Below are 132490 nucleotides of genomic sequence, written 5' to 3'. Positions count from 1 at the left end.
TGGGTTTAAAAAAGGACTTTGGCAAATTAGGTTTAAATATTTTATACACTTTGTTGATGGAGAAGTCATGGTGCTTTGGTATCAGACTCATGCTGCTGACTGGCACATTCCAGAGTGCAGGAGTATGTGCTCAGGGACGCACTGAAGCACCGTACAGACACTGCAAAGGCTTTGTGGGCGAGAACCACAATCTAAGGTTCTGCCGCTACTGGACATTGAGCGTCCTGTGTAACTGCCTCAATTATTTAATGGTTGAATTGTTCAAAGGGGGAAATATGAATGGCATTGCTGCTTTGTAAGTGTATGTATGGGTTTGATCGCACAACGAATGCAAAGACAGATGTGTACTGATTGTTTTGTATTTCCTCTATATATTTTTTATGGATAAAGTATATACTTGAAATTTTTAAAAAATCACAAAAAAGCATTCCCAAACTTGTGTTTTCTACACATTCTAAAAGGATCAGTGAACTTAAATCTCTTTAATTATTTCTCCCAATGAAATATTCACTCCTCTGAGAAAAGTGACTGTGAATGGATGAGGTGGGTAATGCAATTGCTCTATTATTTAATAAATCATTTGTGTTTGTTGTTATTGTTATGTTTTTGGTCCACAGATATTGATTATTGTGTAATACTGTTAGATGGAGAAACATATTTGGCATGTTAATATTGTTTTCTTCAACCCATCTGAACCACAATTGCCATTAATCTACATAACAAACAACTCATTTAATGTATTTTTTAAATTAAAACAAATACTTCAATCCTCAGTTGTCTTCCTCTATATTCTCTTCCCACCTTATCCTCATCCAGTTCCTCCCTTCATCATTTTAACCATTTAACACCACTTGGAAAAATTGGTTGGATGGTTTGAGAGAAAGTGAATCAGCTGCTAAATTCAGTTAAAGGTAAAGTTTTGAGAAACATGCAATTTTATGAGGCACAATCCATTTGAAGAAATTATTTTCCTACAAATGGTTCTCAAGAAATATTTATAATCTGATTTTCAAGTTGCAGCTGTGGACATTTTTTATCGAAGATTATAAAAACAAGAATGCAGAACAATCAATTCTACTTTGATACTTTACAACACTTTCCTTATACCATCTGAATATAATAAAGATACTAAATTAATTGTCATTAGTTTAAAAAAATCCATCAATTTCTGTAGGAATGCATTGATCTGGGGTCAATAATATATAGCATCTTCAGTGGATTGATAGTTTACTATAACTGGTGAACTGTGTGAAAGGTGAATGTGATGACATAAGAAACCGCAATTGCTGGAATCTGTAGAAAAAAAAACAAACTTTTGGAAGAACTCAGTAGGTCAGGCAGCATCTGTGGATGCAAAGGGATAGTCAACATTTTGGGTCGAGACCCTGCATCAGGATGCAGTTTAAAACGGGGGGGGGGGGGGGGGGCGGGGTGAGGCAGAAGCTGGCAGGTGATAGATGGATCCAGGTGAGGAGGGGTTGATGGGCAGATGAAGCCAGGTGGAGATAGCAACAGAGGCTGGGAGGTGATTAGTGGCAACAACAAAGGGCTGCAGATTTGGAATTTGATATGAAAGGAAAGACCATAAGATCATAAGACATAGGAGCAGACAGGCGATTCAGCCCTTCGAGTCTGCTCCACCATTCGATCATGACTGATTTATTTTTCTCTCTCAACCCCATTCTCCTGCCTTCTCCCCGTAACCTTTGACGCCCTTGCTAATCAAGAACCTATCAACCTCTGCTTTAAATATACCCAATGACTTGGTCTCCACAGCCATCTGTGGCAATGAATTCCACAGATTCACCACCCTCTGGCTAAAGAAATTCCTCCTCATCTCTGTTCTAAAGGGTTACCCTTCTTATTCTGAGGCTGTGCCCTCTGGTCCAAGACTCTCCTACTACTGGAAACACCCTCTTCACGTCCACTCTATCCAGGCCTTTCAATATTCGGTAGGTTTCAATGAGATCCCCTCTCATCCTTCTTAACTCCAGCGAGTACAGGCCCAGAGCTATCAAATGGTCCTCACAAGTTAACTCTTTATTTCCTGTGATAATTCTGGTAAACCTCCTCTGGATCCTCTCCAATGCCAAGTGATGAATGGAGCAATGAGCGGGTTTACAGGAGCGAGATAGATCAGCTGGTTGAGTGGTGTTGCAATGACAACCTCGCACGCAATGTCAGCAAGACCAAGGAACTGATTGTTCACTTCAGGAAGGGGAAGGCAGAAGAACACACATCAGTCCTCATTGAGGAGTCAGTGGTGGAAAGGGTGAGCAGCTTCAAGTTCCTGGGCGTCAACATCTCAGAGGATCTACCCTAGGCCCGACACATTGATGTAATCATGAAGAAGGCACGCCAGCGGTTCTAATTCATTAGGAGTTTGAGGAGATTTGGTATGTCACCAAAGACTTTTACAAATTTCTATAGAAGTACGATGGAGAGCATTCTGACTGGTTGCATCACAGCCTGGTATGGAGGCTCCAATGGACAGGATTGCAAGAGGCTGCAGAGGCTAGTAGACTCAGCCAGCTCCGTCACGGGCACAACCGTCTCCACCATCAAGGACGTCTTCAAGAGGTGGTGCCTCAAGAAGGTGGTATCCATCATTAGGGACCCTCACCACCCAGGACATGCCCTCTTCTCGTTATTACCATCAGGGAGGAGGTACAGGAGCCAAACTCAATGATTCAGGAACAGCTTCTTCCCCTCTGCTATCAAGTTTCTGAATGATCCATGAATCCATGAACACCACCTCAGTATCCTTTTTTTGGCACTACTTATTTAATTTTGTAATTCATAGATTCTTATATCTTTGCACTGTACTGCTGCCATATAGCAACAAATTTCATGTCATATGTCAGTGATAATAAACCTGATTCTGAACCAGATAAGGGAGAGATGACTGGCAGATAGGAACAGTGCAGGGAGGGGAAGGGATAGGAGACCGAGTAGGTTGACCGTGTGGGTGATAGGGAGATGGAGACACAAGAGATTTTGCGGATGCTGGAATCTGGAGCAACACACACAAAATGGCAGAGGAACTCAGCAGGTCAGACAGCATTTATGGAGGGAAATAAACAGTCAACGTTTTGAGTCAAGACCCGTCATCAGGACTGGAAAGGAAAAGGACAGAAGCCAGAATAAGAAGGGAGGGCAGGGGGAGGAGCACATGCAGGCAGGTGATAGGTGAGTCCAGGTGAGAGGGGAAAGGTAGGAGGGTGGGAGTGGGGGAGGGGGGAGAAGTAAGAAGCTGAGAGGTGATAGGTAGAAGAGACAAAGGGCTGAAGAAGAAGGAATCCAGTAGGAGACGGCAGTGGACCATGGAAAAAAGGGAAAGAGGTGGGGAATAGATGGGCAGGTCATGAGGGCAGGGGAAGGGGAAAGAGAAAGGCGAGGGGGCCACAGGAATGAGGGAAAACAAAGGAGAAAATAAAATGATGGGGGGTGGGGAAGAGGGGAGGGGTTACTGGAAGTTAGAGAAATCGATGTTGAGGCCATCAGGTTGGAGGCTACCAAGGCAAAATATGAGGTGTTGTTCCTCCAACCTATGTCTGGCCTCAACGTGGCAGTAGAGGAGTCCTTGGATAGACATGTCGGTATGGGACTGGGAAATGGAATTGAACTGGATGGCCACCGGCAGATGGAACCAGGTGGCGGAGGGGAGAAACTGGGTAACAGGGGGCTGGGGCAGAGGGTAGGGGGTCATTGGAAAGAAGTGGGTGTGCGGGAGGACCTGGGTGGATCAGAAAGAGAGAATGGAACATGGGGGTGCGGGTTACCTGAAATTGAAGAATTCAATGTTCATGCCATTGGGATATAGACGACCCAGATGGAATATGAGACGCTGTTCCATTAGTTTGTGTTTGGCTTCGCCCTGGTTGTGGAGGACGCTGAGTACTAATAGGTGGTTGTGGGAATGGGGAGGGAATTGAGATAGCAGGCAACCAGGAGCTCAAGGTGGCCATTGTGGACAGAGAATGTGATGCTTGATTTCTTCCTTAGGCTTCCAATAGAAACATTGGGTTCAGGCTAATGAATGGCTCCACATGAACCAGCATCCACAAGAACACAAGAAAGTACGAGCAGGAGTAGGTTAAATGGCCCCTCAAGCAATCCCTATTATTCAATATGATCATGGCTGATTTACCCCAAACCTCATCTCCTGCACAAAGTCTTGTTTGCTGATTTGCTATTGCTACTATTGGGGAGGTTGTGCCATGGAAGTCTTGCATCAATTAATCTGCCCTAAGAAATCCAGAAAAAATTACTCTGGAGTTGTCATAAAACATGAGATCCAAATGTCAGGAAGCATTAGCTCTAAAATCCTATTGTAAAATATAAACGCATTTGTCTATTTTTATGTCAATTATTTGTCCTGGCTATAGAGCAGATCACAGCCTGGACCAAGCCTGTCTTCAAGTAATGCCTGTGCTAAAATAATCCATTGAGTTATATAATGTTTATACCTAAACTGAAATCTGGATAGTATATTATTCCATTTTTGAGATCCATGTTTTAATTTGATAATTGAAGTCTCCACTCTGACATCAATGTCTTGCACACAGATCTATCAGCTTCAGTTTTCAATATCAGAATAATGGAAAATTCGCTGATTGCTCCCTCGTATTCATAGCCTTCTTAAACAATCCCATTGGATCTGTGTGCAGTGATCTCTGCCTCTTTGATCTCTGCAATGGCATGGGATGCTTGTGGCATAAGATTTGATCAGAGAAGGTGATTGCATGGGGTGATCCATGCACAGGAGATTACTGTGTCCCCCTACCTCTGCACTCCCTTACCTTCATGGCAACATGTTCTGTGACAGCCATGGGAAAGTTCCTTTAGGACTTGATGTCCTTCCCAGTGATCACAGCAATTGTCAGCTTTTCATGCAGTTTCTGGTGGGCACTGCACACTTTCCCCGAGAATTCACAAACTTTGGTTGGGCAATAAGACAGGAACAAACACTGAATTGTTTGACATTTTTGTTGGTGAAGTGGAAAGGATATAAACAATGTCTAAAATATAGATGAAAATGTATATGGTGAGGTCTTCCAGATAGTTATGATATTATTGGTTAGACTTATTGAATCACATTTGAATGCTAGTACTTGAAATATGCTCAAATCTGGGCTTGACTTTAATATAGAAGCAGGAAATGACAGAAATACTCAGAGTCAGGCAGTATTTGCAGACAAGTTGTCACTTTTGAGGGAGACAAAGGTACATAAAATTGCAGCATATCATAATCAGCAGATGTGGAGCTAGTGCAGGGAAGTATCTCTGAGGTAAAAGAGCAGCTGTAATCTCATTGAATAGCAGTGCAGTACAGGGGTTGATTGGCCTATTCCTGTTTCTATTTCTTCTGTTCTTACAGAAAATGTTGATGATACTGTTACAGTCCACAGCAGTGACATCCTCCTACTCTGTTCAGATGTTTAAAATTGTCAGAGCTGAAGAGTTTATGGTGGTTCTTAAGTCTGTGATGTTTCTCTCCTCTCAGAAGCATTCACCCTGCAAAAAACATTTCATGTTTATAGAAGAAGCATGGATTACATGCCCCTATTAGTCAGTGAGGAGGGAATGAGCATGCACGGGAGCTGATGTTTAATGATCAGAATAGCAAAGCAAATAAAAACAGAAAGCAATAATGTTGGGGAAAAATATCAAACCAATTATTTATAATTCTAGTTCACAGGATGAGAAGAAGGACTGTCAATATTCTCATTCATCTGCCTTCATGATGAATCATATCCCCTGACTAATTGGTTCATTGGTCGACATATAGGAAATACATTAGAAATTCCCTCAGGGTTCTCCCAAACAACTATCATACCTTCAGTAGAAATATCATCAGCAACTCTATTTATCCATGGCTTCCCTAGTCACAGTAGTGCATCAGGAAACCACAGCAGCAGCTTACTTTTTCTCATTTTTGGGATGACATTCTTTTATTCAGTCTATCTCAGATTTGAAGTGTTAGGATTCCCCCTTTCAGACTAAAAGGAACAAACCAAAGTCAGAGGAAGTATAAATTAAACAACCAGTAGAATGCAGTTTTTGTTTTGTTGGCCCTTAAGAAAGGATTTCATCACTCTATGGAATGCCAATTTTCAGTGATAGACTAAACACTATCTCTGTATCAAATATCTGCCTTAAAATCAAGAATTTTGCCTTGTTAAGAATTTTGGCTCTCTTCAGTGTTCTGCACTATGCCCAGAACTTCCCTCATTTTTGATTCTATTACATCTTTATACAAGAAATGCCTAAGTAAAAAGCAGAGTAGCTAACTCTACAAATCTCTTAATATTTTTTAGTAGCTAGCTTTCTCATCTAAATTGCTAGTAGTTTTCATTGTGTAGGAATAAATTGCTTTATGCTTTTCAGATCTGCAATACCACCCTGGCACCAGCATTACTGCCACCACTATAGTCACTAATCGCTACAGTTCTCAAAGTCATGAAGTTTTGACAAGAACAGTTTTACGAGATTGAACAGAGATTGCTTATAGATTTTAACCAACTGTCCATTTGTAATTCCCTGCCATTGTTGGAAGTTCCTTTAATTCAACACAGAGCTCGGAGCAACCACTATTAATAATTACCTTCCCATCTCCCATTTGAATGCCTTCCAAAGTCACTTTAAACAAATGGTAACTATCACCAATAAAAACATACAGCACTTTTCAGTTAATAAATCATCTCGGGATTATTCATCTACACTTAAATTAGAAATAATCTTGCCTGAAAATCTTGTTAATTATTTGAAAGACTAATATATCACTAATAATATATCAGAGGGTAACCATTCCCCCTGTTCCCTTTTTATTGCTTATCCCACCAGCCCCATCACCCTTTCCCTTTCCTCTCCCCCGCCCTCTCAATCTGCCCATCACCCACACATTCCTCCCTCCAGATCCCTCCTCACCTCCTTCCCTTTATTCCATGGTCCACCATCCTCTCCTATCGGATTCCATCTTCTTCAGCCCTTTGTCATGTCCATCTATCACCTCCTAGCTTCTTACATCATTCCCAATCTCCCCCTCCCTCACCTGCCTATCATCCCCCTCTCCCCTGGCTTCACCTATCACCTGACAGCTCTTGCTGCACCCCTTTCCCCCACCTTTTTATATTAGCTATCTCCCCTCTTTCTTTCCAGTCCTGATGGAAGGTCTTGACCCGAAACATCTACTGTCTATTTCCCTCCACAGATGCTGCCTGACTTGTTGAGTTCCTCCAGCATTTTGTGTTTTGCTCCTAATAACATATCATTGCCACTTTCACAAAAGCTTCATGATGCATATAGATTATTTTCATCATATTATTTTAATAATGCTATACTTGGCTTGATTCAGACTTGGACACTATAACACTTTTAATTAAAGCTGGGTTAGATTGTTCCTTTAATCAATTTGAAATGCCTCCCTAAACCATAAATGTGGGTAATTGAATATTGATCCACTCAATTCTTGGGGTCTCGGATCTGGTCGTGATTTCAAGTGTCTGATTACTTTCAGCAATCTGCTCAAAAAATATTGAATTTTGTGATGTTTGGTCCGGCCTAAAACATATATTGCTGACTATGAAAATCAGAGGGAGAATCTTCACTGGCTAAAGTCATTCCTAACCCAAAAGTGGTTGCCATTGTTGTAGGCCTAGGACACTCTCCTACCTTCTGTGTAATGCCTAAAGGCTGAGAATTTTAGGCATCACACAGAAGGTAGGGCAGTGTCCTAGGTCCATCCATCTTTAGCTGCTCGATGATGATTACACCTCAGTTCCACTTGCAATACCTCAGATAATGGAACAGTCCATGCCTGCATGTATCTAAACTGTGTTGGCCAGAAAGAATTAAAATCTGCTGCAAAACAGCTAACTGGAATAAGTCAAAGAGAGTGGAAGCAAACACAATGTGGTCCCTGCCGATGATCTGCTAAACGTAGACCAATCAAGGGCAATTAACTCAACCATTCAGATTTCTCTGCAAGATGCAATGATATTGCTGAGAACTGAGTTTCCAGGCAGCAGAAAATGCCTGCATCCCTAGAGCAGCTAGAAAATCCATCCTGCCGATCTCCCAGATGCTCAATCCTATGTACAGGCTGTACATAAGTTGGGCAGTCGTAACCTGAGGAGGACCTGTTGAGGGAAATTGTTTCCAGGGACTTACATTGTAACCTGAAGAGAGGGGAAGGGAGTGTTTTCATAAGGAATGTAAACAGTTTTATTGAGAGGTTTATGAGTGAATCCTCAAATTAAAAAAAATAATAGATTAAGTCTCAAATTCCAATGAATATAGGGAAAAATAAATTGGGGTAATAGATACTTTCTTAAATTATTCATTTACAGGAGCAGCATTTATTACTTTACACTAATGACCCTTGAAAAGATGGTGGTGAGTTGCCTTTTGCACTGCTGCAGTTGGCTTGGCAAAGATATTTCCACAATGCTGTTTTGCTGTGGGAATTTCCAGGATTTAGACCGAGAGATAAGGAGGAAACAGTGATAATTTTCTCAGTCAAAATAGTGTGCAACTTAAGGGAAGCTTGCAAGAAGCATGAGTGTGCATCTGTTTAACTTGCCTTCAAGTAGTTCATGGGTTTGGCAAGTGCTGTTGAAGAGGTTTTTGGTAAGGAACAGTCAGCATGTTGTAGACAGTACATAAAGTGGCCACAATACACTAGCAGCGGAGAGACTCATTGTTCTCAGATATAGATAGGATGCCAACCAAGTGGATTGCTACATCCTGAATGATGCTACATGTCTTGAGCGTTATTGCAGGTGTATTCACTCAGGAAAATGGAGAGATTTCCATCACAATTCTGACTTGGGCTTTCCAGATGGTGGAAAGACTTTGAGGAGTCAGGAAGTGAGTGATTTACCACAAATACCCAGTCTCTGACCTTCCCTTATATCCACAACATTTATGTGGCTGGGGCAGTTAACCTTTTGATCTACAGTGACCCCAGGATGAGAGAATTGGCAATGATAATGCAACTGTACATGAAGATAAGATATCTTTATTAGTCACATGTACATCAAAACACACGGTGAAATGCACCTTTTGTGTAGAGTGTTCTGGGGGTAGCCCGCAGGTGTCGCCACACTTCTGGCGCCAACATAGCATGCCCACAATTTCCTAATCTGTACGTCTTTGGAATGTGGGAGGAAACTGGAGCACCCAGAGGAAACCCACACAGTCACGGGGAGAACATACAAACTCCTTACAGACTTGAACCAAGTAGCCAGATTTGAACCCAGGTCGCTGGTGCTGTAACAGCGTTACACTAACCACTACACTACCGTGCCTGCCCTTGGTCATTACCCGACACTGGTGTGGCTTGAACGTTAATTGCCACATGTTAACCCTTGCCAAGTTTTCTAAGCTTTGCTGCATGCAGGCACGGCCAGCTTCATTTTCTGAGGAAGACAACAGGGCTGGCTGGATGGTATCAATTGTTGGGAGATTGCAGATTTGGATATGAATTATCAGTGAGAATGTCCAACTTCAGGAGGTATTTTTGGAAAAATAGCACGACACTTAAACTTAGAAAAGGACTACCCAATTCAAAATTATAATTCAGTATTTCTCTATGTATTTTTATTCCAAATTGTATGTTTAAGGGTTACATGAATGGATGGGGAAACCAGACAAAGCGACATGTTTGATTGGCACCGCATCAACCATCCTATTGCTCCCCTCCCACTTTCAGTCTACAGGGTGCACCTCTGCAGTGATTTGCCAAGGCTACCCAAACCTACATCTTAACACCCAGAAGGCATAAGGAAACTCAGTCAGCTGCAGGTTCTCCTCCAAGTCATGTACCGCCTTGACTGCTTCTTCAATGTTGCTAAGTCAATGTGGGGGAAGCAAAACATGTCATCACCCTTCCCCCAAAAGACATTTTACAAAAAAAATGGGTGTAAGGTGAGGTTATTGGATGCATGGAAACACATTCTCTTCATTACCATAAGACCATAAGATATAGGAGCAGAACTAGGCCATTCGGCCCTTCGAGTCTGCTCTGCCATTCGATCATGGCTGATTTATTTTTCCATCTCAACCCCATTCTCCTGCCTTCTCCCCATAAACATTGACATCATTAGTAATCAAGAACCTATCAACCTTCACTTTAAATAATACCCAGTGACTTTTTCTCCACAGCCATCTGTGGCAATGAATTCCACAGATTCACCACCCCCTGGCTAAAAAAATTCTTCCTCATTTCTGTTCTAAAGGGACGTCCTTCTATTCTGAGGCTGTGCCCTCTGGTCCCAGACTCTCCCACCATTGGAAACATCCTCTCCACGTCCACTCTATCCAGGCCTTTCAATATTCGGTAGGTTTCAATGAGATCCCCCCTCATCCTTCTAAACTCCAGCAAGTACAGATTCAGAACCATCAAATGCTCCTCATGTGTTAACTCTTTCATTCCCAAGATCATTCTCGTAAACCTCCTCTGGACCCTCTCCAACGCCAGCACATCCTTCCTTAGATATGGGGCCCAAAACTGCTCACAATACTCCAAATGTGGTCTGACTAATGCCTTATAAAGCCTCAGCATTACATTGTTTTTATATTCTAGTTCTCTTGAAATGAATGCTAACATTGCATTTGCCTTCCTTGCTACCAACTCAACCTACAAGTTAACCTTTAGGGAATCCTGCACAAGGATTCCCAAGTCCCTTTGCACCTCTGATTTCTGAATTCGCTCCCTGTTTAGAAAATAGCCTACGCCTTTATTCCTTCTACCAAAGTGTATGACCATACACTTCCCTATGCTGTATTCCATCTGCTACCTCTTTGCCCATTCTCCCAACCTGTCCAAGTCCTTCTGCAGACTCCCTGCTTCCTCAATATTATCTGCCCCTTCACCTTTCTTTGTATCACCTGCAACTTGGACACAAAGCCCTCAATAGGGTTATCCAGATCATTAACATGTAACGTGAAAAGTAGTGGACCCAACACTGACCCCTGTGGAACACCACTAGTCACCGGCAGCCAACAGAAAAGGCCCCCTTTATTCCCACTCTTTGCCTTCTCCTAGTCAGCCAATCTTCTATCCATGCTAGTACCTTTCCTGTAATACCATGGGCTCCTACATTGTTTAGTAGCCTCATGTGTGGCACCTTGTCAAAGGCCTTCAAAAAATCCAAGTAAACAACATTCACTGACTCTCCTTTGTCTATCCTGCCTATTACTTCCTCAAAGAATTCCAACAGATTTGTCAGGCAAGGTCGCTCCTTAAGGAAACTATGCTGACTGGCCTATTTTATCGTGAGCCAAAACCTTATCCTTAATAACGGACTCTAACATCTTACCAACCACTGGCATCAGGCTAACTGGCCTATAATTTTCTGTATTTTGCTTCCCTCCCTTCTTAAAGAGTGGAGTGATATTTGCGATTTTCCAGTCCTCTGGAACCATTCCTGACTCTAGTGATTCTTGGAAGATCACAACTAATGCCTCCACAATCTTTTCAGCTACCTCTTTCAGATCCCTGGGGTGTAGTCCATCCAGTCCAGGTGACTTATCTACCTTCAGAACCTTTCTGTTTCCCAAGCACCTTCTCCTTAGTAATAGCGATAACACTCACTTCTGCTTCCTGACTCTCTCGAATTTCTGGCATGTTGCTGGTGTCTTCCACAATGAAGGCCGATATATTTATTCAGTTCATCCGCCATTTCTTTGTTCCCCTTACTACCTCTCCAGCGTCACTTTCCAGTGGTCCAATATCCACTCTTGCTTCTTTTTTACTCTTTATATATCTGAAGAACCTTTTGGTATCCTCTTCTATATTATTGGATAGCTTACCTTCATATTTCATATTTTCTCCCCTTATTGCTTTTTTAGTTGCCTTCTGTTGGTTTTAAAAAGCTTCCCAATCCTCTAGCTTCCCACTAATTTTTGCAATGAGATTTTGCAATTACATTGAGGATGCATGTGCGTGCCCCCCTGCAAAAGCCAGGATATTTAATTTTAATGCATGTTCTTTAGTAGAAAGACTCTCTGCTCACTGTCAGCTTCTTTCAGACAATTAGATATAAGTAGTAATTGCAAGTGATAGCTATATTTTATCAATATAAGTAAAAATGTCATATTAGCTATTCCCTGGAGAACTATGTAGAAGTGATACTTTAAGATGAGAGAAATGGAGGAGGCAGCTCCCTCACCCAAACAACAATTCTTCATGTGCAGGAATGGATAGTGAAGGGTGGCAGGGCAGTTTAACCATGGAATATAAGTACCCAGCCTGATCTGATAGTCACTCATGTAAATTTTCCTTGATTAAGATTGAAAACAGGTGAGATATGAGGAGTCTTCTGAGAAGACCGTGAGGAAACTGATAGTTACACTGATATATTTAACCGTTTAAACATATATCAGAAATATAAACCAAGCATTGAATCTCTCCAATTGCAACATTATCTTGTTACCATTCATTAAACTCACCTAATATTTTTACTCTATCTGGAAAATCAAATGTAAAATATAATTCTTGTTTTATTCTATGTCAGCAATGCTATTTGCAGTTCACAAACTAGGCCAGCAATGATTTAGAAGTAATTTGAAGGTACGTAAATGCCACTGAGATTTTCTTTCTCAGCTGTTTTCCTCAATGTAAAAATAAATTATTAGTGAGTCTTTCTGTCAGCCCACTCATACCAGTAATGTGATCAGCTTAATCTGTCATGTGCTGTTAGTACAGCCAGCTGAAAAGTCACATTGATTGCAATTTTTAAATTGATTTCCATGATGGGACATGGGTGCAGTAAAACCTGCAACTTCATTGTGTTATGGTACACAAGGAAATGAGTTTACCAGATCAAAATTGAGGCAGGAGCCAAAACCTCAGTTTACAGTGAAAATTATTGCACACTTTAAAGTGTTACTTTTGATTTTATACAAACTAAACCAAAATTGAGTTGTTAACTCTACCATTAATTACCCCCCCCCCCCCCAAAAATCATCACACTGGGCAGGTATGAATAGAACAAGATTACTCTGTCCTGTGCCCTCCAGCTTTGAATCATTTACTGGATCAGAAGGAGAACACCTATTTTGCATGGAGGAGCCCTGTCACCACTGAACTAACTCCAGTGCTCTGGCACTTGATGTAGATGGAAAGTCCAGCACCTGTCATCTTTGAGAAAGAGGAGATTTGAAGGACTCCTCTCATTGCATTGAGTACTTGTCTTCCTGTCTAATGTGATTCCACATCATGAGGTCAACTGTGCCCAAAACTACAGGCCGTATGGATGATGGAAGTATGCATTTGAGTCTGTTGTATTTTGCATGTGGTAATATGGCATTCATTGAATGTATTTTGTCCATGTATTTGTGGTTATGCACCAGAGTTAAAAGCCATGTTATTAACCATTAGCCTGTGTCACCCACTTACGTTGTCCTGTTCCAAATATGGATAGTTCAGCCACAGTGTAAAGCCATCATGATGGCAGCCAGCATAAGGTGCACTGCCTATAATGACACACCAGCTGAACATTGATGGTTTCAGATCATCTCTACGGTCAACACGTAGCGCCTGCAAATTGACAAGTGCAATCAGTGTTACCTTGTATTTTGCATGAATCCGCGTGCTTGCTCTTCCTGCTGCTCTCTGACAAGAGAGAAGAAAGTTATTCAGCTGACTAGGAAAACAAAAGATCTGTGACAGCACCCACCCACCACCTCCTCTTCCTCTCCCATTCTCATCTTTATGCAACATTGGAGAGCAAGCTGTTGCTAATGTCCCCACCCTGGATTTAATTCATTGAACAAAAGTTCATCGCCAAGGTCATTTCTAAACCAACCCTCTAGAAATAAAGGCTAGGAATAAATCAAAGGATTTTTGTTTGTATGTATCCATAATACTGTTCATAACATTTAAATTATCTATATACTTCTGAGTCTCTTGGCTCTCCACTACTTCTAACTCACACCACCAGGAAAATATCTGTTCTGTTTGATTTGAAGCTCACATTTTCCTGAGTTCAAATAAAGTTCTCACAGTTTTACTCATTCACTCAATCTATTGATGTCTCCCTTTAAGTTAATAGCTCCATCTACACAGTTTACAATGCAGTCTATTGTTAGGTCATTGGCAAATTTGGATAAATGACACTTCTATCCCACCATGAAAATCATTTGAAAAAATGGTGAAATGTTGCAGCCCCAATCCAGAGCTTTCCAGAACAGCTCCACTAGCATTAACAAACTGAGTAGCAGTGTAGCGGTTAGCATAATGCTTTTATAGTGCCAGCGATCCGGGTTCAATTCCGGCCGTTGTCTGTAAGGAGTTTGTACATTCTCCCCGTGACTGCGTGGGTTTCCTCCGGGTGCTCTGGTTTCCTCCCACATTCCAAAGACGTACAGGTTAGGAAGTTGTGGGCATGCTATGTTGGCGCCGGAAATGTGGCGACACTTGCGGGCTGCCCCCAGAACACTCTACGCAAAAGATGCATTTCACTGTGTGTTTTGATATACATGTGACTAATAAAGATATCTGATCTTATCTTGTCTCTGCCTCTTCCACTCAGACAAGAGCCTTTCCAGATGAAGAATTTACCCGCAATTCCACAAACAATTCTTTTTGTGGTGCTTACATTTTGGGTCAAAAAAGAGTCTTGTACAAAGGAACAAAATTTCAGAGTGCACAGTGGTGGAGTCATTTTTCAATGGTGGTGAATCCAAGTCATAGAGCAAAGAAATGTATTTCATGGACACAAGTGCCATTTGCCAAAATACTGTTTACTTTTTTAGTTGATCTCATACTGCCTAATCTCTGTCTTCTCTAATCCCCTATTGGTGTGGAAAACCTTTTATACATTTTGTTTCAATGTATAACTTATTCCAAGGGATATTTCTATCAATGTTGTGAAATTCATAAAAAAGATTGCAACTAGAAATTTTAGTCCACATTGCTTGGATAACACAACTTTGTTAACAGCAGGCTCATCAATTAAGCACGTCTGTATCATGAGTTAAGCATGCTGATGAACAGAATCCACTTACTGGCATAATCCTTTCCTGGTAAATCTGACACAGGAAAGGGATTCAATTCTTCAGCAGTGCGACTCTGTTTTATTTAAGTTTCATTTCAGGGGTAGATCAGTGAATTGTCATCGACTGCACACACACCAACTTAAATAATCAGAGTGGTGCACAGAGATTATTCTTCTATTGCCAAGTCAAATGGGTAAATATTAATGCCTTATTCTCCTGCAGCTGGTAAGGATGACAAAGAAAAGGAATTTCTTGAACGTCCTCTAATTACTACTCACCTAGCTGCTAAGCTCACTCTTCCCGTGAGCAAGTCCCCAGCATGAACATTCACATGAAGCTCAGCTTTGACCTGATCATGAGGTCTTGTGCAGCACAACACTGTCTGTTCATAAATCACTTTGACAACCAGCGAACCATGCCCCATGGCTGACCCAGCTGTCAAAGCCATCAAAGCTTAAATGTTTCTGAATATCTCAAAGGCAAAAGGACCATTTCTTTCTAAGCGCCGACTCACCAATTCATCTCTACTGTGGTCATTGGAACAAAGTAAGAAAATGAAGATCTAGGTTTCAAGCTGGGAACTTTACAATGCAAATGGAGGCCTTTCAGCCCATTGTGTCCATGCAGTCAAACAAGTGCTACCTATCCTGATCCCACCTTCCAGCATTAGGCCCATAGCCCACATGTCACGGTCCTTCAAGATCATATCCATCCACTGTTTACATGTAAGAAATGGTTCTGCCTCTACCATCCATTCAAGCAATGATTCCAGACACCCACAACCCTCTTTTTTTTCTTCTTCACTGATCTGTGCTTCAATTACAGAAACCATGCTGCTAAGGAAAATGTGTCCTTCCTAATTACTCTGCCTTGGCTCCTCAAATAATTGTCCCCTCATCCTCCTCTATTCCAAAGAACAACACTCGAGACTCTCCAACCTTTCTTCACAGTGACAGTTTTCCAACCCTGGCAACATCCCCATAAATTTTTTTTACGCTCTCTTCAGTGCAATCACCTCTAGCCTGTAATGTGGTGACTGGAACTGTACACATCACTCAACCTATGATCTAACTAGTGTTGTCTAACTAGCATAATATCCCCGCTTTTATACTCTATGCCTTGCCTAATATAGGAAACATCACAAGAAGACAAGTAGCATCAGGAATAGACCATTCAGCTACTCATGGCTGCTCTGCCATTCAATAAGATTATGACTGACCTTTTACCACAGCACCACTCATCGCATATCCCTTAATTCCCTTTATATCTAAAAATCTATTGATATCTGTCTTGAATGTACCTCCATAGCCCTCTAGGGTAATGACTTCCTAAGATTCACTATCCACAGAGGGAAGAAATTTCTTCCTATCTCTGTTCTCAGAGTATTCAACTGAGTAAGTTAGACACAAATTTCTCTCAACAAACTCATGCTGATTGTTCCCAGTTAATCTGCACCTTTGTAAACAAAGGTTTATACTGACCCTTGAAATGGATTCCAATAATTTGCCTAATTTGTCTACCACGAAGCTGTCCTGTAATTAATTGGTATATTCCCTCCTCCCTTTTCAAACAACAGGGTCCTCGAGTCCCTGGACCCACTCCTCCAGTCAAGGAAAGATGGAAAATTTGCAGACAGACGCTTTGCAATCTCCTCCCTTGTGTCTTTTAACAACCTGGGATATACTTCATACAGATCTGATGATTAATCCACTTTCAGAATTGCTTAACCCCTTAATATTTCCTCTCTCACTTAGTATATCCCATCCAGTATTTCTCATTCTCGTTAACTCTACATCAGCATCATTCTCCTCTTTTGGCATTGTGAATCTCTGCCTTCACAAATACGTCACCTTTTTGATCTCTAATAGGCCTTCCTCTTTCCTTGGTTATTCATTTGCTCTTTACAAATTCACGAAAAAACCCTTAGATTTTCTTTGATTTTAGTCACCAGCATCTTTTCATACCCTGTTTCTATTCAGTGAAAATAATATTGTTTCTGCTTCCATGGTATAATTTGTTTATAGGCATCTGTTGCTACATGTTTGGTGAATGTTAAATGGAGTATTATCCACACATCCTATTTAATTTCCTCAAAAATTGCTTTCATTTCATAGCTCCAGTTATTTGTGTGGTAAATACAGTTCACTGCTTGTTCCAAATCTAAATTGTAAAGAAGAGCCTACATCTGCACTCATGCATAATTTCAAGGTCTCAAACCAGGCAGGAGGATGATAGAGTTTCTGTTGTGGCTACAGGCAGCAATGAGGGCACAATCTGATTGAAATTAGGCTGGTTTATCAAAGTAAAATTGTGGTTCCACTTTCTGCTTGAATGACCTGGCATAAGCACAAACATAAAATCTTTCACAGATCAGCCCAATTAAATAATAGATCACAATTGTTTATTTATTTCTCCTTGGACCTTAGATTTAGAAAAAATCCTCAATGTGTTCAGGAGTACTAACTTTTTATCAATAGAGCTGGAAATGAGTTTATAAGCATTTCTAATAAGATTCATCAACTCAAGCCCTCTGCCTGTTAGTAATCTGATTTCAAATCTCTTCAAAAATATGATGCAACATTTATCAGTTCCACTGGCATTCACTAATCAATTCCTCATCTTATAAGGACATAAGAACACAAGAAATAGGAGCAGGAGTAGGCCAACTGGCCTGTCAAGCCTGCTCTACCATTCATTAAGATCAGGTGGACTCAGCTCCACCACCTGCCGTTTCCCCATAACCCTTAACTCCCCTACTAAGCAAAAATCTATTTAACTTGTCTTAAGTATATTTGATGAGGTAGCCTCTACTGCTTCTCCGGGCAGAGAATTCCACAGATTCACTTCTCTCAGAGAAAAGCAGTTCCTTCTCATCTCCATCCTAAATCTACTCCCCCAAATCTTGAGGCTATGTCCCCAACTTCTAGTCTCACCTACCAGTGGAAACAACTTTCCTGCCTCTAACCTATCTATCCCTTTCATAATTTTATATGTTTCTATAAGATCCCCTCTCATTCTTCTGAATATCTTATCTTAAACATTTTTTATTGGCTTGCCCCCCTCCCCCCCTTCTGATTCACACCCTTCTATCCCAGCAGCTCTGTTCACAGTCTCTTAGTATCATTCAAGCTGGAGGCCTGCCTGCCAAGGGTGTCTTGCTTCCTGGAATGTCATGAGCACTGACTAGGAAGGCTCAGTCACTGAATATATTAAAGACAGAGATTGCTTGAACTTTGGATATTAAAGGAATTTATTTGACCATTCTTTGAATATCTCTGATAAAAAGGGAAATTTGAAACCAGTTTAAATAGATTTAAATAATTAAAGGTAATTTCACTTTAAAACATTAAAAAGCAATAAAAATTAATTAAACCATAAATATAAAGAAAAATTGATAAATGACTTATCTGCAGTTACCTTTTCAATCAAGTCTGCCGTCAGCTAGTCTCCGAGCTCCATATCACAATGCCAAGGCACGGAAGTCAGAGCCAAGCTGACCCATGAGAAGGACATTACTGATGTAGTGTCAGCAACAGCTAAACACAATTAGACCCAGTATCTAATAATTTTTAAAACATGCCCATGTTCTCAATATAATATTCGAATGAGAATGTGGCTGTGAATGGGGGCTATCAATGAAAAATTGCTCTGCTCATTATTTCTATTTAGGTGAGTGGGGCGAGGTTCCAGTGCAAGATCATTGGAAGTTAATTTATACTTGACGTAAATGGTGCTTAAAGTCCACTAATTTTCTATGTTGTTTTGTTCAATTTCAGCTGAATTGTGAGAGTGTGTAAAAAGTGTTGGTTTGCAAAATCGTGCTTATTTTCTCTGCATGTATTTCTGCATTCTAACGAGAGTTCTCTCAAATGCTGAATTAGCTCTTATCACTACATATACTCCCCACTCCTCCAGTCTTAGACCTGAGCCAAAACTAAAGAGTGGTCAACTGGATTAAAAACGAGAATACTGGAAAGACTCAGCAGGTAAAACAGCATCTATGAGAAACAGCTGATGCTTCAAGTTGGCCTCTTTCTCTCTCCACAGATGCTGCCTGACCTGCTCAGTATTTCCAGCATTCTCTATTCTGCAGAAACAAATATCGAAGACCTTCAATTGGCCTTACTCCTCTTTCCTTCCAGAACAACAATCCTGCTGTTCTTTATCATTTAGCTAGTTCTAAATGAATTCTGTATCACCTTGTCAAAAAATCACAGTTGTTATGATCCTTCGTGAAAATAAATAGATGTTGCTATATCAGAATAGAAATCCATCCTCAGCTGCCTACACTAAACATGAAATATTGTAGCAAATGCATGCCATATTCTGTCTCTGAAATATTGTTTCATTGAGATCGATGGGACCAAATTTTGGAATCAGAATACAGCATCCATTCTAGACATGCTTTCATAATGTTGAACCTTTTCCCTCATCCCGCTGCAATAATATAATTAATGGTAAAGTTTTATAACTATGCAATGTCTGATTTTTAACTTGGAGACACAAGAGAATGCAGATGCTGTAATCTAGAGCAACAAACTCAGCTCGATTGCTGATTTTTAACTTCTTATGTTCAGGTTAATGTGTTGAATTGGTAAGCTTCAGGATGCAAACAGGTTGTAATCCTACTGCAGAAAATGGAGTAATCTAATTTGGGCAAATCATATTTCTTGGAGGATCCATCTAACATTGACCTAACCAACCTGGGACAATAAGGTTCATGGTGAACAATCATCCGCGCATAAGTTTCATTTTACAATCTTTCAATTTGATTATTATAATTATACATGTTGTGATGGGAGAACAGATCGATGCACTGAAGAATAAATAAAACAGCAGGCTTAGTGGCCCACTAAATCTACCCACTAAATATTTAGGCCTCTTATACTAAAGCAAGCCCAAGCTTTAATCTCTTCCCAGGGCTTCCTGGGACAAGTCAGCTGGGATGGAGCTGGAGCACAGCAATTGCTCATGAAGCCTCCAGGCTCACAAATGAAAAACTGACTTGGATTCTATTCCATGATTTTTTTCTGGAATAGCTTGAATCCAATATCTCCTGCAATCATAGAGTCCGTTAACACCATCTGGAGACGTGTAAGAATAGTTATCAAGCAAAGAAGAAATTACATCTAGAGAACCATGTACCTGGAAGAAATAAATGGCTTCATCAAAGGAGAAGAGAATGAGGGAATAGTGGTGGACAAATGGAAGAAAAGACAAAAAAATGCAAATACAAAATCTGAATTAAAAACAAACAACACTAATTTTGTACATTAAGTCAACATTATGAACTTTATGTCTGTACAGATGTTGTCTCATGTTATATATCAATTAAGGTTATAAATTACTTCATATATGGAAAAATAACTTCCAAAATTATTTCTATTTCAAAATGCTCATGGATTGTGTCCAAATCAGTTTATAATCCAGGAAAATTCCAGGAACTATTTGGCTGTAATATTCCAGTATCCAACCCCAGTATTGGCTCAGTATTGGTATCAGTATCCAATCCCAGTATTGGCTCAGTATCCAATTTGATGCCAAATATCAGCAGATTTTCTTGTGTCTCAAATAGATAGAAGCCAAAAATATAATGCCAAGCAATTTACCTTAAGTGCTTCACAGGAGCTAATCAGATGTCTTTGCAGATACTCTGGCTAATTGCCAAATACATTAGTTCGATCATTTCCTTTCCCCTAAATAGTAAGCGAAGGAGTCAGAACAATGCCCTGAATTTCATATTCTATTTTAATAGATTACACCAAGATATCAACGTTTCACTTGAACAAAGGAAGCTCCTGTAGCTTGACCATTATGTGCCCATATTTTTTATTTGATTATTTAACTTGTAGCTGATTGTAGGGCACATACAACCGAAGAGTAACTTGGGATCGCTTTTATGTACCTGACATTGTAGGTAGGCTTTCAGTTTAACATCTCATCTGAAAATTGGCCTCTGTGATGGTGCAACCCTCTCTCGCTGAAGACTCAGCCTAAATTGTTGCATACATCTCCAGATCAGGGGCTTGAAAACTTCTTCCTGACAGAGACAAGGGTCCCGTAACTCAGCCAAGACCAACATGTAATTTCCCTTTACATATTTGGAATAAGAAAGTATGAAGTACACAGAAGCCTGAATGAGGCTAGAATTACTGAAAGCACAGTTTTACTTTCTAGGGGATGATTCACCAGAAAGGTTTGGGTAAAATTTTTCAAGTCCTGCTCCACCAATGTAATGTCACATGTAGAATCTTGTCAGAAAATCATTGGTACATATACATTATTTTCTCCCAAAGGTCTTACAGCAGACATCTATCTACAGTTTTTGACTTAGTCTACCTGTTAGATTCTGATTTTTAGTTGAGTTGTTGGACTATTGTGTGTATTTTTCAATACTTTCAGTATTCTAAAGCCTATAATTAACAATTGGTACTGCAATGTTTCTGTTGAATATTAATAATTATTTTTCATTTGGGAATTACCCAGTTTTCTTCCCTCAGATGCAGCAAATAATGGATTGAAAAAATAACTGAATTTACAATAAAAAGTACATAATACAAAAAAGAGGATTTGTGCTTAGACTGATGAACAATGGCATTCATAATGTTAATAAGAATCCAGTACAGAGAAGCAAAAAGATGAGCTAGGAACATACTTGTGATATGAAAGATCTGCATGCCAAGTGCACCCAGAGTCATTAAGAACGCATACATATTCTTAATAGCCTGGGCTCATTTGAAATCTAAACCATAACATAAAGCAGGTGCTGTGTAATTAATGGGCCTAATCATATTATCCACCCCTGGTCAAACCCGCGTCCCACTTGTTGGTAATAACTTAGGTAACTGTAACTGAGTCTGCCCAGCTGAGCTTGTGAATGTCTCACTGACTGTACCTCTGATTGTGGAGGATTGAGAAGAAAATCAGAAGAGTCAAGCAATAGAGATCAGTCTAGGTAACTGAGCTGATTGGGAGTTAATGAAGCCTACACAATCTTACTATACAAGTGGTTTGTTCTGTGGAAATAGAAATTGATTTAGCCCTGCCAAAGCATTGCTGTCAGTTTCTCTAACTGATGGTCTTATTGACTTATAAAATTACTTCTATTTTGCATGCTTTCCTTCAAGTGGAAAAATATTTTATGCATTGATCTAAATAAATACACAGAAACCAAACTGTAGAAGACTAAAGGAAAGCACATCCAGGAAAATCTTTAGAAATACATGAAAGTCTACCTCAGTATAGATGGATGCTTTGTGCTATTGACATTACTCTCAGGTGCTTTAAGGGGAGAAATTGAGCTTCGTTGAATTTGTTTTTTTTGACGCTATGAGGCATCCTAAAGTTTGTGTCCATGGTGTATGCACACACACAATATGAAGTGAGCCAGACATTGTACTTATAAAGCAGTTTTTACACATGACCTATTGAGTGTCAAAGCCTTGCAGAGCAGGCAGATCATAACATCAAACAATGTGCAATTATGGTGTCAGGTTCCAAGTTGCAGCTCTTAACTCTTCTTCCCACCTAACCCCTCAAAAATGCCATTCAGAGAGATTATGAAGGATTTTAAAGAGTCGAACATCATGTTATTTTTCTGGCAGTTGGTCCAATTCTATGCAAATTGGTAATTGCAACATACTTGTCAACCATCTAGAAATATTTTTGTTAATGTTAAATGGTGAGGAATTGAGAAATGTTCATGTCTGAAGAGACCTCTGCGTCCTTGTTCACCAATCACTGAAAACTAACATAAAAGCACAACAAGCAATTTGGAATTTAAATGGTGTGTTGGTCATTATTTGAGGATTTGAGTACAAAAATAAAGATGCCTTGTAACAATTATAGAGGGTCTTGTGAGCAGAATGCTTAAGAGCAAGCTGCCCTCTTTAGCACTGTTGACTAAAGAGGAATTTCTCGGTTTGTTTCTTCCATAACCTGGATTCTGGCTTGATGAGGATAATTTTCAAATGTCTCACATTTGTGTATTTTAAGCATGTGCAGTATATTTAATTTCCTTGGTGCACTCTGAGTGAGTCAGAAAACACTAATGATGCACAAATCTAATACAAATCCAAAATTATTTCACCGATGCAATTAAGGGTACTTGCTTAACTGCATGGAATCCATTGCTGTTATGTGGGGATAATTATAATGGGATATGATTTGGATAAATAGAATGAGTAACAGAAGATAATTACATCTGGCAAGTTCCTATTGGAATCAAAGGTAAGATTAGAAGAGCTGAATACTGCAATGACTTCACAAAGGCATCAGCGCACAGCATACATACATCAAAGGAGATAGTGGTTTATTTCCAAGGCAGAACAATTAACCTATGTACATGTTGAGTCATCAAACTCCTGTTACATTCTGTCTGTTGAAATCAGTTTCATTGTTACAAAGTTAAAAGTATGCAGCCCACATGACTCTCCTATCCAACAGGATTACCACATAAACAATATTTCCTTGCATAGATGCACTATATAGCACCCTTTCTTTAAAAAAAGAACAATAGTTATAACTCTAGTCTAGTAATCAGCTTTGAGAGTCTTCCTGGTCTCCTCATGGATTTTGGTGTTAAACCAAAATTACTGGATGTGTTTTTACACCAGACTTGTTTGGAGTTTTTTACTTCACTTCCTGATGTTGGCTCTGGATCCAATTTGGACACAACTTCAAGTGATTCACCATTCAAACTTAGTTCATCTCTAGTAAAGATCATTTGATCTACATGAACACTTGGACCTTTGTCACCAATTTCAACCAAGTGTCTCTTTGTTCTGCAGTCATCTACAGTGGTTCCCACCTTCTACTTGTATAAGCTAAACATGCTGGAAGGTTTATGAATATGAATACATTTGCTGTGCTTGAAGATGTTTGCCTTCTGATTGGTGTCATAATGGTTGAACAGCTCTCAAGGGCATTCTCAATCTATTCTGGACCAAGAGTTCTCCAGGAATGTACCTCACAGCAGTGTGTGGACTCATACTGTACTTTAGCAAGAAATTGCCAGTCCATTTTCATGCTGGGTTTTGAATATCTCTGCAACTCTTGCTTCTTAAGAGCTTCTCTAACTGTTCTGACCAAACTCTGGACTACTCCATATTAAGACGAATGATATGAAGGAACAGCGATATGTTTCATGCCATTCAATTTGCAAACAGAGTAGACAGAGTCCAAGGATCATTGTCAGAAACAAATTCTACAGGTATTGTACATATAGACCTTAACTCATCTGTAATAGTGATACAGAAATCCAAATGTTGCACTTCAATCCAGATTGAGTGACTATTAATCAGTACCAAGAAACCGTCATTTTCTTCTTCACATAACTCTACACATACACCCTGAAATGCCCAAGTAAGTTATGGCTTGACTGTTAAGGTGGTTTTGGTGGCTTGATCTCATAACTTTAGAAAAGGCTGCAGTTGCTTGCCAATGATTCAACTTAATATCTAAACCAGTAAACAAAGCCTCTTGTAATCGCTTTCATACTAACTATTCCTGTGTATTCAACATGAAGTTTGACCAAAACCATTTCCCTCAAAGTAGTAGGTATAATTCCACTTGTTGTAACCCTACTCAAAGGATGACTCATTAAGATGATAATGGAATGATTTTAGTTCCTTGCCTGTACACTCATCAAACTCTGTCCATCCTTCTTCACTCTTCTGCATTGATTCTTTGTTCTTGTCTGTGTTTCATATGCAGTTACTGGGAAGTCCTCATCAATGCATCTAAAATGTAAATCTTATTTTAACTTCCAACATCAGGCTTTTCATGCAGTTGACCACAAGACTGTATCTGCAGTGGTGTTCTGCTTGGAACTCCTGTACCCAATTGCTTAGTTGTACTGAAAAAGAAAGATTGCCCACTTTTGTATCCTTCATGCCACCAAAGGCTTCATTGATTTGGGACCTAATATCACGAGTAGTGGCTTATGATCTGTTACCACAGTAAAGGATCTGCCAAGTAAAAATTGATGAAAATTCTTGATTCAAAGTCCTAAATTAAGCACTTCCTACTTGATTTGTGCATTATTGCACTCACTCAATCCTTGTGAGAGTGTGAGAAGCAAAATCAATGAATTTTGTTTTGCCTATCATTCATCATCTGACTTATTGTTTCTGCATCATAATTTGATGCATCACATGCCATTTTCAACTCATTTGTAGGAATGTAATGTTCAAGGAAAGCTTCACTTGATAAGCCTTTCCTGCATTCATCCAAGCACTCTGTGGCTCTTTGCTTTATATTCACTTCACAACCTTTATCAATAAGTGATGCAATAGCATCAGCACTATCCTGAGATTGGAAATAGTTCCATGTAATCCTGCACACTCCTCACAATAACTTTGACTCTGCAAAATTTTCAGGTTTAGGTGCATTGGTGATGGGCTATGTTTTTCCTTTACTGGTTGTAAGCCATTGATGTCAACCCTCAAACAAAGGTACAAGATTTCTCATAGCAAAAACATACATTGGATTCGCTTTAATTTCACACTGTCCCCACATAATCTCCTGAGCACTTCCTCCAAAATCAGATCAGTTTCTTCTGTGCTCGTGACAATCAATAGTAATCCACACCTTGTAAAGTTTTCTCCATCATGGCCTGGACAATCTTGGGCATAGGCTTGATTGTTTAGGATAATCATGTCTGATAATTGATGGTCAGGTACCTCTCATTTGTTGGTATTCAATTATGGATAGGCTTGAGAGAGGTTAAATTTTGTGAACAGCTTTATATAGTTTGCAAAGTGGATAATGGATGTTGCTCGTCATGTACAATTTGATTCAGTCTTCACACAGTCTCACTGTTTAGGCTGACCTAGGCATAAATAACTACTACACTCATGGCCCCATTGACTCTAATCACATTTCACAAACATAGCACTTTGCTCTGGCCTCCCCACTTCCTTTTCAACTTGGCTCTTTTGAACATACAAAACTGGCCTGGACTTACAGCAGGCTTGCTTTTCATCTATCCTGATAAGTCAATGTAGCTATCTTTGAACAGATTGCTATACATTTCCAATGATGTGCCAACACATTGATTCTGCAGTCTTTCTTCCAAATTAGCTTTAGTTTTCTCATCCAGTCCTTCTGTATTAAAGTTGGCCTGTTTAGATAGTTTGCTACAATAATCAGTAGCTGCACTTGCTGTCTGTTGTATTGCCCTGAACACTCCATTTGTCCTAATGTTTCTAAAAACTTAGGAACATGTAAATACTTGCAGGGAACCACTGCAAAATACCAGTTTTGGTGCTACTAATTCACATAAAACCCCCAAGCAATAGTCATCAATGTCCTTCAACTACCACAAAAGAAAATATCTGTCTTCACTAAAGCATTAAGACAAAGCTTACATACATCAAAAGAAATTGTAGTTTATTTACAAGCCAGAACACATAAACTGTATAAAATTATTTGTTAAAGCTCCTGTCACTAATTCCGAGGTTCAAGTCAGTAACGTTGTTATACAGTTACAAAGCAGGCATATCACTTGTCTCTCCTGCCAAACAGGATCACAACAGTTTGATGCACATAGCCTGTCTCTGCTTTTAGATGCACTCTAAATGTACACATCAGAGCTCCAATTTCTATCCAAAATATAACTAGATACAATTGCAGTATTCCTCTTCTTTCTTTTATGGAAAGCGAGGCAGGGCATTACTGGAAGAAGGTGTGATTCATCTTCCGCAATTATTTACAGAGCTCACAGGCACATTCAGAGATAAAGAACATGGGTCAAACATGAGGTCTTTTAAAGTAGATTTATGCTCATACTTGATTGCTTCTGTCCTGTTCTATGTCATGCTCATCCTCCCCCTCAACGCCTGTCAACATTTAAAATGGCTGTTTCAGCCTAGCTTTCAAATGTTAAAAACTTAAAGGGGAAAATAAACGACTCAAATATCTCCTGAAGTGCAGCTCATTTCATGAGCATTTCCAAGTTGCAAAGGCTCCATTGTTGGTGGAAGTGAAAACTACTGAGGTAAATGGGCTGCATGTAGGAGTACATTTGGATCAGAGCCTGTCTTTTGGCTTACTTATGAGTAATAACAGCTGGCTTCAGAATTGTGTTGATGGGCTGCATCTGGTGTGCCTGCCAAAGACAACCTAAGTAATCCACACGCAGTAGCTTCATAAAAATAGGTGGGTGCAGTAAAGAAAAGGATTAGAAATTCAAGCGTATGCTAAAGTGTGGGCTAAAATGGTGAAGGAGGAGTGAGACAAAATTGTGCCTTTTCCCACTCGGAAATGTGCCAACTGGTCCCCCTCTTCTGAAGCTGAGCGTGGGAGATTGGTCATAGGTCTAAACAAGTCTGTCACCAGAGAAGGGTGTGCAATGAATGAATGGGGACTTTCCAGCAGTCTGTGGGATGTACATGTGGTGGGGAGGATCAGGGACTTTGGCATTCTTCTTTGTAGTGTAGGAGGAAGGGATCCTGAATGCTGAGGCACTGATGTGGGGTTATGGGGTTTGGATCAGAGGTCAAGAAATGGGATTGGGTGGGAAATTACAGGGTTCAGAAGGATGCAGATTTGGAGCCGGGCATCCTAGAGAATGGAAGAGAGATACCTGTGGGAGTTGATTTAATTCAGGGAAGGCACAGATTTAGCTAACTATCTCACATCCCTGTGCAAGTGTCCCAATTTTTTTGCTGGGGCAGTAACACCACGTTGTCCAAGGGTACCCTATATCGTACATCTTAAAGACAACGTGGTGTAAGATTCCATGCAATGATCCTAAAGGAGCGTGCAAGAGAAATGACATCTATTGTGTTATTATACCAAATCATTGTTATACTAAAACACATTCTAATCTCAAATGCAGCAATAAGGAGCCATTGTTTAAATCATACTTACCAGTCAGCTTGTATAATTGAGTACTAACAAGACGCCTGAGGTGTTACGATTTACATTGACAATAAGGATAAAAAGAACCCATTTGCCATCACTTTGAAGATATTATATATGTGAACACCACCCAAATGAACTTTTGTTGTCAATTCTTGATTCAGTTTGTAGGATTCCTTGCAGCCATGTCTGCAACTGAGCCAGATGTCAGCTAACCTGCAACTGCTGAGGAGACAACGAATTACTAAAACTAATCTAATTAACCCAAATCTATGCAGACCAACCAACATCAAAAATATATGCTTAAATAAACAGTAATACTCAATGTGTACTTATGGCGAATTGACGTACAATAAAGATGGTGTTGTCGATATCATTCAGTATCTATTCCAGGCTATCCTTGGTATTGTCCCGCTGGATAAAGTGTTTTCATAGGTTTAAAAGGCAATGATAGAAATTGGATTCACAGATGACATGGGGAATATCAAGCACTCCTGTTACACTGTGGTAATGAAGGATTCCAGAGTATATATTAAGCATTGTCATCCATGACTAATGACTAAATAACTAAAACTTTACTGACTAGATATTTACTCTGTAACAGAATGTGGTAAATGAGGCAATTGTGACCTGTCTCACAAAGCAAGTACTAAAAGAAACAATTGATCAATATTACATGCATCCAAGACAGCTCTCTGCAAAAATTTAAATTCTCCGATTTTGAATGACAGATCATGAAAGAATGTATATCAAAGCAACTTCAGTGTAAAGTCCTTGAAAAGAATATCAAGCTGTCTGAGCCACTTGAGTTAACCAGATCATTGTCACTTTCAAATAGAGCAGTTTATGTAGAAAGATCACAAGAAACTGCTGCAAACAGAGACAGTGGAGAAAGGAAACACTAGGACAGAATTTTCACTTGAAAACATTGACAGAGGACAATTTCCAAAATCAGTGAGTGAGATAAGCAGGGTTGCTATTATTGTGGTGATAGCTGCTCCTACGTTGCAGAATGTCCTGCTGAGGAAGAGTAAAGTAAGTCATGTAAAAAATTTAACTATTTTGTGAAAGTTTCTCATTTAGGAACCCCAGCGCATCCGAATTTGTCAAAGCATGTAGTGAGTGTTGAAGCCAATGCAGAGATCAACAACAATTCTGATTATCCTAAATGTATGTATGTTTTTGACCACATTCGTCAGTACACTCAGTCACAGGTTCAAGTGAACATTTATAAATCAATACACCATTTGATTTAGTCACATCTGTGTTGAGTGAAGGAGCCTTTAACAATATCTATTGCTGCCTGACTCTAAATCAGCAAGTGAATGCAGAAGACTTCTTCGTAATCGTACTACACCTTTGCAGGCACACACGGTAGTGTAGCGGTTAGCGTAATGTTATTACAGTGCTAGCAACCTGGGTTCAATTCCGGCCACTGTCTGTAAGGAGTTTGCACATTCTCCCCATGTCTGCGTGGGTTTCCTCCAGGTGCTCCAGTCTCCTCCGACATTCCAAAGACGTACGGGTTAGGAAGTTGTGGGCATGCTATGTTGGTGCCGAAAGCGTGGCGACACTTACGGGCTGCCCCCAGAGCACTCTACGCAAAAATGCATTTCACCGTGTGTTTCGATGTACATGTGACGAATAAAGAAATCTTATCTTCTCTTATAATCTTGACTGTTCTGGGAACATTTTTGCCACAAGGAAACAAAAAGCCAAATGCAGATTCGCACCTACGTGGATATGCATCCATCCAATATTAAACATGGGCATCATGTGACACCAACAATTGTTCAGAAAGATTAATGATTCTAAGCATTTCACGCAGCTATGCCTCAGTGTTCGATTTCATCACATTCAGCTTGCGGAAGAACCTTCTTGTCCACAAGCTTGTTCTACATACTTTGGTCTTTTCTGATACAAGAGGCACACCTTCAGAGTGCGCTCAGCAGCTGAAGTGTTTCAGAACACTCTGCTCTCCTAGGATCAGTGGCATATTGATATATAACCTTATAATGAGTATGGAACATGAATCTGAAGCATGTTTGCATCAACTTTAAGATTGCAGCCTCACACTGAATGTTTGCTTAATAGCATCAAATCTTTCGGTCATGTCTTATGAGCAGATGGTATCTTGGCAGATTCAAAGGAAAACTAAGTGATTGCCATTGCTGCAGAGCCTACCATTTTGCATGAAGTTCATAGTTTGCTTCAACTCATTGCATATTGCAGACAATTCATTCCTGATTTGGCTGTGCTGTTAGTTCCACCGTGCCATCTAACCAAATGAGAATGGTCTGCAACTCTCAAATCTGCAGAAAATGCTGGAAACTCCCAACAGGTCAAGCAGCATCCTTGGAAGGAGAAACAGAGTTAACACTGAAAAGTTAATTCTGTTTTTCTTTCCACAGGTGTTGCCTAACCTGCTGAGCTTTTCCAGAATTCTCTGTTTTTATTTCAGATTTCCAGCATCTGCAGTTTTTAAAATTTTCTCTCAAAGCTGCATTTCACTTGATTAAGCTGCGTTTAACTGCCAGCTGCACCACTGTGACCAAGAGAACATTACACTGATGATTCTGGATCCAGTTGGTCTTGGCGTTATTCTTGTACAGGAAGACAAGACTGATCAAGTATTCATTATGATGATGGGAGGTAAATTGTTAACCCCTGTGAAGTCACACTTTCCACAGGTAAAGTGAGAAACACTGTCTATCACCTGGCCATTTTACACTAAGTATGTAACTGAATGGTAACAACTTTATGGTTGTAACTGACCATGAGCCACAAGTTAGTCTGCTTAGCAACCTTGTTTAATACTTAAACTCCAAGAGTACAATTATAATCAAAAGAAAAAAACCTGCAGATGCAGGAAGTCTGAAATGAAAATAGAAAACGCCAAAGATACTCAACAGGTCAGGCAGCATTTGTGGAGAGAGAAACAAAGTAAATGTTTCAGGTCAAAACAGGAAAAATGAGGAAACATGTGTGCTTTAGGTTACATTCTGGGGAAGGGGTTGGAGAAACAAATGTCTGTCATTGGATGGAGACAAAGAGAATCCAGTTGACCCAAATGTAGTTGGACCCATGTGAGAGAGAATGCTGAATGCTTAGTCCTGAGGAAGCCTATTAATGTGCACACAACTTTCTTCACAAAGCCTCAAGATCCTCTAGGGGTGAATGGCAGACAAAGGTACTTATCTTATTTGTTTTTTAAACCTTTTAGAATTGTTTGAAGAGTTGCCCGCCATTCTTGGAATCAATGAAAGTGGCATGAGCTGCTAAATTATGGTAAGGCCCCAACTGGCCCTGTAACAATCTATAAGGAAAGAAAGTTGCTTTCCTTCCTGGTCTGACCTGTGTATGACTCTAGGATCATATCCATGTTGTGAACTATTAACTGTCTTCTGAAGTGTCCCAGTGAGAAGTCATCCATTTCTAATCACTAGTAGCAATTCAGGCAATTGTCCACTGCTGCCTTCTTAGGGAAACTAATAGGCAAAAAGTCATAGCCTCACACAGCACAGAAACAGGCACTTCAGCCCACTGACTATCAAGCATTCATTTACACCAATCCTACACTGGTCCCACTTTATTCTCCCCACATTCCCATCAACTCACCCCAGACTCTACCACTGAATCTTTGTCTTTGGGTTGTGGGAGGAAACTGGAGCACTTCGAGGAAACCCCTACACTCACAGGAAGAAAATGCAAACTCCACACATCCCGCACCAGAAGTCAGCATTGAACTCGGATCACTGAAGTTGAGGCAGAAACTCTACTAGCCACATGACAGTGCCACCAATTCTCATAAATGCATGGTGTTTCCACCATGCCCAACCTGTTCACATATATATAAAGCCATTGTCAGAAGGCAATATTGAAATGAGATGTTGTTCACCTCCTGAAAAATATAATGAAAAGTTAAGCAATGGTCAACAACAAAAACTTTAATATATATAGCACATTTAATGAGGCAAAATGTTCCAAAATACTCAATCGGAGCATTATCAAACAAAATTTAACACTCAGCAACAAGGTTTCTAGAAAGGTGACCAAAAGTTCAGTCAAAGAGTTAGGAGCATCTCAAAGGAGGAGAAAGGCAGTGGAGTTTACCTGGGGGATCCCAGAACACAGGGCTTTGGTAGCTAAAGGCATACCTGGTCATGGTGAGGTCATTACATTTGGAAATGGTCAGGAGCAAAAATTTAGAGACACGCAGATACCTTGAAGGCTTTAAGGCAAAAATAGGTTTGAAATACAAGGAAGAGGTCCAAGTCCAAGGAAGGGTTTAAAAAGAAGGGGAAGAGTGTAACAACTGAGGTGTTAGTTAAATGGAATCAAGTGCAGGAGTGATGGTTGAATGGGATAAACTGAGAGTTAGGACTTGGGATTACCCAAGCCTTGACTTTCCAAGTTTATTTGGGCAGAACAAGGGAATCTAACCAGGAGTCCATGGGAGGAGCCAAAACCTGAGGTAACAATGGTATAGGTAAATGTTTCATCAACAGATGAGTGAAGGAAGGGATGAAGTTTGGCAACACTATGAAGATGGAAGTAGAGTGTCTTGTTGATTGCATGGTGATGTGATACACAGTTCATCCCAAAAAGAATACCTTTGTGAAGAGCCTGCAAGAAAGAAGGATGGAATTGGTGGCCAGGCAATGGAGCTTGTGGCAAGGTGCAAAGGCAATGGATATTGTCTTACCGATATTCAGCCGAAGGAAATTCATCCTCATCAATGAAAGATATCAAAAACAGGTGTTCTGGTGATATTGGTTGTTAAGCAGAAAGAGGGCTTTGTCTTGTGTCACCAGCCTTAAAAAAGGTGCAAGACCGACAGGCACTGGCCGTGTTTGACTCCTGATAACTGATTTCAGTGGAACCCAAATGTCCAGTGTTTAGTTCAACAGTGGGGGAAAATGCTCTTGCATGTGTTTGGTGCTAACAATCACAAATTTTGACAAATGTCTTCAGCATAATAGAAATTTAAGCACTCGGTTGAGGAAGTATCGTTGGTAATAATCTGGCAGTATATTACTCCACCTGCTGGAGCTGACCTGCATTCCACGTTATAGGTACTGCTAATGCAGTTCACTAATCTGATTGAAGCTCGTTTAAGTTCTGCTACAGTAAATTGTTCATACAGCAATTAAACATTGAAGGTGATATCTTTTAACTTGCATAAAAACTAAATTATAATCTCAAGTAACCAGTAAAATCATATTTCTCATAGGCAAAGCAAACTGAGAATTCAATAAAATCACTTTCCTTCATAATGTTCACTCCAAAAGCCTACTGATGGCATCTATCGGGAGATTGTGGTACTGTCAACACTGTAACATCATTTGCTGAATTTGTAAGTTCAACTTGAAGTGGCTGCTTCCTGAGAATACCAGCAACTGGCTCATTTTCTTTCTGATGCTTGTTTGTGCTGAGATGTGGAAATTGCAAGGATCCCTCACACAAATGGACTAACAAATACGTACATTTGCCTTCCATCACAAATCCGTTGCAACTGACCCCAATTCAATCCACTTCCTGTTAAAGGAATGGCTGGACTCCAACTAAGCTAAGTACATTTATGACACTGGCATTAATCCGATAAAGTGGAAAATTGCCCAGTGTCCACTCCAGGAAAAGTAGGACAAACCTAATTCAGCCAAATACCAACCTTTTTACTTTCTCTCAATCAGTAAAGTGGTGGAAGAAGCTGCCAGAAATGCCATCAAATGGAGCTTGCCCACTAATAAACTACACACCGATCCTCAGCATGGGTTCCGCGGAACCACCTCAACCCTGATTTCAACCCTCGTCAAAAACATGGAGTGAAGAGCTAAATTCCAGAGGTAAAATGAAAGTGACATGCAAATGAAGGGTGCATTTGACCAAGAGTGACATCAATAATTCTTACTGGCATTGAAGCCAATGGGACTCAGCATTCCATTTACACATTCTCAGAAAATGAAGCTCATATATGCAGCAGAATGTGAACAACATACATGCTTGGACTGATAAGTGTAACATCACGAGATAGGCGATTTGATATTTTTTAAGATATTTATTTAAGATATTTATTTATTAGTCACATGTACATCGAAACACACAGTGAAATGCGTCTTTTTTTGCGTTACTGAGAATGTGCTGGGGGCAGTCCGCAAGTGTCGCCACGCTTCTGGCGCCAACATAGCGTGCCCACAGCTCCTAACCTGGACGTCTTTGGAATGTGGAAGGAAACCGGAGCACCTGGAGGAAACCCATGCAGACACGGGCAGAACATACAAACTCCTTACAGACAGCGGCGGTAATTGAACCCAGGTCACTGGTGCTGTAATAGCTTTACGCTAACCGCTACACTACCATGAATCTCCAACAAGAGAGTTCATTCATCTCCCCTTGATATTACCCTGGTCTCCCTACAATTCCTCTACTTTCATCTTACTGGGGCTCACCGCTGCCAGAAACTTCACTGAGCCAGCTGCGCAAAAATACCTGCCTGCAGGAACAGCTCAGGTGCTGAGTGTCCTACAGCAAGTGATTCACCTCCTGATCCCCAAAGCCTTTATATCCTCTACAGGACATGTGAAGAATATTCTCCATGTGTCCAGATGAGTGCAGATCCAACAATATTCCAGAAAATCAGCCATACCCAGGACAAAACAGCTTACTTGATTGTCACAGAACTGTTTACTTGATTGATGCAGCAAGCAATTAAACAACTAAACACTGGGCCTGCAGTGTGTATCATCTTAGAGATGTACTGCAGCAACTCATCAAGAGTCCTTCAACAGCATCCTCAAATCTGTGAGGATAAAACGTCAATAATCAGGAGTTATGGGGTAGCAGACAGTAATACAAGTGAGAACCAGTTTTCAAACTATTCAAATGTAACCCCTACAAGCAGTAATGAGTTTTGAAATTACAAGGACAGCTGAATGAACAAACACTACTCTCTGTGAAGAGAGCTGACTACTGACTCACAGCAGGAGGCCATGTATGGAATATAATTTGGTAACCGACATGATCATGAGACAATAGAGCGATATTAATTGCCCTACATGGAATCAGCCATCAGACATCATCAGCTGACATATTTTGCGCCATTGTCTCAGAGATCAAGGAAGGTTCCAGACTGATTATTTTGCCACTTACACATCAAATTGTGTCATATTTATATTTGTTCTTGGCTTTTATCTTAAGAAGCTGTTAGATCATCCATGTGAATTACCTGGTCCTTACAAAGTATTTGAATATTCAAAGTTGGTCAAGGTGTGCTCTCATTGTAAATATGTAAGTCCATAGGACCATTTGTCTACACCCAAATTATTGAAGCAAACTCTGTAATTTTAACAAATTGTATTCAATCACTTACTGTTATCTTTGCACTTAAAGAGTATAAAAACTCAATGTACTTTAAGTTCAGGGAGATTCTACCAAGAGGTTCCAACATAAGATTCTCCCACCTGGGCTCCACTCTCCATCTGCTTGTGCTGAATAAAGACCTGTTACATATATAGTACTGGTCTCCACGTGGCTCATTCAAAGTCACAAAACTTTCACTTCCTAGAGAAGCAAATGCATTAGAGTACCATCTCTTCATATTCTCCTCCAATTTCACACCTTCCTGACTTGAACAAATATTGCTGTTCATTCACTGTAGCTGAGTCAAAATCCTGGTAAACCTTCTGAGAGTTCTTGCATCATAAAGAGAATAACTATTCAAGATGGCAGATGAACACCCCTTTTCAAAATAGGCAATAAGTATTGCCCTTGTCAACAATGCCCAATTTCCAGGCATCCCTACTTATCCATTAGCAAGACCACTTAGGTCTGTCATCTTTTATAACTCAACCCCTTTGCTGCTCACCTGCTACCTCCTGTATTGAGTTTCTTTTATCTCTTTCTTTCAAATTTTACATCCTCCATTCGCTACAGATTTCAATCTGAATTACATTGCGTTCTAGATAAAACCCTCTTCACTCTTCGTCTCCATTCCCAGTGACCTACGTTGGCTCCTGTCACTTACCTTCAGCTTTTCCACTATATTACATTTGAATGACAATGAGAATTTGCATTTTAACACATCGTGTGATATATATACTTAGTGGCTAAGTGTAAACCTTCTCAATTTTTCTCAACCATGCAAAATCTATGCTGCTGAAGCCAAGCTTTTGCATAGCTCCGTTGTATAAATACAGAGATTTTTTAATGTTTATATCACTTCGGTTAAGTTTATATCCCGATACAAATTATGGAAAGGTTCACTTTGGATCAGTGTGAGGAGTTACTGTATATCCTCTCCTTCACTAGCTGCCTGTAACACCTTTGTAAGATTGCCCATCTTTGCCAATGCCTCAGCCCATTTGCTGCTGAAACCTGTATCTTCGTAATGCCCATATTTAACTGTTCCAACACTCCCTTGGATGATCTTTCACCTTCCACCTGAGGTAAACATCAACTCATCTGAACCTCCGTTTTTTGTTTTCTGACTGACATCAAATCTCAATCTTTTGTCACCCCTTTGCTCAATGACGCATTGTGGCAATAAATGATTTTATGATCCTTATTTTATTGTTCCAATCTTTTCATGGCCTTGCTCCTTCACTTCTAAAATACTCTAAAAATTCTACAGTTCTGTCCTCTTTTACATTCCTGACTCAATGTTGCTCAACAAAGGCATTTGTACCTTTAGCTGTCCAAAGCCCCCAGCTCTGGAACTCACTCCCTAAAAGGGCATCAAAACAGTTCTAAGAAACACTTTCATCACACTAATCTCACTTGCCTGCATTAGGTCTGTCTCCTTCCATGTCGTGCCTATTTAATTGTCTGTCCAAATGTCTCTTAAACATCGTGATTGTATCTGATTCCACCACCTCCCCTGGCAGCGAGTTCCAGATATCAACCACTCTCTGTGTAAAAACAACTTACCCCTCAGATCCCACTTAAATCTCCTTCCTCTCATTTTAAACCCATGCCCTCTTTAATACCCCAACTATGGGAAAAAGATTCTTACTATTTACCCTATCTATGCCTCTAATTTTATATACCTCTATCAGGTCACCCCTCGGCCTCTTTAGTTTCAGGGAAAGCCAACTCAACCTATCTAATCTCTCTCCATAACTAGTCCAGGCAACATTCTGGTGAATCTCCTCTGCAGTCTCTCCAGCACAACCACACCCTTCCTATAGTGTGGCGATCAGAACTGCGCACAATACTGCAAGTGTACTCAAACCAGTGTTCTGTAAAGTTGTAACATAACATTCTAACTTTTATATTTTATGCCCCGACTTATGAAGGCAAGCGTGTTATCTGCCTTCTTCACCACCCTATTGACCTGGGTTGCCACTTACAGGGAACTATAGTCTTGAACTCCAAGGTCCCTCTGTTCAGAAACATTCCTTAACATCCTACCATTTATTGTATATGTCCTCCTTTTATTTGACTTCCCCAAATGCATCACCTTACATTTGTCAAGATTAAATTCCATAAGTAAATGCTCTGTCCAATGTTACATCTGATCTATCCTGCTGCACCCTTAGACATCCTTCCTCAATATCCACACCACCAAACGTAGTCAAAGTCAAAATCCAGTTTATTGTCATATGCACAAGTACAATGAGGTACAGGTGCAATGAAAAACATAATTGCAGCAGCAGCACAGGCACATAGCATCTGATATGCAACGTTCATAATCTAATCATACCTCCTAAATTTTTGTTTATATTTCAAGTTTTTATCTTTTAGACTCCAGTTTTCCATCCCCTATTCTCTTATCCATCTTCCTCCGCTTGACTTTTCCTGATTTTTGGTGACTGTATGTGTATTTCCATTTCTCTTGTATGAAAATATGGGATTTTTTACTCTTCTAGTACTTCGCAATAACCATTTTAGTCTATTCACGTTCAGAAACCTTGCCTAATTTTTGACCGAAGCAAGATGACAACAATGTTTGTGGATGGGCAACACCAAAATTATTTATGTCAGCTGTTATTCAGGAGAATATTTTAAGTTGTTGAGACGTCCTTGGTGATGGAACCTAGTTTGGAACAATCTAATAAATGTTGCCATGGAAATGGAATGTGTGAAAGAATGACACCAAACAGAAATATTTTAAATGATACAAAGAAACAAAAAAGCAGCAAGAAATGAGAGGTATATAAAAGTAAGTGAAAATTAATTGAAAGGGATATTACAAAGGGCAAGAGAGAATGGAAACAGATTGTAAATGGTGGTTAGAATTTAAAGAAACTTTTTAGTTGTATTATTAAATTTTGGCCTCAAATCTCCTTGAGTTTTCAGGGACTTTCCTGTTCAATCCTCTGGGTGTCCAACAAAGGCCAGGAATTTAAATTGGAATCCAGACATTGCAAGGCACAGATTTTTCTGATTGGTAGCTCATTCTGCCCCAAACAGATTACATGTACCATAGCCCAGAGAGGAGACTCTCAGACAGGCAGTTTCTTTTATCCTTGATCTGACAAAAAAGTAGCAGACAGTGTGCCCAACCAGATGCAAAGAGGCAAGTAGTTGTAATAGGGGCATGAATTAAAGCCACCTGGGGTTGGGGGAGGTGGGGGGGAGGTGTTCATTCTTCCATTACGAAAAGAAAATATGAGAAATTTTTGAAAGTGTGGCAGAGGCATTACAGGCCTTTGTATTTTGGTGGGCTTTGGGGGAAGCATTAATCACAGACATGTCAGCAGAGAGAGTTTGGGTGGCTATCCATGACTTATTTGAACAATGGTACAAGTTCAATGGTAAATAGCCCACTCTTGTGGCACTCTAAGTTTGTTTGCCTCTAAGTACACATGGGTGATGATATCAATGCTATTGACACCACTGTCACTAAATGTGATTTTAAATAAGTTTGGATGATTTTGGAAATGTCCCCTGAATTTTAGTCTAAAATTCAGATTTACTCTGGTAATAAGAATGAATAGAATGAAATAAAAACAAATTTAACACTTCTGTGGTGAAATGATATCTCTGCTGCTTTCTCAATCTTCAAATCTTTCTTATGCTTTGGACTTAGTCCCATTGTTTTTCTTTTTTTCTTAAGTATTACACAACCTTTCACTGTAACAGTGGAATCTCTCTGTTCGTCCACAACTCATTTCTTTATACTTTATGAATCCTTCTCCAAAGATCCTATTTTCACCTTTCCCCTCTACACTTCATGTACCTTTTTCAGTTGCTACAGCACTCATTCCCGATCATTTGTTAATTTCGACTTTCACCACTGGCAGGTTTTAAAGCCCAGATTTATATTACTTTTATCGGCATTTTTTGTATAAAACTGTATAATCACAGTGCTGCAGGTGGGAGGAAGGAAACTTAGGGAGCAACAGATCCACCAGCTTGTCACCTGTTCTTGTCAAAATACTGGAATCCATCTTCAAAGAATAGTAAAAAGACACCTAGAAAATCATATTATCTTTAGGCAGTATTATTTTAATAAGGGAAAGTAATATTTGACAAATCCAACAGATATCTTTAAGGATGTGACTAAATGAGTCTAGTGTCAGCCTACCGTGCATACCTGCCAAACAAACCACATACTCCAAAACCATATTGTACAATATTAACGTTGGTCTCATGACCTGGAAATTCTTTAGTATTAAATAAAAACATATTAAAGTGGTCCTGTGCAGGGGTTCCCTGCCAGTTCTGTATGAGACCTCCCCCTGGCAACAGCATTCTATCATGCTTAATGCCAAATGCATTTCCTCTATTTGATCCATTATTCCGAGCCTCAAATGCAGACCATTTGATATTACCATTCATCCTTTGCTGCATATGCTGGACATACATATTGAGGATTCAGAACAAATTTGATTTCTAGAAAAGACAACTGCAAAACACGAATATATATTAAATTTGGCACACAAAAGCTTTATTCTGCATGAAAAATATTCTATCTACCATGTCTATGATTCCTTCTTTTATTTTAACACAAATGTTTTAACACATTTAAGAAATGTTGAAGTGCACAAAGGAATTACACTTTAATGAAATGTGAACTTTGGTAAATAATTGTTATTCTAATTTTACTCCAAGATTCTGGCATCAGGAATGGGGTGGTTAATAACTATAGTAAAACGCCACTAGGGGGCTGCATATGTCAAAGATTCTCAGCATTGTGGTTACAGTTATTGTAGATGCTGGAATGTGTCAATTATTCCTCCTCCTTGGTAACCAACGCTAAAGAGAATTCCTTGTCTCAATGTTTTTTGTAACATGTTTACTTACAATTAGGTCACCCCCCACCCCTCCCCCAGAATAGGATAGTAAAATTTACAGATACCTGTTTTATTCCTTCGTTCCTGCAACTAAATTATCACGGCATAGTTAGAATCTTGGACATACGTTGATATCTTAACCAAAGCTCCATAATCAGAAGTTTAATTTTGAACTCCAGTCATTGATAGTCTTGAGGAATGAATATTGTTACGAACTCTTAGCACATGTGCTAAAGCGATGATTCAGTCTTAAGTATTCCAACTATGAGATAAAATGTTAAGTGGGAATGAAAGTAACATGTTCCATCACTCTATTTAAAGAATAGGAAGGACATCTCCTGATGTCCCATTACTCCTCTGTGAAGCTTTTCCCAACTTAACTTCTGACCAATGAACTTCCTCTCTTTCTCTAGCCAGTGCTCGTGGTTACTGGAACTGGTTGCCTTACATTAGCTTTTGTTACCCAATCACCCACTCCCAACAAAAAGTTGCTTTAAGATCTGCTGTGGAGGTTAAAAGTAACGAGCACAGTGGAGCAGTTGGTAATAATAAAATGAAGAGGAAGAGAGGTAAAAAAATAACCATTTCAAACTAGAAGTCAAACATTTCAGTCTTAGATGTAAACATGCGCCTTGTTTGGCCAACTGATATGATGCATCTAAGAGTAAAACAATAATTCTTGTAGCCAATCAGATAAAATAACAGGTTTGAAAAATAGCTGGTCATTTTTGGGCTTTTTATTTCCCTTCTTATCATATGATGGATATATAAAGTTGGTTAGAACTTTACTTTGTGGTTTATTTTAAAATGATGAAAAGTAATGAATATGTCTATTTTATCTAGCTATAAGTGACAACTGCCTGCACAAAGTGCATTTTTAATTGAAAATGGCTGCCGATGTTGGAGGGATTGTTACTATCATCCTATTCTATTTATTAATCCTGGCTATTGGAATATGGGCTGCCTGGAAAACTCAAATGAGATCACGTAGAGCTGAAATGCTTCAAAATGAAGTTATAATGATAGGAAGACGAGACATTGGTCTTTTGCTTGGAATTTTTACAATGACTGGTGAGCCTTTAGTTTAAACTTACTTTTATCTTTCAGTATTTAAAAATAAGCTTTTATTGTCAAGTTAATGAGAACTGCATTAGTATGGAAAATGTTTTAAAGACTTTTTCATACCAATGTTTCTTATCAAGCTAAGGTTTATCCTTGTTAGGGAATGAAACAGCTTCAATTCCATAGTCCCAGTGTCCATATTAAACACTCGCATATCCCAAAGAATGAAGCCAAATGTCTAAGCTAGTTAAATTATATATATAGATTAAAATACACACACACACACACACACACACACACACACACACACACACACACACACAAACACATAGATAGATAGATAGATAGATAGATAGATAGATAGATAGATAGATAGATAGATAGATAGATAGATAGATAGATAGATAGATAGATAGATAGATAGATAGATAGATAGATAGATATGTCTGCACCAGGCCCTTACGCTTCCCACAAGTACAAAATGACCATCGTCCTTGCCTTTGGTGGTGCCACTTCTCAACTTCTCCAACAACTCATACTCCCAACTCTTGAATTGTCCAGACCCCAATATCTTTGTACTGCTGGGCTTCAGGCATATTCCCTAGTGCTAAAACTCATCCCAAAATCTGTGCTACCATTCTGTTCATTCTGTTGCAATATTACAGCAACTTGACCAGCATAAAACATTAAGTGTGAGACGAATAACGCATACTCAGAGCATCCTGTTGATTCTGGATTTCACTGTGATGTGTGATGTTGACTGAAGGATTGTTGTGCAGCTGGTGCAGTCTACCTCAGCTGGCAAGGCACCGAGGAAGCCTGCAACAGTAGACTTTTGCTACCAATCTAAAAGATGACGGATATTCAGCATCATCTTTCTCCTATCAATTTTCTGTGCTTTTTCTTGAAGCAGTGACATGAATGTTGGTCCCAAGCAACAAATTATATCCTTATTATTTATTATGTGCCTTGTTACATATAGCACAATGAAATAAAATGAAATACATTGCACCTCTGTCCTACAGCCACTTGGGTTGGTGGTGCTTACATTAATGGCACAGCAGAAGCAATCTATCTTGATGGGCATGGTCTTGCATGGACACAGGCTCCTATAGGATTTGCACTAAGTCTTACCATCGGTAAGGAGAATTTCTTTCTTATATTCTTTGTAGTTTGTTGTAGAATCCAATATTTTAATTTAGGGCAAATATGTGAATGCTTTGGTTAAACAAATAGGTTCCATTTCTGTTATTATGCCCTCTGTTAGCCCTTCCATTCTACTTTTCTTTGTAAGCTGCAGTAATATATATTTACTTCATTATCTAAGGATATAAAATTACTAAGACAAAGGTTTTTCTAAATAATGTTTTAAGTTATGCATCTCTTCCCCTTATTTAAAACATTTGATTTCATTTTTAGTCAGACAGATGTAATTTTTGATAGGTATCTTTCTTTACAATAATGTTTACTAGCACAGTTTTCCAGCTTTTAATGTGGAAAACTCCTTGCACTGACACTCTCCCATCAATTTTCTTTTCCAGCTACTTCAAAGGCAATATTATTTATCAAACAGAATGCAGTGCCATCAATGGTTAAAAATAAACATTAGTATATAGCAAATAATAAACTCAGAAAAAGACTTTGGATTCTTAACTGGACCTTCTATCAGGATGTAGACACTTATCTTTGCATAATGTCTATGACACTAATTTGAAAATCTTTATATTAGATAAACCAAGAAAAAACTCCTAAGCTGATATTGAATAAAGGATAAGTGCAAATAATAAAGGTAAACAAACATCACCAATCTTTATTGCTGTAATATTAAGATTTGATTCTAAAATGAATATCTAACATAATTTACATTAAAGTTTAAACATTTGAATGTGTTACATATGTTCATATTTCATCTTTATTATGTTTTTGGCATTAGTACTCCTAACATTTAATTTAAATCATCCATCTCTTTCCTATTTTTTAAAACTTTCACATCTATTACATGCTGCTTATATTTGGCCTTCCTTCACTTGCCATCCACTTGAGGGGGAAACAACTGTTCATTAACTGAAAACCAGATTTTAGAGCTATTTTCCAGGCCACAGAAAAATTCACAAGATGACATTAAATTTATTGCCTAGGTTAGATGATTTTTATTAGAATTATTAACATTTATTAAAATAAAATGATTTTTATTAGAATTAACTTTTCAGCCCCATTTTGTGCAGCATGCTAATGTAAGAGTTAGCACTGCTGCCTCACAGCTCCAGGGACCTGGGTGCATTCCTGATCTTGAGTGCTCTCTGTGCCGAGTTTGAATGTTCTCCCCGTGATTTTTTGTGGGTTTCTGCTGAATGCTTCGCTTTTCTTCTCCAATTCATGAATTAGTGTAAATTTTCTATTATGTTTCATAGATGGCAAATGAATCTAATGGGAATTCATGGGATGTGAGAGAGAAAAAGTTGTAGGCTGCAGGAAAATAAAGGAGGGGTGTGGGATTGATGGGACTACTCTGCTGGGAGCTGGTATGGACTATTGTGCTGAATGGTCCACTTTTGTGTGTAAAAAATAAGTAAGCCCCAACAGTAAAGCCTTACTCCTTGAATGGCAAATGGTGACATGACAAGCATAGAATTTCAGACACTCCCTACATGGTCATACCATTGTAGACTGATGCTGTGCAAGAGCTTCCTCATAACATCAACCATTGTGAGGGCCTGTGACAGCGGGGTTAGCACAAGAATTCAGGCAGCAGTGCTTCAGTGGCAGAAAAGAAATAAACAACCTGGAAGGCTCTAAACTGTCCCATACCCAAGTCAGCTGGTCAAGAGCTGATATGGTGAAATAGGGTACACTATGATACCAGAGACCTGAGGTTGCAGCAACAGGCAGACCATGCAATAATGCATTTTCTCCTGCTCCCTGCACATGAACAGGACATGCATGATTCTGGATCTTCCTAAGGTCAGCTCATGAGTTTTGCATTGTACCCATAAAAGGGACAACGTATGATAAAAACAGAAAATGTTGGAAATATTCAATGTCAGGCCGCATCTGTGGGAAGAGAAACAGAGTTAATGTTTCAGGCGAAAGACCCTTAGTTCAAGTTAGGAAAGAAAGAAAAGAAGCTTGTTAAACTGCAGGAAGGGGAGGGGAGGGTGGATGACTCTGATAGGGTAAAATCAGGGTGACCCTGGAGGTAAATTTGCTAACTGCTCCCATTCATTCATTGACCAGATAACCTTGTTTTCAGTCTGGTCAATGAATGAATGGGAGCAGAACGGAGACAAAGGAATGCTGGAGTTGCAAAATGCAGAACAGAAAGATATACCTGGCAGACCAGGCTGGGCATGTGCTCCACTCCCAGAGTAAAGAAAAAAAAGGGTGATAAAAAAAGACAGGCTGAGCCAATATTACAGATGGATGACTGATATAGCTGGAGATATTAAGTTACCTGAAGTTTTACAGTTCAATGTTGAGTCCAGAAGGCCGCAACATGCCCAGGCAGAAGATGAGTTGCTGTTCCTCAAGCTTGCATTGAGCTTCATTGTAACAGTAACAAGCGATGACTCTGGGGGATGGACATGCAGAGAAGAAGAAATACAGCTAAATATCTTAGCCCAAGGCTTTTCTTATTTTTTTGGAAATACTAACTTGCTTACTAACTGGAGCAGCTGACAAATATGTATGTATATGATATCTCAATAATTTTTCACTCATCAACCTTCACATATGAGTAGGAATTTCCTCCACCAATAAGGTTGATATTTGCTAATTTAACATGCACTTGCCATTTTTCTTGCCTGTATAGTTCAGCCACTCACTGCATTTCCTTGCTCAAGCATCTTGGTAATTTTGTTTGTTTTAAGAAAATAGCATTCTCACCTGAGTGTCTGAACAGTTGAACAAGTATAAACTGATCAAAGAGACCTTAAATTTGTACAGGTCTGACAAATCTAATCAATTTTTTGAACATGTCACTAGCACGTTGGATTGATAAGTATATGATTGTTAACTGTATGGACTTCCAAGACATTTGATAAGATACTATAAAAGAGATTATTAAGAAAAAGGAGACAGCATGGAATTAAATGCAACTTTGTGACATGGGTTAGTAAGCACATGCACTTACCAATCAGCGTCATAAAAATAAAAAGAATGGATTCTGACAAGTAGTATCTGATAAGTTACGTTACAACATAGAATATAGAACAGTGCAGCACAGGGACAGGCCTTTCGGCACACTATATTGTGCCGAACTAATTAAACTAATTAAGTTAATGATGCCCATAATAGTGTGCCTTGAGCTTCTTCACCATGTTTATAAAAGACTTGGATGAATGACTATATCTAAGGCTGCAAATGACACTAACCTGTTAATTGAGTAGATGAGAGCAGGATATTAGATAGCAAAACTAAATAATAGGACAAAACAATAGTGGAAGCAGTTCATTGTGGAGAAGTTTTAGGTCATCCACCAGGATCCAAGAAAAATAAACTTAAGTATTTTCAAAACGGTGAGATATGGAAGAGTAAATGAATTTCAAGGTCTATGTCTGCAGGCTTCTAATAGCCAGTGCAATTTAACAAAAAGTAAACAAAAAGGACTATGGAATATCTTCTTTGCTCAAGGGAATAGAAATAAACACCTTGGTTGTACAGAACGCTATTCAACCAGAACTTCCAATGCATTTTGCAGTAATACCAGAATGTGACACCAAACTAAATAAGGGGACAATAGAACAGATAACTAATACCTTGGTCAAATAGGTAGGTTTTAAGGAGTGTCTTAAAAGTAGAAAGAAAGATCAAGGTCAGGGGCATCCAGTATAAAATTTCAGAGTTTTGAGTCTTAACCTGCTTCTCTGACATCCATTACTGGATGAGATGTGGAAATTACTAAATATTAGGAAATGAAAATGTTATGCAGTTAAAAATACGTGGTTTTAGTGACGGTGCGAATGTGTGGTCAGAACTTGGGGTTAAGTATAAGAATGTATGAACATGATAAACAGGAGCAGGGAGCAGGAGTAGGCAATATAAGCCTCCAACCTTGCTCCACCATTCAATAAGATTAAGGTGAAGCTGATTTTGGTCTCAACACTTTTCTGCCTGTTACCATAACTCTTGACTCTGATGTAGTACAAAAATCTTTTTTCTACCTTGAATGTGTTCATTGACTCAACCTCCACAGCTCTCTATGGTAGAGAATTCCATAGATTCACAACCTTCTGAGAGCAGAAGTTCCTCTTCACCCTCATGCCTTTAGATCTAGATTCCCTCATGAGGGGAAACATTCTCAACATCTCCCTTCCAAAAATCCCTCAGAATATTGTGCATCTCAGTAAGATCACCTCTCATTCATAGAATCATAGACAACTTGTGGCACAGAAAGGGGCCACATGGCCCATCATTCCATTCTTGTGGAAAATGGTTACACAACAGTATACCACCAAGTTTTCAGGCAATGAGGTTCACTTTTGAGGGATAAAAATTTTCCTCATTTTCCCTCTAAGCCTTCTACTAAGTACTTAAAATCAGTACCCATTTGTTTTGGACCTCTGTTTTTCTTCTACTCTCCAATAATTACAAGCTCAATCTGCTCAATCTTTCCTTAACACAATCCATTCATCTCAGAACTGTTCTCTGAATTGGCATCAATGCAAGTATATCCTTCCTGAAAAGAGGAGACCTAAAATGCACACAAAACTCCACATGTGGATCACATCATAGAACACAGAACATGGAACATTACAGCACAGTCACTTTGGCCCACGATGTTGTGCTGACATTTTATCCTGCTTTAAGATCTATCTTAACCCTTCCCTCCCACATAGCCCTCCATTTCTCTATCATTCATGTGCCTATCTAAGAGCCTCTTAAATGTCCATAATGTATCTGCCCCCATAACCTCTGCTAGCAGTGCGTTCCATGCACCCACCACTCTCTGTGTAAAAAAATTTACCTCTGACGTCCCCCCATATCTTCCTCCTTAAAATTATGCCCCCTTGTGTTAGCCATTTTTGCCCTGGGAAAAAGTCTCTGACTGCCCACCCGATCTATGACTCTTATCATCTTGTACACCTCTATCAAGTCACCTTTCATCCTCCTTCGCTCCAAAGAGAAAGGCCCTAGCTCACTCAACCTATCCTCATAAGACATGCTCTCCAATCCAGGCAGAATCCTGGTAAATCTCCTCTGCATCCTCTCTAAAGCTTCCACATCCTTCCTATAATGAGGTGACCAGAACTGAACACAATACTCCAAGTGTGGTCTCACCAGAGTTCTATAGAGCTGCAACATTACCTCACAGCTCTTGAACTCAATACCTCGACTAATGAAGGCCAACGCACCATACGCTTTCTTAACAACTCTATCAACTTGCGCGGCAACCTTGAGAGATCCATGGATGTGGACCCCAAGATCCCTCTGCTCCTCCACATTGCCAAGACTCCTGCCATTAATCTTGTATTCTGCCTTCAAACTCGATCTTCCAAAGTGTATCACTTCACACTTTTCCAGCTTGAACTCCATCTGCCACTTCTCAGCCCAGCTCTGCATCCTATTAATGTCCTATTGTTACCTACTTCAACCTTCTACACTATCCACAACACCACCAACCTTCCACATCCTCATCCAAGTCATTTATAAAAATCACAAAGAGCAGGGGTCCCAGAACAGATCCCTGCAGAACACCACTGGTCACCGATCTCCAGTCAGAATACACTCTATCTACAACCACCCTCTTGTCTTCTATGGGTGAGCCAAGTCTGAATCCACACAGCCAAGTTTCCCTGTATCCCATGCTTCCTGACTTTCTGAATGAGCCTTCCATGAGGAACCTTATCAAACATCTTACTCAAATCCAAGTACACCACATCCACTGTTCTACTTTCATCAATGTGCTTTGTCACATCCTCAATCAGGCTCATGAGGCATGACCTGCCCCTCACAAAGCCATGCTGACTCTCTCTAATCAGCCTATGCTTCTCTAAATGCCCATAAATCCTGTCTCTAAGAATCTTCTCCAGTAATTTTCCCACCACTGAAGTAAGATTCACTGGCCTGTAATTCCCAAGGTTGTCCCTACTCCCTTTCTTGAACAAAGGAACAACATCTGCCACCCTCCAATTATCTGGCACTACTCCTGTGGCCAGTGAAGATGCAAAGATCATCGCCAAAGGCATAGCAATCCCTTCCCTCACTTCCTACAATAACCTTGGATATATCCCATCTGGCCCCGGTGACTTATCTATCCTAATGTTTTTCAGAAGTTCCAGCACATCCTCTTTCCTCATGTCAACATGCCCTAGCATATCAGCCTGTTGTACACCATCCTCGCAAACATCAAGGTCTGTCTCACTGGTGAATACGGAAGCAAAGTATTCATTAAGGACCTCCCCTACCTCTTCGGACTCCAGGCACACGTTTCCTCTTATATCCCTGATTGGTCCTACCCTCACTCTGGTCATCATCCTATTCTGCACATACATGTAGAACACCTTGGGGTGTTCCTTAATCCTACTCGCCAAGGCCTTCTCATGCCCCCTTCTAACTCTCCTAATTCCATTCTTAAGTTCCCTCCTGGCTACCTTGTAACTCTCCAGAGCCCTGTTTGATCCTTTCTTCCTAAATCTTAGGTAAGCTTTTTTCTTCCTCTTGACAAGGCATTCTACATCTCTTGTCAACCATTGTTCCTTCACCATCCTTACCCTGCCTTAATGGGACAAACCTATCCAGAACCCCATGCAAGTACTCCCTAAACAATGTCCACATTTCCATTGTGCACTTCCCTCAGAACAACTTACCCTCCAAAGTTCTTGCCTAATAGCATCATAATTCCCCTTCCCCCAATTAAGTATTTTCCCATATCATCAGCTCCTATCCTTCTCCAAGGCTATGGTAAAGGTCAAGGAGTTACAGTCACTTTCTCCAAAATGCTTTCCCACAAAGAGATCTGAAATCTGATCAGGGTCATTGCCTAGTACCAGGTCCAGTATGGCCTCTCCTCCAGTCGGCCTGTCCACATATTGTGTCAAAAATCCTAACAAACTCTGCCCCATCCAAACCTTTTGCACTAAGGAGGTGCCAATCAATATTAAGGAAGTTGAAATCACCCATGACAACAACCCTGTTATTTTTGCACCTCTCCAAAATCTTCCTCCCAATCTGCTCCTCAGTGTCTCTGCTGCTCTTGGGGGTCTGTAGAATGCTCCCAGTAGAGTGATCACTCCTTTCCTGTTTCTGACTTACACCCACACTGACTCAATGGACGATCCCTCCAGGATATCCTCCCTTTCTACAGCTGTGATACTGTCCCTGATCAGCAAAGCCACTCCCCCACCTCTTTTACCTCCGTCCCTGTTCCTTTTGAAACATCTAAACCCCAGAGTATCCAGCAGCCATTCCTGCCCTTGTGACAGCCAAGTCTCTGTAATGGCCACAACATCGTAGTTTCATGTACTGACCCACACTCTAAGTCCATCACTCTTGTTCCTGATACTTCTCGCATTAAAGTAGACATACTTCAGCCCATCCAACTGACTGCAATTTTGCCCGTTCAACTGCCTATCCTTCCTCACAGTCTTTCTACACACTGCATCTACTAGTACACTAAATGCACCAATATCTTACCTATCACATGGGTTCCCATCCTCCTGCCAAACTAGTTTAAACCCCCCACAACAGCTCTAGCAAATCTTCCTACAAGAATATTGGTTCCCCCTCCAGTTCAGGTGTAACCAGTCCCTTTTGTACAGGTCGTACGTTCCCCAGAAGAGATCCCAATGGTCAATAAATCTGAAACCCTGCCTCCTGCACCAACTCCTCAGTCATGCTTTCATCTGCCAAATCAACCTATTCTTACCCTCACTGGTGCATGGCACAGGCAGCAATCCAGAGATTACTACCCTTGAGGTCCTGTTTGTCAGCTTCCTACCTAGCTCCCTATATATATCTCAATTAATAAATCAAGGACTCTAGTTGCATTTTAACTGCATGTGCATCCTAAAGTCTCACTCTTCCTTGACGATACCTTCCTTAATTCATCTCAGCAAAACATATTAGTTTGGAATTCTCGGCATTATATTGCATTTGCCCATTTCAAGTTCAATCTGCCCATTTCACTAGTCTGTCTATATTCTCATGAAGCCTATCCTCTTCATTGTTAATTACACTGAAGGATATTTATGAAAGTTTAGGATCTACAAGAACTTAACAACAACCAATAGCACGTAAAGCATGCCAATAATAATGTCAGTGTGCCTTGTTGATTTAACATCAATGTTGACACTTTGGAGCTCAACACTGCATTCTACACGCTAAACCTTTCACACCTGATCACAACATTAACCAGCCCAAAGAATGGCCACCCCACCCTACCATCATTTTAGTTAATGGTTCATCTACTACCAGTAGGTTATTTCTTCTGGATGGTGATGCATTTCTACACATTTTGAGGTGATTTTACATCTTTTCTAATGTTCTTGTAGCCTACTATGGGAATTGATGGTACTGCAGATAAATTACTTGGCTTGTATTCCAGATTCCTGGACTAATGATCCAGAGACCAGAGTTCAAATCCCTCTATGGCAGCTGGAATTTAAATTCAGATAATAATGTGTATTGTTTTAAACTAGTCATTAATAATGATGACCACAAGAACAAATGCATTGTTGCAAAAACCCAAATGACTCACTTCAGAGAAAACCATCTGCCATCCTTAACTGTTATTGACTCCAGATTCACCAACGAGGTCAACTCCTACTCCTAAATGCCCTCAAGTGACCTGGCCAGCATCTTAGTTGAAGGACAATAGGGGAAGGGCAGTAAGTGACAGCCTTACTGGTGACGCCCAGATTCCAAAAAAAATTGAATTTTTTTTTTGAAAAAGGAATTGCGGTACGTCTTTCATAATTTAAAAGGCTTATGCATGAACCAGCTCTTTCCAGACAGGATTGATCCATTGTGATTTAGCATTGATTAACACTGGAGAAAGACATCATGAAGAGGGGGCAAACTACCCTGGCTCATGTTGTGTCACTAGCACCTCTGAGTAAGAAGGTTGTGTGTTCACATAGAAAATATATGCTGGCAGTGCTAAGAATGTGTTACAGTGTCAGAAATAACATCTTTCTATGAGATGTTCAGACAGATATTGTCTGTTCCTTTAAGTGGATGTAAAAGATTCCATTGCACTGTTTCAAAGAGGAGGGGAGTTATCCCTAGTTCCCTGCCCAGTACTAATAGCATGTTTTGCCATCTCTAGTTGCCCTTAAGAATGAGCAGTCTTCCTGGACTACTGCACACTTTCTGGTGAAGATACCCCCACAGTACTACTGGGGAGAGTGTTCCTAGATTTGGACCCAGCAATAATGGAGGAAGAGCAAAATATTTTCAAGAAAGATGTGTGACTTGGAGGGGAAATTGCAGGGTCGGTGTTGCTATCTAACCCCTCTCTCTCATCTACACAATTAACAGTTTAGTGTCATGTTGCAGTTGTGAAGATGAGTAACTGCAGTGCATTTTGTAGGTGGTACACATACTGTACACCACTGACGAAAGGGGTGAATGTGTGTGGTGTTGGATGGTATACTGATGAAGTGAGCTGCTTTGTTCTGATTAAGCTTCTAGACAGCTGTTGACACTGCATTTATCCAGACAGTTTCTGGTCATTGGTGACCCATGAAATGTGTGGTGGGAAATTTGGTAACGGTAATACAAATGAATGCCAAGGGTAGATTGTTAGACTCTATTGTTGGAAATGGTCTTGTCCAGCAATTCTGTGTCAAGAATGTGACATACCACTTATCAGCCCATGGTTACTTGGGTCATAATTACTGCAGGTGTCAACTGGTTCATCTACTGAGGAGTTGCCAGTGAAATTGAACATTGTGCAATTATCATAAACATCCCACTTCTGACCATCTAATGTCCATTTTTAATACCATTACCACTCAAACCTTCATTCCCTAAACTTCCAGCAGTGTTCTAATTAAACTCAATGTAATCTTGAGGAATAACATCTCAATTTTTGACTATAAAGGTTGCAGAGTTATGAACTCTATATTGAATTTAACATTTTCTGATAATAATTTTGCTATTCAAATTTACAGTGCTTCTAGATCCAGCTCTGTTTCTTTACTTACCCATTACCACCTCCTTTTCCTCTTGGCTTTGTCATCTTTGATATTTAATCTTCCTTGCTTTCAACCCTTTTCACAGATGTTCCCTTTTCTTCTATATCCCCTTTGCCTTTTCTCTGCATCATCGGACTGGCTATGTCTTTTATATTTTACAAGTCCAATAAAAGGCCACTGGCCAAGATCGTTAACTCTGTTTTTCTGTTTCATGATCTGTTTAGTAGTTACAGCATTTTATGCTTTTATTTTGTTATTGATAATTTTAGCAATTTGATGGTTGCATCTCACCCTAGATAATGTGATTGCACGGCATACTTTATTACAAAATTGTTTGCAACATAAACACTCGCAAAATTCATTAATACATGTAATTATCCTGGTAAAATAATGTAACATAACAAAGTAGTTCAATTATATTTTTGCAGGTGGTTTGTTTTTCGCTAAGCCAATGCGTTCAAAGAAATATGTGACCATGTTGGACCCGATTCAGGAAACCTATGGTAATCGGATAGGTGGCCTGTTCTTCATTCCTGCTGCCATGGGAGAGCTCTTTTGGACAGGAGCTGTTTTATCTGCCCTTGGTGAGAAAATATGGTGTTAATTATAAAAAATGACTTATGCGTTTAAGTAAAGAAGGAAGAAATAGCACTCCATCACACTCCTGACTTGTGCCTTGTAAATGGAGTAAAGACTTCCGCATGTCAGAAGTTGCCACACGATACCCAGCTTCCAACCTGCTTTTATAGCCACAGTACTTATGTGGCTAATCCAGTTGAGCTTTTGGTCAATGGTGTTGAAACTAAATGTCAAGGGATCATCACTCAACATCCCACTTCTGGCATTCAGTAAGGCTTCATATGACAACCATTAAAATGTTAGAGCATACGGAAACATAAGGCTATAGACCAGATCACTTTGATGACTAGCCAGTAGTTCTGTAGAGAATTTCCAACAAGCTGCATTGCACATGTCAATGCATCCAAGATATCTGTGCCTGAACACTGCAGCACAGAAGTACAGATTGCATGGGAGGTAAGATGGTGGCGCACAATCTGACCTCCCACCCCACTATTGGACTCCAGTGCTGAGTCCAGCAACAGTTGAGCAACAGATTGAAATGAGGAACAAGATACACAATGTAAATGACCCCTTGGTGCCCCTTGCAGTTTGCCGCGAGGCTGGCAGGACATTGGCACCTCAGAGCCACAAAAGGTACTGCAACTCATCCCAGGAGAAGCAAACACGAGACATGGGCTGCATCCAATATGATCTGCTCAGGGACACCTAAGGTACCTCAGATAATGGAACTTGGAAATTAAGACTGGAAGTGCTGGAAATTATCAGCAAGCCAGGCAGCATCTAAAATTAACATTTGAGATTCATGGCATGGATAGGAAATTGGTTGGGAGGTAGGAAAAAAGGAGTAGTGGTAATGGATATGTATGTACTCAGACTAGTAGGTTGTGGTTGATGATAACCCCAGTGGTTTTCACTGCAACCTCAGGTTTTCATCTAGGTTTAGACCAAGGAACAGAGAGCAATATATCCATGTTGGCACAGCCTCAGAATAAAGGGAAGTCCCTTTAAATCTGAGGTGAGGAGGAATTTCTTCAGCCAGAGGGTGGTGAATCTGTGGAATTCATTGCCACAAAGGACTGTGGAGGCCAAGTCATTGTGTATATTTAAGGCAGAGATTGACAGGTTCTTGACTGGTAAAGGGGTTAAGGGTTACAGGGAGAAGGAAGGAGAATGAAGTTGAAAAAGAAATCAGCCATGATTGAATGGTGGAGCAGACTTGATGGGCCGAATGGCCTAATTCTGCTTCTATATGGTCTTATGGTCAAGGTAAGTGATGCAAGTAAATGATATGATTAATAAGGTCTAGACAGGAGCAAAAATTTGTAAAGGGACGTTAGTAATGCATAGCCAAAACTGTGGCACATAGAGTCTAACATGGAGAGCTGTGGGACCATCCATAGTGAAAGCCAGATCAAAATATTTTTCCAATGGTGGGAATAACAGAGATTTGGGGGAACCTATGTAAACATATAATTGAAAGCTGGTGATCAGTGACAAAAGTAATTAAAATAAACAAATATAAAGTTGGCCTTTATCTCAAAGGGGCTGAAATACAAAGGATGGAAGTTCTGCCACAAATATGTATATCTCCAGTTAGAACTCATATGGAGTATTGCATTCGGTTTAGATTATATTGGCCTTGGAGTAGGGGAGCACAGATCCACCAGCATAGTGCCAGTACTAAAAGGATTAAATAACATGTGCAAGATGTATAAACACGTTTGTATTCCCTTGACTATAGAAAATTTAGCAATAACTTGACCGAGTTATTTAGGGTGATAGGGCAAATGGATAGGGACTACTTTCTCTTGTGGGGAGCACAGCAAGGTGGTTATAACCTTAACATTAGAGCTAATGTCCTCTTGCAGGAATTGTAAGACATGTCACATGCTTGGTGCATGGAGTGATGCCCTTGATAGTCCAAAGCCCATTTGGAGCATTGGCAGGTGAAACTGAGGCATATCTTTGTCCTTTCAAAAATTTGTTGGCCATTAACAGATAACTGTGTTTTCATGTTTACCTCAGTTTAACTTGTGGTAGTACACAATTTTACCACAGCTGTCGCTGGCCTATAGGCCAAGTTTGGATTGCTAAACCTTTCCTTTGCATATTCCTTCATTAAGTGACTAACCAAATTGCTGTTAACTGAAGCTACTGTACTCTTGAAGTTTTACCTTGCATGAAAAAGTTTCTTGGATGTCAATTGATATTTTATCCCATAGATACTTAAAGTTGAGTTAACTAATATAGATACTCTAATTGCCACACATCACATCCAAGTTGATTATTAATAAATATTTTATCCTTTAGGTTCATCGCTAAGTGTGATTTTTCAGATGAATGTTAATTTATCCATTATTATTTCTGCCTTGATATCAATCATTTATACTCTGATTGGAGGATTATACTCTGTTGCTTACACAGACATGGCTCAGCTTTTCTGTATCTTTGTGGGAATGGTGAGTTTTTGAAGTTTTAAGTTATTAGTAGAGTTAAATTTCAAATACATGGATATAAAGAGAGCACTTAGTGGTAGATTGAAACTTGTTTTTTTTTATTCTTCATTCAGTACATAAGCTTGCCTTTTGCCTCTTCACATCCTGCTGTTACAAGTATCAGTACCACCTATACACAGTATGTTTACCATGAACCCTGGAGCGGAACCATACCGGCTAAAAAGGCCTGGATTTGGATTGACAACTACTGTCTGATGGTATGTATACAATATCAATTGTTATATCAATGCAAAGTAAATGAAATGATGCTACTTTCTCCAAGGATCAATGTAAAAAATGGTTTCCCTGAAGGAACTAGCAGTTCAGCTGTTTTGCAAACAGTTTCCAGAAATGATTCAGATGGATTTTGTTTAGCACAAGCCAGTTGATACCATTAGCCTGGATTAGGGTGTCTGAAACATAAATTTGAGGATCCAGTGATGCATTTTGGAAATTGAGCTCCAATTTATTAAGATTTTGGTGTGTGGCCAACAATGTGGGACACATTTAAACACAGACAATGTGAGCACATTCTTCACGTCTCCCAAAGGGGAAAGGCACTAAGAATAGTTTGCCAAAATTCGGCTTCTAAGTTAAAAGTTAGGTTAAAGATTGAAAAGGATAAAGATCCAATCATAATATATATGGCATGCTGCAAACTCATCCCTGAACATCCTTTCAGATGCAAAACTCCGGGACATAAAGACACACATATGAATACTGGACTTCAAATGCAAAAAGTAATTTCATTGTAGAACAGATTTACTATTGCATTTTTCCCACTGAACTGTTATTTGTCCTTTGTGAGCACAAAGTGTACCAGTGGCACCTGGTGGACTCTACTCTCAGCTTTCACCTTTGACTGCTCCAGAACCTTGTGAATGCTATCTTGCTGAAGTGAAAAAACCTCACCAGAATTATCAAATGGTTTTGTCTATTTTAATGAATGGGAGTGCAAGAGTAAATGATGGAAGCCAAGGGAAATATTGATTGCCAATGGTGAAAATCTCCTCATATCTTCCATCCTCCTGCTCCTGTTCCATGTCAATTTGGTTTTGGTTATGTAGAACAAAAGAAAGAGCAATAGTAACTGCTATAACAATTCCTCGGTAGAGTTAATTCATAGGAAGTGGTGATCAAGAGGACTACGAAGGCAGGGCGGTGGACATTGTCTACATGGACTTTAGCATGGCCTTTGGCAAGGTTCTGCATTGTAGATTGGTCTAGAAGGTTAGAATACATGGGATCCAGGGTGAGCTAGCAAATTGGATACAAAATTGGTTTGCTAGTAAGAGAAAAAGGTGGTGGTGGAGGGTTGCTTTTCAGATCGGAGACCTATAACCAGTGGTGTGCCGCAGGGATCGATGCCGGGTCCTTTATTGTTCATCATATATATTAATGATTCGGAAGAGAATATAGGTGGCATGATTAGTAAGTTTGCAGATGATACCAAAATTGGTGGTGCAGTGGACAGTGAAGGTGGTTGTCAAAGGTTACAACAGGATCTAGATGAACTGGGAAACTGGGCAACAGAATGCAGATGGAATTTCACTTGGATAAATGTGAAGTGATGCATTTTAGGAAGTTATTCCAGGCCAGGACATGCACAGTGAATGGCAGGACCTTCGGGAGTTTTTACCGAAAGACGTACATAATTCTCTGAAAATGACGACGCAGGTACACAGAATGTGAAGAAGCCTATGGTATGTTTGCCTTCATTGGCCAAGGCATTGAGTATGGGAGTTGGGAATTCATGTCACCGTTGTACAAGTCTTCGGTTATGTTGCGCTTGGAGTACTGCATGCGGTTCTGGTCGCCATACGATTGGAAAGATGTGATTAAGCTGAAAAGATTCACGGGATTGTTGCCTGGACTGAAGGGCTTCAGTTATAAGGAAAGATTGGATAGGCTGGGACTGTTTTCCTGGAGTGGAGGAGGCTGAGAGGTAACTTCATAGAAGTTTATAAAATTGAGGGGTGCAGATAAACTGGAGGGCATAGGTTTAAGATGAGAGGGGAAAGATTTAAAGGGAATCTGAGGGACAAGTTTTTCTCACAACAGGCAATGCACAATATGGAAGAAGCTACTAGAGGAAGTGTTAGAGGTGGGTACAAGTACAACATTTAAAAGACATTTTGGCAGGTACATGGATAGGAAAGATTTAGAGAGCCAAGGGCCAAATACAGGCAAATTGGATGAACGTAGATAGGTGTCCTGGTTGGCATGGATGAGCTGGGCCGAAGGGCCTGTTTCTGTGTTGTATAACTCCACAAATCTTTGAATCGAGGCAGCACCAAGCCCACCCCATGCTCCAGCGCTATCCACTGCAACTGAAGGAGGTGTAAAACCTGTCCCTTTTCCTTCCTCCTCACCACCATCCAGGAACTTAAACAGCCCTTCCAGGTGAGGCAGAGGCTCCTCTGCATCTCTTCCAACCTGGTCTACTGCATTTGATGCTCATGATGTGGCCTCCTCTACATTTGGTGAAACCAAACAAAGACCAGGCAATGCTACCCACGACAGCCATCTTGAGCTCCCAGTTGTATGTCATTTCAACTCCCCCTTCCATTCTCACACAGACCTGTTTGTCCCTGGCCTTTTCCATTGCTACAGTGAGGCCAAACACAAATTGGAAGAACAACATCTCATATTCTGCTTTGGTAGCTTACAAGTCAATGCTACCAACAATGAATTTTCCAATTTCTGGTACCCATACCCCATACTCCCACATACTGTCCACCCAGTTTTCCTCCCCCTTTGATCATCTCTCCAATCTCCTCTCCATCCTGGTTCTATCTGCCTACCAGGCCCTCCCCATTTGGTTCTACCCAACACCTACCACCCTCTATCACAGATCCTTTGTACTGCTATATACTGGCAATAGGTCCCATTCCCTCTCAGTCCTAATGCAGGATCTTGACTCAAAACATCGACTTACACTTTTTGCCTTTACAAATGCTGTTTGACCCGCTGAGTTCTTCCAGTGTTCTATTTTCTGGATTAAATCCAACTTGTTCCCCAGTCTATTTGCATTCCCAAATCTTTTTACAAACTACAAATGGTGCAGGCAAATCTGTAACTGCAACTGACCCTCCTACATATTTGCCTCCAGGTCAGAATCTTGCGGGTTCAGGTCCCAGAGTCTTGAATATAAAACCCATTCTCAGCAGCTCAGTGCAGTGTGAAGGGAATGCTGCATAGTTGAAGGGAATTATCTAAGGCTTTTAATCAAGGATTGTCAGCCCTTTCAATTGGAAATAATAAATCACCTGGCATTATCCTGAAAAGTCTAGATAGTGTCTTGATGTCCTTTATGACATTTTCACTCAACCACTTTAAACTAATTATTTGATCACTATCTATTCCTTTTTGTCTGACCTTGTATGCTTCCTAGAAAAAAGTTATTACCCAAGAAAATAAGAGCATGAGTAGGCCACTTGGCCCCTCAAGCCTGCTCCACCATTCAATATGATCATGGCTGATATTCGCTGAACTCAGCTCCTCTAGGGCCAGTTCCCCATAGCCCTCAATTCCACAATCTTTCAAAAATTTATCTACCTCCACCTTAAATACTTAAGTAATTCTAAAGGCGTAGAGAATCCAGGGATTCAACACCCTCTGTGAAAAGAAATTTCTATGCACCTCTGTTTTAAATGACCAGCCCCTTATCTTGTAACAACGTCTCTTTGTTTGAGACTCTCCCACAAGCGAAAACATTTCAAGATTTACACTGTTATGCCCTCTCAGGATCTTATACGTCTCATCAAGGTCACTCTTCATTCTTCTAAACTCCAAAGAATATAGGCCCAACCTGTTTAGTGTCTCCTGATAGGACAACTCTCTCATCCCGAAAATTAGCCTTGTGAATCTCTTTTGGACTGCCTCCAATGGTTCTATATACCCTCCTCAGTAAGTGGACCAAAACTGTGCATAGTACTCCAGGGAGGTCTCTCCAACACCTGTACAACTGTAACCAAACTTCATTTTCTCTAAACTCCTACCCCTTTGCAATAAATAATTTAGATTTAAATTAAATCGACAGTTTAAAAAAGTCAGTAAAATGCAAATCTGTTGGACAAGTGCAGGGACTAATGTCAGGTTCTTGATCTGACCTGCACAACCCTAATCCTACTTCAGCAATAGAACACTACGGCCCACCTCTTGCACTACCATGGACTTGTCTCTGATTGTGTCTCTTTTTTTGTGCGAATGCCTTGTTTCTGCATGGTCTTTTTTCTCTGCCTTGTATAATTTATGTGTAACTTATATTTTGTGTGTTGTCTGTATATACATACTTGTGATGCTGCTGCAAGCAAGTTTTCATGGTACCTGTACCCCACCATACTTGTGCAAAAGACAATAAACTCGGTTTGACTTGACTCGCAGTCACAATCTCCTGTCCTTGACCACATTTCAACTCTCAAATATTTAAGCTAAAGGGTGTGGTTGCCTCCTGGATCAAAAGGTCCAACTAATATTCTCTGTCTCTGATGGGTTACAACGTGTGGAACTTGAACCCCAGCTCCTCCATGCAGACGTGAATCTCCCCAAGCTACAGTTTGAATACTGGTGGGGTTGTTGACAGTGAAAAGGGTAGTCTTTCTCTCATGAACAATTTTCATGAGTTGGTACGATGGGCAGGTGGAATATAATCTGTAAAATATGGCTGATGCATTTTGGGAAAACTGATAATATGAAGCTTTTGCTTTGCAAAATTTTCAGCCTAAAATTGTAAAAACCAATACAGATGTAAATGAAAAGGAACATAAGCACTGCAGGTCAGTCAGAATCTATAAGATGAGTTAATGGTTCATATTTAAACTCTTTGCCAGATTGATGACAGCTCCATCCAAAATGTTAACCTATCTTTCTCTTACAGATATTGACTGGTCTGTGGTGCATTACCCACATTTTCTGAATGACATAATAAGGTAGATTTTGTGTACAGATAAACAATTGCAGAGCTGCAAAATGGGTGTATATGTGTTGAAAAACTGAACAATGTTTTGCACTAAATTCCTCCTGCCCTGATTTTCCTGTCAGCTACATATCGTGCACCAGGCTGTCATGTTGGTACTCTATTTCCCACCTTCACAAATCCATTTTGAATGGATAGAGCAGCATTATGGAGCTGATCCTCACTTGAGAACGTTTGTTTTTGTAGGAAAGTAAGGCAGCAAAGACAGAATTGGTAACCTTACTGTCAAAACTAATCATGATAATCTCTGTAATTTCTGCAGAGGAAACAGCTGCCTACAACAAGCTGTAGGCCTTATACCCATGAAAACTGGGGTACTAATGTTATCTGGAGTCATAGAGCCATACAGCATACAAACAGGCCCAGTGAGTCAAGTACCTATTTACATTAATCCTACATTAATCCCATTTTTAACTCCCTCAGATTTTACCACTCACCAACACATCAGGGGGTAATTTACAGCAGAAAATTAACCTACAAGCCTGCATATTTTTGGGATTTGGGAGGAAACTACAGCACCCGGAGGAAACCGGCAGGCAGGCACGGTAGTGTAGCGGTTTGCGTAATGCTATTACAGCACCAGAGACCCAGGTTCAATTCCGGTTACTGTCTGTAAGGAGTTCGTACATTCTCCCTGGGTGCTCCGGTTTCCTCCCACATTCCAAAGACGTATGGGTTAGGAAGTTGTGGGCATGCTATGTTGGCGCCGGAAGCGTGGCGACACTCGCCTGCTGCCCCCAGAACACTACGCAAAAGATGCATTTCACTGTGTGTTTCAATGTACATGTGACTAATAAAGATCTTATCTTAAAAACCTCATGTGATCACAGGGATAACACGCAAATCCACATAGACAGCACCGGAGGTCAGGATTGAACCGAAGTCCCTGGAGCTTGAGGCAGCAACTCTGTTAGCATAATGTTGCAGCTGGGACTCTGATTCTAATTCAGTTGGTAAATGCATGGTGTTACCACAGTGTCCAACCTGTTCAATATATACAGCCACTCCAGTCAGAAAATTCACAGCTTCTTACCACTGATATAATATCAAATGGGATAAAAGGTGAGGGGTTTTGAATAAAAGGTGTTTAAGGCACAAAGGGTCATGGTGGTTAAAAAAAAAGTTAATCACACCATAATGAAGAGATAAAGTGGAAGTAAGCATTCAGATTTGCAGCATTATCTTCACTACTATTAGCCATGCTTTCAGCTGCTAAGGCCCAAAGCTCTGGTGTTTCATCCCTAAACCCCTTTGCCCTAATTTTGACTTTTGTGACATGATGAATGTTAAGGATTTTTTTTGTTATCATTCCTAGAAGCATCTTGTAACATTTTGCTTCATGAAAGATGCATATAAATGAAAGTTGCCATTGTGTTAACGCACAACGATTTTTTTTGGAAAGGGATGTTTAACTGGAGTTTGGAGAAAAGGAGAAGAGAGAATTCTCTCATTCTGGCATAACCATTTTGATGATTATTATTGACATGCATAAATTGGGTCCTATTATACGGTTTTAGGATATGTTTGAAAGTATGTATCCATATTGAATGGTTGGACAGTACAGGTGTGATAGGAAGTAAGGGCACTGGTAGCAAAGCTAAACAGTAAAAGGGAATCTTTAGTGTTCTGATAGTCCTTAAAACAGTCACTGAATTTAGAATGACTGTATCCTAAAGCTGCTGTTTGTATTATTCTGCTTCAAAAGCCTGGAAGACTGTGTTTCCAGGTATCTCCATTTCCAGGCCATTTTGGTTGATAAGGTCTAGATAGGCCACAAACGTAGAAATTGGTACGCACACTGTGCCTGTTTTCGAAGTTTACATAGTGTCAATACATATCATTGTTAAGTTCACGGAGCCATGTTTTTAATGTTGGGTCCCTTGAATATGTTAATTAAGCTAATACTTCTTGGGATACCCTTAGAGAAAATTATAAGTAGGCCTAGAATTTTTACAGTTGGGATTGCCCACATGGCTTGCTCTAATCCTTCCCAGGCCATGCCTGGGAAGGCACGGTAGTGTAGCAGTTAGCATAATGCTATTACAGTGCCAGGGACCCGGGTTCAATTCCAGACGCTGTCTGTAAGGAGTTTGTACGTTCTCCCCGTGTCTGTGTGGGTTTCCCATGCTCTGGTTTCCTCCCATATTCCAAAGATGTACGGGTTAGGAAGTTGTGGGCATGCTAAGTTGGCACCGGAAGCGTGGCGACACTTTATACAGCTCTGCCTTCAATACAATAATTCCATGCAAGCTTGTCACCAAACTCCGAGACCTAGGACTCAACACCTCCCTCTGTAACTGGATCCTTGACTTTCTAACAAACAGACCACAATCAGTGAGGATAGGCAGCAATACCTCCGGCACGATTATTCTCAACACTGGTGCCCCACAAGGCTGCATCCTCAGCTCTCCACTCTACTCCCTATACACTCATGACTGTGTGGCCAGATTCTGCTCTAATTCCATCTACAAGTTTGCAGATGATACCACCGTTGTAGGCTGTATCTCAAACAGCGATGAGTCGGAGTACAGGAAGGAGACAGAGAGTTTAGTGGAATGGTGTCATGACAACAACCTTTCCTTCAATGTCAACAAAACTAAAGAGCTGGTCATTGACTTCAGGAAAGGGGGCGGTGTACATCCACCTGTCTACATCAATGGTGCTGAGGTAACGAGGGTTGAAAGCTTCAAGTTCCTGGGAGTGAACATCACCAACAACCTGTCCTGGTCAAATCACGTAAATGCCACGACCAAGAAAGCTCACCAGTGCCTCTACTTCCTCAGGAGGCTAAAGAAATTTGGTTTGTCCCCTTTGACTCTCACCAACTTTTACCGACGCACTATAGAAAGCATCCTATCTGGATGTATCACAGTTTGGTACGGCAACTGCTCTGCCCAAGACCGCAAGAAGCTGCAGAGTTGTGGACACAACCCAGTGCATCACGGACACCGGCCTCCCCTCCTTGGACTCTGTCTTTACCTCTCATTGTCTTGGTGTAGCAGCCAGCATAATCAAAGACCCCACCCACCCGGGACATTCTCTCTTGTCTCCTCTTCCATCAGGTAGAAGATACAGGAGCCTGAGGGCGCATACCACCAGACTTAAGGACAGCTTCTACCCTACTGTGATAAGACTATTGAACGGTTCCCTTATACAATGAGATGGACTATGACCTCACGATCTACCTTGTTGTGACCTTGCACCTTATTGCACTGCACTTTCTCTGTAGCTGTGACACTACTCTGTACTGTTATTGTTTTTTCCTGTACTACATCAATGCACTCTGTACTAACTCAATGTAACTGCACTGTGTAATGAATTGACCTGTACAATCGGTTTGTAAGACAAGCTTTTCACTGTACCTCGGTACAAGTGACAGTAATAAACCAATACCAATACCAGAACACACTACGCAAAAGGTGCATTTCACTGTGTGTTTCGATGTACATGTGACTAATAAATAAATATCCTGTATCTTATCTTATCTGAAGTCACCTGTTGGAGACCTCACACAGCAGTAGTGACCAGCACTGGCTGCTCTTGTGTTTGCAGATAAGGCTTGAAAATCAATTCCAGGATTTAGATCCATCAACAAAGAAGGAACAGTGATATTTTTCTCCACTATTTCCCTTTGTGTCTATCTTACAGTTACGATCCTAGTTTTGATTTTCTTCACAAGAGGATGTGTCTTCTCTATCTCTATCCACTCCAGTCCTCTCTCATGTATTGCTGGGAAGGACGTCAGTAATTGTCCTGTCTGGAGCAGTCAAGATTCCTATTACTTGCTTGAAACAATCCTGTGCCATAACAATTGAGTACAGTCACAATCCCGATCACTGGAGGTGAAGTTCTCTGGGCAGATGACCTTGGCCACATATCTTTGGGCAGTGGTGAATGAAATTCTTCCAACTACCTCTTTAGTGAAGCATTATCTCCAAACACAGAGTTGCTCACTAAAGTCCAAAAAAGACCAAGAACCCAGGTGCACCCAATTCAAGTCAAAAAATTGCCAGGTGACTCCCAAATTATATTATATTTCAATAGGTTTGAGATGGTGCAAACAGCAAAATAAATGGCCTCTGTTTACCATACATGAAATAGTGTTCTAGTCACAATATTACAAGGAGGATATCAAGGCATTGGAAAAGATGAATAAAACTATTCACCATGAGAAGTTACTAAAACAGTAAATAGGCTTGGGCCTTCTTCTATAGAAAAGAGAAGATTCAAATGAGACCAAATGGAGTTCTTTATAGTGATCAAAAGATTGGTAAGGATAGAGATAGGAGATGGAGAAGCTTCCTTTTGTGGAAGGAAACTAAAACTTGGGCTCATAAGTGTAAGATAATGGAAATATTGGAAATATTTACTGTTCCTTCAATCAGCACTAGATTTAAATTCTGCAACTACCTGTCTAACAGCATGGTAGGAGTACCTGCACCAGAAGGATTAAAGATGTTTAAGGGAATGAGGGATAGGCAATAAATGTTGCCTTTCCAGCATCACCCAAATGCTAAAAATGACTAAATAAAACAAAGTCTACCTCAGAGAATGGTAAGAGCATGGAATTCTCCACATTAGTAGTGATGAACAACAAAAATGCATTTAAGAGGTAGCAAGATAGGATCACAAGGGAGAAAGGAATAGGTTTTGTTGATCGAGTTATAGGTTTTGACCCAGTTAGTCTGAATGAGCGATTTCTGTGTTGTAAGCATCTATGTAGTCTATAACTTGCAAGCCTAGATTTCCACTGAGATGGTAGCATATGTACATTGTTAATTAGCTACTGTTCATTTAGGGACATTGTACACCATACAATAAAGCTATAAGTATAAATATAACCAAAAGCAAACTGATTTAAATTGTTAAACATTGGAACTTAATATTATATAAATATCATGTTCTTTTTCAAAATCATTTGTCCGAGTAAACATATTCACACAATATATTTATGTACTAAGAATCCACAGAATATAATACAAAGCAGAATATTAAATTAATCCTAAACTTGGTATTTCTTTTTACATCTAGATTTTAGGAGGAATCCCTTGGCAGGCATATTTTCAGAGGGTACTTTCTGCCTCCACAGCTGCTCGAGCACAAATAATGTCCATCGTGGCTTCTATATGCACTCTGATACTAGCTATTCCATCTGTAATCTTTGGTGCAATAGGAGTATCAACTGGTAATATGATTTTTTAAAGTAGTGGCTATTTTGTCTAGAATATTTATATATATAGTTATACATCTACAGACTGAAAAATTCCTTTCCTTTTCAATCTTTTTATTAGTTTCCAAATTAATACAGATTAATATAGAACATCGATGATTGTACATGTAATACAAAGAGATCAAGAGAACAATCATGGCATAGATAATCATAAAGAATAATAAAATATAAAAAAAATCTTTAGATCTCACGATCCCTTAGTAGAGGAGTATAATATAAAAGAAAGGAAAGAAAAAGATTTATTGTCCATATAAAAGAAAAGAAAAAAAATCCCCAAATCAATAAAAAATTGTAAATAATATAACAACCCAAACTAAAAAGAAAATTTCAAAAAAAAGACCAAAAAAAAGAAAAAAAAACAGACTGAAATTTCCCAATAAAAATAGAGCAATATTATGTCATCAACTCCGTTCCTCTGAATTGAAAAGTTATTGAAAAGGGATCTATATCGTGTGAAAGTATTGAGTAAATGGACTCCAAATATCTTCAAATTTAAGCAAAGGATCAACAGTACCACTCCTAATTTTTTCCAAGTTTAAACAAGATATAGTTTGAGAGAACCATTGAAAAGTAGTAGGGGGTATTGGATCCTTCCATTTAAGCAAAATGGATCGTTTGGCCATTAATGTGACAAAGGCAATCATACGGTAAGCAGAAGCAGATAAATGGCCAGAATCTATCCTTGGTAATCCAAAAATTGCAGTGATAGGGTGAGGTTGTAAATCAATATTCAATACAGTTGAGATAATGTTAAAAATGTCTTTCCAATATTTTTCCAAAAGAGGACAGGACCAAAACGTATGTGTCAGAGAAGCCACATTCGATTTACATCTGTCACATATAAGATTTATATGGTGATAAAAATGGGCTAGCTTATCTTTTGACATATGGGTCCTGTGAACTACCTTAAACTGTATCAGTGTCTGGCACACATTGAAAATGTATTAACTAAGTGAAGAATTTTTTTCCATGTCTCTGTAGGTAAAGATGTCTGGAGTTCACTTTCCCATTCATTCTTAATTTTGTCCAGTGATTCTGGATGTATTTTCATAATTAAATCATAGATTATTGCTGTCAAGCCCTTCTGATAAGGATTAAGACCTAAAATTTTTTCCGTGATTTCAGTTTTATATGGTGTCGGAAAAAAGGGTATAGTAGCTTTTAAAAAATATCTAATCTGCAAATATCGAGAAAAGTGTGATCTAGACAAATTGCATTTGTTAGACAATTGTTCAAAAGATGAAAAACAGTTATCAATGAATAAATCACGAAAACATATTATTCCCTTCCTTTTCCATATAAAAAAAGCTGAGTCAACTCTGGATGGTTGAAAGAAAAAATTAGATTGAATGGGACTTGACAAGTTAAATTTATTCAATCCAAAAAATTTACGAAATTGAAACCATATTCGTATTGTATGCTTAACTATTAGGTTAATCGTATGTTTACTTAATTTGGTAAGTGCAAAAGGGAGTGAAGTTCCTAAAATAGAAACTAATGAAAATCCGTGTACTGATTAATGCTCAAGGTGTACCCATTTGGGACATTGAATTACATGTAAATTTTGTATCCAAAAAATTAAATATTTGATATTAATTGCCCAATAGTATAATCTAAAGTTAGGCGGGGCCATACCGCCATCCTTTTTTAGTTTTTGTAAATATTTCTTACTTAACCTTGGGTTTTTATTCTGCCAAATATATGAAAGAACTTTAGAATCAATAGTGTCAAAAAAAGATTTCGGGACGAAAGTTGGAATCACTTGAAATAAATATAAAAATTTTGGTAAAATATTCATCTTAACCGCATTAATTCAGCCTACCAATGATAAAGACAGTGGAGACCATTTAGTAAATAATTGTTTAACATGGTCAATTAAAGGCAGTAAATTAACTTAAAGTAAGTTCTTATGTTTCTTGGTAATTTTAACACCTAAATACATAAAATAGTCAGTTACTAATCTAAAAGGTAATTGCCTGTAAATTGGGGTTTGCATATTTAATGGAAAAAGTTCACTCTTATTAAGATTTAATCTATAGCCAGAAAAAACACTAAACTGATCTAGTAGTGATAGTACTGCGGGGATAGATTCCTCCAGATTAGAAATATAAAGTAACAGATCATCTGCGTAAAGAGATATCTTATGAATCTTCTATCCGCGAGTAATACCACATATGTTTGAAGAATCCCCGAGTGCAATAGCCAAGGGTTCCAAAGCAATATTAAATAATAAAGGACTTAAGGGGCAACCTTGTCTAGTACCTCGAAAAAGCCTAAACAAGTGGGATCTTTATTAGTAAGTATTGAAGCCATAGGTGTATAATAAATCAGTTTGATCGCAGATATAAATTTAGGGCTAAAGTTAAATTTTTGAAGTGTAATGAATAGATATTCCCATTTGACTCTGTCAAACGCCTTTTCAGCATCTAGTGAGACAACACATTCTGGAATTTGGGATGAAGGGGTATATATAATATTCATTAATCTCCTAATATTAAAATGTAAATAATGATTCTGAATAAATCCTGTCTGGACTTCAGAGATAATTTGTGGAAGAACCTTTTCCAATCTAAAGGCCAATACTTTGGAAAATATTTTTGAATCTACATTTAATAAAGAAATAGGTCTATAATATGCACATTCAGTGGGATCTTTATCCTTTTTAAGAATTAAAGAAATAGTTGCTTCTGGCATTTATCAATTTTAAGTTACTTACCGGTAAACAATGAGCCAAGTGGCCAGCAGCTCTATTGAGGAACACCAACTATTTTTCCCCCATGCAGTCAGCTCATTCCTGACTGCTAGGCTTATGCATTGAAAAGAGGAAGTTGAAGACAGGTTGACAGTCAGATGCCATTCTCCTGCTCCACCACTGGACTCCCAGCAGTCGAGCATCAATGTTCTGAGCTGGAGAGCTCAGTGCACTTCACATCTGTTCAGTAGCTCGATCCATTTGAATGCAATTACTGACCCTGAGGAAAATGTGGAAGTGAATGGTTTACTTATTTTTCTTTATTTTATCATAAAGTTTTTAAAAATTATTTTCTACAAAATTCAGTTTTTTTTTAAATTCAGGGCCTTTAACAACAGCTACCTGTCAGGGCATTCTAAGGGAGTGGCCTTAGGATTTGATGCTGCCCACTCCACTTGGCATGATGGAGGGTCAGCAGGCCCTCTGTATTCACATCAGATTAGTGCAGGTAAGTTTGTGCCATGGGTCAAATCCAGTAAGAACTGGCCTACTATTTTTGTCTTCAGATATTAAAGCCAACTAATTATATAATGCAAGTTTGAAATTGTAATATTTTGAACATCAGACACTTGCTCTATTACTAAATGGAAGATTATACTTGTTAGCAATTTAAGTGTTACATCTGATTTTTTAAAAATATCTTAATGTAGATTGGAATCAGACTGCCTATGGTCTTCCAGATCCAGCAAGCAGGAATCAGACTCAGATGATATTGCCCATAATGCTACGGTACCTTTGTCCAAGTTACATTGGATATTTTGGCCTTGGAGCTGTCTCAGCAGCAGTGATGTCATCAGCTGACTCTTCCATCCTATCAGCAAGTTCCATGTTTACTCGGAATATTTATCACTGTGCATTTAGGCATGAAGTGAGCATGCCTTAACCTACAAGTGTTCAAATTTATGTATTGCACATAATTATTTTCTTTTGTGATGTTACATATATTTTACCCAGTAATGTATTTTCATTAAGTTGAACAAATGACAGCAATTGTTCAGTTCAGAATACGGGTAATTAATTCAGTTTATTTAATCATATCAACTTTCAAATTATATTGACAATAGTTGTTGAGGGAGGTTGTTGATCTACATCAATATAGATTTTTAAAATGTTAAAGTAAATGCTCAATGGATCAGCATCCTGAGACTGAGCACCAGCATGACTTGGCACACCGTCAATATGTTCCCAGAAACCCAAGGTTGAATTTGAGTAAACAGGCAAAAAATGGTTAAAGTTAAAGACCACCTATTCAGATAAGTCACAAGTGCTGGGAACAGGTAGTGTCAATTCTTCAGGACTGTCTCCTGGTACAATTGCCATCACCCCAGGAGAAACATCATTCAGAGTGAAAGTATTTTATTCATTTACTTTGAATACTTTCATTCATCAGTTGATTTGACTTTCCAAAATGCATCATCTCACACTTACCTGTATTGAAATTGATTTGCCACTCCTCTGCCCATCTCCCTAAGTGATCTAGATCCCCCTGTAATTTACAGTAACCTTATTCACTGTCAACAACACCTCCTAATTTAGTGTCATCCACAAACTTCCTGGTCAAGCCTTGTGCATTCGCATCCCAATGATTTATATAAATGACGAATAACAAGGGTCCCCACACCAACCCCTGCCGCACAGTACTAGTCACCAGCCTCGATTCCAAGAAACAACCACCAGTCTCTACTTCCTACCTCCGAGCCAATTTTGAATCCACCTAACTAGCTTTCACAAGATCAGCCTACCATTCAGGACCTTGTTGAAGGCCTTGCTAAAGTCCAAATTGACAATATCCACTGCCCTACCCTCAGCTTTTTTTTTTAGTTACCTCTTCAAAAAACTCTTAACAGATTCATCAAGCATGATTTTCCATGCAAAAGCCATGCTCACTCCTCCTAATCAGACTCTGTTTATCCAAAAAAATTATTTTTCTTCTGAGATGTGAATAGCAGAATACTCTGCTTACAAAGTGTTTACACTGAGATCTGTAGTTTGGAGCTGAAGCTACCAATTGTTGAAGTCCGCAGCTGGATCTAGAGATGACATCAATATCCCACCTACTGAGTAAAATTGCTGTGTAACAGCCCACTATATCCACACCCACAATCTTAGATGGGATAACAAATAAATGATGAGAGTTAGAAATATTTTTCATCATGTTTTGGCATTGGAAATAATGTTACTATACAAAGAGAGATGAATCCTGTTTCTACACCAGATACAACAACATTCATTGTTGACAAATGAGCAGGGAGTTTTAACTCAGTGCTTTCAATAGAAACTGGAGAGAACCAGTAAAATTGAGCAGGACCACTTACCACCTGCAGTAGACTTAATCCTTCTGCTTTTGTCGGTGGCTGAAGCATTTGCCTGATGTAGACAGGAGTTTCAACAGTACATCCTAATCCTGATGTTGAGCGAGGTGCTGAGTAAAACCTCCGGGGCAGTAACAGAAGTCATGAGGGCTGCTCCAGGGCCCATGTGACAAGTCTGGTCACCACTGCCTGAGGCTTCCTTGATCCACCTGTGAGACCTTGCCAAAGCCCCTGCCATGACATACATGGGTGTCACAGTCTCGCTGTGGACTCCTGAGATTGTCAATGGACCTGTCCAAATGCCACAGTTTGTGCAGACAGCCGCTTGGCAGGTTGTAGACAAAGACTGGCGTGGAATATTTGCTGACGAGCTCTGGGTAGCAAATGCCCATGATATTCCTAAACACTTCCTCCAAATAATGTTAAGGCCACTTTGTTTTAATGCTATGTCTATCTTAAGTTAATTGAGATCACTTAGGATAAATGCCCAGGATCTGCAGCAGACCTGAGTTGTCTTGGAGAGGGATAAAACATCAGATACTGTTCTCCTGCTTATTTGATGCCAATGTGCACAGGTGAATATTAGGTAAGAACAGGATTGGTCTCAGCTGTGATTAGTAACTCCATGTGGACAGTCACTGCTCTGGATCACACATGATCAATGGCCATTTCTAAGGGTGCTTACCCAGGACTGGTTCCATTGCAATACCAATGAAATGGTAATGTTCTGCATAATAATCAAAACCATTCTAATATAACCCAAAGTTACATTTTTATAAGTTTTTAGAGTTGACCATATTGTTTATTTTGAAACAAGTTCCTTAGTGTCTACTTCAATATCAAACAAAATTATCAAATACTAGTCATTTGAAAAGTTAACTATAGAACCCTGTTCTATGAACCTATAGGTCTATTGTCCTTCCATGGGGAGATTTGATTCATGCTGGAAGAATTAGTGCTACAATTAGTTTAATGACACTTGCCAGGAATTGCATGTATTTTGATAATGGTTAAGTACAACTTGGCTCTGACACTCTGTAGTTAAAATCTATTGGCAACTGCTGTCTGTGTTCACAAATGAAGAATATCCATTTGAGCAAGGTAATATGGATCTGACCAATATGCTTAACACAATGGGATTCAACACTCTCATAAGTTGGAGGAAATCAGAAGTTGACCTTTTTCAAAAAGATTCTTTTTAAAATAATCTTTTCAATATGCACAATAAGATCTGTCAATTAGTGTTTTTTTTTCCTAATTATGTGTGTTACAGGCCACGGATAATGAACTGGTATGGGTCATGAGAGCAGCCATTATTATGTTTGGATTAGCAGCAGCAGGAATGACATGGTTGTCCAATTCTGTCTACGGATTGTGGTATCTGAGCTCAGATCTTATCTTTGTTCTTCTTTTTCCGCAACTGCTCTCTGTACTCTTCATCAAGGGATGTAATTCCTATGGCTGCATCACTGGTTACATTTTTGGTCTCTTCCTGCGTGTTGGTGGTGGAGAACCTTATCTACGCCTAAAACCATTTATCTGTTATGCTGAGTGCTACTTGGATATTAAGTTTCCAAGTGGGCCAATTTATGTTCAAAGATTTCCATTCAAAACATTATCAATGTTATCATCCTTGTTGATGAATTTAAGCGTTTCGCATCTGACCAAATATCTTTTCAATAATGGAATGTTGCCTCGAAAACTGGACTTCCTTGAAAACTTTGTTACAGAGCCTGTAAAAGAAAAAACAAATAAAGTAGAACCACTGAGCAATGATGGCAGTGATATACGTGAAGCAAAACCTTCAGATAAAGAAGCAGAGGATCATCTTGATACTAGTCGTCCAAGCAAAGAACCAGTCACCAATGAAGTTTTGGATCCAGTGATTTCAAAAACAGATAACTGACGGTTCGCTCAACTGTAGATAACTTCAAACATGGATGTTGTTACAAAAATGTATTGCACCTGATGCAAATGCCTAGTGGTTTTGGTTAGCAGGATTATAATAATAAATAAAACAAACTCTCTGTAAAACATTTAAAACTAGTGGACTAAAAATCCCAATTGTGTCAATTATTAGCTGTTGGTTATTGTCAGCCAGTTAATGTTCTGTTTAGTTTACAAAAACAATTTGTATTTATATTAGCACCTTTAACTTCAGAAAATCCCCTAAGATGCCTTCCAGAAGTGCAATTAGAAAAAAAACAGAATTAATGAGCTGAAGAAAGACACATTAGGGCGGTTGGCCAAAAGCTTGATCCAAGTATTTTAGTTACGATCTTTATGATGGAAAGGCTTCTGAAAGGATTGAGCTGTTCAGAGTAGAAATTCAACAAACTTGAAGGAAGTAGAGGTACATGAGACCAAGGTTGGAGGAATGCAGAAAACTGTAGGATACAGTGATAAAACATAGTCAGCGGTAAGGCTACGGAGGAATTTCACATGAGCATGACATTTTTAAGAGCAATGTATTGCTGGACCAAGAGCCAAAGCAGGTCAGGGAACACATGTTGCTGAGTGAATAAAACAATGCAAGATGCATGATACAATGTGGACAGCACCTGTGTTTAAACTTATGTGGAGAGGAGGCTGACCAGAAGATTACTGAAATAATCAGGTCTACAAGTTACATAAATGAGATGTTATGTGATGTTACAGAAAAGGAAGTGCGCAATATTTGCAATAAAAAGCAAATAGGGTCAAAATTCCACATCAGCATTGTAGCAAGCAGCAAGGTTTCAAAGTGCTCATTCAGCTTGAATCACTCAAAGATTGATGTGTTTGGGTGCTTAGTTATGACTTATTTTGCCACACCCATTTTCACTCAATAAAGCTGACATTCCTTGATTTTTTAAAAAATTATGTTAATTTTCCTATTTGATATCAGGTTATTTGTGGTAGTCAAACGTTTAATATCCATATTAGCTCCTGATTATTATTGCTCACCAATAATTGAATGGGTTAATATTTGCTAGAAGTAAATCAAAGGTGGTAAACAACTGGCTGATTCAGAATGTATGCAGCTATATTGCAATCTTTACTATGGTGTTTAGTGCAAGACCCACAAAAATACAACCTTTGATGTCTGCCCTTTCTCCTATATAATGCATCCTGTATTTTAGGACTGTCACAAATTTGCAAATATCATATTCTTCATAAAACTGTTGAATGTCACTTAATTTGTGAAAAAATAGAGGTAAAATAGGTACTAATCCTTTCCAGAGTTCTGTCCTTGAATAGTACTGCTCCCAAATTCCTCAAGCGCATGTGCCTGACTTCACCAATAGAGGGTGCATTAACATAAACTGCATGCAAATAAAATACAAATAAGTCTGCACTGGGCTTCACCAATGCTTATCAATGTGAAGTGTGGATCATTTTATCTCTCAGGCATTTTGACATGAAAATAGGTGGAAGGGCATGTTGTGATGTTAGGACTGGAACAAGACATAGATGTTTTGAGTGAGTTGGTGAAATCTAGGCAAGTGGAGTTTAATCTAGGAAAATGTGAGATGCACCAATTAGCGGAATCTAAAGGCAGAAAGATTGCAGGTGACTAAAATACAGAGGGATGTAGGTGTTCTTGTGCACCTGTTACAAATATTAGCAGGCAGGTGCAGCAAGTGGTTAGGATGCCCTTTATTATAAATGGTTTGGAGTTTAGAAATAGGGAAATATTGTCACATTTTGAGTACTGTACACAATTTTGGCTCCCTTATTTAGGAAATGAAATTTTAGCATTGGAGCCAGTCCAACAGAGATTCACTAGGCTAATTCCTGGGATGTGAGGATTATCCTATCACAAGGACCTAAAGAAATTAGATCTATATTCTTTAGAGTTTACAAGTTTGAGGGGTGATTTTATTGAGATCTACAAGATCTTGAGGAGACGTTACAAGGTAGATGTTGAGATGTTTCTCTAGTGGGAGAATCTCAAACAAGGAAACAAAGTTTCAAGATTAGGGGGTAGTTATTTAAAACTGAAGTGTGTAGGAACTCTTTTTTGGCAAAGGGTGGTGAATCTCTGGAATTCTCTATCCCAGTGAGCTGTGGAGGATAAAACACTAGGGGATTTAAAGAGGTAAACGAGTTTTTGAAAGATCAGGATACTGAGGGCTATGGTCAATTGGCACATAGGAGGAGATGAGACCTGGGGCAGATCAACTATTATGATATCGAATGACAGGGCAGGCTTGAGGATCCAAGTAGCTTATTCTTGCTATTTTCTTATTATTCTAAGTTCTTGTATATCTTACTCAGTCCTAAATGCTCCAAAATCAGTCACTAGATGAGAGTCTGGCTAGCATGACAGCAAGCTGAGCTGTGGGATACAAGTCATTTATAGGTTGGAATAGGTGGTGATGATTGAGAGCGCAAAAAGCTCCTTGTGTGGTATTGAAGATCATTTCTCACCACAAGGAAACAACCCAAAACAAAAAATGTTACCTCTGCAGCATGTTTTGGACCAGCATTCTCCTTGAGACCAGCATTCCTGGTGAAGTCAGCACCCCAGGTGATAATCATGGCTAACCTGGGTTAAGGTGTAGTCAGAGTCTCGATGCCATCGACATCCTCTGAAGTGAATTTCAGCTAGCTGCTGTAGATGGCCAGAATGTACCTATTAAGGTGGCACAAGGCATGGTGAGTGTAGCGCAGGTAGATCGTTGCAAGATTTTTAACTCTCCTGCTTATCCTGTTCCTGTAGGGCACAGACAATTGCATGTGCAGGTATTTGTAATAAACTTGAGGATAATTGAAGCAATTAGGGTATTCCTGGGAATGGATAAGAAATTGATTGAAGGGTGGGAAACAATTGCTATGTAGCAGAGGAATTATGTTAAAATGGTGGGAGTACTGTTAACTTTTATTTTTATCTTTTATATCAGTATTACGTTCAATGCCTTGGGGTCAATATTACATAGACTCAAATCTCACAGTAAAGTCTAAAAATATGCAGGTTGACAAGACAGGATGGATGAGAGGGAAGAGCACATGTGTTGAAAAACAAGAGCAAACTATATTAGCACATTAATATACTGTAGACGTGAAGTTCCACAGATAGTAGTAAGAAACACATGTAAAAAGATTTGCACGGATATAGCATTTTGCAGTATCACAAAGCAATTTACAGCTAAAGTACTCTGATAGCATAAGCTCTGTGGCAATGCAGGCAATGGCAGCAGCCAATTTGTGCACAGCAAGCTACTCACCAAGGCAACAAGTTGTAATTATAAACCACCTTTAATGTACAAGATTGTCCCAAGGAGCAACATCAAACAGATTGACAGCAAGCCACATATAGAGCTATGGCAAAAGGTTTGATTGAAACATAGATTTTAAGAATGCCTGAAGGAGGAAATTTCAAGTCTTTGGATTTAAGTAGCTGAAGCAATGGCCACCACTGGTAGATCAATTAAACTTGGGGAAGATGAAAGGCCAGAATTGGAGGCATTTAGATATCTTTACGTGCAAGGATGCTCAGGATCAAAAGGGTATGGAGGAGTGAGGCAATGGAACGACTTGTGCATTTTAAAGGAGGAAACCAAAAATGACAGTGCGTATTTAAGGATCAGGGGTTGTTTAGAAAATGAGTCAGCAGGTACGATGAAAGAGGGACGAGGGGCAGGGGGTTAGTTGGGGATGAATGAATTAGACAGTGTACATATTGAAACTGGGATTAAGGAATGAAAAGCTGAGATCCAGGTATGCAAATCATGCTGAATTAGGAGGTACAGCAAATTGTGAAGCAAGAGGTTACACAATAACCATAAGACATAGGAGCAGAATTAGGCCATTCAGCCCTTTGAGTTTGCTCTGCCATTCGATCATGGCTGATTTATTTTTCCCTCTCAACCCCATCCTCCCGTGACCTTTGACACCCTTACTAATCAAGAATCTATCAACCTCCACTTTAAATATACCCAATGACTTGGCCTCCACAGCCGTCTGTAGCAATGAATTCCAGAGATTCACCACCCACTGGCTAAAGAAATTCCTCCTCATCTCTGTTCTAAAGGGATATCCTTCTATTCTGAGGCTGTGCCCTCTGGTCCTGGACTCTCCCACTACTGGAAACATCCTCTCCACATCCACTCTGTCCAGGCCTTTCAATATTCAGCAGGTTTCAATGAGATCCCACCACTCATCCTTCTAAGCTCCAGCGGGTACAGGCCCAGAGCCATCAAATGCTCCTCACACGTTAACCCTTTCATTCCCTGTATCATTCTTGTAAACCTCCTCTGGACCCTCTCCAATGCCAGCACATCCTTCCTTAGATATGGGGCCTAAAACTGCTCACAATACTCCAAATGTGGTCTGACCAAAGCCTTATAAAGCCTCAGCATTACATCCTTGCATTTATATTCTAGTCCTCTTGAAATGAATGCTAACATTGCATTTGCCTTCCTTGCTACCGACTCAACCTGCAGGTTAACCTTTAGAGAATCCTGCACCAGGATTCCCAAATCTCTTTGCACCTCTGATTTCTGAATTTGCTCCCTGTTTAGGAAATAGACTACGGCTTTATTCCTTCTCCCAAAGTGCACGACCATACACTTCCCTGCGCTGTCTTCCATCTGCCACTTCTTTGCCCATTCTTCCAGCCTGTCCAAATCCTTCTGCTGACTCCCTGCTTCCTCAACACTACCTGTCCCGCCACCCATCTTTGTATCATCTGCAAACTTGGCCACAAAGCCCTCAATGCCTTCATCCAGATCATTAACATAAAATGTGCAAAGTAGCAGACCCAACACTGACCCTTGCGGAACACCATTAGTCACCGGCAGCCAACCCCTTTATTCCCACTCTGCCTTCTGCCATGCAGCCAATCTTCTATCCATGCTAGTACCCTTCCTGTAATACCATGGGCTCCTATCTTGTTTAGCAGCCTCATGTTCGGCTCCTTGTCAAAGGCCTTCTGAAAATCCAAGTAAACAACATCCACTGACTCGCCTTTGTCTTTCCTGCCTGTTACTTCCTCAAAAGATTCCAACAGATATGTCAGGCAAGATCTCCCCTCAAGGGAACTATGCTGACTTCGACCTATTTTATCATCAACTAGTACCCAAAACCTCATCTTAATAGTACCCAAAACTTCATCTTAATAATGGACTCCAACATCTTACCAACCACTGACGTCAGGCTAACTGGCCTATAATTTCCTGTCTTTTGCTTCCCTCCCTTAAAGAGGATAGTGACATTTGTGATTTTTCAGTCCTCCAGAAGCATTCCTGACTTTGGTGATTCTTGAAAGCTCACTACTAATGCTACACAATCTCTTCAGCTACTTCTTTCAGATCCCTGGGGTGTAGTCCATCCAGTCCAGGTGATTCATCTGCCTTCAGACCCTTCAGTTTCCCAAGCACCTTCTCCTTAGTAATAGCGACAACACTCACCTCCACCGCCTGACTCTTTTGAATTTCTGGCATGTTGCTGGTGTCTTCCACAGTGAAGACTGATACAGAATATTTATTCAGTACGTCCACCATTTCTTTGTTCCCCATTACTATCTCTCCAGCATCATTTTCCAGCAATCCAATGTCTACTCTTGCCTCTCTTTATATATTATAAAAAACTTTTGGAATCCTCTTTTATATTATTGGCTAGCTTACCTTCATATTTCACCTTTTCTCCCCTTATTGCTTTTTTAGTTGCCTTCTGTTGGTTTTTAAAAGCTTCATTCCTCTAGCTTCCCATTAATTTTTGCAATATCTTATGTCCAAAGATATACAGGTTAGGAAGTTGTGGGCATGCTATGTTGGCACTGGAAGCGTGGCGACACTTGCGGGCTGCCCCCCAAAACACTGCACAAAAAGATGCATTTCACTGTGTATTTCAATGTACATGTGACTAATAAAGATACCTTATCTTATCTTATGTTTTTATATTGTCTTTGACTTCCCTTGTCAGTCACAGTTGCTTCATCCTCCCTTTAGGATGCTTCTTCTTCTTTGGGATGAACTGATCCTGCGTCTTCTGAATTACTCCTAGAAACTACTGCCATTGCTGGAGTCAGCCCTGCGCGGGTCCCCTTCCAATCAACTTCGGTCAGCTCCTCTCTCATGCCTTTGTAGTTACCTTTACTCAACTGCAGTACCAATACATCTGATTTTAGCTTCTCCCTCTCAAACTGCATGGTGAATTCTATTATATTATGGTCACTGCCTCCTAAGGGTTCCTTTAGCTTACACTCCCTAATCAAATCTGGTTCATTGCACAACACCAAATCCAGAATTGCCTTTTCTGTAGAGGGCTTGAACACAAGCTGCTCTAAAAAGCCATCTCATAGGGATTCTACAAACTCCTTGTCTTGGAATGCAGTACCAACCTAATTTTCCCAACCTACCTGCATATTGGAATCCCCCATGACCACCGTAACATTGCCCTTTTCACATGCCTTTTCTATCTCCTGTTGTAATTTGTACCCCACATTCTGGCTACTATTCAGAGGCCTGTATACAATTCCCATCAGGGTCTTTTTACCCTTGCAGTTTCTTAACTCTACCCACAAGGATTCTACATCTTCTGATCCCCTGTCACTTCTTGCTAAGGATTTGGTTTCATTTTTAACCAACAGAGCCACCCCACCCTCTCTGCCCACCTGCCTGCCTTTTCAATAGGATGTGTATCCTTGAATGTTTAACAATGGGGTCCACCAGCTCCCACATCATTCAGCTACAACACTTCACCTGATCCTGCATCCCTACTTTATTTAATTAGTTATAATTTGATGTCTGTTTATTTAGCTACCAATAAAAAACCTTACCTGTTCTTATCTGCCATTCACCTGTACCTCCTCACCAAAGCCTTAGAAATTCCACTCACACAATAGCCACTCCAAAATGGCCACTCTGCTTTACCCTACCTTCCTTTTATTGGTAGAGTTGCCACACACTTAGCCAATCACATAACTTTAAAAAAAACTGCGCACTCCTCCACTCTGCTGCTCTGGCTGCTGCAACTGGAGAAAAATGAGCTCCCAACTGAAAAGACAACTTTTTAAAAACTGCTAGCTCCACCTCTCTGTTGCTCTGGCAGCTGCAATTGGAGAAAAACTTAGAATAACTGTTCAAATCCTTGGATATGCAAAGCAATGGAGAAAATTAGTAAACAGTTCATCACATGGCTTATGGGCAGCAGAGTTTGGATGGTCTCAGGTTCACAGGGGACAAAAGATGGACAGTTGTAGATCCAGTGTCTCCAATCCTAAATCCAGTCATTGATGGATACAATGGAAAGCTGTGACCATTTGCCACATTCTGGGAAAGCCACTTACCATTTCACTACAATATTTTTTTCCTTATTCCTAATTTCCAAAAAATATGAACCTTGGCTTTGAAAAAGTGCTAAACTTGTTCAACTGATCCAGAGCCTTGAATTATGAAGTCAAAGCAATAGATTACAATCCTGAACAGGCAACCATTGTACCTTAATCATCTTGTCAGACCCTGTCTGAACACTGCATACAACTTTGGTTGCCATAATCCAGGAATGGTGTTTGATGCAGAGATGACCCCTCTTGCAGTGCTAAGGGAAGAGGGTTGAAAGTTGAGTTCTTCAGATGGGAAGTTTCAGTGGGCAGTTTCCAATAAAGGTTTAAGAGGTGGAAATTTGCTCTGTGGCAGGAGCCAAACATGCCCATAATTGCAATTGTGCTTTGAAATTGTCTTCCAAACTTTGGTTGCATTTGGTGTTATTGATCCTCTACCAAAAAGTGCCTGGCAGCAAATCTGACAAGAAAGGAAATAAAACTTACCACAGACCGGGATTCTTTGAAGTCAGTGTCAAGTGCCATCCTTTTGTTGCTGACCAGAAAATTCAAGCCATTCACCTAGCAACAATGCAGGAATGTGAGTACATATTCAAGTCAGAATGGCACTCATTTAGAGAGAACCATGCAAATCATGACATTCCCGTGTCTTTGCTGCATTTTTCCTTCTTGGTGGAGGAGGTGGTCAGGTTAGGAGTTCTGATGTACCCTTCACAAGTTGCTGCAACACATTCTATATAACTCTGAATATTCCAAATGTAAAACGTTGATAAGCAGAAATGTTTTCTTCCTGATGTAACTGTGGATTCTGCAAATATTCACTTGCATGCTTATCCACAATGGTTAAAATGGAAAAGCATTTGGAAGCAATCCAGATGACCTAAATAGGTTTGAATGGATGAATATTGAACAGGTAAGAAATATAGTAATTACTTGGAAAAGAGCAAGGGTAATGTAATAAAAAGAATTGCTTTTCCTCTTATAGTTGTGCTTCCCATTTGAGAAATATGGCTAAGCAAAACAAAGTAATAGATGAGTCATAGGTTATAACATCACTTGATCAAGCAGGAAGGAACTCAGTGCCTTTCCCTCGTATGAAAGTCAAATACAACTTTGAAATTCGTATGAATTAGAGCTAATGGAACTGTGAGAAAAGAGATACAGCACATCATGTCACCTTACAAATCAGCAAGCAATAAAGTATTTTCAATGTGACTGACATTACATTAAAGCACAAAGTTCATACCTGAAGTTTTAAAAGATGCTCTAAATGTAAGTTAATTTCATTACAGTACCTAATGTATCATTATTTACTTTCATTTTAATGTTATGATAGTAATTTAAGTATGTTTAATGTATAAGATGAAGAGTGACAGTCATCCAAACATTAGCTCACAACTGAAGGACTGCAGCTTAGCCTATATATCTATTAAGCATCACATCCAACATTGCTCTTGAGAATACATCATTAATTCATTCTTCTCCATTAACTATTCCCATTGCATTAGAGTGTCAGCCTTGATCTTGTGCCCAAGTTCAAACCCACAGCTGACTCTTGTGAGTGCTACCAGATAAGCAAAGCCAGTGTTTAAGCTGAAAACAAAAATATCGGAAATAGAAGTGTGAGTAGGCCACATGGCCCCTTGTACCTGCTCCATCATTTGATAAGATCATGGTGATTTTTTTTACTTCAGTGTGACTTTCCTGCACTAACCTCATATTCTCTTGATTCTCTCAAGATACAACATATAAAAGACTCTTGTTCAAGTACATGGATAGGAAAGATTTAGAGGGATATAGGTCAAGTGCAGGCAAGTGGGACTAGCTTAGATGAGTATCTTGGTCGGCATGGACAAGTTGGGTGGAAGGGCCTGTTTCCATGCTGTATGATTCTGCAGCTCTATCTAAAAATCTGTCAATCTCCATTTTGAATACACTCAGCAACTGAGTTTCTTGGATGAAGTATTCCAAATATTCTTCCCATCATGCCTAAAAGGCCAACCTTTATTTGAGATTGGGACCCCTGGTTCTAGACACTTTAGGGGAAACACTGCCTGGCAACAACCCTGTTATTTAAAAAAACATCTCTAATTCCTCTAAACTCAAGAGTGTACAGACCCAACCTGTCTAATGTCTGTTCATACAAGGAACCCACCATCGCAGGGATCAACCTGGTGAAACTTCACTCTCTTTATCATAAATAAGACATAATATTCCAGATGCAGTATCACTATGACCCTATATAATTGAAAATAAACTTCTTATGGACTCAGATCTTCTTGCAATAAAGGGCAACATACCATTTGCCTTTCAAATTGCTTGCTTTACTGACACATTGGCATTTAGTGATTCATGTACAGATACCAACATCCCTGTGAATGCCAGCACCTTTCTATCTCTCACATTTAAAAAATATAACTTTCTGTATTTTTCAACTAAAGTGGATGAGCTCTCATTTTTCTACGTTGCATTCTATCTTTCATGTTCTTGTCCATTCATTTAACCAATCTAAATCTGCCTTAAGTTTCTTTGCATCCTATTCACAACCCACATAATCACTTAGCTTTGTATCATCAAAAAAGTTGGATATACTACATGAACTCCTCCTCCAAATCATGATAGTGAGCAACAGGAGACCCAGTACTGATTTCTGCAACACCTTACTAGTCATAAGCCACTTCCCCAAGCTAAAAATAATCCATACTCTGAAATCTGAATATTATTTTCTAAGTGCCATCTTAATGATGGATTCCAGCATTTTTCCAACTATTGGTATCCTGCAAATTGGGCCACAGTTCCCTGCTTTCTCCCTGCTTTCTCTGTCCCCTTTCCTTCAATAATGGGGTTATATTTGCTACATTCCAATCTGTGGGAACTATTCTCAAATCTATGGAGTTTTGGTAGATGACAATTGGTGCATCCATCAGCTCCATAGTCCTACCTTCAAAACTCTAGGACAAAAGTTATCACATCCTAGGAACTGATTGCTTTTCAATCCCATTATTTTCTCCATGACTAATTATTTACTAATGAGCTCCTCATTCACCGTCAAGACCGAAACAAAAAAAATTGAATTTCTCTGTCATTTCCTCCCTCTCCAAAATATTTTCTCCTATCCTATTCAGTAAAAGACCCACATTCACTTTAACTGATCTCTTCCTTTTGGCATGTCTGTAGAAGCTCTTACAATCTGTTTTTATGTTTCTCAATAGCCACACTTACATTTTACTTCCCCTTTCCTTATCAATGCCTCAGTTCTCCTTTGCTCAGTTTTGAAATTTTCCCAATCATCATGTTTAATTCTGCGTTTGGCAACATTTTACACCTTTTCCTTTAATCTAATAATATCTTTAACTTCTTGACAGCCATAGCTGGGCAGTGTTTCCTGTAGTGTTATTTTTGCCTTAAAGGGATATTTAAACAATGTGTGAATCCTAAAAATATTAGCCATTGCTTGTTTACTGCCATTACTTTTCATATAGTTTCCCGGTCTACTATGGCCATTTCATGGTGAAGCCTTCTTAATTTGCTTTTCTTTCCTGATGTAAGACATCGGTTTCATATTGACCTAAATCACTTTCAATTTCCATATAAAATTCTATCTTATTATGATCACATTTTCCAAAGGACCCCTTAACTACTATCATTAATTAACCTTTCTCATTACACATTACTAGATCTAAAATAGTGTATTATGTTCCATAGTATACTGATCTAGACAAGCATCTCTAATGTATTCCATTAATTCATATTCCACACAATTACTGCTCATTTGGTTTACCCAATCTATATGTAGACTGAAATTCCCCATGATTATTGCATTACCCTTGTAGCATATAACTCTAAGTTATTGATTAATATTATGGGTTACATAACATGACTGTCTAGGTCCTATATACAACACTCACCAATGTTTTCTGCCCCTTGTTGTGTATTATCTCCACACAAACTGATTCATATTAACTTGTTGAGCTAAGACTCTTCCTTTTACTGTCTTTATGTCATTCTTTAATGTCAGAGCTTTTCACCTCATTTTGTATTTTGCCCATCTCTTCTACAAGTTAAGCATCTGGAAGTATTTAATTCCTACCCTTGGTCATTTTATAACCACTTCCCTGTAATGAATATCCTGATATGAATATCTAGTTATTTCATATAAGTGGGATGATTGCTCAGGTATCAGCCTTGTCTCAGTGGTCACACAGGTGCCTCGGAACTGGAATATTATTGACTCAGGTTCCTCTCCAGAGATGTATTACACAATCCCAGGTAGGCACAATTTTCAGTAATGCACTGCATATGTGCTATGTTTCAGGTAGGGTATTAAACCAGAGTTCTCTTTGACATCTCTTTTTTGGAAAGGAAAAGGGTAGTTTTCTCAGAGTTCTGGCCAATATTTGTATACTTATCCCTCAACTAATGGCAATGAAACAAATTATCTGGTCATGGTTCTGATTGCTGTTTGTGGGACCTACCACAAATTGGCTGCTATGTTCCTGACCACAGCTCAAAATTCATTGCAGTAAGCGTGACTTGAGGTTTTTACAAACTGGTACTTTTGGTCCACTTTCTACCACGAGAGTACTTGAATAGTTTCTTATTAATGTGAATATGCTTTTGTTTTACCAAAGTCTGAGAGTTTTGTGGATCAACCTAGTAAATCTCTTTCTGAGGTCAGACCAGGTGAATGGCCTGTCTCCAGTTTAAACATGCCAATGGCTTTCCCAGCTGGAAGGTGAATTATGATAAAATCAAAACATTACTCAAAATACTCAGCAGTTCAAGGAGAATCTGTTGGCAGAGCAAAGAATTAACGTTGGTTTAGTGAAGTTTGTGAAGTAAGATTAGTATAATAGTGGGTTTTTATTTAATGTTTGCATCGGGTGAGCTTTGATTTTGTGATTGATTAGTTTCTTTGCTCTCATTTTCATATTTTGTACTGGAAGAGGCACTGCGATAATCTCCAAAAGGAGGAGGCCAGCAAAAGAAAAAAGTCAATGCGAGGAGATATGTTTGCCTTTATGCATTGGCGGTGATGGCCTGGACCACCACAGGAAGGTTTATCATCCGATGAGTATCATTATTTTTCCTTGACATTGCCACAAAGACCTATTGCAGTATTTATGCTAAAGGAAATCTTGCATCCTCTTTTGTAGAGCTAATGTGAATGATGGGATTGAGCTGGCATTCATGAAACCTGTTACCTTTCTTAGGAAAGATACTATGTGATTTGGAGTCCTTCAAATTCCCAGATGGCAGCTGACATCAGCTGTAAAGGTAGGAAGCTACTTTGCTATTCAATTGTAAATGGATAATGTGGTCAATATATCACTGCAGTGATAGGTCATGAAAGCTCAAGGAGTCTGTGGTCCAGCAGGCATCATCTTTCTGAATAAAGGTACTCATTGTCAGTGTAGTCAGGGCTAATAGATATCTAGCATTCTTTGTGTCAGGACTGCACTTACAGATAGAGGTAGATAGTTTGAATCCTTCTAGCAGAGGTTGCTCTTGAACAGTTAGGTAGATAGTTCATGATCCAGGCCCTTTCAGTGGAATGTGCACACTGCCAGTAATAATTCCACTCTTAATAAACAGCTCATCAATTGAGAGGGTAAGAAACCTTAAAGGGGAACTTAGTTAAAAGCAAATTGTACCACCTTAAATGGATAGGCACTTGCATATAGAAGGCTCCAAAATTTTTGAGTAGTAGACAAATTAATGGCAACAAAGGACCTACATTCTCACATATAGAGAATACAGGGCTGATAACCCAACCTGGCAACAGGAGGAATGTCTTCCTCCCCTTCAGTACCTTGAAAAAAACTCCCAACGGGAGATGGCAGAACATTAAGTGGTACGAGCATTGTCCAAAGGATCTGGCCAAAGAACCATTGTGCCTACTGACTACATAACTCTTAGACTCTTCTGCAGCTAACATGCATTTTCTTTTAGAAGAAGCTGCTACACAAAAGATTCACAAAAATACTGGCATCACTGGTAGAGACAGTCTTCAACATCACTGCCAGAGGAAGGTACTGAGTATTGGAGATGGCCAGGCTGGAGTCCAGCGCAGTGTACTGCTCAGTCATTGTTCCTTCCTTATAATCTTCCATTTAATTCTTTGAGTAAAACAGATTAAGGATAAAAAGGATAGTTAGGCATGGCATAAAGAAGGTTGCAAATTCACTTTAATCCAATTTGATGCTAGTGATTTTAATTAATTTTAGCCCCATTCTCTTGAGCTTTCAAGTTCTGATGGGAGCATTATTTCTGTGATCACGCAGATCAGTGACCATTCTGAACCTGAGAGAAATGAAATTCTGCAACTGAAGTCAACCAATGCAAACTGCTATTTATCAATGGCAACATCCATCAGTCACAAAACCTTTTTTTTTACTGTCAATGAGAGTTACTGGTTTTATACCACTGCATTGGAATCAAAAGTTATTTCAGAGTACTAACCGAAGTTAGCTCAAAAGATAAGATATCTTTATTAGTCACATGTATATCTAAACACACAATGAAATACATCCTTTTGCGTAGAATGTTCTGGGGGCAGCCCGCAAGTATCGCCACACTTCTGGCGCCAACATAGCATGCCCACAACTTCCTAACCCATACATCTTTGGAATGTGGGAGGAAACCGGAGCACCTGGAGAAAACCCGCGCAGACACGGGGAGAAGGTACAAACTCCTTACAGACAGAGGCAGGAATTGAACCTGGGTCGCTGGCACTGTAATAGCATTACGCTAACCGCTACACTAATCTGACAATACTGGTGTGTATTTCAATGTTAACAGATCGCATTCTGGGTAGATATTTGGTAGTCTAATGCAGCAGCTATATTTTCCCACTCACAAAAGTGAAGTGGTTGAGATATTAAACCCTCAGTATCTACTTTCTGTGCACTGCACATTCCCTTGTCTGCTGCTCTGGAATTATTGCCAGCCACTAACCACATCTGGTAATGGAAACTACATGTGGCCTGACACATTTTTCTGAATATTAAATCAGAATGAGTTGAACACATCTCGGTGCTCATATACAACACATGCATATAGATTTAAACCTCTGTGAGTGACTATTGCTAAATGATCAGACAAAAACCTGTTTCTTTATTTCCTTGGTTACTGAATGATGACAGATGTTTGTTGAGTAAAAGCACATGTGAAGAAAATTTACCAGTGTTGCAGCATGCACTGAAGGTGCTTTCTACTAAAATCATTGCATGGAGACAAAATTGTGTTGCCACAGACATGTCTGTAACTGACAATGGTGAGGTTGAGGTAATGATACTTCCGCTCAACTGTCTATAATTTTCACTCACCAATGAGCATTTTCTCCCTACTCAGTCAGAGTTATAACAGCACGGAAGGAGGCCATATGGTCCATTAAGTCCTTGCAGGTTCTCTGTAGAGCAATCCAACCCCTGTAATCCTGCAAATTTATTTCTTTCTAGTGTCTGTTGAGTTTCCTGTTGAAACCATTGATCAGCTCCACTTTCATCACCCTCATAGGCCGTAATTTACTAATTGCTGTGTAAAAGGATTCTTCCTCACATACCCCCTGCATCTCTTGCCCAAACCCTTAAATCTGTGTCCCCTAATCCTCTTACCATCATTTTACCATATTACGAACAGCTTTTCTGTCATTTATATAGACTACTATAATATTATACATCTCTATCAAGTCTCCCCTAATCCTCATTTGTCCTAAAGAGAAAAAGCTGAGCTTCTCCAATCTAAATGTAACTAAAATCCCTCATCCATGGAACTATCCTGGTAAATATCCCTGCACCCTCTCAAAGAATCTTACATCCTTATTTCAGTCTGCTGACCACATATGAATGCAAACTTATTTGTGCCATAAACAAGCCATTTTAAAAGTAAAACTTTCCTGCACTGGCACTGAATGTCTCTATTGAGCCCGAGGCCCCATATGTTTTGCTAACTACTCTTGCAATATGCCCTGTCACCTTCAAAGATTAAGACCTTGGAACCCACTGACCCACTGGTCCCCCTGTTCCTGTATAATATTTAGAACAGTATCATTGTCTATATTGCTTACCTACATCCATTCTGTCAAAATATAACACCTCACATTTTCAGTATTAAATTCCATCTGCTTCTTGTCTGCCAGTTTCATTCTCATCAAGCGTCATTTGCCCATTCTCTATGTGTGTTGCAATTGATTGGCATTATCTTCACAATTTGTCTACTCTCTAATTTTTGTGTCTTCAGCAACTTTCTAAATCTTATTCTTAATTTGAATCTTGGTTCAAAAACCAAGTAATCTGCATATAAAAAAGACTATCACTGTCTACCATTCCCCAGTCTGAGAAGCAACCATTTACTATAATTCACTCTCCATAAGCTATTTCTTCTATCCAAGCCAACATTGAGTTTCCTTTCAATGTACATTGTCTTTTTATATGACATTTCCTTTTTATATGGTACATTATCAGACTCTTTCTTAAAATCCATTTAGACAATATCCACTGCAACTCTCTTCATCGACCATCATCAAAAAAATAATTAAGTTAGCAAAACACAATCCGCCACATACAAATCTATGCTGGTAATCCTTAATTAGCTCAAACCTCTCCAAGTACCCATTTTTTTTATAATTATTTCTAAAAGCTTACCCACCAGTGATGCTAAATTGACAGCCTGTGGTTACTAGCACAGAAGAAGGCTATTTCTTGAACAAGTTTGTTACATTTAGCACCTTCCTTGCATCCAAGAAAAATTGGAAAAAATATGACAAGCCTTTCCATTATCTCCAGCACCACTATAATACAAACCATCTGGGCCAGGTGACTTATCCAAACTATACATGACTGGGCTTTCAAGCACATCATATGTATACTTTACCTCTACCATCACATTTCTACCAATGTTAAGGTAACTGCCACTCTGTTATTATATGGTTCCTTTAATAGTCTTATTTTCTTCTTCATTTCCCTCTCAATTTATTATATTTAGCATGGCCTCACTTGAAAATAATCACCTGACAAGTATCATACACCCTCTTGTTGTTTCACCATATTCTCCACCTCCTTCATCATCCAACATACCCTGGAATTAGTTCCTCTTTTGGGAAGGTACATGGGTCTTTACCCAAAATCTCCTGTTGTCCTATCACAGATTTTGCCATCAATTTTTGGTTCCACAGTAGCTTGGCTAGATATCATCTCATCCCACGGAACATATCACTCTTCCATTTAAAGGCTCTGATTTAGATTGTTCCTCGTGCTTCTCCATTGTTAACATAAACCTTGTGATACAATGATCACTCTTATTCAAGTGTTATTCCACTGATGCTGGTTCATTCTGTAGCATAAGATCCATCAATGTCTTCTTCCAAGTTGGACTAACGACATACTGGTCAAGGATGTTCACTAGAACACATTTCAGAGATTCTTCTTTTCTTTTCCTTTACTTTATCATGGCCCCAATCATTAAATCAATCATTAAAAGTCCTTCACTATCACCACTCCATAGTTCTTGCACATTTCTGTGATTTCCTTGCAGAATTACTCCTCTCTCTTTCTCTCTCTAAAACACAATCAAATGTGCGCGCGCACACACACACACACACACACACACACACACACACACACATTTTATAAAATACTAAGGTTTATAAAATACCAAGTATTGTAATCAAACCATTTTTGCTTCTCAATTGCTAACCAAATGGATTTTGACCTTGTCCCCTCAAGGACACCATCTCTTTCCAATAGTGCATTTGATCCCTAATCAGCATTGATACCTCATCTCTGGTATCGTTTCTGAACACTTGTGTGCCATGGAAATTAAGTACTTCATCATCTTTAGGCCACATTTTCATTGTTGCACTACGTTTCTACATGGCTGTGTGTGATTGTTGCTCATCAACCTTATTCACCACAATTTGTCTATCTGCACACATAGATTTTAAACCTGATTTTGGATTCCTTGAAATCCTTTCTGGTCTACCCTATTAAACATAGTTCTAGTTCCTTATATAGGTCTATGGAACGTTCATACACCTCTAGGCACTTCATTCCTTTTTTTCTACTTTTATATGTTGGTACTCAAAGACGCTGGGAATTTGATTTAAAGCCTCCCTAATCACATTATCGAGCCTCCCCAGGAGGTCGTTGGTTCCTTTCCAATTGAGGTGCCAACTGTCGCTTTTGAAAAGATACCTCCTGCCCCAGAACTGATCCCAACGCCCCAAGAAATGAAGGCCTCCCTCCTGCATTTTATCTCCAGTCACGCATTGATCCCCATCTTCCTATTTCTGCATGGAACTAGGAATAATTCAGAGATTACTAACTTCCAGGCCCTCTTTAATTTACACCCTAATTTCTTGAAGTCTAAGGAACAAACAATAGTGAGGGCCCCGTTGAGAATTCCTTTGATCCATCTGACCAGGAAACACAGTTCAATTCCGATCCTAGACGCAATGCAACGGGACGTAACTACCTTTTTTAAAACATTTTTAAAAAAATATACCACTGCACTTAGTTCCCTTCCTTTAGTCAGGAGCAAGTAATGTTTAGGAATGTTTGCCACGTGAGAGAATCGAAGTCATTACACTTCATTGCAAATTAAATCACATTGCCTTCGGGCCAATGGTCAAAGGTCTCGATGAACATTTCACACAACTGACCTTGTCATTACCCATTCCTTAGAAATTCCGTAAAGTGTTTTTCTTGTATTTGAAAATAACAAAGCTTCGAAGGCTTTAGGAGTTGATGAACTACCAGTTGCCCATGGATAAGCCAATGTCCAACCTTTTATTCTTCTAGGGAGTCATTTTATCTTCCTGAGTTTTCAGGAGGTACGTGTTCAGCATAAATAGACCCAAAGTTATACACAGGCTGTGACCGGTGAAGGACGCCGAGTGATATATTTCATCTTAATTAAATTAGAATGCTCTATATATAGTGCGTCAAGCTATTTCCAACGAAGCCCGCACGCCGCCCTCTAAATTTAACGAATTTCAGGTCAAAAATTAACAAATCCAAATTATTCATAAGGAGCTTTCTTTCCGATCCAGGTGACGTTCGTCTTTTTCCTCATCCGGAGCTGCTGACGAAACCCTCGCCTCTATAAACCAATGTGGAAAGTGGCCGCTAAGGACGATCCAGACAACCAGGGACTCTGCCCGCGTTGGTCCTCATATACCCGCTTCCTGACAGGAGTCACACGTAGCACGTAGCGTCTCCAGTTTTAAGGCAAGGTAGGTCCATGGACTGAACACCACAGTCACAGAAAGAGTTTCATTGCATTACCTTGCTGAGATAATGTATGGATATGTGTGTTATGAATTGATATGTTGTCCCCACTGGCACCGCATCTTTGAAGTACGAATGAAACCCGAGCTGACACAAGAAACCGAGTGTGTGCTTGTGCATGGAGAGCTTATACTGGTTTAATATTGGCTTCCCAACAGAATGCCCCAACGGGAAAGTATCAGCATTACTTCGTCGTGGAGCCTCCGTGCACGGTAGTATAACAATAAGGTCTTTACAGTTCTTTCCCTCTTCACCATTGCTGTCCAACTGAAATATCGTGGACATGAAACTGCGGGTGTAGGACATTTGAAACAAAACTAGCAGATGCTGTCGAGTTAGTAGGCTTTGTGTGTGTGTATTGGGGGCGGGGGTGGGGGGTGGACGGAAACTTCGATTATGGATCCAGTTCTGCGGAAGGGTCCGTACCGCAACGCTTAGCTGTCCAATCCCTGATATGCTCACTCTGTGCAGAAAAAAATGATTAAATATGGTCCGAATGTGCGTGAAAGCAAACTGACCAGCCTAGAGCGTATCTGTATGATTCAACTTTGTAGTTACTGGTAAGGCATTGTTCAGTCGCTGCGCGGCTATTATCGGCGCCGCCGATATGTCGGAGAAATAGACAAGCGTTGGTAAAGAAACGACAATCACGTGGATTGCCAAGACCAAGGTAGATCTTAATTCTCAGAAGCCGAACCAGGGGTTTAGTGATGTGAGCACCTTTCCCAGCAATGAATGATTTACTCCGTGGCCGCAGATGTTCAGCCAGCCAAGCTTCGCAAAGCGCCCGTGCTTCGCTCGCCTGCTCAGCTGGATGGCTGCATCCACACCCCTCTCACCACTGTGGGAGACGTATTAACAACGGCTCTTAGCTGCAGATTCCGAGCATTGCACCCATCGGGGAGATTGGCCACACCCGAACGTTAATGGCCACAGTTTATTTTGAAAGAAACCTTTTGAACCCCGTCTGCGTTGGCAATTCACGAAATCTCAGACCCAGCAACCAGGTTACTTGTCCAACAGAGTGTTTTATGTATTTGTTCTGTATTACTAATTCATGTATTCCGAGTGACCGAGATGTTGTGCGTGTTTCTTCCTATTCCAGGTTTCTGTGGACTAACAGCCGTACTGCTGGCTTCATTTCAAGAGGAAAATGACCGTTCACGTCGATGGGATCGTAGCGATCGTCCTATTTTACTTGTTAATCTTATTTGTTGGATTATGGGCTGCTTGGAAAAGTAAAAACTCGCCCTCGGGAGGAGCAATGGATCAGAGTGAAGCCATAATGATTGGGGGAAGAGATATCGGTTTACTGGTTGGTGGGTTCACCATGACCGGTGAGTGCCAGCTGCCTTGTCGTCCCGTGTTCATGTTAGAGACACAAGAGTTCGCAGAATGCGGGAGTCTGGAGCGAAAAAAAACCATTGGAGGATCTCGGCGCGTCAGGCAGCGTCTGTGGCGGTGGCGAGATGGTCGGCGTTTCCAGTCGAGATCCTGCCTTCATAGATGCTGCTTGACCCGCGGAGCTCCCGCCAGCTTTTCTTACGCTCCGTTTTCAAGTTCGCGGAATAGTTTCGCTATCGCTCAGCCTGACCAAGCGCGTTTAGGTTAAAGGCGGCAGTGCCTGTTCTCCCGTTGTGCTGGAGCTCTCAGTAGTGTTTGGGCTTTGATGTCAACTGCACTTGCACCGTTTAAACCTGCAGATAAAGGAAATGCCACGTGTTGAGCTGCTGTATTTCTTATCACAAAGCTCTACAATCTTCAAAAAGTTTAAATGAAACGAATGGCTTGTTGTTCCATCAAACTCACGTCCGGCCATTAGAGATTGGTCGAAGTGAGAATGGCATGATTCGACATTTGAAAATAAAATGCCGCTTCAAAAAAGGAAGCCGAACCCTAACTATTATCGCCGTACTGGTCTTCCCAAACACATTGCTCCCCATAATTATAGTTTCCTCATTAGGTGTAAGTAAATCACGCTCCCCGTGCAGAATTTAATGATGGGCGAGTTAGAAGTACTCTGCAATGCCTTCCTCTTTGCATAATCCCCCTCATTTGTTTCTGTTGGAACAAAAATTGAAAGCGGTACCCCGGAATACTACAGTCCTTGTGTTATTGAGCCGGACTGTCGTAGTATATTTCATTAACCAAATCCTTCTTTTCCCCTGGCAGCGACCTGGGTTGGTGGTGGTTATATCAATGGCACAGCAGAGGCGGTTTATGTCCCTGGGTACGGCTTGGCCTGGGCACAGGCTCCCTTCGGATACGCACTCAGCCTGGTTGTAGGTATGAACTGACTCTTTGGGGTATTGTACAATTAAAATGAACAGTACAATTCCGGCAATCCACACAGTCAGCGCCCCTTGCTCACGTCTATCCAACAGACTATCCACAATCACTAATTTTAACAGACGCCATCGCAGGGAAGCTATCAACTCCAGAAAGCAATTCATTTAAAACTCAGCACGCAGCCCTTCAATACCAACTAGTACTGAGCCGGTTAGCACACAACAATAACTTAACTATTGGCTTAATTCAATAATTTTCGACAAAGTTTCATATCAAACATGAAAACTTTGATGCAGATTTGATTGATGCTTACTGAAGGATTCTGTGGATTACTAAAATGTAGAAGTTTTGTTAACGCACACTAAAGCTACGTGCTGTGGGGATTTGTGTGTGAACACTTGTCGAGTATACCAGAGATAATACCATCCATCTGCCGTGAAATCAGTCATATTTACACGCATCGTGTACAACGGCTTATAACTTCATGGTACAAAATCTAATTATACTAGAGGGGCGTTTTTACAATAGTGTTTAAATAATAACTGGGCTTAACTCTTATCCATACATTTTTCCTTGTACATTTATCACTTGTGGATTGTGTCACGCGAAGAAATGTCAGGATAGTGCTTTATATTTATCGTAACGGCTCTCGTTATCTAATACATTCAAGGGAGGATGTAATATTCAGAAACCTTTATGACCGGCAAGATAACGATAAAGAACATTCATAGGAATTAGTCTAAGTTGGCAAAACGCAGGTGCAACTAAATGTACGAAGTACGAAGCGGCTTCTAAATAGTATAAATTAAGTAGATATTATATGTGGAGAAATTTCGTCCACATTATAATGTAACGTTTATACTTATAAGACAGCACGCAATTAAATACAAATAGCAAATGCACAGCAGGTCAGATAGAATCTGTGGCCGTTTCATGTCAGTGTTGACCTGACACCAGCCTCGTCTCTCTCTTCAAGCTGCCTACAAACATTTGCAACATTTTATGTTTTATTTCTGAATTCCAGTATCTCAGAATTTTGCTTTTGATTAAGATAGATGCTGGGTTTCGGACTCTAACATGAACAGGAGAGGGACTAACACCACGCCACTAAGCTCCGAGGGGCAGGAAGTTAAATACATTCTTTCATTGTAATAACTGAAGCTGGTGTTTACGTTGTGATTTAAGATTTGAAGATTTCTGTATCTTGCAGGCGGCTTGTTTTTCGCTAAACCCATGCGCACACGGGGTTACGTGACCATGTTGGACCCTTTTCAACAGATCTACGGCAAACGAATGGGAGGATTGCTCTTCATCCCTGCTCTCCTGGGAGAAATCTTCTGGTCTGCAGCCGTACTGTCTGCGCTAGGTAAAGTGAATCTCTCCACAATTAAGGGCCTGTCTCATTGAGTGAAATCACAGTTTAAGTGGCAGCAAGGTCAATGCACGTTTCACTTATATTTCAAAGGAAGGGGTAACATTTAGGTTGCAGTGACAGAAGGGTCGTTTCTAGGAGGAGAGTGCGAGATTCTGTTCTAGGGTGGAGTAAATAAGTGATGGAAAGAATATAGTCTTTAAAAATACAGTGCCATACAGTAAGTACAGTACAGTAAAATACAGTAAGTCATTGAACTTCTGTTTTTTCAGGTGCAACCTTAAGTGTGATTGTGGACATTGATATAAACTTATCGGTGATTATTTCTGCTGTGATCGCTATATTCTACACTCTGGTCGGTGGATTGTACTCGGTCGCATACACAGATGTGGTCCAGTTGTTTTGCATCTTCTTAGGTTTGGTAAGCCTAATGCGAAAGCATGCTGTACGATTTTCAAGCAGAATCAAAACGAATGGGAACTCAGATATAAACGTAAACATGAACCTGAGCTTGAGATAAGTATGTCAGTGCTTCAACATTTCAATTATTGTATTTCAGTGGATCAGCATACCGTTCGCCATGTTAAATCCCGCAGTTACAGATATTACCACGACCGCAAGTCATGACGTTTACCAGGAGCCTTGGGTGGGAACTATAATTTCAAAGGACATTTTAATCTGGATGGACAACTTCCTATTACTGGTATGGCAATTTATAATTGATGCCTTCATTACGGTCACTATACTGGTGAAGGCCATATTCAGTGTATTGAATATTGGCGAGGAAAACAAATGAGAAAGTATGTGTTAAACTAAATATAACAGTTCTCATTATTAATGTATATCAAAATACGCATTTCATTTGAATGCCAGAAATCAGAAATAACGGACGATGCTGGAATTACACAGCACTGTCCCACTGATGCTGCCTGACGTGGTGAATATTTTCAGTATTTCCTGTTTTTATTATATATTTCAATTTTTTCAGATGCTGGGTGGAATCCCGTGGCAGGTATATTTTCAGAGAGTCCTTTCTGCTTCTTCGGCGACCTATGCGCAAGTCCTCTCCTTTCTGGCTGCCTTCGGTTGCATAGTAATGGCCATCCCGTCTGTACTAATCGGTGCAATCGGAGCATCTACTGGTAAAGCAGCTTCATTTGCACTGTATCATTTTGACCCATTACATCTGAACCATTCAATACACTGAATAACTGAGGGCAGTAGATAATTTCAATAAATTTTCTTTCATCCCTTCGTAATATTGCCATTTGGATCATTTGAATGACTGTGTTCTTATTCTGTTTCATTTTCATTGCAATTGTTCTCGTTTCGTTATGTTATTTAAGTTGAATACACATGCTTTATATTAAGAATCGGCCTTCGAATTTAAAATTTTCACTGTTCCCTAAACATTTCAAAACCCCAAGCAACATGTCCATCTTTGTCCAACGCATTTAAAAGTGTTCCATGGCAGCATGCGAGTATGCTTTGGATATACAAATATAAGTCATTGAAGGGTATTTTTGTATTAGGCCTATAAGGAGCCTAAAATGAATTGAACTTGGTCATGATTTATAACCATTATGTCATTGGTTAATGGGTTAAAAAGCAAAAAAAAAGTCTTTTAAAATGTATATCTTTTGAAAACTCAAACATATTCGTGGTACCAAAGGACAACCAAATGGGAAATCGCGAAATATAGTGTCAGGCAAGCTATGCAACTGATTGATTGGAGCATTTACTCCTGCACTGTCTAATTTCCCATACAGTCTAATTGTAATAGATGAATATTTTAAACCATTTGCTAAGCACTATTTTTTACTAGCCTCTATCAGTTATAATAAATAACTGGAATTGGGTGTAGCCAAAAATACATCAGCAAACCAACTTCTGCCGTCATTATTTCCTTACTGATTATAAAACATAAAGGCATATATGAAACAAATTAATGTATCTGCTCGTTGCTGTGGTTCCGGGCCAGATCGTGGTCACCCAATGCCGGCTGCTCCCTGCAGAAAGACTGGCCATTTCCTCTTGGCGAGTTAGCGCGCCTCTCTGACTTCTGCGCCTGCGCTTTGAATCACGGAGGTCAGAAAGCAGCGGGAGGTCGGATGCCGGCACATCTGACTTCTCGCTCTCTGGAGCTCGGACGTACCGAGTTGAGGGCCACCCGAGCTCCACACCCACCAGGGCTGGGTGAGCGACTTCGTTTGAAAAGTTAAGTGCAAGTGAATGGATTTTTCCCTCCCTGTTTTACTTTATCGTCTCTGATTGGGATTAGTACATGCGGATGCCTAGTTTGGGTAATGGGCTCCATTTCAATCCAGTCCAATATATTTATCAACAATTAATTACAATAGAAGAGTTGCAAGTGTATGAATTGTGATGCTACCATTAACTAACTCAAACCTTGTAATGTACAGTGTGCTGGCAAAATCAACACTGGTTTTTAAGGTTATCAACTTTATATTCTGAACACAAATATTTCCATGTTGCAATTAGGTGACAACAAATTAAGGATTTATCTAAACTATAAACCACAAAAAATCTTCTTGAATCAAATATTTGAATAACATTCCTTTTGTCTACAGATTATTATGGGCTGTGTGTGATTTATATTAAGATCTTCCTTTTTTATAGACTGGAATCAGACTTCCTATGGCTTGCCAGACCCTAAAAGCAAGAATGAGACTGATATGATTTTGCCCATAGTGCTGCAGCATCTGTGTCCACCCTACGTTTCCTTTTTTGGCCTTGGCGCCGTCTCTGCTGCAGTGATGTCATCGGCTGATTCTTCTATCTTATCAGCAAGTTCCATGTTTGCTCGGAATATTTACCACCTAGCTTTCAGACAAGAGGTAAGCTTGGATATCAATAAGACAGTTATCCACTTTCTTATAAGCAAGGAAGCACTGATTATTTTGTTCTTTTGTGGTTCATAAAAACATAAATACATTCTTGCATCATATTCATTATATTTAAATAATATTTTCTCCAAAATGAATGGAATGCAGTTGGATTTCTGTAGGAAAAAGGTACAAGATGTTCAAAGTCAGGAATGGTTTTTAAAAGGAAAATACAGTAGATGATCCAGTGCGAAAAAGATCAAATGACATGGATCACAAACTTAATAAAATTAGCAAGAGAATCAGAATGAGTGGTTACATTTTGGAATGCACTACCTGAAAATGGTAGAAGCAATTTCATTAATAACTTACAGAAAGAGATTGGATAAATAGTTGAAGTGGAAAAAATTACAGGGCTTTGTAGTATAAATAATTGGATAATTATTTCAAAGAGCTCCCAAAGGTAGAGTGGCCCAAAAGGGCTGTTGCTTTGCTGCATCATTCTCTGATTCTTTAGTGCATTGTAGCTAAACATGAAGTTGTTCAATAGAATAGGAAATGGTACAATAGTTATTGGTTCTTAGGCTAAATCCTATAAAGATACTCCACAACAGAAGTTAAGGGAGGGAGCTGTAACCTCAGTGATTGTAGGTTGGTAAAGAGATTGCAGCTACATACTCATCTCATTTGTATTGTATGAGAATTGTATCCTTGAGGGAAACACAAATTACTTTAATTTCTCACAGTCGTATCATGGTAATTAATATTCTTTTCTCAAAATAATTATTTATTGCAGGCTACAGACAAAGAAATAGTGTGGGTAATGCGAATCACTATATTTCTGTTTGGAGGAGCTGCAACATCTATGGCACTGCTGGCTCAGTCAATCTATGGCCTCTGGTATCTGAGCTCAGATCTTGTCTACGTTATTATCTTTCCTCAGTTAATATCAGTGCTCTTCGTCAAGGGAACAAACACATATGGGTCCATTGCTGGATATATCATTGGCTTTTTGCTTCGAATTAGTGGTGGTGAACCATATTTACATATGCAGCCATTTATTTGTTACCCTGGATGTTATTTAGAGCATTCCTTTGGAAGTGATCCTGTCTATGTTCAAAGATTTCCCTTTAAAACTATGGCAATGTTATTCTCCTTCTTGGGTAACGTTGGTGTTTCATATCTAGCCAAGCACCTGTTCGAAAGTGGAATATTGCCACAAAAATTAGACTTCCTTGACAGCGTTGTGTCACAACATAGTAAGGAAAACATGGACAAAACATTATTGGTGAATCATGACAATATTACTTTGTCAGAGCTGGTACGTGTTAATCCAAAACACAGTGCTTCAGTTAATGCTGCTTTCACCAATAAGGAAGCATTTGAAGACACTGAGCCAACTCCTGAATTTTCTAAATCAGACAATGATTGATGCTACACCCCTTCATCTGTTCAGTGTTCAGTGCAATTATAGGCAATCAAGGACAGTACATTAACAATATAAATTAAAATAGCATTTTAGCAGGTATCAGTATTTTTAGCAAAGAAAATTGTCTATATCAGTGCTTTACTGATAATTATTCCCTTAAATACTGTTGTACAGTATTGTTTTAATTCATACATGTGAAATCAAGTTGAGCTATAAATTTTGGGTCTCAATAGATTGTGGACTCTAGCTTCTTTATATTGGCAGGGTGCAGATACTTAGTACCATCATTTATGTGGATAGAGTGGTATTGTGTGGCTTTATGTAAGTGTTGTCATGAATTCATTGCTCCTGTACTTTCCCATTGAAGTAATTAGGTTGAGTAAGTAATTATCTCAACCCTTGGAGATGCAATTTTATCTGTCATTTATTATCCCACCTATATGCACCTATACATCTTCATACATGTTCAAGCATACATAAATGTTGATGCATAAATAATGGACCATGAGAAGTCAGTTGTTAATTTGCTGTTTGTAACTGATTGTAACAAAATATTTAATGACATTCCCCATTAGTGCTCTTTTCTTAATTAATCATTGAGTTAATAACTTGGATTTTCTTTCATCACATTTGGGAAAATTAGTTGAAAGAAACTCATGCAAATGTATTTCTCATTAACTATAACCAAAGTGATATATGTGCATGTGAGTTAAGAATCTACATTTTGAAATAAATATAACAATTAAATGTCATTAATCTTTAGGGTCAGAATGGCAATCAAATATGAAACCAGACAGTCTTCAACATTATCTGTACCTTAGAGATCAGCAGTACCAATCAAACAATAATTTAGATTATTACTATTGTTCCAATTATGAAGATTGCTGTTCAATTAGAAAGCAACCCTACAGATATTTAAAAACTGAGGGGCAGGAAATTTCTTCTAAAACATTATTAACATTTTTTTCTGAGGCTAAGAGAATTGAATGCATAAAGTATTTAAATTTGTTTTCTACTTCACACTATATCATGAAATTTAAATAAAATATTTCAGATCAAGTGCTGTAAATGTAATGCAGGATTTGAACTTTCATATATTTTTATAATCTGTTAATGCTTAATGGAAGTAATGTTTTGTCTTTTGGCCACCTGGGGCAGGTAACAGAATGTAGATTTGTTTTTCACCTGGTAGGTGATCATATTTTTTTCCAGTATTGTTTTCTTTCTACCATATGGGGCTAAATTCCTCAGGATCTACAGCAGTCCTCTGTACCTGCTCCAGAGGGAAACTATTGGACACCCTGGAAAACAATTCAGCCTTAGTCAAAATTGGTGTATGCTTTTTTTCCAAAAGTTTACAACTTCTTTGTAAGTGGTAACTTGTCAAGAAGTTGGAGTCTGGATCTGACAGTGGAAGCCTCCACCCTGAATAGAGGCATATTGGGACAAACATGAGTTCTATCCATGGGGTTCATGCCAAGCTATGTAGAAAATTGAGGTATTCCACTGATGTTTCAAAAACAAATCAGATCCGTGCTCTAATCCAAAGGCTGAAGTGCACATAGCAGGGGCTGGCAGGATCTGGACAATATATTTTGAATGGTGGCAGCTATGAGAGTTTCCAGCTGCACGGACAGAAGGGCACAGATCTTTAATCTTGCAAACCCAGATGGACTTCATGCTGTTGGGATTGTATTCTAGGGAATTTAGGTACTCCCTGAATTTGTACTCCGCTGGTTTCAGCATCAAAGTTTTTTGATTGCCAACTCATAACATCTGGACATTAATTCCTCTCGCTTTCTTTCAACATCACCTTGAGTGACATAAATGCCATTCATTAAGTATAAAGCTCAATTCTTTTCCTTTTTTCAGTACCTTAAGATCTCACTGTTTAATTTCTGTTCGTTATGTTCTTCGCTCATTTTTTTAAAACTAAACTGACTGTAAAATTCACCATAGTTTGCAAATTTGCTAAATTGATTTAGGCAAATTATTTGCCCTGCCAAGAGATTAAAAATATGGGAGGAACAAGTTGAAAGTGTAGACTTTAGAAGTATAAGGGAAATCAAATAGAATTTTATTTTTTTAAGAATTAGCATGGATTTGTGGAATATATCATTAGACAAAAACATTTGCATAGGTGATGTAAATGATTAAAGATAAGATTTCTAACAACAGAAGAATTGAAAGATTTAATATGACAGCGGGTAAGGTTGATCTTTCAAAAAAAAACTGCAGGCTTCTATAGCCAAATGACCACCTTCTCGACATACAAATTCACCAATAATGCTATGGTAGTTCATCTATAATATTGAAGTTCGGGGATTATTGCTGAGGCTTTAAGTAAAAATTATAATATTTTTACTGTAACATTATAATTTTACTGTGGACAGAAATTTTAAATGTTATAAAGTGAGGGTTTGAAAGAAGCTAAGCCTTTATTTGTGGAGACATGACATTCTGAGAGAGAAGGAATGTATCCAACCTGTTCCAATCATTCAAGCCTTGTAGGAATTCTATTTATGGTCGAAGACTTAAAAGTGGGATGCCCTTAGATATCCTTTGTTAATTGGATTTGAATGGGGATTAAAAAAGGAGGAAAATCAAAATAGGTTAATGCACCGATGATATTCAAAATACTAATTTTTAAATACCTAACCTACATAAAGTGGTTATAAGCTAAACAAGGTTTCTAAAACTGATAATGCCTGTAGTGTATAAGGAACCTCTTGGTGAATGAATTTTTTTAATAATTTGTCAATATAATTCATTTCTTTGCCTTTAATTTGCAACTATACGTAATCAGATATAGATGATGTGAGTTGACAATATAATGTATAATATGCCTCAGATAATCATATTACTGTTGTGGATGTACAGTATATATATACAATGTATATTTTCATCTGGGCCAAAGTTTTTATCTGAGGATTCAGTCAAACACACCTGTATAAAACTTTATTTGTGTATTCATCCTCTGTGGAATAGCAATGTACTCAAATGTGTTTTTCAGAAAACAGACTGTGAAATATGTTACTTGTCTTCCTTTCTTTCAGAACAGTAGCTATTTACAAACTGTCCATAAACAGCTATTTCTGTTGTTCATAATGCAAAGCTAATAAAATGAATCATATGATTTAAAGATTGCCACACTTTTAATACACAGCATATATTTTGTTTAATTTCAGTGAGAGCCACTTACAGTAAATTTAGTAACAGTTAAACATCAGCATTAAATGTAAAAGATGTGCCAGGCAGCATCTTTCTTGATGTAATTCCAACAGCCACTTGGGTGCATATAGTGCATGTAACACAGTAAAAATGATTCATAGCAACTTACAGAAGGACAGCTGTTGAAAATGATTTAATGAAGGCATCAAAGAGATATCGTTTAATTCACTTCAAATTGGTGAGAGAGGTAGCAAGGAAAGGCTTAGCAAAAGCCCTCCAGGATAAGGAGTTGAGATAATTGATGGTTCTGCCATTCCCAAGGTAAGTGAAGGAACAGGTCAAGAAGGCCATAGATCATAGAGTCACAGAGCCAGGCCCTCCGGCCTACCATGTCCATCCCAACCATTGTACTCACTTATCCTGGTCCCATTTCGTCCTTAGCCTTCTGTGTCTTGGCAATTCAAGTACTTGTCTCAATGCTTGTTAAATGTTGTAAGAAAACCTGCCTCCAACACCCCCTCAGGCAGCGTGTTCCAGATTCCAACCACTTCTTTGTATGAAAACAAAATCCCCCTCAGATCCCCTCAATGTCCAACCTGTCCTTGAAACCCATGTCCTCTGGCTTCAGACACCCCTTAGCCTCCTCTGCTGCCAGGAAACAACCCCAGCCTATCCAGTCATTTCTTATAGCTGAAATGCTTCATTCCAGGCAACATCCTGGGGAATGTCTGCACCCTCCAGCACAATCACATCCTTCCTATAGTGTGGCAACCAGAACTGCACACATACTCTGGCTGTGGCCTAGCCAATGTTTTATTAAGTTGTAACATGATGTCCCTATTCTTGTAGTCTATGCTATGGCCAATGAAGGCAAGCTTCCCATATGCCTTCACCATCCCATCTACCTGTGCTGCCACTTTCAGTGATCTGTGGATTTGTACCCCTAGGTCCCTCTTGTCTATCAGTACTCCCCAGGGCCTATCTTTTCCCCACCGGTGATAGAAGAATTACTGGCCTGTAATTTCCTGGTTTATCCCTGCTGCCCCTCTTGAATACAGGAACAAGATTTGCTATCTTTCTGTCATCCAGGACCTCATCTGTAGCTTGCAAAGATGCAAACATCTCCGTCAGGTCTCAAGCAATCTGCTCTGTTCTCTCCCATAACAGCCTAGCATACATCTCATCAGCCCAGGGGATTTAGCCACCCTTATTTGTGACAGAGTTGAAAGAAAGGAGATATGAGCCGGATAATGAAACCTGAGGAAATTATAGAGTGAGAGAAGGACAAGAGTATGAATCAATATGTAAATCATTATAAAACTTATGAATTCAGTATTTTGGGCCATGGTGATCCAATGAGAGTTTTGGGAGCAGAACAGATCAAGATATGATGTGGATGGCAATATTTTCATTAAGATGGAGTTTGTGTAGCAGAGATCTGATGACTAACAAGAAGATTACAGAAGAAGTTGAGCCTGAAGGTAACAGAATTGGAGAGTAGGGATTCAGGATTGAAATCCTTGACAGCCAAGGATTGGTGGAATTTAGATGGACATCCAATCCCATAAATCACCACAAGTTTCCCCAAGGTTTGAAATGAGTCCAGCACTGGTTGGAGGCAGTGATTAGCTTCACTTTAAAAAGTACAATTTTGGCTTCAATCAGCATCTCTCGATCCAGTTGATGGTATGGACTCACATAATTACTCCCCATGCATATTTGCTAATGTACTAAACAAAGTGATCAATGTTGGTCATGTACTCTAATCATGGTAATGAGATGGGAGCTTGAATATTAGGAGCAACCCGAAGCAAGTCAAAGTGTGGAGTCTTAGTCATGTGTCACAATTCCAGTGCACAGACCCCATTTCAGAAATGCTCAAAGATCCGTTGATTCATCCTCCTCCACAGGAGCACAGACAATAGCTCTGGAGACATCAGGGACATTAGCAAAAATGCTGCTCTTTTTCTTCAGATATTTGTAGCCAGAATACAAGCCACATTTTGCGAGGGCTTCACTGTGTGATTCAACCTTTAGATCTGCCATCCTGCTTCTTATTAGCCCCCAGAGATCTGGTAGAATGCCTCTGGCTGCAGTTAAACAGTGCAGCACACATTTCTCAGTTACTTAAAAATTTTTAGAGCATGAAAATTTGATGTGCAATGTGGCTCTAAACTACTTCACATTGATTAACTGAACAACTAAAGGCACAAAACTGGGTTCCTAGAGCTAGCAGAAATTTCCAAGAAATCTACACTTTCTTCCTCAAGTGTGGGAACTGTAACTGAACAGTACTACAGCTGAGGTCCAGTAATTGACTTTTAAAGGTTTAGCATAACCTCCCTGCTTTTGCAATTTAAAACTTCTATTGATAAAGTCCAGGATTTCACATGCTTTTTAATCAGCCATAACCTTTCACCTTCAAATCCCTCTATAGTCCATCCCCAAATGCCTCTGAAATCTCCTCCAGCCTTACAATTTTTCAGGATGCTCCAATTCTGGACCCTTGTACAACCCTGATTTATTGTTCCAAGGCCATAAGAGGCCATAAACTCCAGAATGGCTCCCTAAACTTTTCTGCGTCTCCTTTTACATTCTCCTTAAAAACAGTGACCAGAATTCATCCTCTGCCCTGTGTGCTAAATGTGTAATTTAGTAATATGTAGATGTTAAACCTTCAGTTCCACCAGCTTCAGAAAGAACAGTGCCAAATACTCCAGGATCCTCTTAATTCATCCTTTGAGTTAGGAAAACAACTGGTCACAAGTCCTTGTTTTCAATTTTTTAGCCAACATCTTATCCAGAGTGATAACAATAATGTTGACAAAGAAACATACTTCAGCAAATTGTATAAAATTCCCATTGCTGAGGTAAACAAATGAGGATGTGATCCTCGACAATTTCCAAATTAAGTTCAAGTCTACCACTCTTTATCATAGAAGTAAAAAGTATTCTTTAAGCCAAAATTCCCAAATTTGGGATTTTCAAAGCTGTTGTCTGCTGACAGGAAAAGTTTCCACCACCATCTACCACGGCTCTGCAGTTGTATAACTTGGGCGTCTGTGCTATTTACATATATTTAAATATTGGGGCTAATCAAAATATTACAACTCACCTTACAATACTGTAGGAGTGTCTTCACCACCAATGACAGCAGTTCAAAAAGGCAGCTCATCACCAGTTTCCTACAGGTGATTGGGGATTACAGGTGCTGTCCATTAATCATAAATGGATGAATAAATATAAGTGGAGAAAACAGAGCCTACTAGGCAGCCTGATAATTACATCTCCATGTAACAGAAAGCCATTGCAAACAGCTTCCACACAATTTGTGTCTCATGAAATGCTGCTGTGCTTTGCTAATACACTAAAAAGCTGCAGTGAGCAAATATGGCATTTATGTTAAGTCAATAGAAACAGAAAGCATTCATCCCATTTGTCTGACTTTAATAAACCAGGTCTTTAACTGACTATGAGCTTTTTGAATCATTGAACTGCCAAGGGATTTTTAATTTCAATAAGGTCCAATTAATAAAGGAAAATAATATTTTCTATAGGTACACAATATGTGTCTTCCTTCCTGAGTACTTTTGATCATAGTTTCAAAATTTATGCAATAATTTGGTAAGCTTCCCAAAATCATAAATAAAACAGCTTATAGCTAGCTAGAGAGGCAGAAAATATTTTGCTACTGAATACTTCCCTGTCCTCTCTGCCTTCACTACATTCCCTTGCTCTGAACTTCCCCTCCTCTGCACTTGCCCTCTGCTGAGCTTTCCCTCCACCATACTTTACCTTCTCTTCAGACCCCCTCCTCTGTCTTCCTCCTCTCTATACTTGTTCTGTTCTGCATTTCCCATCTGTGCATCTCCTGTGCTCCTCACTGCAGTGTTCCTTGGCTCTGATTTTGTGTTACTGCTGTGGTTGATGGTGGTCTTCCTCTTCTGATGAACCATAAACACACACTGAATATCACCTTCTGTTTCCTGAGCTCGGAGAAGCCTCTGCTGGAGATTTGCAATTTAGAGCAAAGTTGAATATAATCTTACAACATTTAATTAATGTCTCATAAGTGCATTATTCCCATCAATAACCCACCCACGTGCATTCATTAAAGCAGTGAGTGGATTTCTTGCCAATATTCAAAGGCACCTCTATTAATCTTGGGAGGCAGAGCATATTTTTTGAAAAAGCCTAAATTCTAATCTACACCTGCCTTCAACCCACCCATACCTTAAATATGCCCAAGACTCTCATTACTTCCCTGCTCCTCCTTCAACATTCAAAAAGAGTACAAATTATCTCCAGCTTCCACATCGATATAATGTGCCAATATGTTATCTAATTCTGTCTTTTGTCTTCTTTCAATCTGAAGCATTTCAATATCTTTCAAATAACTTCATCTACAAGGACCGTTCTCTTTTGCTTTACAGAAATTGAAATTTATGTAGTAAGTCATTCAACTACATTTTCAAAATATTTCTTTCTTTACTACTACTTTTGCCCTAGTCACTGGCATACTTTATTTTACCTGCCTCTCCTGTGTTGTTTCAGAAAATTATTTTAATACAGAATCACAATCTTTGGTACTATTTAATAATAGTGTTTAACCCCATTGCAATAACCTACCATTGTTAGTTGTCTCTGAATTATATGTCCTCCTCTTACAGTTTCTGTCTTATACATCCCTCTTATAAACAATCCTTAATAGGCCATATCGGCTTTTTATCTATTTGCATTCATGCAGCATTACTCCACCTACACTTTGCTCAATTAAACATTACTGATTTGATATCTCATAACTAAATAAACCATTGTTTCTGGTTTCAGTCTGATGAAATAGACTTACCAAAACAGCTTGTAAGAAGATACATTGTGTGAGAGGCAGGACTGCCAAATCAAATCAAGGACTGTTCTTGTTAAAAGAGATAAATGACTTTCACCCAGGAATCTGCCATGCTGCAATTCAGGCAAACAGACAACAGTTTGTTTAGTAAATGTAAGCCAGTGCCTCATCTTTGTCACATGGATTAAAGGCCAGCTAATTCTAAAATGCTTGTATATCCATATCTGCTTGGATGGATGGGCGGGATTGCTGAAAGGCAAAACAATAAATTAAAATATTCATTGCTTAATACAGACCTGGGAAATTATGAGAAGGCCTTAATGTAAATAAGTTATGTGATCTATGCATTTCCATAACAAGATGGTGTTAACAGTTATTGTTAAAGCTGCTTCGATTGGTTCTGAACTCTGTACTTAATTTGAATCCATTGCTATTTAACCACCATGATGAATAAATTTAAGTATTTTTTAAAAATATTTTCATTGACAGAAGTGGCAAATCATTGTAGGATTACAATCTTCCACTACCTTGTCTGTTTTTTTTAAGGAGTAAAGCTCAGCAGTGAGCTTGGTATGTATTTCAAATGTACAAGGGAAAAATTATCATAGTTGTGTCTAATCCTGTCTTCAGGTCATATCCATGTGTGAGAACTTTCGAGCACAGATCACCAAAATAAGAGTAGCCACTTGGCCCATTGAGCATGCTATGTGTCCTCATTCCCATCTACCCACATCTGACATTTCATCTCCTTAATTATCAAGTATCTATCCCTGCCTTGAAAATATTCAGGCTTTGCTTCCACTGTCCACTGAAGAAGAGAATTCCAAAGACTCATTATCCCCAGGGAGAAACAATTTTGAATCTTTGATTTAAATGGGCTACCCCTTGTTTTCAAACTGTGACCCCTTGTTTTACATTCTTCCACAACATGAAGCATCCTCTCCATATGCACTCTGTCAAGACACTTGGGATCTAATATGTTTCAATCAAATAGCCTCTCATTCTTCCAATGTTCCAGCTATCACTTCAATTCTCCATCCAACTCCCACTCCCACTCTGGCATTTCTGCCTTTGACCTCATATACTGTTTCAATGAAGCCCAGCACAGGCTTGAGAAACAGCATTTCATCTTCCATTCTTGGCCTATTTCAAGCCCTCAAAACTTAACATCAAATTCAAAAACTTCAGAAGACCACCCTTTCCAGTATGTGTCAGAACTAGCCAGTTCCAATGTAAGGTCATGAAATCGTAACATTAACTCAGTTTTCCTTTCTCCATAGATGCTGCCTGACCTGCTGGGTATTTCCAGCATTTCCTTTTGTTTTCAGATTTCCAGCAACTGCAGTGCTCTGTATCTCATAGTTCCAGCAGTGGTTTTGCATATCCCACTCTTTTCTGTTCTCTTTCATCCTTTTTACTTACATCTCCAGTGGACACATCACTAGCAATCAACAAGCCTTCACCACTCCCTTTCAGCTGATGGATTAAATTCCATCTGCCACTTGTCAGCCCATATTTCCAACTGGTCTATAACCCGCTGAATCCTTTGACATACCTTCTCACTATCTATAACTCTGCCAATTTTTGTGTCACCTGCAAACTTACTTATCAGCCCACCCACATTTTCATCCAAATCATTTAAATATATCACAAACAACAGAGGTCCTAGTGCTGATCATTGCAGAAAGCACCATTGGATAAACACCTCCAGTCAGAATAAAACTCCTTCACCACTATCATCTGTCTTATATGGCTAAGCCATTGCCATTTTTGAATCTAATCTACCAAGTGTCCAGGGAGCCAATGTGCCTTGACCTTCTGAATCAGCCTACCATGAGGACCTTGTCAAAAGCTTTATTATAGTCCACGTTTACCACATCCACTGCCCTGCCCTCATCAGTCATCTTCATCACCTCCTCAGAAAACTCAATCAAGTTTGTAAGACATGACCTCCCCTGAGGTCCAGCCTTATCTTATCTATAAATATCTGAAAATTTACTGAGTTATGACCACTGTTCCCAAAATGCTCTCCCACTGAAACACCAATCACTTTGCCAGGCTTATTTCCCAATACAAGGTCTAGTACAGCCCCTTCTCTGGTTGGACTATCTACATACTATATCAAGAAATCCTCATGGATACACCTAACAAATTCTGCCCCATCTAAGCCTCTGGCACTTAATGAGTTCCAGTCAATATTGGGGAAATTAAAGTTACCCATTAAAACTACTCTGTTGCTTTTACACCTTTCCATTAACTGCTTACATATCTGTTCCTCTATTTCCCACTGGCTATTGAGAGGCCTTTAGCTTAGCTCTAACTAAATAGTGATTGCACCTTTCTTATTCCTGAGCTCTACCCATTTTGCCTCACTGGATAAACCCTGCAAGATCTCCTCTCTAAGTGCTGCTGGATGGCTACAACATCATAGTTCCATGTACTAATCCAGGGCCTAAGTTTATCTGCCTTACCCGTGATACTCCTCGCATTGAAATACACTTCAGCCCATCAGCCCCACCATGTTCATTTACCTGGCCCTGCCTGTCCTTCCTTTCAGTCTTACTTGTCCAACCCTCTGCCTTCCCCTCAATCCCTCCACTCACTGACCTGCTGCTCTAGTTCCCATCTCCTGCCATACTAGCTTGAACTCTCCAGGGTTGCACTAGCAAACTAGCTTAGCTGTTTCTCTCTCCACAGATGCTGCTTGACCTGCTAATCAGCATTTAGTCTTTCCAATTTGCTTTCAGATGTTCAAGATTTCTCTGGCCCAGTATTAAACCCAATCCTCCATTACAAAGGCACTACAGATGCCACTCTTACTTTTTATTCAAACCTCCTACCACAGTATTTGCCTGAGGATTGCAGTGAGCAGCCACACCCTTCTCTCCACAGCTCAGTACATCATAAAAGCTGTAAGAATAATCATGAACCCTAGTTCCCAGAAAGTTGTTGAGTGCAGAAAAATACTAGACAAGTTATTTAGCTCCTCAAGCCTTTCCTTTTAAAGTTTGTATTATGACATTCTAAGGCTAACACAGCTTCCATACCCTGATAGTCATTCAACCACGATAGGCACATTGTCCGAACACAATTCATAACTTCTCATTGAGTCATAAAGCCATACAGCACAGAAGCAGGCTCTTTGGTCCACTCTCATGCAGGACAAGATGATGAAAATTTGCACCAAATTGCTAGATGTTGGGAGTGGTTTACGCATTGCAAGGTCTTACCAACCTGAAGGAGAGGGTGCAGTCTGTTATTGGAGCACCCATAAAGAATCCACGGTTAACAGCAGCTCAGAGCCCACTGAAGATGCTAGTATTCTGCTGCCCTATCGTCCTTCTCACATTCAACATTCCCATCAGCCCACAATCTCTCCTGAAATATAAGCCAGAGGTAATGCGAACATCCATCTCTTACTTTCACCTCCACCCAAAGCATAGCCTTTGTGCCTTTTTATTTTCAGATACCAGTGTTGTCCAACCTAGCCAGGCACTGGTTGAACAACAAGTAAAAATGAAAATCATAAAACTGCAGATCCTGGAAGTCTGAAATAAAAACAGGAAATGCTGGAAACACTCAGCAGGTCAGGCAGCATCTGGGAAAGCAAAACAGAGTTTTTCAGGTCAAAGACCCTTCACCAGAAAAGGGTTCAATCCTGACCTCAGGTGCTGTCTGTGTGGATTTTGCACATTATCCCCATGGCCCCGTGGGTTTTCTCTTTGTACTCCAGTTTCATCTCACATCCCAACATGTAGGTTGATAGGTTAATTAGCCATTGTAAATTGTCCCTATTGTGCAGCTAAATGGTGGAATCTGGCAGGAGTTGACAAGAATGTAGGGAGGGTAAAAGTGGGATTAATGTAGAATTAGTGTAAATGGGTGACTGATGGTCAGTGTGGACTCAGCAGCTCAAAGGTCATGTTTCTGTGCTGTATCTCTCTACGACTCTGATTGTATGGAATTCCACATCTTAATGCACATTTATAAGATATTTTCTCATAAACCATCTTTAAAATGGTTAAATATTATTTTTCTTTAAAGTCAAATGGTTTAAAGCAGACATGGTATGAAATTTATCTCCATTTTCTCTTTGGAATGCAGAATGAAATAGACAGAATCTGTGTGTCAGAACTGATGAGCACTCAGACTAGTACATTTATTGCAATCCTTGTTATGTTCTGATTGATGCTGCGCTCTCAGTGTCCAATACAAGATTAAAATACTTTCTCAGTCAATCAGTTTGAAGAGTTCAGAAGCAAAAGGAAGCTGAAGAGTGGGATGGAATTCACACTTATCAATTCTGCTTTGAAAAATGGCAGAATCTTCACACAAGGCCATATAACATCCTGCAGTCAAAACAGCATCTACAAATATTATAATGATTTTACTGTACTTTACACACAAAGTATCCTTCATTTATCAAATAGATCACTTTAAAATATATTTTATTCTTTTGTAGTTAAGAAAATTGCAGCATTTCAGAGGTGTAATTTTTTCAGATTTTTGCAGTGCATTAGCAGTATTTTGTTAGTATAAATCCACAGATTTTTGTAAGCGCTAACCTTCCAACATAAATCAGGTGTGAAGTCCCAAACTGACTCCAGAACAAAATGGATTGAAACACTTGGTCACACTATTGCAGCTTTGTCGAGATCATCTATATCCAGAGAACACATTTAAAAAGGATTTAAGAATTTTTGGAAGGTGAGGAACTAGCTGGAGTACAGAACAAAAGAGATCTGAGAATACAGATAAATGCATCACTAAAAGCAAGAATGTAAGCTGAAAAGGTTAAAGGACTATGATCAAAACACAGAGATTAATTTTCTGAGGAATATAATGCTAATAAAGGGGGATAGTGCTAATTGCATATAGAATCTTGGTTGGAGTACACTTGGGGAACCCTACGAAGATCTGGCCTACATACTACAAAAAAAACATACTTAAGTAAAGTAATGGTGAAAATGCGGAAAGGATTTACAAGGATGTTACAACAAGAGGAACAATAGTACTTTGAATTTCTATTGCATCTTTCAATTATTAAGATCTCCCAGTGTGTTTCCTAAGAGTCTTAGCAAATTATGACACTGTCAAGTAGTGCTACTTCAGGGCTAATGACCAAAAGCTCATCAGTGAGGTAGGCTTAAGGAAAAGGGAGGTAGCAAGCCAGAACTGGATGAAATTATGTAGCTCTGATGATTGCAGGGCTGGAGGAGATTACAGAGGAATGGCCATAGAGGAATTTGAAATTAAGCATGAGAATTTTAAAATCTAGGTTGATCTTAAAAGCAAAACCTGAGGCTCAATATATTTCACAATGATCGGTGAAGTAACAAAGGCATGAACGAGTACAGCAATAGGTGAGAAGAGGCAGGATTGAGTCAGGTGATGTGGAGGTAATAGTTGTTGGTCTTGGTAGATAGGTAGACAAGCAGGCATAAACACATCCACATAACCAGTGTTGAACTAATCTGGTTCTTCCTCAGGCAGTTGCCAGAGAGAAGGTTGGAGTTAGTGACTGGGGAGCTGGGTGTGAGGTGGACCAGAGACAACAGCTGTAGGTTGTTCAGTATTTAGTTGGAGGAGGTTTCTGCTCATCTAGTATTGTGTATCAGATATGCAGTATGGTGAATCAGAGATATTTGGGCAGCACAGTGGCACTGCCTCACAACTCCAGCAACCGAGGTTTGATCCTGACTCCATGCAGTCTGTGAGAAGTTTGCATGCTTCTCCCTGAGACATTGTAGTTTCCCTTGGGTGCTCTAGTTTCTTTCCACATCCCAAATATGCTTTGGTTGATAGTTTAGTGCAGTAATGGTCATTGTAAGTTACCCCTGGTGTAGCAGTATCAGGGTGGAGTTGATGGGTATGTGGGAGAGAATAAATTACAGGAAAATAAGGGGGAGAGATAGCTAAATTGGGATTGCTTTGAGATGAAGCATAGACTTGATGGGCCAGATGGCCTCCTACATTCAAAAAAATATAAGAAATTGTTGAGTAGTGGAGCAGCTTGACTATAGGCACATCTGGAGCACTTCAGTACTAGAGCTGGAATGTTGACTGGTCCTGTAGCCTTTGCTGTACCCAGTGCTCTCACCCATTTTCTGATATCACATGAAATTAATTGAATTGACTGAAAATTGTCTTTTGTGATGGTGGTGATCTCAAGAGGAAGTTGAGCTGCATCTTCCATTCAGCATCTCTGGCTAAACATGGTTGCAAATGCTGCAGCCTTGTTTTTAGCATTTACCCTCAGACTCCACTATTGTGGAGTATGAGGATGTTCTTGGAGTCTCCTCCTACTGTAGGCTGGTTAATTGTTCACCACTAATAATGACCAGATGTGGGCTTATGCCACACCTGCTCATTCTTGATGGCAAAACCAACCTCATGAAAACAACTTTCCTCCTTTGGCTTGTCCTTCAAAAGATGTACCCACCACCCTGTTTCTTCCGCTGTCCTTCTCCTGCCCATCACGTCTCATTCAGTATGGCAATGATAATGTCAGTATTATTTTAGTTAGAATATCAAAGGACTTATCTGAAATTCAAAGAATCAAGTTTTTTAAAGTGTGACTCATTTATAGTGTGTGATCATTGCTGGGGTCAAAGTAACTCAGGTGAACCCAAAGTATCAAAGAATTAAACTGAGTGCAGTAGCAGTTGAAAATGCCAGTAGTGGTAGGAAGAGTTATTTGTGAATAATTATAACAGAATACCCTGGGAATGTTTATAAAGCTGAAAGTGAATGCAGAAGTAATTTTAGGTCCATTGATTTGTAAGTTATCCAAGAAAACAATTCCATGAGATCAGTATACAATGCAAAGTTGTATTGGATTATAATGCACATGCTAGTATGATTTCCTAAGGATAGGGAAAAATTAAAGTCACATGGAAAAACTGAATAATACATAACTGTAATACATTGACTACACTCTATGGAGTTATTATAATATAATATTTTTCTGTGAATTACTTGCCAGTAAATATTTTTACACAGAAAGATTTCAGTTCATAACCTTCAAAATAAATCTAAAATCTTATCTATATTACAGTTGCCTCATTTTCCTGTTCACTGCCTGTGACAAAGTTATAAATTTTCTTTTCAGTTTCTTCTCAGGAGGTGGAAGATTCTGGGAATCCATACTTTTTGCCCATCCCTGATTTTCCTTCAGAGGAGATTATGAAACTTCTGCCTAAATGGCCACAGTCCAACCAGTGACACTGCTTCCACAATGATGTTAAGAAGGACTTTTCAGGATAATAACTCAATGGTGATGGAGTGCTGATGTATGCTGAGTAATGATGAGATAGTAGGGGACACTGCGTACTAGCATTCGCAAAATATTATTGTTCATGTCCTTTTTTAGTGGTGGAGGTCACAAGGGAGGAGAAATACCATGGAATTCCTTCACACTCGTGTAGCTGCAGTGCACCAGTGTGACTCGTGTATTGAATGAACAAACTGTAACCTGGAATGTATCAAACTTTTTGAGGGCTGTTGCAGTTGTACTGCCAATTCTGTTTTGGTGGGTAACCTTGGCAGGCTCAAAAGTTGGGTCACTGATCACAGACATTGCCCTACTCTTGCAACAAAAAAATATATATATACACACACACTCACTCATCAACAAGCCCCATGGTATCCCTGTGATTATACTAAGTTATCAAAGCCTCACATTTTACATCAAGCTCCAGGCTTCATCTTGGGAGGTGAAGCAATCTGTGAGAAGGGATTGAATCTTAGGCAGCAGACTTTAATGCCCCACCCCCGACTGCCCTAACTGAACTGCAAATGTCTCTGATGATCAGATGCATCAGAATCTGACCTCCAGTGTATTCTGGAATTTTGCATTGCAAAGTGTCAGTGTGGAACTGCCAGATACAGTTCAGTAGAATCCAGGCCAACATGGTTCTGAGTTTTCATGTGACATTTTTCCCCAACCATAGAATGTCATATTAAGATGTGCATAATAAAACTCATTAATGTAGCTATCTCCTGGAATTGTTTTCTTGGATAATTTACAAATCAATGGACCAAATTGTAATATTCAGCTTCAGCTTTATAAAGGTCTTCTGGACATTCTGCTGTAAGCATTCATGAATAACCTCTTCCTAATAACTCTGGCACAATCAACTCAACTCAGTTCTTCAATAATTGATATTTTTCCATTGCTAAAGCCTGGGTGGTGTAGACATCTGAGTTCCTCTGAGCCCAGTAAACACTGTAATAATCAAGATTTAATTCTTTGAAATTCAAAGTGTTATGTGAGGTGTTATTTGAAAGTGTTCTCCATTATTCTAACAAAACCCAACTTTACAATTGTAGAGTTGGAGTGAGGGGTTTCTTCTTTGGTCCAAAGCTACAGTACATTCAATACATACCTGCTGAATTAATGTAAGGTTAAGAAATATCCTAGCTGAAACATCTAAGTCCATCCTTCAATATTATGTTGCATGTAAATCATTTTAAAATAACAATTATTTCAACACCTCAAGGAATCCTAGGAAAATGTTTGGTGGATTTATACTGTACTATTATGCAGTGCTGTATGATATTTTTCTTCATCTAACAATCCTGGAGATGATCGTCTGAAAATTATGGTCAACAGTTAGTTGAATGTGCCTGCTGTTGACCTGCAAAAAAAGTTCCAGTGGTTTCATTATCACACTCTATCTGGAGTATATTTTCAAGTACCAATTGTTCTTTGGATGGCATAGTTCTTGACATTGGTCCTGAGTTTTCTTTGATGTACTTTGATTAGTGAGGGACAGAACAGGAGATTTTCACAAATTCTAAGTTTTGCTATTTATATATAAATATTATAAAATTAATTTATATATAAATGGGAAAACTTACAATTTGTGAAACTCTCCAATTCTGTCTCTCACTGTTTGTCATGATGCCCTTCAAGTGTACTATCCCAGTACTGACCTACACATTATTTTTGATACCACACACCAAACAAATTACAATCTCTTCCTCCTAGGGTCAATGATTTACAAAATTAAATTGTTAACTGAGTTACATTGCCTGTAGGGAGTTTTAACAAACTTTGCATGTATGAAATGAAGGGTTACCCATGACTCTGCCCAGTACATCATGGGCATGTCCCTCCCCACCATTCAAGAAGGCAACATCTATCATCAAAGATCCCCACCATCCGGGCCATGCCATCTTTTCACAGTCATCATTGGGCAGGAGCCTGAAGTCCCATACCACCAGGTTCAAGAACAGCTACTTCCCTTCAACCTTTCAGTTCTTGAACCAACCCGCAAAACCCTAATCAGTACAGTTTAGCAACACTATAACCACTTTGATCACTTTGCACTAAAAGGGACTTTGTTTTTATCTTGTTCTAATTTTGTTCTTTCCTGTAAAAAATGTATATAATTTATGTTTAATTTATGTTTTTCTTGTGAATATGCTTATATGATGCTACGTGCCTGTGATGCTGCTGCAAGTAAGTTTTTCACTGCACCTGTGCACACATGTACTTGTGCATATAGCAATAAACTCAACATTGACTTTGATAAATCTGCCTTATATATAATAGAGCATCCAAAAGTGCCAGGAACGGGATACACAAAAGTTTATTCGTCCAATGGTACAACATAATCATATCCCCAATAGGAAACCACTGGTAATCAATTATTTCTCTCCTAAAATATCAGCTGTCCAAATCTAGGCATGCAATATGTCTACATGAGCAAGAAATCGAAAAGCCTATGCCCATGGTACTAAGTGAGGAGAGGAAAAGTTACATTTTAAAAATCACAAATTGGTTGAAATAATATCGAAAATGTCATAAATCCTCAGTCTAAAAATCAGAATGTTACTTTGTTAGATGTTTATAAATATTACAAAGTAATCATTTGGTCCATTAACAGCATCCTTCCATCGGGACCTTACTGCTTCTTAAATGGCTCCAGAGGTTTCATTATCACATTCTATCTGGAATGTATTTCAAGTACTATTTATTCTTTATGTGAAATGGTTCCTGATATTGGTCCTGCGTTTCTTTTTAATCAGCTTGTCCCTTGTCTCTGTGGACCATGCCATCTATGATCTGATGGGTATCATTGCTCATAGGAGTCTTAACGGTTGTGGGTTAGTTAGAAAATGATATTGTTCTTACATTTAGCTTCAGTTTGGGAAACGAGTGCAATACAGCAACTAAAGCTTACAATGCCAGCTATGTTCTGAAAGAAATGGCTCCTGGAAGAAAATGCCATTGCCCCAAAAGTGGCAATTCATGCAAATATGCAAAACTGAGGGCAAAAACCTCTGTGCCAGATAGTCTACCATTTAGATCAGAATTGCACCCATCAATATAAGGATAAGGTAATGCAAAGGCCAAAAAAATGAATGAGGAGAATCCTTTTGCACTCAGTATCTCACTGTTTCTGTTTCTTATGTACAGGCTGGAAGGCCTAGGAGGAACAAACTGAAGTGTCAAGGACCATGGTCACAGCCTTAGCTGAATCAGCAATTAGGTACCCCAGAGATGCTGCCTTTCAAGGTAATGTCTTTGGAGCTGTGTATGAGGAGCCACAGAGCAACAAGCAATCTGCTGGAAGAACTCAGTGGGTTGACCCAAAATGTCGACAATTCCTTTCCTCCCACAAGATGGTGCTCGACCCAGTGAGTTCCTCCAGCAGATTGTTTGTTGCTCCAGATTCCACCATCTGCAGTCTTTTGTGCCTCCCATGAGGAGACACAGGTTTGATGAAAAGATAACTTACCACTTGTGTGAAATAAAAGGTGGTTGATTTAAAAGTTAGTAGCCATAAAGCCATACACAACTCTCAAGGGCGCTGTGAGGCTCCCATCCACCAGATCATGATGTCACGTTCCACAAAACTCCAATTTTGTCAGATTTGATATGTCCCCAGCTTGGAAAGGGAAAAGATGCATCAAAAGTACAAAGGGTGATTGATGGAAACCATTTGGCATTGAAGGCACCTGTTCATGCCATTCATTCATTAACAGGAAGGGCTATCATTTGTTCAAACAATGATCCTCCAGTTGCCTGACTGGGAAGCACGAACATTAATGCACATCATTGGGATTTCTCATGGTGCCTTCGTCAATCAGCATTCAACCATACAATCCCTTCGCTAGACTGCAGCAAAGATCTACATGGATCTTGGGTAACAAAGGCTAATCTATTGAAGTCAAAACAACTAGGCATCCTACAGTTTCATCAAGAGTACTACATGGATAAAGTACGACTATACATATGTGGATAAGTAATAGTCAGCATCCTGAAATTACACTTCTGGTCTGGGATACCATTTAGTATTTGCTTATCCAAATAGATTGGAATGCAGTGGTATCCTCTACATTGAACATCTTTGCCCTACAGGATGGAATGGCCCTTAACCTGGCAGATGAAATGGTGGTGCAAAAAGGACAAGATCCCAAACCGGTTGTTCTGGAGCTAGTGTTCAGGGCAGCCTTGAGGAAGCCACAGGTAAAAAGTTCAGGGCAGTTGGAGAGCAATGGTGGCCCGTGTGTCTAGACAGTGATAAAGAGGTGAAATACCACCTGCCCTCCCCAAACCAGGAAAGACTGTGTAAGAATGAAAGTTAAAGAGTTCATTGCAGCAGAAGTCTTTAAATAATTAAGACTCTTTATTCAAAACGTTAGCGATAATTTGAGGTAGATTGTAATTTTCTACAAGGAATTATAATGTGGTTGATATTAAAAATTTTCAAACAACTTTGACTAAATAATTCAAGAATAGCAACACCAATAACAGTCATAACTAGAAACTAATCTTGCCACAGAAAGATATTCATTTCAGTTCTTCTACGTATTTAATGGCATAATATATGTTAACTATTGCCAGTCAATAGCACTGAAAATTAATTATTACAAGCATGGAGACTCAACTATACTGATATTAGTTGCCATTGGAGATCTCTAAATTACTGCTTCTGTTTACTATTTTTCAATTTTTAAATTTTCATTCTCTTAATGTAGCCTTACATTTCTCCCCCTCTCTGTACCTGATTTAGCATCAAATTGACCCATTCTGACATAGGTTTCCTTGTATTATTTATGCTGTTCATTTCACAATCCTTGAATTAAATTCATTCAGTTGCTTATTTTGTGCTTTCAGGTGCTCTATAAACGTGACTGTGCCACTTCCATCTTGCACATTCAGAAATTTCCAGTGCAAAGCATCATGGAGAATAAAAAGACACGGAGAAGTTCAGCTAATGACTGCTACCACTTTTGATACAATATTTGGTCCAAATAGAAAAGTCTTCAAATAGCTTTGGCCTTTCAGCATCTACCTGATGTGGACATTTTTTTGCTTCCCACCCTTAAGTCATGGAGCCTCAACCCCCAGGCTTATTTTGGATATTCCATATATGTCCTTCTAATGGAAGCAGGGGGAAGAAGCAGAGACAGAAACACAAAGGATAAGATTACACCAAAGGTGAGGATGATTACCTTGGAGAATCTTCTATCAAACCATTCTGCTCCCTTTATTCCCAGTAAAGGTAGTCCCCAGGTTGGTTATGGGTTCTGTTCCTGTCCATAAGCTGATTTCTCCATAAGTCAGAAATGCTTGTTTTCTATAACTACCATATCATATCACTCTACATACACTTGCTATAATTCTTTCATATCATTGAATAATTGCCCTAACACCACCCATAAGTAAACTAATAGAATATATACTGCATTCGGTCATTAATGAATACCATGGAACATTTGATGATGATGATGATGATTATTATTATTACTACTAGCTTGAAAATGTTTTAAAAATGTGTCAGAGAATTTGCAAAAAGTCAATTTGCAAAAAGTCAATTTGCAAAAAGTCAGGTCATTTGTAACCCAGGGATCACCTGTATTCCTTCAATAGGTTTGCCCAACATCCTTGGAGAAGAAGGGTAAAGAAAATTGTCTCTAATTTGTACTCCCACAAACAATGCTTCAATATATTAGTGCATCAAATATGATTTAGCAGAACTGTCATTAAACAGCAAAATATCTCTTTACAATGGCAGTTTCTTTAAAAAAAAACTTGCTTATTTATATTAACAATAAAAATATAAGATGGACTAAGCCCAAAACTACTTTGATATTTAGAAATCACTCCAAGACAATAATCCTGGCCAGAACAGGTCATACAAGCCAAGAATCTGAGAGTTCTCTTTGCAGGGTCAGTGACAGATGCCATCATTTAGACCCTCACAGCAGAAAAACCTCCAGCAACACAATTCAGGTGCCCACCAGTTCATGCAGGCTGATTGACTGCTGCAGAAACAAGTGAAGTTGTGACGGGAGTGCACCTGAGGGGCCACTGGATTATCTATGTGTGCTCATGACGTCAAATGTCTCAGCTGACAGTGTTATACAACACAACAAATTTATTGTACTCAACGGAGCTTCATATAAATTAGACATCAGGTCCAGAAAAATGATTTTGTTCCCTTGAATGCAAACAAATTCAGCCAGCTGTGATCAACTAAAGAACATTACTACACACACAGATGACAATAATTGTTACTGTGACTTCCAAAGAAAAACTTCAAGCATGGAGTATGGCACACTCAGGATTACAACTCCTTAGGGGGTTTAAATAATTTTGCAATATAATACATGAATTGTACTGGTCAAATAGTTGCCCGAAGAAATATATTTCAGTGACAAAATAGCAAGTACAGGAATATGTTCAATGCAAAAGGATGTAGCTTTTACTGATTCTTTAAATAATATCTATAAGAAAGAAAAAACAAAAATTGTGCATTAAGTTGATGCAAATAAATAGTCATCCAATAATTACAGTTTTGAGAAACTAACATTTTTATTTTCACTCCAATAGTTTACCTAGAATGATTGGTATGCTCGGAATGAGTAAACACTGAGCTACTTTGAATGACAAGGTTAGAACTTGCTCTGGACTGAGCCCATCATACAAAGAAGATGAGGGAAAAATAGCCAATCTCATAGCTCAGTGACCTTTGACCCAAGCATGGCTGAAATACATCCCTCAGCAATTTAGCCATGGTTTATTTTCTGTTGTCGCAGATGGCCAGCTCAAATAGCATACACTAATTGGAGGAGTCATTGCCTATTTGATGAACCTTCAGGAACAATGGGTGAACCTGCTCTGCACAGGTTTTGATGGAATAAAAACAGAAAATGCAGGAAACAGACAGCATCTGTGGAAAGGGAAACTGAGTTAAAGTTTTACCTCAAAGACTTCATCAGAACTGGTAAAGTGACTGAATGAATTAGTTTTAAATTGTAGTGAGGGTAAGGGAGGAGATGGACAAGACAAAAGGAACATCTCTGATTGGGGGAAGCCAGAGTTGTCACTGTGACATTCTGGCTGTGAAGCCTTCTGGCAGTTAAAGAGATTGAAAACAAACAAAGGAAACATGTAAAATGTGAAATGCAGGACATAACTGTTGCTGAGAGCAAAAACCAAAAGGAAAATATTTAAATGGCCAACAGATCAGGCAATGTCTGTGGAGAGAAAAAAAACTGAGTTAATATTACAGATGGATAACCTGCAGCAGAACTGACCAATTCTGATTTGAACAGAGAAAGGGAATAATCTGAAATTGTTGAATTCAATATTGAGTCCCAAAGGATGCAACATGGCCAGATGGAAGATGAGGCTTACAAGGGGCTTCAATAGAACATTGTAAGCCACCAACAGGTAGGTCAAAGAGGGAATAAGATGGCGAATGAAAGTGAAGGCAACCAGCAGCTCAGATCGCCCTTACGGACTGAACAAGGGCTCTAAAAGCAGTTATCCAACCTGCATTTGGTTTCTCCAGTGTAAAGGAGATCACATCATAAGCATCAAATGCAAGGCACCAGATTGGAAGAAATTCAAGTGAATCACAGCTTCACCTGGATGTTTGGAAGGGACGAGATAAAAAGTAAGTGTTATATCTTCTGCAATTGCATGGGAAAGTGCCATGAAACATGGGTGCATGGTAGAGATGCTAGAGTGGACCAAGCAGTAGGTATTTACTGTAATAATGCTACTCAAGTTTACCCCCTATAATCAACTCCATCGTTTTCCTGTAGATTGAAGTGAGGTAATCAGGTCTGCGGTTACCTCTGAATCTGGGAACGGCATTAACTCATTTTCAATCTGCTTGTTCATCCCAGTGTCTAGAGACTCCCTCACAAGGACTGTCAATGCTCATAAATCTCCTTCCTAGTCTTTTTCACTAACCTACGAGAAATATTATCTACACCCGAAGGGATATATTTATTTTGATCCATTTAGCTTGTCTAGCAATTCAAGCTCAATTCAAATGAAGTCATTACATTGTCAAGCTATCTCTTTTTGGCAAAGACATGTTGCCTTCCTTCTTTTGAGACCAACTGGAGGATGTAATGTCGAAGTGTTTAAGATCTTTTGCTCATCAAAACTATTCATCTTTTATGAATCTCCTCTTTTTTGCCTTTTTTGCCCCTGGTGAAAGTAGGTCTTTTGCTGAAAGAAGTGTTTGTTTTACCTCTGAAGATGCCTACATGCTGAGGTGTTTGTCTATTCTCTGATTACTTATTAAAATGTTTTTGAATATTTTCCTATGAAACCCAGCAAACCACATCTTCACACTTCCTGCAACGTTTGCAGAGGTCATTTCTACTCTATATTTCCCCTTTGAGAAAGAATCATAGATTATTACAGCAAAAAGATCATTCAGCCCATCAAACCAACATCAGCTCTGTGAAAGAGATGTCTGCTTTTGTCCTACTTTTTTTTCATCTAAATTAGTCCTTTTCCGGTTCAAGTCTGATTGCCTTTGAAAGTTTCTATGGATCTGCATGCAGTGCATTCCAGATCTTGGTGTAAAGATTTATTTTCATTTTTCCTCAAGTTCTTCTGCTCTTTAACTTATATCTGTGACCTTTGATTCCACATGCCAGAGGAACTTTTGTTTCACAGAAGACACAAAAAACCTGGCAGAAAAAATAGAGAACCAATAGTGCGATTGGGGAACTGAAGGAAATGAGTATTAGTCAAGAAATAGTACTGGAGAAGTTGGTCTCCCATTCAGTTAAACTGTTGCTGATCTGTACCTGAACTCCATTTACAAACTTTTCCTTCAGATCCATTGATACCCTTACCTGACAAAAATCTATGACAATCTTGATACTTCCAATTCTTCTAGACTCTACAATCTGTGAATAGAATCACAAAGAGTGATATAGATTTTTAACCATCATTGCATAAAAATTTGATCTTAAATGGACTGGCTCTAATTTTAAGATTATTTCCCTGTGCTCTAGGTTCTTCCATGATGAAATAGTCTCTCTGTATCTATCCTATCAAATATTGTCTTTGCATTTTAAACACCACAATCACCTCTCAGTCTTCTATATCAAAGAGAATACTTGCCAATTTTAAACAAACTTTCCTCAGAATTTGGCCCCAGTATCAATTAAATTAATCTGTCACCACTATCTCCAAGCCCAAAGGCCAATACAGCTTTTGCGAACTGGTGTGCCCAATGTTCCTGTTAGGGTCTGATCAATGCTCTAAGCAACTAAATCATGACTTGCTCCCTTTTGTCTTTCAACCTCCTTGAGGTTAATATTCTGCTACTGATTACCTTTTGCACCTGTTCATTCACTTATAATAATTTATCTTCTGGTCTCCAAATACTTTTACCCCCTTATTTCCCAGTTTCTCATCAATGGTCCTGGTCCTAAGAACATATTTGGATTTATTTTCCTATGATCCAAAGTGGATGATCTCAAAATTGTCCACAATGTCACAGTTTTGTCTGCTTGTTTACTCTGTCAATGTTTCATTGTAACTTCCTCTTCCCATTTGCAATATTCGCTGCCCCTTTCAACTTCATGTCAGTGGAAAGCTCCTTGTCATATCCTATTATTCTCTCTGTCTCCTTATTCCCAACCAATTTCCAATCGACCTGTAAGATAATATTTTATTTGACGTCAATTCATCTATGCTCGGAATTGCCTGTATGAAACATAATCAAAAACCTCCTGAAAGCCAGTTTAGAAATTATTCATATATATTTACATATTAGTGACATCTACAAAAGAATCAATTAGCTTAATAAGACATGACATCTTCGATTCTGCAGAAACCTCAGGTTATGTCCTATAGGAAACAGGCACAGCGGCAAAATTCCAACATCTCTATAGACCAGCTTCTCCCTGTCTTCTACTTGTGAGTCTTGCAGGAAAAAGAAGTTGTGAAAGACATAATCGGCCACCAGAGATCATGAGACTGTATTGGGAGTTTAGTCAACTCAGTAAACTGTGTCTTCCTTTCTGCATACCAATAGTCTATTCAATATTAATTCAATGGTGAAAGATCAACGTAGCATTCTGTATTTACTTCCAATTCTTCTTAAAGCCACACCTTCAATAAGTTATTGTTGGTCTTGATTCTGAAACTATACAGGAACAAGTGAATGATATACTGCAGATCTCTGGATACTGGGCACTGGGTTAGAGAAATGCTGTCAACTAACATGATAGATTGACAATAGTGCTTTTATAGCAAAATGAGTATGAATTATAGATAAAAAGCAATTGTAAAAACTGATTCAATGAAAATCAATGATTAATTCCATTCTCCTGCTTCTGTATGGAACGTAATGAACTGGGCAAGAAGGAGCAGTAAATTGACTGATAAGATATCTTTATTAGTCACATGTACATTGAAACACACAGTGAAATGCATCTTTTGCATTGAGTGTTCTGGGGGCAGCCCGCAAGTGTCGCCACACTTCCAGCACCAACATAGCATGCGCACAACTTCCTAACCCATACGCCTTTGGAATGTGGGAGGAAACCAGAGCATCCAGAGGAAACCCACGCAGACATGGGGAGAACGTACAAACTCCTTACAGACAGTGGCCGGAATTGAACCTGGATCGCTGGCACTATAATAGCGTTACACTAACCACTACACTACTGTGCCTCCCTGACTTAGCAAACATCACCTGTTGCCATTTGGAATGAGTCAATGGGCAATAAGATTGTAGTTGTGCCAATCTGAGCCACAGTAAGCACTGTCATGTTCTGTTTCCATGTGTTTCTCTGACATGTAATAAGATGCCATATGAATCTTCTCAGATGTGAATGTGTTTTCCTTCAGTTAATATACCTTGTTCATTCTAAGTTGGTGATATCTTTGGCATTTGGCCCCTCACCTTGTTTTGTCAATGAAAGTAGTAGAATACATTGATTAGATGCATTGATGGAACAGTTTTCTATTTATATTACAAAACAGTGAACAAGAAGTATTATTCAAGGGAAGCCAAATACAAAGTGGAATAGAATGACTGAATTCATATAGCACCTAGAGTATTGCTTACAGTTTTGGTCTTTTTACCTACGAAGAGATATATTTGCCATATTGGGAGTGCTGCAAACATTCAAAAGACAGGCAGGAGAGATACAGTAGACTAGGCCTGTACTTTTACAGTTTAGAAGAATGAGAGGAAAATTCCTACAGGGTTTGATAAGCTGGATAGAAGGAAGTACTTAGAACCAGGGATCACAGTCTCTAAATAAGGAATGGGCTGTTTAGGATCAAGTATTAGAAGAAATTTTTCCACTCAGATAGTGGTGCGTCTCTGGAATTCCCTACCCTGGACAGCAGTGAAGGCTCAGTCATTAACTTCATTCAAAACAGAGATTGATAGATTTCTGCATATTAAGGGAATCAAGGGATATGAGAGTAGTGCTGGAAAACGAGGTAGAAGATCAGCCATGATCTTGATGAATGGTGGAGCAGGCTGGATGGGCCAGATGGCCAGATGTCTTCCTCCTGCTTCTGATGTTCTTATGTTATGATGTTATGCTTGGAATTAAATGAACAACCACCAACTTTAAGAAAGATTTTTTAAAAACCTGATTTTTTTTGCACTGTAAGAAAATGTAAGATGGTACAGAACAGCAGCTCTTATTATTAACTGGATATAGTGAAGAGATAATGAGTGTCCATGGATGGACACTCTGTGGATATCCATTAGCAAGAGAGAGAATTTGGACATGGGATGTTTGCCCATTGGTCATCCTTTTTCCTTAATACCTTGATCCCTAAGCTATTGTGAAGAATATTAGTGATGTCAGGCGAGTTCATCAGTGACAGCTACATTTTAGTGTTATAATTTATCTAGCATTAACTAAAACCAGTAGAACATTGTAACCCATGAGATTTACTGGTTGCATTTAAACAACAGGTAGCTCAAAATACCACTGCAGCAATATCAATCTCTATAATCAATAGGTGTAGTAAATTAAAGTGTGTCAGTAGACAATGCTGCAGATTGAACTTAAGATTGAACTCGTCTGACTGCTTTACTCTTGGGTATTTTTACTGTTTGACATATTGAAACAAATGCAATATTTTTCACATTCAATTCAAATGTGTTATCTGTGTTAATTGTAGCACAGTCACATTTCATATGAAGAAATCACATTTATATCTGTTTTGCAAATGTTTTATAGGGTAAGTAATCACATTTGTCCAGTTTAAGAGTATATCATATACTGTAGCCTTGATAAGAATTGTGCATATGAAGCAAGATACTTCGCAGACTGATCAGATTGTTGTGTTCCAGAGATACATTTAGATTCTGGTTCCGGATGAATTGAACAGTTTACCTTAGATGGGACAGAACATCGCACCCATCATTTGCTGCTTCCTCTCTGAGACTAACAGTTCAGTGAACCCTTGATCACCTTGCAAAACGCCCAGGCCATGATTACATCAGCATGCATGCAAGGTCACATGATCGACCTTCGCACATGCCGATGATGCCATTGTTAACCAAAAATTGCTTTTTCAATTTCACAGTTATCATCTGACACCTAAATTCTCTTCAGTATTTTGGAATTAAAACTATACCAGGGTTAAGCAGACCAAGAGTTTATTTTAATTGACTAGTGTCTTGGAAATTGAACATCAAATTACATCAGAAAATATATTCAAGAGTTCAAAGGTTAGTCCAATCATTAAAAGGTAACAACAGATCGTACTCTTCACAACTACAGAATGTGTCAAAAATACATTTCTGTCTACACCGCTCCTAGATCTGCAGATTTAAAATCCCTACAGGGAATTACAGCAAAATTATTCCTACAGAATAAGGCCAGCCTGTGTCAAAGATATGCAGAGAGCAAACAAATCCTTTTGGCCAAGAAAACCAGATTTGATATTTTCAACATTAATATTGGCAGAGAGGTAGACTTTGCTCTGCTGTGTGTCTGTGTGAGAGCTAAGTGTGGCTAAGGCAGTGAGGATTTCCTGGTAGTGAGGATTAAACAGCCTGGAAATAGGAATGTTACCATGTCATTATATCATATAGAGTCAAAATCTCATTAGCTGCACATACCCCCGATCAGTAATCAGACTGAAAATGAGTCATTGCAGCCTCATCTTGGTTGAATAAGTAAACTGACTTCTTGTTGGTTTCAAGAAGATCTTTCACATCATCATTATTTTGTAAATGAATGCCAAGTTTCTCAAACTGTAGCTGCTTCTATAGCTACCCCTCTACTTCCTCCAAGTTCCAGACTGAGGCAGAGATCTTGTTCTTTGTTGATATCTCTCCCAGTCAGAGGCCGGCTGCCTCTCCCTCCCTAATCTATCCAACTATCGCCCACAACAATTTGGCCAATCCTAACACGCATTGCTGATTATCTGCCCAAACATATCTCCTGATCCTCGCTTTGAACCACCTGGCCCTCAACTATTCTTTCTGCAATCCCCTTCCCACCCGATCTCTACACACCACAGTAAATAAAACATATGTTTCTTGTCAGGTATGCAGCTACTGCGATAACACTCATGTCATAGGGAGACAGCATTATTCTTGTACTTGTCATTTTGCTCCTGAATGGACATATTTATTCATCCCAAATCCACTTAAGCAGACCAAAGTTTTGGTAAATGAAAACAAAAAAAAATGCAGATTCCTGAAATCTGAGACAAAAACAGAAAATGCTGGAAAACTCAGTGGGTCAGGCAGTATCTGCAGAAAGAGAAACAGTCAACATTTCGGGTGGTCTGTGATCCTTTGTCAGAATTTAGGTAAATTTGGGTAAACTACCTTAATGGCATACGATCCCCCTGTTTAATTGTCCTATATTTACTGCATCTGGTGAAACTGCAAAGAAACCCATTATCAAAGCAAAGCTGTGTTTGAAGTGCCAGATCTTTGTGCAAAAAGCATCAAAATATGATTTTCTGCTAGCCACCATCTTTCTCTTTGAAGAGTTACTATAATTACTTGCATACCAAAGTCCATTGGTGTCCGTTGCTTTTGTTTAGGGAAATGTAATCCCCAGTTGAGAGCCAGCATGAAAATAATCCTATGTTTGCCTTGGAAAATGATGCGGTGATAAAGATCGGAAGAAGACAGCTGCATTTATAACATTTATGTTTCAAGATTTGGCAGATATTATTTGATTTGCTATCGAGTGATTTAATATACCAGGCCTCCTGGTATCATACCCCCACCATGATCATCCTGTTCCATGAAACTGCACTTCCCAGGTCCCAGACTGAGTAGAGACCGCTGTTCCTTCCCGGGCTCCCAGTCGGGCGAAGGCTTCCCACTACTCAGCAGTGCAAGTGTGTCAATAAACCTTGGCAGAGCCTGTATTGCCAGCAGTAAAGTCACCCACTGTGCAGAGATGAGGAGATTCTTTGCTCCCAAAGATCCTTCACTGGAAAGTGGGTCAATTGAGGGTCACTAGTTCAGTAAACAGCCAGTAAATCTGCCAGTCTGATGTTATGATCTGAATAGAAGGTAAATGACAGTAGGTGTGGCAGTAACAGCCTGTCAGTGCATGGGATGTCCAGCCTCACAGCATTGCTATTGTTTTAAGGATGAACTGCTTTGAGGGCAGATGTTTGTGTTACCTAAGGAGGGGATCGGTGCAGTTCATTAGAGAGGAGCACCAGCCTTCCTGTCTCTGGGAATTCTCAATCTTCAAAAATGTGGCAAACTTGTCATTGGTATTGAAGTTGTTAAATTGAGACCTAAAAAACATTGACAAATCATAAAGTAAAACATTGTTTTTTATCTTGGAGTGCAGAGCAGCCCTTGCATCTTATTCCTAATAAGTGAAGGACCAGAAATAGATTTTTTTAAAACTTTCTCTTGATTTTTATTGGCAATCACTAGTATTTTTACTCAATTGTTGGATCATAAAAAATATTTTGCTAAATATTGGTGTTTTAAAAGCAAATAGTACATCTAAAGGGAAATAAAAAAGATAATATTGTGATCATTTTGTTGCCTGAGCAGAGAAGGCCCAAGTATTACCTCAGTGTGTTTAATTGGGATGGGTGGGGGCTGGGATTGGTCATTGTGAACCCTGTTAAATGGGTTTCCTGGACATTTTAATTGGCTGTCCCACTGAACAGATGTGAAGCCCATTGCCCACTTGACATGCTGAAAATGAATATCATTCCCTTAATGCCCAGGGGCTGATGTTAGTTCCAATCTGAATCCTACTGTTTTTGAGTCTATTACTCTCCAGCTATTAGATTTGCTGGCATAAGTCCATTTGCAATTATTGATGAATATTCAACCCTGACATTGCTTATTTTTCTGTTATAAGACCAGCCAGCAGGTTCAAAATGAATCGTGACAAGATTGATCAGTTCATTTCACAATCTTTAATTGTCACAATAAGAAACGGGTACTGTTTCATTATTCATTTGGAAATGATCGTCCTTAAGATATAGTACGTTGACACAAATTTCAAAATGAACAATGTACACACAATGCAGAATTGCCCCTAATGCAAGGTCAGATACTTTATATATTTTACAACATTCCCAGCAGTCCCATATGAGATCATTGAGATTGCAAGGGTGGGTTATTAGGTAACAACAAACCATTAAAGGGTTGTTGGCTGAGTTAAGCTGTGCCTATTTACTTAATGGCATGGAAAGAATACCTAATTCTCAAAATAGACACCAGCAACTATTCTGAAGAAGATCCAGCAATAGTAGATTCAAAAGATGAGGGTAAGAAAAGCAATACTGGAAAAAGAGCAATGAGGTTGAGGGCAATGAGACAAGGAGTCATCAAGGGACAGAGCTAGAATAAAATAAATTGGCAGAGACAGGAAGAGAAAGACAGAAATACATAACTCAAGAGAGAAAATACACCATGCACAAGGGCACAGGTAGTGTTAAAGGAATGCCATTCACCTCTCACCTTGCTCACAAGCTTTCTCCAGGCTTTTGGGCAGAATCTTGCTCCAATCTGGTGCCCAGTTAATATAGCACCCTCTTCAGTGGATCTATCAGGATTGTGAATGGGTGAAGAAATAGCAAGCCACTTCAACCAATCAGATTGAAGAATCTTCACTGTGTACACGGAACTCTTTGTATAAAAAAACTTACCCCACACATCTCCTTTAAACTTTCCCCCTTTTACCTAAGTGCATGTCTTCAAGTACTTGACATTTCTACTTTGGGGAAAAAGATTCTGACTGTCTACCCTATCTATTCTTCCCATAATTTTATAAACTTCTATCAGGTCTCCCCTCAACCTCCGACACTCCAGAGAAAACAACCCAAGTTTGTTCATCCTCTCCTTATAGCTCATACCCTCTAGTCCAGGCAACATCCTGGTAAACCTCTTCTGCACCCATTCCAAAGCTTCCACATCTTTCTTGTAATCAGGCAACCAGAACTGCACACAATACTCCAAATGTGGCCTAACCAAAGTTTTATATAGCTGCAACATGACTACCTTTACTATTATACTCAATGCCCCGACAAATGAAGGTAAGCATGCCATACACCTTCTTTATCACTCTCTCTACTTGAATGGCCACTTTCAGGGAGCTACAGACTTAGACCCCAAGATCCCTCTGTACGTCTGTTAAGGATCCTGCCATTAACTGTATATTTTCCCCTTACATTTGACCTCCCAAAGTGCAACACCTCACACTTGCTCAGATTAAACTCCAACTGCAATTTCTCCGCCCATATCTGTAACTGATCTATATTCTCCTGTATCCTTTGACAATCCTCTAAACTGTCCACAACTCCACCAATCTTTGCATCATCTGCAAACTTACTAACCCATCCATTTACATTTTCACCCAAATCATTTACATACGTATATAACAAACAACAGAGGCCCCAGCACCGATCCCTGCTGAACACCCTGGTCACGGACCTCCAGCCAGAAGAACACCCTTCCACCACCACCCTCTGTCTTCTATGGGCAAGTCAATTCTGAATCCAAATTACTAAGTCACAGTGGATCCCATGTATTTTATTCTTCTGGAACTGACTATCAAGAGGGACCTTGTCAAATTCCATATAATGGACTCTGTTGGCAGAATACAGTATCTAGAGCATCCTAAACAAGAATTCAGTAACTCAGACTCTAGATTTTGATTTCTGGATGTCCATGCTCCAGAAATTGCTGTGTGACCTATTCCATTATAATGGTGATCAGCCTTGGCCTTGTTGGTAATATTAGTACAAAATCCTACTGATTGTTCTCATTTCAGTCTGTGCATCAATCAACCTGCTCCTTGATGAACAGAGTGAGGGCCATTAAACACTGAATCAGATGACATGGCCTGCAAATTTTCAGGCTTGCATGGCCTGACTTAAAATTTAAAATCCAGTATTACCCTTGTACAAAGTTGAATGCACCTCTATTCTCTCCTCTAGGAAACCTCACTCCCTTTTGGTGTGATTTCTGTGGTTCAATTTCCCTAACCACAGATTCAAACCATATTCACACTCCAAAGAAAATTTTACAAACCCTTGTAAGATAGTGCAGTGCATAGAGCTGTGGGCCCCTATACATAGGGAAAGTTTGGACCAGAGTTGCTTGTGATATTCTGATATGTGTTAGCTTTTTGTAGTTTCCTATCAGTAGTAGAAAGTCCCACAGAATGTTTTATCATAACTACCTTGCAGATACACAATAAAACAACTGCAAGCTGACACTACAATTGTGCATGTACCAGAACAGATACTGAAAAATACAGAGAAGTAATATAGAAGCAAACAGTCACCTTTTTAATAATATTTCACCAGCAAAGGTAAAATGACAACAGTGAATGGTGTAAGTTTATTAAAGAAAACAGGAAATTGAAAAAGGTGAGTTAACATTGCAGATATTCATTTTAGATTAAGGCCCCCTGTGAAACATTAAACCATCTCCACTTTCTGAAACTGAATGACCTGTATAATCTTAGAAATAATAATTTTTCTAACATGTACACACCAGTTAAGAAAATTGTCTGTCATATTTAATCTTTCTATTAAATAATTTCTGGGATTCATCATAAGTAGTCAGA

The 132490-nt window shown here is 39.4% G+C and overlaps 2 protein-coding genes across 2 annotated transcripts; both read left to right on the top strand.

Annotated features, from left to right (window-relative positions):
• Window positions 1-40993: 40993 nt before the first annotated feature.
• LOC127576155 (high-affinity choline transporter 1-like) lies at window positions 40994-72558 on the top strand. The gene is made up of 8 exons (XM_052026544.1): window positions 40994-41177; window positions 42194-42307; window positions 52732-52887; window positions 55196-55344; window positions 55455-55598; window positions 65390-65543; window positions 68991-69208; window positions 71926-72558. Exons 1-8 carry the CDS (start codon window positions 40994-40996, stop codon window positions 72556-72558), a joined length of 1752 nt encoding a protein of 583 aa, XP_051882504.1.
• Window positions 72559-91094: 18536 nt separating this feature from the next.
• On the top strand, window positions 91095-99147 carry LOC127576040 (high-affinity choline transporter 1). Its single transcript, XM_052026371.1, has 9 exons — window positions 91095-91153; window positions 92314-92545; window positions 93381-93494; window positions 94708-94863; window positions 95142-95290; window positions 95429-95572; window positions 95858-96011; window positions 97510-97727; window positions 98512-99147. Exons 2-9 carry the CDS (start codon window positions 92362-92364, stop codon window positions 99145-99147), a joined length of 1755 nt encoding a protein of 584 aa, XP_051882331.1. The 5' UTR covers window positions 91095-91153; window positions 92314-92361.
• Window positions 99148-132490: the final 33343 nt, after the last annotated feature.

This window comes from Pristis pectinata, chromosome 11 (genome assembly GCF_009764475.1).
Source record: "Pristis pectinata isolate sPriPec2 chromosome 11, sPriPec2.1.pri, whole genome shotgun sequence".
Taxonomy (NCBI): domain Eukaryota; kingdom Metazoa; phylum Chordata; class Chondrichthyes; order Rhinopristiformes; family Pristidae; genus Pristis; species Pristis pectinata.
Note: the sequence above shows the minus strand (reverse complement) of the source record. Positions and strands in the feature narration are given on the sequence as shown.

Coding starts and splice junctions, on each gene's coding strand:
- LOC127576155 (XM_052026544.1), top strand. CDS start 40,994: ATGGCTGCCGATGTTGGAGGGATTGTTACTATCATCCTATTCTATTTA. Junction 52,888..55,195: donor AGCTGTTTTATCTGCCCTTG/GTGAGAAAATAT, acceptor TTTATCCTTTAG/GTTCATCGCTAAGTGTGATT. Junction 65,544..68,990: donor TGCAATAGGAGTATCAACTG/GTAATATGATTT, acceptor ATCTTAATGTAG/ATTGGAATCAGACTGCCTAT.
- LOC127576040 (XM_052026371.1), top strand. CDS start 92,362: ATGACCGTTCACGTCGATGGGATCGTAGCGATCGTCCTATTTTACTTG. Junction 92,546..93,380: donor TGGTGGGTTCACCATGACCG/GTGAGTGCCAGC, acceptor TTCCCCTGGCAG/CGACCTGGGTTGGTGGTGGT. Junction 97,728..98,511: donor ACCTAGCTTTCAGACAAGAG/GTAAGCTTGGAT, acceptor TATTTATTGCAG/GCTACAGACAAAGAAATAGT.